The sequence below is a fragment of the Stegodyphus dumicola genome, chromosome 1 (genome assembly GCF_044657685.1).
Source record: "Stegodyphus dumicola isolate Sdum_Otavi_A_Nest chromosome 1, ASM4465768v1".
NCBI lineage: Eukaryota > Metazoa > Arthropoda > Arachnida > Araneae > Eresidae > Stegodyphus > Stegodyphus dumicola.
Window position 1 is genome coordinate 170,748,794 of NC_140768.1, and position 144,179 is coordinate 170,892,972.

Below are 144,179 nucleotides of genomic sequence, written 5' to 3' on the forward strand. Positions count from 1 at the left end.
TTTAGTTAATTGAGCACTTATTAATTTCGACATGTCTTTTATCCAACAGTAATGACTGTTTCCTTCTTTATTCCTTGTGTACAGCAAATTGACGTGTTTGTCTTCCTTATTTTTAGTGATTCTCAATGGGTAAATGTCATTACCTTCGTATGAGTATATGCTCACCGATATGTCATTCAACTTCTCGAACCTGTTAAATACTCTGTCTTCCATCTGCACTGGGAACTCAATGCCTTCGAACTTTAGCTCATTCTCATACGGTTTATATTTGGTGACTCTTTGGGCATCTTTTTCCATAGGGTGCAGTGCAGAGAGTATTGCCCACATGAAACACTTATTATCCTCATTTTGTACGTTTATGACGGCTTTTTTAGCTTTAATTCTTTTCGGTAAATCAATGTAGGATGAGCCTCTCAGTGGGTTGTATTTATTGATCCTCACCTCAAGGCTTTTAATTCTCGCAAGCGTCCAGCCTGAACCCCTTGCAACAAACTCCTCCATTTCTGTCAATAACTTTTGGATAACCGATCTGTAATAAGCTACCAAATCAGTTGACTCTAAGATGACTTCATTTGTTGTTTTAAAGTTCATCTCCATTTCTTCCCTCATTCCGTCTTCCCCTTTTTGATAGTCGCAGAGGAACTGGAAATTAACCTTGAGACCATGCAGTCTTTTCAGATGTTTAGCGATCAGACCCCGGACCTGTGATGAAACATCGTTCAGAAAGTCTTTGGGAAGCATCAGATTGTGTTCGTTTTGGATATCATACGTCTTCAAACGAGATTCATAGGCTGTCTCAACTTCATGGGGGGTATATAGCCTTCTCTCTCGTGAATCTGAAAACAGGTCGGAGTCAAATGCGAAGTGACGGTTAAACAATACGCTTTCTATGTATGCTATGATGTCCGCCTTCCTTCCTAGCTTGGAATAGCCCGCAATACCATGCGTTCGACAAAATTCACGGAGTTGGCTGATGGTCATGTGATGCAGCGCCTGCATATATTCAAAATCATCTCTGTGTTCCACCTGGGAGGTGGCTGCCTTCTTTGGTTTCTCCGCCTTCGAACCAGAGTCCCCCTTTTTCATATAGTTTTGGTGAGCTTTAGTTTGCACGTGTTTATTTATGCTTGATTCCTTGATTAACTTTTCGCAACACCTGATCTTACGCACTCTGGTCTTCTTTGGCATGCTGAACAAGTCATTGTGGAAAGGAAAAGTGGAAAGACCGTTATGATATTGAATGAGGGTGATCAGTTCCACTTTTTTAAGGTTCGAGTATCCTCGAATATTATGTTGCCGACAGTAGTCTTTCAACTGTCGGACGGTTTTCGATTCTAGATTCATTTTTGTCTTTCTATATACTAGAAACCTTTTCTTTAAATGCTTAAAATGTTGAAGGGGTACAATCAAATTTAAAAGCATTTAAAAGGAAGACTTGCTAAAATAAACATGAATATAGAGGAAGTGTTCGAAGTAATAAGAATGCTAGGTCTAGATATGAAAGTTTCTTCAGACAAAGGATCTGTAGGAACTGAATCTCAAGAATGTGGGCATAAATATGTGATTCAAAATGATGTTGGCTGGTACGTTTGCCAGGCATGTAGTGAAGAGCTGAGGTATGACCCCAATAAACCCCCTATCAAAATAGCAGATTTGTACCGTGGAAAGGCGCAGACAGCTAAGAAGGATAGTAGAATGAAGAACCTTTCTAAATGGTTAGATAAGAATAATCTTCTTTTCGATGATGCGCTAGGGGTTGATTTTTCATCCTTTATCAATAAATACGTTGAATTGTATCCGGACCGTAAAACCTTAATCAGCAAAGACTATATCTTATACCATATGTTACGGAAAAGAGGCTACGACATCCATATTTTGGGGCTTCCATTAAAGTTACCTAAACTCAAGAAGACGCTGATTCAGAATGAAGAAATCTGCAGAACTATCTTCGAAACATTAAACTGGAGTTTTTCCCCAATAAGTGAACGATAATTTTTAATAGCCTTTGTCAGCTATTAAAAATAAACTAAATCTTTCTTATCAATCCAGCTGGTCTCAGGATAACCTAACCATTTTACTAGATACTTGTTCCCTTTCTTTTTGATGACTTTTTCGATCATATACACATCGTCTTTCTTATCATACTTTACTAGTTCATTTTCATAAAAAGTGCCTTTAACTTCATCATTATTTAAATCCTTAACTCTATAAGTGATTGGGTCGGTTTCTAACACTTCAGAAATGACGAATATTTCTTCTGTAAAAGTTGCTTGATAACCCCTTCTGAAGGTAGACTTATATATTGATATTCTTACTTTATCTCCTACCTGGTATTTAGGTTTACGTATGACCTTTTCTTTAAACAAATTGTGGTAGACTTCACCACTGTTTTCTTCTAGACTGGCTTCAGCAGGTGTCATTCTGATACTTCTGTGGTATGAGTTGTTGTAATTCTTCACTAATTGATCCAATGCATCTATGTATCTTTTTGTATTGTTAGCTGCTAAATATTTTCTGATTTTGCCGTTTAAAGTTCTGTTGAACCGTTCCACTATGGAACACTTGATTTCGACGTTTTCAGTAGTAAACCAGTGAATATTATTCTCTTTAAACAGTCGCTGCGTCTCTTTGTTAATGAACTCGGTACCCTTGTCTGTCTGAATTTTTTGAGGAATTCTTTCCTTAAAGATCTTTTTAAACGCCATAGTGACTTCTTCTCCCGTTTTTCTGCGAACTGGTATAGCCCAACCATATTTGCTAAAAATGTCTATCACTGTTAGTAAGTAGATGTTGCCATCATTAGCACTTGATAGTGGCTTTAAGAATAACAAGTCTGCCTGCCATTGGTCGTCAATGTGTGATACGTAAGTTCTCCTTCTATTAAATTTACGGATAAGTGGTTTGTGTTTGGTGTAAACATCTTGCTGGTGTAAGAACTCTTCGACGTCCTTTCTGGGAACACGAGTCTTCCTCTGAAGCTCCTTGATGCCGCAATATCCAGTTTCAGGATCATAGTACACGTCTCTCAGTCTAGGGGTGTTCTGAGCTACCCCGTCAACTTTAAAAAAGAGCTTTTCTTTGATCCACACTCTTCACACATACCTTTCATAATAGGCCTTCCGTTGCTTGTTACCGAATTTTCAGCCTTTAGCGTACCTGTCTTCTTTTTACAGGCCAAGCAATATGTCACAATAGCACCTAGTCCAAAAACTCTTTTTGCTTTTATGATAGGTCGGATAACAGCCCTTGCTTGTTTTTCCCCGAGTGGATAAAAACCACTGTTTGGGTTTTCAATGGCGGCTAAATCCTTTAAAAGCTCTTCATCTGCAACATGTCTCTGTTTGGTGTCTTTTGTTTGACTGTATGATATGTCATGCTTCTTGCATGCTTTATCTACTCTGTTGACTCCTGGATCCCCCCTAGTCAATCTTTTAGAAAGCTTCGTAAAAGGTCCACAGTATTGATACCCAGGAAGATGCATTTCTGGTGGGTTGAGCTTGTCTTGCATCCAACCGACTAAATCTCCACCCTTCTTTTTCCAATCTTGCTTACTCATTTATTAAGAATGTAAAATTATTTTCCGTACCCGTTCAAGCCTTTCTCCTTCAAATATTTTTCCATGGGGAAGTACTTTAAGTCCTTAATAAATTCTTGCTCTTTAATCAATGCTTCCTCCTCCGAAATAGTCTTTGCTCTCAAGCCATTTAGTAAAGACTTATAAAACTTGTAGGCAAACTTGTATTCTTCTTTCCGTTCAGAGATATGCAAGGATTTATCAATAATCTCTATGACACTGGCCACGATGCTCAAGGATGCTAAGGGAAGCAGAGCGAAAGCAGTCAAACTCGAAGTACCAAACAGAAACTTCGCAACTGTCAGAGACAGACTAACATCACTGTAGAATTTGTAACTCTTCCTGTATACGTACAACCACGACTCTAATTTTTGTTCCATGCTTTATTTAAAGAATCAAAACATTTTCTATACCTCATCTCAGGGTTCACTAAATCAAGCATGAAAAAATCATGAGGTTTCGTGACACACTTTTTGTACATACTATTGAACTCCTCGCTGGTGAGACTACCATCGATTTCCCGCAGGATTTGTTTAACCTCTCTTGGCTGGAGTCGGAAGAAGATAAAGTAGTTACAGTTCTTGCGTATGTTGATGGGTGTTGAGTAATATGATTGCGATATATAGATGATGGAGGCATTTTTCTTTCTACCTCTTATGAATAGGTCCTCAATGACTTTTTGCTTCTTTTCAGTCACACAGTCATCGAATACCACTAGATTCTTAATGTTAGGATCAAGGTCATCCACTGTAATAAAATCGCCCAACTCTGACGTGAATAATGTATCCTTCTTGAACTTGTGAAACATTTTTAGAAACCTTTCTTTATCAACCTTCTTAATTTTTTTAAGGTTATGAATATCATCTTCCTCTATATCATTAAACTGCGTGTATGTTTCTTGTAGAGATGAATACTTGGGCTCGAAGATGTCTTTAGCACATACGTAGAGATTGTCAAACTTCAACCAATCGTAGATGAAGTTAAGAAGCAAGTTCGTCTTACCACACCCTGAAGGTCCGGTGATTAAAAGTCTGAAGGGATGTTTGGGTAGCAAAGGATGCTGATCAGCATATGCAAACTCTTCAGGTTGCGTGTAATTCTTTATTCGAATCATATCTTTATTTAAGGTGAAAATATTTGCTTTAAGGCAAAAAATATTTACTTTAAGGCAAAAACATTTACTTTAAGGCAAAACTTTATTTGCTAAGTAATAAAGATGAATCAATTAGAAAAGGAACGCACTGAAAAGATAAAGGGGCAGATACTAGCCCAAAAAAGATTGGGTGAGTTACAAAAAGATCTTAGAAGAAAAAACGAGCAGCAGCTTCAAGAAAAATTAGGTGTTCGAGAAATGTTAACAGAGTTTCATAAGCCTGTGACAGAAGAGATGACTAAGCAGGAAGTATCTAGAAACAAACACCTTAAAGCTGTTCAGGATGCAATACAGGAAATATCCTCTCCATCGTTAGAGTCCACAACAATTCCAGAATTGGATTATGGAATAAAAGATTTGGAGCGCAGGATTTATAATTTAAACTTAAATAAGGATATCGACGAGTCTTTCATTCGGGAAGAGGGTTTTGAACTACCATCGGAATTAGTGAACAAAAGTGAGGGCGAGCTGAATGAAATCATAAAACGCGCCAACGACAGAAATAAAGAATTCGGAACTAGAAAAGGGCCTATGAAAAAAGAATGGAAGAACAGTGCAGAAGATAATGAAGATAGGAAAAACTATTTAAGAAAAGAGTTGGACAAGTTCGACTACAAAATTCAAATGATGAGGAACTATACAAAAGCACTCAAAACACTCAGGGATGGAAATTATTATTCAGGCGAGGGTATCGATAGGGTGGAGCTGCTTTCGCGACTGACGGATAAAAGATGTGGAGGGAATAAAAGTAAAACGCTCTACAATAAAATCGTTACTCTGTTGGATGCGCTTTTGAAAAAGGGTGAGCTAACTAATGATTTTGTAAAAAGCTACTACGCAAAGTTTTTGAGCTAACTAAAATTTTCTCTACATATAATAAATGAGTAACTACATTAAAACAAAAGTGCATCTGACTGATCATCAGATCAACAAGTTAAAGACTGCACACAAGAAAAAAGAGGAGGTCACTCTACAGATCAATACCTCCAAGGCGCCAAATCATGATCTATATCTTACACAAACACAGATCGAGCAACTAAAGAAGGGCAAACGCATAAAGATCAGCAAAACACAACTGGAGACAAATGGTGGATTCTTGCCTTTTCTTCTTCCCATTCTTACTACTTTAGCTACCGGTGCTCTTTCGGGGGCAGCTGGATGGGGAGCCAAAAAGATTATGGATAAAGTAAGCGGATCCGGTTGCGGGGGAAAGAAAAAAAAAGGGGAAAGGCGTTCTACAAAACTGGGAATCTCGAACAAAATGATTGAGGAATGCATGAATGGTGAGAGAGGATTTCGTGGCGTCTTCACATCAGACTTGCTACCCAAAAAGATGAGAAAGTTTGAAAGTGGAATTATTAATTTAGACTTGTCGACAGGGCCTGGAACACATTGGGTGGCTTACTACAACGATCCAAAAAATAATTTTGTAGAATATTTTGATTCATTCGGAGACTACAAATATAAAGGTACTACTTTAAAGGATGACACTATCCCGGCAAACATATTTCATTACCTGAGAACATCAAACAAAGAAGTTCGGTACAATTCAAGCTTCCTGCAGAAACCCACATCTGAGCGTTGTGGCTACTTCAGTATGACATACATAAAAAAGAGAAATAGAGGACACCCTCCTTGGGACATCTTATACTCCCTAACTCAAGAACCAAGTGATCATAATGAGAAGAAAGTGCTACTTTAATGAAACATGTGTGTTATTTTAATAGGTAAAAGCCCATTAAAATAAAAAAAATAAAATGCTTATAATAAAATGACTCTGCTTATATTAAACTCAAAAGACTACCCGAAGTCAGAAGACTTTACTGTCGAATACGCTACGCCTCTGAGAATCAAGAGGGTTGCTTTGCAATCATTTTCCTTATGGGTTTCATGGTACAACATTTGCAAGGCCTATGAGAACAACATGCTTTCATTCTATGATGGAAGCCTTTGGTATGATCTAACTATTCCGGATGGAAATTATACTCTGGGGGAGCTAAACGATTACATGATGCAGTACTTCAAGGACGAAAGTCCTCCCATACAGTTTGGCGTGATATTCGCTCGACAGAGATTTGTGATAAAACTGAAAGAACACTACAAGCTTGATTTATCAAAGAGTAAGCTTCATGAGATTTTAGGATTTGAACCAAAGATTTACGAAGAAGTGAAACAAGAAGCCAAGTATGTGGCTAATATTTCTCGAAGCATCGATGATATTCATATCCATTGTGATATAATAGAGGGAGCTTATTTGAACCAATTTGCATCAGAAGTTATCCATTCTTTCACACCGGCTCAAGAGCCAGGCAGTTTGCTCTCTAAAGATTTTGACAGACCTATCTTTTTTAAGACAAAGAGTAACCACATATATAGGATCAGGATGCGTCTGACCAATCAGGATGGTGAACCTATTGAGCTCAATAATCAAAGGGTACTTTACAGGTTGCTGGTGGAGTGAAGAAAATTTTTGTACTTACAATAAATGAACAGACATAGACTTTACGGAGCAAGCAAGAGGATACAAGGGCGAGGTTTCTTTGGGAGAAAGCTTTTGAACCTAGCTAAGAAAGAGGTTGAACAAGAGGTGCAGCAAGCAGTGAATAGTAAATTGGAGTGAATCCTTAATAAAACGATTAAAAGAGGCACAGGTTTAAAAGTAGTGAACGAAGCTAAATTAGAAGCTATCCTTGGAAAGAATATGAAGCGAAAATAATTTTACTGCATATAATAAAGATGAACAATATTTGGGAGTTGAAACAAACGTCAGAAGACGTCATCAGAGATATAGAAAGTTTTGAGTATAGAGAAATCAAAGAAACGCACAACACTCAAGATACGAGTGAAGATGCCACGTATAACTTTCACATACTCGATACAAACGCTAAAATTCTCTACTCCAAAGGATATATTCACCAAGAACTCAGAGTCCTAAAAGCAAATGGAGATTCTGTAGGGGAAGAGAACGTGACATTGGTGAATGGTGGAGGTTTACTCAGGAGAAGTATCATGACCATCGGTGCCTATGAGATAGATTCAGATGTGCATGACACATCCTTGATGTTACAGGTTATGGGTTTAATTAACTTCACACCTGATTATGCAACTTCGGAAGCGACCAATATGTTTTACTATATAGATACCTCCGATTCTACCGAGAGAGGATCGTTCAAGTTTAACGGTGCCCTTACCGACGCTACAACAATGACAAATTTTTTCACTAACTTAAGAGTGAATGATGACCATAACGAAGGTTTTACCAAAAGATGGATGTATACCCGAGATAGTCAGTCTGTGCACATATTTATACCGCTCAAATACATTTTCGGCTTCCTCAATGATTATGAAAAAGTCATTACAGGCTTTGATGTAAAATTTCAGTTTCAAAGAAACAGTCATAGGAACATGTTGTATACAAATGTACCTAATCCTAAATATAAAGTACAAGTCAAGAAACTTTCGCTTTGGCTACCTTATGTTAAATTCAATTCTTCTGTTGATGGTCAGTTTACAAAACTGATTCTGTCGGACCAATCCATCGACATTAACTGGAGGCAACCTAGAGTAGTCAAGTCCAACATTTTAGAAAATAGCAGCGGATCATGCAACATACCCGCCACTACTGATGAAGTGATGAGCCTTTACGTTGTGCCCCAATATGATAAAAGAAACGAAAACTTTTCTCAAAACAACATGCTGTTCGATAACTTAAACATGATTGATTGCTGGCTTATGGTCAATAACGTGAGGGTGCCAAACATCAATTATACTATGGACTTTGAGAAAAAAGATTATTCGAGACTCTACGCCGCTCTCTTAGATGCAGGGCTTAACAATATCACTTCCGAAGCCGGATGTCTGATCAACTATGAAACCTTTAGAAGTCTCTATCCAATCATATGCTTCAACTTATCTTTTCACGAGCCGTACGTAAATGTTAGCAACCTGATGATTGAATTTCACTGGAGACTGAAGAGCAGCCCTGATGATAAGTATGTATTTTACTTTGTTTTGAATGAGAGAAAGAGATGCAAACTCAATATGGCAGAAAAGAAGATCATAGTGTTGAATACTTTAAGGATGTAATATTTAGAGATTATTTTTAGATTTTAATAGATTGTAATCTATTAAAAACTTATTTATATAATAATAAAGATGGCTTGGTATCCTTTTGGAATATACTATCCCAGAAAAGCGGTGGGTCTTCGCGGTCCACCTGGAATAGGGTTTAAACTCACAAACGATGGGAATTATGATATGGAATACAAGGTGCTGAAAAACTGTAAAGATCCAGTAGACGCCAACGATGTCACCACGAAGTCCTTCGTTTCCGGAGAATTGGAGGATTTAAAGCTGGAAATTAGGACACTTTATGATGTTATGACCAACAGAATAGAGGAATTAAAGCTGGAAGCTAGGAGAAGTAATGATGCTATGGTAAACAGCTTTAAAAATTATTCGTCAGAGACTTCGAAGAAGCTTAAAAGCTTGGAAATAGGATTCAAGCATACTGAAGAAAAATTACAGGAATATACTCAAAGTGTTTATATATGCGCAGATCCTCCTGAAAGCGGGTACAGCAGCTCAAAATTTCAGAAGGTGACATTTACTTCGTTCAGTAATAATTTACTGAATGGAGCACTCATGACATTGAATGAAAGTGTAAAGGCTAAAATAACCTTCTTCGCACTCATAGATAATAATGGTACTTATCTTGAAAGTGTGGTTGAAGCTCAAATTTTTAACGGTAATAAGATGCTGCGGGAGTTCAATTATAACACCGAACAGGTATCATTTATAAACTATATTAAGAAAGATAAAGAGATACAAGTATTCGTTAAGACTAAGGACCTAAAACCTTATGTATACTTGAAAGTAGAAATTCTTTTGTGTTTATAATAAATGGCTGACGTAAATTGGAACGATATTTCGAAGACCGGTTTGTTGGAAGGACAAATCAGGGCATTACAACAGAATATAAGTTGGTCGCTCGTGAGTCGATACTCGACTCTTTCGGAGGAGTTCATCGAAGAATTCTCAAATCAGGTGAACTGGAAGGTCATTTGTCAGTATCAGACGTTATCAGAACCATTTATAGAAAAACATGAAGGTTTAGTTGAATGGTATGAAATCTCCAAATACCAGAAATTGTCGGAACCCTTCATGGACAAATATGCCTATAGTTTAGACTGGGAACAAGCTTGCAGGTACCAAAAGATGACAGAACCTTTCCTCGATAAACATATAACAAAAGTGCATTGGATAACAGTTTCCCACTACCAAGTACTGAGCATAGACTTCATGCGGAAGCACAAAGACTATATCGATATGGTTCTTATCTCTTCCCAACAAACACTCACTGAAGATTTCATGAGGGAATTCGCAGAACAGCTGGAATGGGAACGAATTGTCAGATATCAAACCTTTAGCGAAGAGTTTATCTTAGAACACCAGGATAAGATAGACTTTTGTCATCTGATGACTTATAAACACCATTTACTATCGAATGCCTTTTACGAGATGCACTATAAAAAACTGATTTGCATCCTTCTAACTAACATATGCAACAGAAATTTATATAGATATAGCAGCGAAAATGAACCTTAAACCTAGTAATTTTTAATGCTGTGTAGCATTAAAAATAAAATAACTACCCGCAATTTGTTATGATCGTGTTTCCGTTTTCAACGTCCCGCGTGGGGAAAAAAAAAAATCGAAGCGAACGCTGATGAAATGACCTTGGAGTGAAACGTGTTCCTAGCTTGAGGAAATGATAAGTGCTTTTTTTTTATTCTATCGTATACGTCACGACCTTGACTGCGTCTAAATGCGTAGTATTAGAAAGTGACAACAGATGGCAGCACCTCACAAAACATGTTTGATATGTTACATTTATAAGACAGTTAGCAATTATTGAATACGGGTACCCTGGCTGAACGGTTAGCGCGCAGGACTACTAACATCAAAGTCCCAAGTTCAAACCCCGACCTCTCCCGGATTGATGTCATTCAATCCGGATTGATGGTCTTAACCTAGCCAAAAAGACATGTCAGCTTACTCTCGCCGTTGAACCAATAGAGTAGCATTCACCGTTATTCCAGCTTACTCTCGCCGTTGAACCAATAGAGTAGCATTCACCGTTATTCCAGCTTACTCTCGCCGTTGAACCAATAGAGTAGCATTCACCGTTATTCATAAGTGGGATCCCCGACGCTAAAGCGTCAGAGTCTTACAGTGTATGTCCTCTATGTTGTCCTATATATGTTGTATATATGTATGTCCTATATATGTTGTGTGAGAGGTGGCCTGTGAGCCCTGTGAGTCCAGTCAGACCACAACTCCAGGTGGAGGGCGCTGCGCCCTCCAACCTCTACATTGGGAAAAAGTATGATAGCTTATCTTATCATGATGGTAAGGCCGTCTATATTTACTGTGTATGTGCGTGTTGTAATGGCTGTTCGCTCAAAGTTTAGTCCAATGGGGGAGAGTGTCCGCGGGGTCCTTCGGTCATGCTTGCGGGGCCTTCCTGGCGTAAAATTTCGAGGGGTCTGATGAAACCTAGTGAATATTAAAAACATTTAAAGAGATGCATTCTATATGTAAAGATGGCAAATATTTATGACTTATTCGGTGATATTAGAGCTTTATATAGCTCAGGTAATAACAGCAGAATGTGCGGCCTTGCTAGAATGTGTCAGCATTTACTGACTGCTGTTGAAGAAGAAACAGATATGAATAATAATTATCCTGAAATTCATTCGCTAATTTTAAAATATATTATTCAAATGTATATCAAATACTACACGAAGAAAAGAATAGTAAGGTACAGAATATGGGTTATGACACTCTATCAAAAATGACCAGATTTCTTTTGTGTAACTAAGCCTACTTTATTTTTTAATGACTCTAAAACCATTAAAAAAAAGTTATTGCTCAAATTTAAACATGTTTCCAGGTTGGGCTTTCCCGACATCTTTACTTCCTAAATAAACAAAATAAAGAGGTTTAATGCCATTGAGCTTTAAATAATCAGATGCTTTGTTATCACATCGCTTCGGTAAAGATACAACACACTCAGGTAAATGGACTATTATTTTTTTACCATACTTTGTGTTTATTTCTCTAATTTCTGTAACCGGATACTTTTCATTGATATTAAGTTCGCTCATTTTCTTGAACTCATTGAGAGAACTAAATGTGTTTAATTCTTGTAACAATTCCATCTTTACATATAGAATGCATCTCTTTAAATGCTTTTATTATTCACTAGGTATTATTAATCAATTACCCATTGTCTCTCCTTTGACGCTCTAGAAGCCATACATAATGGTGCACTGATGGTATAAATTAATACCCTCACTAAATATACCATGCCAGTGGATTATGTGGGGGACGAATGTCCCCTTGCAAAAGAAGCATGCGATGAAGAGGAAAAGTGGCGTTTGTAAAAGCGGCGTTTTGGAAAAGTGGGTGGAATTTTTATGGAGGGTTGGAGAGCCATCACATTCTAAAAGTGGGTTCGATTTTAATGGAGGGTTGGAGAGCCATTGTTTTCTAAAAGTGGGTTCGATTTTAATGGAGGGTTTTCACACCATTGTTTTTAAAAGTGGGTGGAAATTTAATGGAGGGTTTTCACACCATTGTTTCTAAAAGTGGGTGCGGTTTTAATGGGGGCTTTGAGAACCATTACTTTTCTAAAAGTGGGTGGAAATTTAATGGGTGATTTGAGAGCCATTGTTTTAAAAAAATTATATGGGTGAAACAGAGCCATTACATTTCTAAAAGTGGGTACTGTTTTTATGGGAGGGTAAATGGCTCTGCGCCAGCTCCGGCATATACACACTACTGTGAATGCACAAGTCCGATGAAAGGTGAATAATATTATTATCACAACAAATAAAAACAAAATGCTTAAATTTCCTCAGATATTCGTACAATATTGCAATATCTCACAGTAGTTATCTTTTAAACTACGCAAACGTTCAAAAGAGCTTTATTCAAAACAGATAAATCTAATATGATTTCACCGCGAATTCGCTACAGTAAACAACAGCAGTTTTCTAAACAAACTGAATTTAGATGTTTTGATCCAGCTTTTTATAAGGTTTTTAAATGCGCGAGAATTTTCCCGATTTTTTTGTATAGCAAAAGAGTACTTACGAGATATCTCTATATTAAACGCGCGTGCTCCTGTATTTTTAACTTTTCCGGCGTAGCTTTCTTTTCAAATAAGTCTCGAGCTGCATTGCACGGTAATATAAAACAATTTTAATTAATTCTATTGAAAAGTAGCTAAATCAATACAAAAAGCGTAAAAAATAATGTTGTTATTGCATTTAGGCAATTTTAATAGAATTATTGTATTTAAACATGTTGTAGTTTTCTGTGTAATGTAGCGCGAGACGCATTTTAAGAGAAAGCCATGCCAGAAAAGTAAGAATACTGGCGCACGTGCATTTAACATTGAATAAATGGGTATTTCGCTAATTTGTATTGAAATTGAATAAATGTAACTCACCACTGTGTTAGCTGTAACTGTAATTCCACACTCGTATTGCTTTCCAATAACTTCCAGAAGCAGAAATTACAAGACCGGCTGAAAACTATTGAAGGCCGAAGAGAGAGCATCTGATCTCAGTTGTTTAGTTAGCTTCTGTTGTTATTGTTGCGAGTTCAGGGATCAGATCGGATTAGCTTTCTCTTTAGATGCACTTTGCATTGCGTTGTGCTTAACGCTCTTAGAAATTTGAACTGTAACTACTGTTTGCACCGTGTGATACTGTGAGCACCTCTACGAATCCTTCTGTGGAAAATTCAAGAGTTCTGAAATATTTCTTTTGATAAAAACAAATTTCATTAACCTATTATCAAGCTTGTGCATTCAATCTATTACCAACCCGTACGCGCGCAACAATTATGAGAACTTTGCCATGATTCCAAACTTTATTTTAGTGAAAATGTTGTCTGGGAATTATTTTGTACAATATTTTTCGTACTTCTCTCAATAAACTGAAACTTTTTGTGCAGAAATTTGCGGTTTCCAAATTTGTGTAAATTATTAAAAGAAACTTTTCAACACCTTTTTTAAATAATTCAAACAAATATCAGATCTTGTATTTAAGAATATTACTTAACATCAAATTATTTTGACTTCCTAATAAAATTTATTAATTCTGTATTTTATGTTGCCAACTATAAATGCAGGTATATGCTGTCAATATTTGCGATATTTCATTAACTAATTTATGAGTTTCTCCCGCATTCTTAGCATGCCTTCGTGGTGTAACGGCTAACACACTCGGCGTGTATTCGAAAGGTCCGTGGTTCGAGTCCTGTGAGAGCATTTCTCATTTTTCATTTCTTCTGCTTTGAAATAAACCTAATGTCTCTACAGTGTCTCTCGAACTAAAAAAGGGGTGAATGATCATTCTCCACCACAAGGATTTGGCGAATGGGTCCCCTCATTCCCAGTCGCCCTTTAAAAGCGTGAGTATATAAGGCATTTCTCCCACCTTTTTAGCATGGCTTCGTGGTGTAGTGGTCAGAACACTCGGCGCGTATTCGAGAGGGCCGTGGTTCGAGTCCCGGCACTGCTCATTTTTTACTTCTGCTTTAAAACAACCTAGTATCTCCACAAATTAATATAAGGATTTAAAGTACTAGACAGGAATGATATATTTATCTTGGTTTACAATAATAAATACAAAAAAAAAATGTTGTCTTTACTGCAGAATAACATTAAAAATAATTTAGATATGTAAACTGCAATCAAATTTAAAAAAAGAGACGATATAGGAAAAATTTATGACTAAACTTTTCACAGCCAAGGTTGAATAACGCACATATTTTTTTCTAAATATATCACCAATTAAATTAAAACATTTTCACTCAGTATCACGCATAATCAAATTATTCCGTTTTTAGTCAATGGCAGACAGATGTTTGACCTAGTTGATTAGAATTATTTACATCAATGAATTTACCAAAATTCTTAAGCCTCTTATTTTAGTTAATCTTTCAGTCATTCTGAGCTGGAGGATCTTGTCGTTATGAGTTCCTTTATGAAATAGTACGTCTTTTTCAGCAGAAACCTCTGAGATAGATAATTGATAGAACGTTAAAATTAAAAAAAGAGCAAAGTAATTGCGTATTTCATTTCTTACTTTATATAAATCTAAATGGCCTGCTCGTAAGTCCATTTACATTGTAGAGATTAAGACGATGACGACGAAGTACAATTATTTGCTCGTGCATAATGAAACTAACTTTCCAACAGCCTTGCATTTCTCGTTTATTGTTAAATTTCCTTAAATGAGTAGAACGTGCTTCTTTTTAAATCTCATAAAGTATATGCACAATATAGTAATGCGGTACGCACTAATGAGGCAAGAAGAAAAATGTATTTTATTTGAGGAAGTCGTATGGTGGAAATTAAGAAAATTAATCCAATGTTGAATAAATTTGTTTAAGTTACAACACAAGAGCATTTTTTTAGAAATTTTCTACATCGCCAAATGAAATTCTTTGGTAAACATGTGGGTCATAATTAGAAAAATATATGTATTCTAAAACTGTACTGAGGACTAATTCAAATATTTTCATTTTGTTGATAAATGCTTTCTTTCAAAAGCTAATTTCACATCATTTAAGTTTTACTATTCGGTATAATCTCTTAAGTTTCAAGATTACACTGAAACTTTACTTATAAATTATACTCATTAACCATACAATTATAATGTAGAGTCATCAGGTTATTTTGCAACAGGAGACATGAAAAATGAGTAAAGCCCTCACCGGGACTCTAACTTGGACCTCTAGAATAGGTGCCGAGTGTGCTAACCATTACACCACGAAGGCATTCTGGAAGGAAGAAGAAAATACCTTATAATAAAACACGGACTTCATGTCAAGAACAACACTTTAAGCAATGCCACTTCTGGCTGTCCAATTCAACAATCTAAAATCAAATATATAATAAATATAAAAAGTACCGATATAAAAAGTCATAAAAAGTACCGATTTCATTGGTATAGTGGTGGCTGATTGCCATGCTTGTACGAATAGGAATTAAGTTTGACACTCATGTAAAACAACTTGTTTTTTTGTGTTATTTCTCTCTAACTTCGTTCGTGCAGTATCGGTTTATTACCTTTTGTGACTTAAGGAAATAATTTCGAAACTCAGTGTGGGAAATAACCAACGTATTCGGCCATCCCTGGCAGAATGCCAAATCGTGAATTGTCTGGTCATTGCAGCTACGAAGACGTTTGCTGCTATTAACCCTCTAACTCGCTTCCAAAACCAAAATCGCTTCCAAAATTGTGTGTGTGTGGGGGGGGGGGGGGGTTCATACTTTTAAATCTATATATATTGAAAAATGCACTTTTTCTTTCTAGAAAATATTTTTTGTATAGATTTTTATCATGAGAAACTTAGTTGCCAGAAAACCAATTTCAGCTGTTATCACCACAAAAAAATATTTTTTAAATACATTTCAGTCGAATTACAGTTAATTTCTATGTATTGCATAATATGAAAAAGTAAAATGTATAACATTTATGAAAATATAAAGCGCTGACGGAAAAATACCTTAGAAATGCAGTTTAGTATGATAGAGTTAAAAATAGAGTTCAAGGCAAAGTCTAGCTTCACATTTTTTGCGCCAGATTCAATAAATCCAATTAATAATTAAATAATTTAATTAAATAATCAAGATAATCCCTGAACGTTTTATAGCAGCCATTTCTGTACGAAAAAAACCTGATGTGTATACCACATGACTTCCTTGTACGGAATATTAAATTATACGCATTTTTTCTTGCATTTTATTTAAACTTATTGGATTAAATTAAATTTATTTCGCCGACAGCGCATAAACCACAATAGAATAAATGCATTTTGTAAAATTCACTCTAGTATTTGTTTACCATAGCGACACTCTGGCGCTAGGTTTACTTAACAGTATTATATTTCGTTCATATTATAACTCAGAATGCACAAAATTTACATCATTTAAAGAATTATCTAATCGTTGCCACATGTTCTATTCAAATACTATAATAAAGCTAGAACGATGTATAAAGGAAATTAAGCAAACAAAGCAAAAAAAAACAGTTTTTCACAGACGATTGAGTATTTCTCATTCAATTAATTCAGTTCTCACTTCGCGACAAGGCAAAAATACATAAATTATCTGTATTAAAAATTACGAAGTAAATCTTAAACACTTATTTCCTCAAAAAACAATGCCAGAAAGCATTAAGCATGCTTTAATTCGAATAATAAATGAAGGCGTTATCTTTGTTCTTGCGAAGCTTAGTCTCTCTATATTGGCAACAAATCTACTACTCTGCTGTTTCAAATGTAAACAAACATTCCCACCATGTTATTTAAAAATAAGGCTTAACCGCACTTAAACAGCTTTCAAATTGTTGATAATTCTAAAAATATTGCATACAGATTTTCTAAAGGCATAAAAACCTTAACCGGAAGATAAGAACAACATAATTCAATCATTTTAAAGCAAAAAATGTACAATTTACAAACATATAAGAGTAAAGAAACTGAGATCACTGAGCCGGGTAACAAAATATATATAAATATATATAAACATATTTATATACGTTTGGTGCGGCCGATTGCAACCAAAATACGAGATGCACATCTACATGTTATAGCAGTCCTATATACAACATTTCAGCGTTTTGAGGCTACTCGTTTTTGAGTTATGCGAGATACGTACGTACATATGTTCGTACAGACGCCACGAAAAATTCTCTTCAGAATTCATTTTAAAGCAGTTTTATAATTTTTTGGAGTAAACGAGTCTTTTATTCTGTCCTTACGTACAGATATCAAGCAAAAACATCGTTCAATTGCATTCGATAGCGGTCAAAATGGATATTTTCGTTGAAATATGCTGCCTGAAACTTTTCGCGCTCAGAATACTTCATTTTTACTTCGTACAAGGAAGTAAAAAGCGGCAAAAAGGGAAGTTTGGGCGCTAATAATCACGTGCCTTCAAATGCCGCAATTTAGTGGACAACTAACGATATCTGTTGGCCAAAACGTAAACTAAACGTCTAATACTGTATATAATTTATTTCAATGGTTAAAGGGGAAAAAACGGGATGCGCTCCTCAATAAAGGTAGAAAAACATATGCCCGCGGAAATCGCGGGATAAGCACATTTTGCTACATTTGAGTTGCCCGTGCAAATCGCGGATGATCTGCCAGAGAGTTAAGCTTATTTTTACTGCTCATGGTTTACTATGCAGGGGAACTAAGAATATTAAAATGCAAATTTGACTGCGAAGTCGAGATAGTGTTTTACTGGGTTACAGTTATGAAATATCATCTGAATATGTCATCTTTTAGATATAAATGTTCCAAACGACAGTTTATTCTCAAGGGAGGAAGTTCATATTGATGGACAACATCCTTCATAAAACCCGAATGCTTGTGATATTTTCCTCACTTCTTTTGTGAATGTGATATCCGTACATCTTCTGTGTGATACTTACTATTTTAGATAATAAGATGATGATATAACACTTATTTGTTTTGGATTTATTGTTTTAGATAATAATATGATGATATAATGCTTATTATTTTAAATAATGATATAACAGATAAGTCTGAACGACGACTGCTGAGTTGATGAATTCTCAGCATTTAAGTAAGTGGGGATTTAAAAATAGACATTTTTCCTTTTGGCCATTAATTCTTCTTCTGTTTTTTTAAATATATTACGTAAATATAGTACATGTGCCGCCCAACCGGTGTAGTGGTTAGCATTGCTGTCTTTCGTGCCAAACGGCCCGGGTTCGAATCCCTGAGAAGGCATGGGCTTTCGACCCGACATGGCATTGTTCGAATCTCGGAGAAGACATGGAATGTCCGTGCGACATGGGGGCATTCTATATATTCGGGGAACCGAAAGTTCTCGAGAAAGGTTGAAGGTAGGGGAAGAGGGGGAATACCCTTTGGTCCGTCTCCCAAGGGTGCTCTCCACCAAAATTGGGATGAAACTGAGCTAAATCCCACTGACAACGACACTGTTGCCAACGACAGACGTAAACTTACGCTCCTTGCCACGAGGAATTTTATGGGCTTGGGCTGACTACAGATCAGACAAATGAGCATTAAAAATAACAACAATAGTACATGTATTCTTATCTTTCTTAAAATTAAGATATTACAAACATTTTTATATGCCAAGCTGATTCTTTTTTATCTTTTTCCAATTATTAATCATGGTATGCTTCAGGTCTTAGGTTGGTCTTAAATACAGATCAAAACAATTCCATAAAGTAAATAGTAATAGTAAGTAAATAATTTGACACATTTTTTTTCAGCTTTTATAGCCAAAATAATGTCACATTTTATATTTTCGCTGACTTTAAACTCTTCAAGTTAAAAAGCATTGTGCTTCATAAGTTACTGAATTACGGTAAAGATAATTAATTCGTATTCATGTTTAACACAATATGCTTGTATAATGATAAAAAAGGATGCATATGTTTATATCTTATAAAATGGCTTAGAATGTCCTGTTTTAGCTTAAAGCAAAATTTAAGGCAGGATTTTTATGCATTAATGTAAAGGAAAATCTTATACTGAATAATGTAATTGCGTTTTCAGCTATGCTGTTGAACATCTACAGCCACTTGCATTTTATATCATTTAGGCAATCATCTTTTTCTGTTTCATTAAAATGTTTTTAATAAAATGTGTATTAATTTAAAGTATTCAATAAATACCGATTTATTGAATTTCATACGATGAAAATAAAAAAAGTTGTGTGTATATCTTTGGATTAAATCTCATAAAAGGCAAAAATATGTGAAGCTTCTGTCAAAATAAATAAAAGTTAATTTTGAATGATTCAAGAAAACTATATATAGTAAAAGTATAAAAAAGTCACAAATACGTGAGACTTAGTCTGTCAAAATAGCTCATTGAGTTGCTTATTTTAAAATTGATTTTTTTAAAAAAAGAGAGGTTAAAAACCTAGCAAAGGCTATAAACTACATTTGAAAATCCTACGAATTTCTGATATTATATATAAAACAATGTCAAATCATTAAAAATAAAGTCAAATCATTAAATTTACGCGAAATATCCTATCCAATCTACAGTAAATAGAAAAAAATTGTACATATAAAAAAAATCACTCAGTTCAATCTTCCTTGTTCAAAGCTTCAAACAGAACTTATCAAGGGAAATGTGCTTGAAGCCGCCTTCAATCATATATATATTCTGCGCATTGAAGTAGTATAAACAAATTACTTGAAATTTTGGAGCAACAATGCATTTCGGACGAATGGGGCTGTTCATATCATTCTAGGAAACTTTTGTATTCCATAACAGGTATGGCTTTTCGACAAAACTACGTCCTTACTTTGCGGAAAAAAAAAAAAAAAAAAAAAAAACATATGAAAACATAAAACATTTTATGTGAGTGGGATGTTAGAAATAAAAGTCTTATATTAAAACATCTAACCCAAAAAAGAAAACTCAATAGTGGCAAGCTCTTCACATCGAACGAGGCTTAAGAAAATTTTTTGAAACTAGGTAAAAATGTACAGTATTTTATTCTTTCCAGAAATAACGTTTCGTATAATTTTGTAAAAAAGATAGGCCAGTCTTAATAAAGGCTTATATTGTTGATCTCCAAATTAGGGAATTAGCGTATAGAGTCTCGTTATCTTTGGTACCACAAACTAACGAGCTCTAAAAAGGGCTGTATGAGAAGTTATTCTCAGGTCTTAAAGCAACAGAAAAGTAAAAAGAAGGGTGTAAATGTCCTTTTATTCAATCCAATATAATTGCATAGATAGCACCACTTGGGCTTCCATAAAGATGACATTGCTGGCTTAATTCAAACAGGTAACGTTGAACTTAAAACAAATAAAATTAAACTAGCCTAGTGGCTCACAGGATAAATTAAAGCGCAGGAAGTCTCTGACCCGTAGGAACCGGCGGAAACAAGCTTAATGGCTAGAAGCACCCACCGCCACAGAATCAAATCGCTATTGATTCAAAGTAACAAGGGGGCATTCAATCGGGCATAACAAGCCCTAATATCACCTAAAACCCTCGCTTAAACAGCAGTTCTTTCTCCCTCAATTTGAATACACGTGCAAAGAAAATGGAACTTTTTAATAATACTTTGTTGTCTGCGAGTATTACTTTGAACTCAAAAGGGAGGAATCAAATGTAAAATATCATCGTATATCTAACAATAATGGTTTATGCGCGTAAAATAGCGATATACGTATATTAAGAAGATAAGATGGTGGTTATTCAAATGCTTGATAGGAGGATATGATAAGCGGATTTGAAAGCAGTCCAAAAAATACCACAAAATTCTATATTCAAAGTATATATATAACATGTAACAAAATTTTTTGTTCATCGTTACTCTTCTGCTTTTAACGGAATGCAGTTGCGAATATTGAATCAAGGGGTCGAAGAGGGAAAACTCACTGATGATTTCGTTTTTCTTTTTTTTTTTTTTTATTTGATTATACCAAAACACTCGAAGGCCAAAGGGGAGAAATGCCTTCGTAGACGACTTTCTATAGGAATGTAGCTAGTATGCATATTACACATGGCCACTGAAATGAAGGGTCATAGTGGCCCAATAAGTGCGCCACGATACAAGAGGAAATAGATCTTGAATGGGTGGCTATTTTAGATCTCAGCATCACAGCTAATGGCGTGTTTCACAGCAATTTTTCTGTGCATGTATTTTCGAAGCTGTTTGTCAGCGAATATTTAAAATAGCCCGCTGCTTAGACTTCCTTTGATCTCAAATGCCTGCGCAGTAATCCCTAAATCAGTGGTGCCCAACCTTGTGCTCGCCGATCGTTTTGTATGTGCTCGCCACCCCGATTAGGTACTATGACCAAAAAATATTTTTTAAATAATCATTTATTTATATTTCTTAATTGTTAAAATATGGTAAGCATTTATAGTCATAAGAGATATCTTGCAAGACGTTATAAAATAATTGATTGTTGACTGATGAACTTGATAGCGAACATGGAATCTTATTGCTTCATTCCGATGTCAGACGGCTCAGCAGGGGAAAAGTACTTCAGCGATTTGTAGAACTTCTTTCGCCAATAAAGCAGTTTTGGGAATCCGGAAACGAAAGTTATAAAGACTTGGACGATAATAATTGGTTTTCCGATCTGCATTTTCTCACGGCGAAACTCAGCGAAACTGGACAAACTGAACGAAGATTCCAGTTAAAAGAAAATAAAAAACCTTTTCAGTTGACTGGGACTGCTTTTCGGATAAAGTTGTGGATGAATCAAATGAAAGAAACAAAGTTCACCCATTTTCAGAATTTATCATGTCATATTAGTAACCAAAAGGCAACTGAAACATAGAAATACTCGGAAAATCTAAATGAACTGAAAAATAATTTTGAACTCCGCTTCTCTAATTTCCATAACGTTCAACCAATATTATTATTTATCTCAAACCCATTTGCTAAAATTAATATTTCAGATGTATCACACAAGATTGGAAATATGTTTAACAAAAATGTTGATGTTTTGGAAAAGTGCTCGCGATAGTCCAAAGCTTTGGCACCACTGCCCAAAAACATCGTCGATGGGAGAATGAATAACAATACATAGTTTCTTCACGAATGGAATGCCTTAGGTCCATAACCAGACATCGACTGTTGTACCATAAATCATTCGTGGCTATAACCAGATTTAAGCCAAGATCGCAACCAAACTCAGGGTTGCTGTGTTACCAATTTTTTGTTTCATTTAGCATGCCCCTCTTCTGCTTTTATAACCAGATATCGATTGATGCACCACAAATCACTTTAGCTACAACAGATGAATATTTACAGGTGACACGCGACAGGTGAATGCAGGGCCCGGACGGCTTAATATGACAAATCGGGTATCGTCCGGTACCCGCACCTATCTAGAACAACACAACCCTCACGGCTTCCTGCGAGGCTGCATCAGGAATATATTAATGGAGAATATGAGGTTTTGTCGTGGCCAAACAAGGGCGTATGCATATATGCTTCAGTAATACAATTAATAAAAGTTTCATACATAGGTATATTGGCTGGTATAGGTACATTGGATACATATGTATATTGGTCTAAGTGGTTAATGAGATAGGCAAACAATAAACACTTATACATTCAAAGAAATGATACACTGATAATGCAACTGGCGCATTAATGCAGAAGATGACAATTAATGAATACACGTAATCGTGTGTCATCCTCTATGACTATATATAAACTACTATAAATTATATGCATAAACACATATACATTAATAACAATGATATTCTGATAACGACACATGCACAGTAATACGAATGATGGCGATAAATGAAAACACATAATCATGCATTATTCTACTGAGCTATGTACACATCAATAAAAATGATACACACACACCTATACGTTGACAGAAATGATACACTGAGAATGAAAATTGTGCATCAGTGTGAACGATGACAATTAATGATTACACATATTCGTGTATTACCTTACTTGGCTGTACATATATATTAGTACAAATGATACACTTAAACACTTATACATTAATGGAAATGAAGATGAATTTTTACAGTACACAGAAACTTAATGGACTGAAGGGAGTGATCTGAACACATATCCAAAGTCTTCCTTCTTCTTTATACTATGCCATGTAATAGCCATTATTTTCATAAGATACTGACATCTTTATTCTCCAAAAGTTGAACAAAGCTGAAACAGTAATTTCATCCCTGCCATGTGCGATATCCGTATACTAACATGACTTTGATAACCCTTTTTGATCTCTAACTAGTTATGTTTTTGATTGTCATTCAGATAATTTTCCTTCCTTGTTTGGTAATGACTCTCAGACGCCGTTGTGTATTGTCCGATTTTACCCGGCATTTCCAAGCAGAATTTTCCCTCCTCTAAATACATACTAAAGTGAAAGCGCATGCCTAGCCGCATATTTCAAAAACTTTGAAACTGTATTTATAAATAATCCACACCATACACCTGATATATCTTTCAATCTTTGATGTCATCATTGTAACTTCAGCACCATCCTAAATCTTTAATAAACAAATGACAAGTTTTAACACGTTAACGGCAGCGCGAATATTCATTGTTCTTTTCGTGCGACGGGGCTTGAATTAGCGGTTCGTTTCGTGGGGCGAATAGAGCTTTGAAACAAGGCACGAATAGAGCAAAGAAAGTAGCAACACAATTTCGGTAATTGTAAGGGCGAGCCGGCACTTTGTGTAGCCTGCTTTAAAAAATTGTATAGAAAAAATTAATAATTATATTTAATGTAGAAGTTTATTTTAAGTTATTTGTTTTGTATTGAAAGTTTGATTATAATGTTGAAATGTTAATGTATACTGTTAATAATTAAAATAAAATAAAATTCTCTGCTACGTATTTTTTGATATACAAGCGTGACCCATCGGTGAGTCATGCTGGCCCGCGGAACAATCAAGCATGACCCACCGGTGGGTCATGCCGCCACACGGAGCAGACAAGTATGACCCACCGGTGGGTCAAGCAGGCGTCAAAGTATTAATAAACGCTGACCGTTGAAGTATTTCTTTCCCCAGTTTTGAAAATTTCTTTATCCGGCGTTAGCTTTCTGTAGCTGAGTCGCTTGCTCAGATTAAGTCAACCAATGATTAGTAGGCTTGTGAATCCCCAGCGTAAAATTACTTTGATTCACATTTTATGTTATCTGAAATTTCTGCACATTGTCGAAGAAGCAGCTGACTAAATTTTTAATCGGGCTGGTTTAGTTCATTCTATCCATTGCACACGTCTATCACTATTTTTCTGTTTTTCTTTACTCTTAAAATTTGCGCTGAAATCTTATAAAAAACCAGATAATTATGTATTTTATTTATCATTTCTTTTTTTCATGGATGGTCAACAATTTTCGTTAAGAATGAAGGTTGCAGCAAAGGGTTTTACCATAAAGGAAAACAAAGTTTAAATGCTACGCTCATTTTAAATAAAAACTACCTAAAAGACTTCTAAGTGTAAGAAAATGTCAAACTTTTCAGAAGTTCATCTGCTGTTGTGGGTGTTTCAGGCTCAAAAATATTTTTTTAAAATAAACAAGGCGAAGCATTCTTTTAAATCTTGAAATAGATAGATGGGTTAATCAAAGCACCAGGTTTTCCTTTCATGCTGTTTGGTAGACAGGCGACAAAGGAGGGCAGGCAATTGCAATTTTACCTTTGTGCAGAAGCCTTGATTGACATAAAATGTGAATCAAAGCTTAAATTACTGCGCAAAGGCAACATGTAAAAAATGATAACATTTTAAAATACTCTCAATACACCACTTAAGTTTTATTTTTAGTTTTCAGTTTTGCAAAAACTGAAGTCTAAAAACTTTCTCTCTAAAACTCTAAAATCTAAAACATAAAACTTGCTAAACAAAGGTATTTAAAAGAAGTAACTTTGAATGCACTTATTTGGCTTAAGCATTTAAATTTTTACGATAGAGAAGCGTAGGTCTTCAAACTTTGTTACAATAATGTTACGTTTTTCTCTTCTGCAACAGATGTTACGTTATTTTCTTCCTTCACGTTCGTACGGGGTTCGTATGGATTTGGAGTGAATAACGATGACAGTTGATGAAGTATCAAAACACACTTTATAGGCCAGTATTGTCAGGACAGCTCCAAAGTCACATTTTTACAATGGTCGATGAACTACTATAAACACGCTGACTCGATCAGTGACACAGCCTTCACACTGTCAGGCTATAACGGTGGAGACAGCTTCACTGCAAAGCACCAGAGTACAGCTCCCGACTCTGCTTAATCGTTCTCGGAACTCCACGTACTCTCGAGACTCTCTACGCTGCAACTCGCGATGCACTCGACACACAGAACACAGCTCCCGACTCTTCGATTCAGTCGTTCCCGGAGCTCAACACGCTCTGTCGACAATGCACTAAAAGACTCCTTCGGTGCACTCGACGACTAACTCGGCACTCGCTGCCCGGCTGTCAACTCGATCGTCTCCGCACGGACTAACTAGATGAGACACTCGCACTCTAGACGAGACACACTCACTCGCCTTCTCGACAAGACATTCTCTCGATACTGACTCTCCGCGTACCAGCAGGGTTTATATAGCTTTTAACTGGTGTTCGAGAACATTCTGGGCTAAACCGGTAAGAATTCGTTCCAGAAGGTTCTCCATCCGTCCATGACATATGCCAATTTTGTCACAAAATGGCGATTTCATGCAAATGTGGCAACCCTGCCTTCCCTTGCTATTTTATGGCAACCTTAAAAATTGCTTTGCGGAGAAGCTATCTCACCGCGCCTGGATACTTCGTAACAATAATATAGGTAGTACTAATGAATTAATTAGTACTGATCAGATGAGAGAAAGTGGTCTTCGGACTGATAATGATTAACTAGATGATGTAAGTGGTGTTCAGAATTAATTTAAATTTCATTTGGAAGGTAAGACAAAACGAGTTGAAGGCGATTATCAGGTTTTATAAAAATCCGGAGAAGAAAATTCAATTTAGTCACTGAAGTATGATGAAATGAAAGTCGTCAACTAGCCAGAAAAAAAAATAATCACTTTATTTCCGTTAAGTTATATATTTCATAATTAAATTTTCGTGTTAAAATGCAAAGCATTTGTGCCTATGAATCAAAAGAGTAATAATTATGGAAAATTTATGAGTGGTGGTTAATCAATTGTTGATTCTATTTATAGAAATGAACTTGAGTGGTGTATAGGAAATTGAGTATTTTCCATTTTTAGTTGTATTTGCATAACTGTCATTGCTACAGTCAATAGTTTTGTAAAAAATATCAAATTCAAACAATTTTTCCTCTTCGTTTCAATAAAGCTCTTTTTTTAATCTTTCTTTCAACATTTCACGTACATCACACTACAAATTTTACGCGATATATGTTAAATGGTATTGTATACTTGTGTTTAATGTTACTATTTTATTATGAACTGTCTTTCTTTAGTCATATATAATATTAAGAAATAAAATGAAAAATTTGATCATTAAATACATCTATGACAGCTGATCAAGAACGTATCTGCTGTACAAAAATATAATGCTCAACACGGAAATAGGAATACTCCGTCAGCCCTCTTTGGAACAGATTTTCCTTTTCGGCCTTCTAAGTGTCCGTTGCCTTTTAGAGTAGATGTTTACTGAACACGTACATGCAGCCTTTGGTGATAAAATCATTGCTAATTAGTTTTAATAGTCTGTAAGTCATCAACTTCTTATCACTTTCTATATAATCTCTCATATTTTATGTAAAAAGCATATTAAAGTTGCATGAACAGTTTTCTACCGTGTATACAAACTTTCAATTTTTTACGAATTGATAACATTTTACAAACAATAAATTTCCTTATTAATTGGCAAACGATAAACAAAAATTTCAGTTTACATAAAGTAGTAGCTCAATATTTAAGTTTTAACCATAGCTTTTACCATAAGTACAATGCAGCTGTATTTAAGTTATATTAATCTAAAATTTATAACTTAAAAATAGGTGCTCGTATTTTTGGAAAATTTGTGATTAATGAGGAAACAAGTTTCAAGAGTGATAAATGACCTTTCTTTATCAAACGTTAAGTAAACAAAGAACAAAAAAGGAAATTTCTTGTTTAGTTACTGATAGAAGGAGGCAATTTATCAACCGAGAATCCCGTTTAGATATTTTTATCAATAAAAAAGAAGCCTTGCACTATTTTGATTAAATACTTTTAAATCGTTTAACTTTGGCGTTTTATCTAGATTTTTCATCTAGGTCTATCAATCAAGGGAAATACGTGTGAAGAAAACAATCTGCTATCTCAGTAGCCTGACTTTATACCTAAACTGAAGTATCAAGCTAACGTACAAGATAAAACAAGATAAAAATCGATCAATACGAAATTGCTTTATGTTCGCCTGTGTTTCATTCCACTCAGAATCAGGAGAGAAGTTAAACCTCAATTATTCGAATGAAGCTTGGATTTTAAAAGCTGTTCATTAGTTCAATGTTTAAATAGATATATCCAACAAACAATTAAAACCAACTTATATTATTACGAAAAATTATTTAAAAAAAGATAGTTTAGTTACCAAAAATTATTTAAAAAAGATTTTATTATTTAAAAAAAGATAGTGAGGTAATCTTGATACAGCGTAATAAATTTGTATTTTCTATCTGGCCGAGATTGGAAACTGGTAAGATCTACCTCACAACGGAAGTTAAATTCAGAAACAATCATAAAATTTCCATCAGTGTCCTTTTTAAGACCTTTTTGTTTTTTCTGACAGGACTTCAGAGGTAGTTGTTACAGTTCAATATCATTAGGTGTAACGTTTTTGTAATTGGGTGAACTGTCCCCTTTTGTTTTCTTCCCGCGGTGTACATTGCAGCAGCTCTTACAGCTAGCAGCTATTAGCCAGGAAAGATAAACTACAGATATTTTCTCTCCTGATTAGACAACAATTGTTAGAAATGGAATGTGCTAAGTTCCGTGAAGGACTAAAACTGCGGTAATATAACGTAACGTAACATAAAACGTAGATTAGGCTATACACATTTCCGACATCAGAAAGAATTTTCTTTGATTGTAGAAGAAAATAAGACTATAATATTTCCTACAAGCACGCAACACCTTTTGTGTTACAAGTTTTCTTTTCAAACTTGTAAGCCAACAATAGCAGTTCACGAGTTATTAAACACAAATGCTGTAATTGAGAATAGCAAAGCCGCTACTTACTTAGGAAACATCAATCTATTCAGACCAGGTCGTGTATTTTGGTTCCAACGCATTTTGTCATTAGTCACCGTACAGTGGCTTAACTCGTCGAAGGATACGGTCGATACCGTAGGTTGACAGGCAGGATCCATCATTCATTAAGATCTCATGTTTCATCCAGCTTCAAACTAGGATTAGTTTCCGCCGAGGCGAACTCAGATCGCCCAGGAGACAGGTATACGAGACGAGCGATTATTACGGCAGGGATTATTGAGCTTCGAGAACGTAGGGCTTTAAATCGTGTGTTGTACGTATAACGATTCTATGGTGGTTATGATTTGTCGTAAATGTGTAGGAATATTTATAATAAGGAATTGGTTTGGAAGTTTGAAATATCCTGTGAAATGGCAACATCGACTTTAATATTAGGGAACTAATTTTGGCAACCCGTTAAACTAGCAACGGTGAAAGTAAGTTTAACGTCTCTAAGCATTATATGCAAGCATTTTTAATACAGTCGTATCCGGTTAATTGGACCACCGGATAATCGGACCAACCGCGTTTTCGGACCAAATCCTAAAGAACCGAGACAAATCGTATGTACATAAGCCTAATATTATTCACTTATTTGGACCAAAATTCCGTTTAATCGGACCAAAAAACGTGACAGCGAATAAGAAACAGAAGCCACAAGTCGGCCGCGTACAGCGGATGTACAGCTGGTCGGAGGATCTGTAGCAGTTCACGAGTTTCTCAGGAAAAGGCTTTATCAAGGGTCAGGAATTCCTTGAAGTGCATGACAAAAGCAAAACCGGTGGGAGGTGAACACGCGCACCATTTTCTTTGACCTGCGCTTCCGAGTTTCGAGGAAATGAACAATAGAGTGTCCAGCTCCACCTGAAAGAAATTCCTGCCTGTCAATCATGATTAAGGTTTACACGAGAAAGCTATCATTTCATCACCTTTTTGGGATGATTTTAGTGTCAAAGCTTTGAATGGCGAGCATTTTATCTCCCTCTTGACCTCGACATCTTGAACCCGAAACACCAAGGTTTCTTCAGACCATTTTAATCAGTGAACTGTGCGCGTGGTAAGTTTCTGCAAGTGACAACACAGGATACGAGGAAACGCATTGAAACTTTGCGTCGGTATTTCATGCAGGAGAGAAATGAAGGCAGTCCCATTGCTACGTTGGATGTTTGTGGCGATTTCGTTCGCGTGCAATCCGTCGAGAAAACGCGTCAGATCACATTGGATAAGTTCTTCAAATGTTGAATTCTTCGTAAAAATTTGATTTATTGTGCTTCGCATGTTGAGTATCGTGGAGATTGTTTCTTAGAATTTGTTTCTAAATTAATTTTCTCAATGAAAAAAAGTTCGACTCTATTTCTTGTTTGTAATGTCTGTTCGCCATACGTGTGTACCGCATCATAAAGTTCATAATTGCATTTTAGTACATGATTTACATGTACATTTACTGTTTGCTACATATAGCACGTCCCGTCTTACAACTTAGGACATGTTCGTGTAATCGGACCAGCCGGTTATTAGGACCAAAACGATCGCTTCCCGATGCGGTCCGATTAACCGGAATCGACTGTATATTCTTGAGGCAGTGGCTGACGTTGTGCTGCTATGTTTCAAACAGTTAAATCTCTAGCCATCATTCCGATCGCTTTTCCACATGTATCATTCACTGTTTATCACATGTATCATTTCCAATCACTAATGTTGCATAAATAGCAGTATCTATTCCGTATCCATTATTCTCAAACTATCATTTTACCACATTCACGTTTCTGACTTAGTATTTCCGGCTTAGTTCGCTTGGGAAAAATTTTTAAGGAGAAACATATAGAATTTGCTTTATCTTCTCTTCCGGCCATAAATCTTGCAATGCAATAAGGCACCTCACGTAGCCCTTAATTGTGTGTTTAAGTTATTATAAGCGTTTACGTATTTTCTCACGGTGTTTTACTATGGGTGGAATTTTGTCATTGATTTTAAACCTACTTCCTAATAACGAATCAAGTTAAAATTTTGTTTACACCTTGTATGTTCATGAAAATGCAATGTAGTGGAAATATTTTTCCAAAATTCGATTTAGCTTTATATATATATATATATATATATATATATATATATGTAAATATTTGATATTTAAACAATTGTTCACGCATATCATCGCTTAACGAACAAACTAAGTATGAACTAATTTTGCTGTTTGCACCATTGAATAACGTGCAAAAAAACACTTTTCAATGAAACTCATATGAAAATGGTAACTAAATAGCGTTCTTTTGAAAATTTTGATATTTCGGACTATTTAACGTTGATGATTTTAAAATTTCGAATCTAAAAAGATATCAAAGATTTGAAATTTTTACAGAATAGAAAACAAATTTTTTGACCTGTTTAAAAACAAGAATGATAAAAAAAATATATTAATTGAGCGACTTTATATTCTTTAAAAAACGTGCTATTGTCTGAAGCAGTCAGGAAAATTGCTTTTGAGTTGACCGTACTGGCGCACTTAATGTCAAATTGATGATACTCATTTTTTACTTCCTTGTACGAAGAAAAAAGGAAGTATTGTAATCGCGAAAAGTTTCAGGCAGCATATTTCAACGAAAATATCCATTTTGACCGTTATCGAATGCAATTTAACGATGTTTTTGCGTGATATCTGTACGTAAGGACACAATAAAAGCCTCTTTTCCTCCAAAAAATTATAAAACTGCTTTAAAATGAATTTTGAAGAGAATTTTTCGTAGTGTTTGTACGTATGTACGTGCGTACGTATGTATCTCGCATAACTCAAAAAGGAGTAGCCTCAGAACGTTGAAATTTTGTATATAGGACTGCTATACCATGTAGATGTGCACCTCGTATTTTGGTTGCAATCGGCCGCACCAAACGTATATAAATATATTTATATATATATCCACTCTGTTACCCGGCTCCGTGATCTCAATTTCTTTACTCTTATATGTTTGTAAATTGTGCATTTTTTTGCTTTAAAAATGATTGAATTATGCTGTTCTTATCTTCCGTTCAAGATTTTTATGCCTTTAGTAAATCTGTATGCAATACTTGTAGAATTATCAACAATTTTAAAGTTGTTTAAGTGCCGCTAAGCCTTTTTTTTTTATAGCGGCCTTTGATTGTTTACGTTTGAAACAGCAGACTAGTGGATTTGTTGCCAATCTAGAGAAACTTAGCTTCGCAACAACAAAGATAACGCCTTCATTTATTATTGCCAATTAAATAATGCTTAATTCTTTCTGGAATTTTTTCGAGGAAATTAGTGTTTAAGATTTACTTCGTAAATTTTAATATAGATATTTTGAGTTTTTATGTATTTTTGCCTTCTCGCGAAGTGAGAACTGAATTAATTGAATGAGAAATACTCAATCGTCTGTGAAAAACTGGTTCCTTTTTGTTTTGTTTGCTTAATTTCTTTTATACATCGTTCTAGCTTTATTATAGTATTTGAATAGAACATGTGGCAACGATTAGATAATTCTTTAAATGATATAAATTTTGTGCATTCTGAGTTATAATATGAAAGAAATATAATACTGTTAAGTAAAGCTAGCGCCAGAGTGTCGCTATGGTAAACAAATACTACAGTGAATTTTAAAGAATGCATTTATTCTATTGTGGTTTATGCGCTGTCGGCGAAGTAGCTTTAATTCAATTCAATAAGTTTAAATGAAATGCAAGAAAAAATGCGTATAATTTAATATTGCGTACAAGGAAGTCATGTGGTGTACATGGTGTACACATCAGATTTTTTCATTTTAACTTCAAGTGAAGTTCTTGTTGTAACATTGGTATTGCATTCAGTTTCCCAAACTGAATATTAAAAGCGATTTCTTCATTCTCTGAATGACATTCAGTAATTTTTCTTTATTTCCTAATTTTCCTTTAATTCATTGCTTGTGTTTTAATAATGGCTCAAAATTTCATCTTTGATAACGTGTAACTGAGATTAAAAAACAGAAAATAAAATAGAATTAAAGAAAAGGGCTTAGCACAATAAGCTTTCTTTTAAATAGCTATGGTAATTAATGCGCGAAGAGGAAAAATAATTTATCATACAATTTAATTGGAATAACAGATCAATTTGCCCGGAAGGACTGTTATTTCCGTTTTGGTAATTTTGCGTTGGTTCACTATAAAGGTCGGTTCACTTTTCAAATTGTTGCCACCAAATATTAGAATATTTAAAGAAATTAAACATAAATTAAATAATTAAAGAAGAATTTGCATAAATGTACGTGTTTTTCACATTGTTATGAAACAATGTTACCTAGGACCGTTAAATTTTAAATAACATACCTTTTCACCTGAATAGGGGCATCTGGAAGCCCAAATTTGGAATTTGCTTTATTATCTGTTTCATATTTTGTAAAACTTTAACGAATTCTTGAGTAACAAACGCAACGAATTTAAAAGCGAGCAATGGCAACACTCTACGGGGGGGGGAACTTTTTATCTCCTGCGCGCGGAACTGTGTATCGGAAATTCTAAAGATGTGCTTATTTAAAAATTATTTTGCGATATTGCTACTGAACTGAATTTTATGGTTTAAGTGCGAAAAACATGATATTTAATGAATAAAGGTAGCGCACAAGACGTTAAAAAAAAGCCCCTTTGGGAGTAATGTAAAATCTGAAAGCTTTCTAATTTTTTTTTTTTTATTGTTTTTTTCTCCTTTAGAAGCACAAGGAGTAAGCAAAATTAAGATGAAGATAAAAATGATCAAGAGCCGATGCCGAGATTTACCTTGATGTACAATGTTCTACAGAAATTAAAATGATTTCCTGTTTTAGAATTGGAAGCTAGAAGAACGGTAAAAATATTTTACGCCTTAAAAATCATATATTCAATCAAAGAAAAATTCAGCACCTTTAGTTTTCTGTTGAAAATTAGTTTTACTCTAGTTTATTTACAAATAAAGTAATAAATGGTATTTATTTACATCATATTTCCTATATTTGATGACTAACAGTTTCTCACTTAATCGTTTTCTGAAACTGTGATCAAGTGTGATTGCAATTAAATTCATTATGATCAATTAGAGGCTTTTCTAAAGTAAAATAAAGAGTCAAATATCTATACAAAAGAAAGTTGTAAATTATAAGGGAATTAAAAGTATGCCTTTTTCATAAACGCGTTTTTTTTTTTTTTTTTAGACCGATAAATCTGTGAAGAAACACGCACTTAGTTTTAATTTGAAAGATAAGATCTAACTGTAGGTGGACTGGGAATTTCTTGGCTATATATAAGCTGCTTATAGATTCTCTTTTAGTGTCAGGTAACCTTATAGATACTTTAGACATTTCAGAACAGGAAAAAGAAAAATTCAGTAATGCCCTCCCCTTAACTCGACCTTAAGATCTCCCGACAGATAATTATACAATAGGAGCATGCACTGGAAAAGGCAAAAATTCTTTACATTCTCTCCCACTTAAAGAGCGACCAGGAAGAGAGGAACTACACACAGCTGGACAATGGGGACCTATACTTATTAGTCGGGCGCCATTGCAGAAATATGAGACATTTCGGAGCGGGCAGTAGAAAAATTCAGCTACATCCTCGCCGAATTTTGAATTTTGCTTCTTTCGATTATTAGCCGAATATGCTAATTGTTGCATCACAACAGCATATAGTCGGAAAGGTGAAAATTCCATATAACGTACTGTGATGCAAAAAATTGAATTGTTAGGAAACAGGAGCTTCGATAATATTATTAGATTTTTTTTTTCAGTTTCATTCTCAGTAGATTTGGAATATTAATGGAATGAATTGCAATGGCAACTTAAGATATAATAATAAAAGATTCTCATTAACAAAGTGATGCAAAACTCCCAAAGTGGGACTGTACTTTAAATTTTGGATAAACCGGACATGTTTATAGATTTCGTGTCTACGTAAAAGGAGGATAAAAATAAATAAATGAATAAGTAAAATCTGAAAGGTTTCAGATTTTAAATTACGTCCAAAGGTGCGTTTTTTTTTAACGTTCTGTCTGTTACCTTTATTTATTCAATAGGATGTTCTGCGTACTCAAACCTTAAAATAAGTTCAACAGCAATATCGCAAAATAATTTTAAAATGAGCATATCTTTAGAATTTCCGATGTACAGTCTCGTGCGCTGGAGATAAAAATGTTTTTTTGTACAGTGTTGACATCGCTCGCCTTGAAATTAGTTTTTTTTTTTTTTTTTTTTTTTTTTTTTTTTAAATTCGTTGAAGTGTTACAAAATATGAAATCGATAATAAAACGAATTTCAAATTCAAATTAGGGCTTCTACATGCCTATATTCTATGGAAGGTTACGTTATTCAAATTTGGAATGCTCTGGGTACCGTTTTTTTAGCACAATGCGAGATACATACATGCATTCATGCAGATTCTTCGTTACTTAATTTTCTTTAAATATAACGCAGGGCTTTAATATTTGGTGGCAAAAGTTTGAAAAGTGAAACAACGCTTATCGTGAATCCACGCAAAATGCCAAAACGAAATAAATAGTCCTTCTGGGCAAATTGTCCTTTGGACTAAAAATTCGTTGATACAAATGTCTTGTCATTTAAGATAGCCGATCTCGCTCAAAAGGCCGATTTTTATTGAAAAACTCATTTTTTTTTTATTTAATATTTTTAAGGCCATATTCTTAGCTATCGAAAACAGCTTTTCTGTTCTTGATATGTTGATTAGAAACGGAGATATACCGGTTTTTCTGAGATACAACAAACCGGAAGTAGCTGTCTGCCCCAACTGATGTTAAAGATTAAAGGGCAAATTAAAGGTGCGATTTCCACCTTTTTTCTGTGTTATTCATAAATTAAATAATTTTAAGCATTTTAATATGTTTGGAGAATCTGGCAAAGTATTTTCATTATGTATTTTGTCTTTTACGTTTGGCAACAACGTTTCAAACTTATTGTTTTGTTTACAATGAGCTTTCGGTATTTCGGTTTTGTGTACTAATTTCCTGCCCTAATTTATCAGCTAAAGATTAATTTTTCTGCCCTTTTTTATTTCTGTTTAATAATCAAAAGTTCGAGAGTGCCAAAATTTGTATGTAGTCATTAAAAAAAAGCGAAAATTTTATACGCTAAATATGTGACTGCTGATTCTGGTAATCACAATGAAACTGAAATATTTGTTTGTGCTAGAGTGGCTAAATTATCTGGAACAGTTATTGCAAATAAAAAAAAAAAGTGATTTTGATGAATTAAAAGGCAACCATAATGTTGATGTTTCTATTCTTTTAAATATTTAACTCTAACTTTGTCACATATAACGCAGGAGCATTTTTAATGGATATTTGTGTATATAATGTCATGTAACAATTCGAAAACTTTAAACGTGATTTTTGATTAATAGTTTTTTTTCATGATTTATGTTCCCGGCAAGCATGATAACTCTAAACATTCATTATAGAATCACTTGAAATTTTGCACACACGTTTTATACATTATTATGCATAATGTAGACTAGAAGTTAAAAAAGTAATTCCATAGAATTTACATCATTTTTTCTTCAATAGTGTGTGTATTTAAAAAGAAAAGGGTGCTACTTTGGTAGACGGTTGCACGGATTTTGGCGATTTTTCTTTTGGCGAGTAATACAACTTATGATAAACCCATTGATGGATAAGTTATTTATGGTAACCGATACTTTGTTGTCATTTTATTTAAAAAATAATGTGTTTTACTGTGCATAAATTCCGTGTTTTAAATATTATTTATGGCTTCTAAATATTAAAAATCAATTTAATTTTGCATTTTTATTTGAAATAAAAATTTTATTGTTTATCATATTTTATGAAATTTTATATTGTGGATGATGTAACCAATGACGTCACCTTACTTTAAAAGTAATTGGTTTTTATATGTATAAATTTAATCTAATGTTTTAAACATTATTTATGGCTGTAAAATATTAAAATACAATTTAATTTTGCATTTTTTTAAAAAATGATTTTATTATGTATGAATTTTTAAATAATTTTAATTCTAGGCGTGATGTAATAAGCTCTCTGATTGGTTATAGAATATTTGTGCATTAACGAGCTATGATCAGCTCCCTGACTGGTTACTGAAAATTTGTGCATTTCCGCGCCGTTTTAAAATTTAATTCATATCTTCGAATTCCTTGAAAGATGTCTTCAAAGATGTTATTTAAATTATGATTCCGATTTTTTTTGTGGTACTTATCAATAAGCAATAGGTTAAATGACTAAAAAAATGTAAGTACATATTTTTCCTTTATTTTATAATCGTATACTTCAATTTTTTGTTGAAAAAATTAATACACTATTTTCAAAAATTGCTGAGATAATTATTGTCCATATGTTTTAATGTTAATTATATTCTATATAACGTATTTTAAAGTACTTGAATTTAATAATATTCTAATTCTTTTAAATGTTGGTTGGATGGTTTTTAATTCGATATTCAATTTCAGTAATATTTTAATCTAATTAAACGTTGGCACAATGTTTTTATAGCGGTGTTTTTATTCTCTTTGCTATATGAAAGTAATAGTAACCTTACTTTACTATTTTATACTCATAGTAAATGTATTTATTTACCCTTGCTGCCATCTTAAAAAGCGACATTTTCAACAAAAAATTAATCCATTACTTTTAACGATATTTATTTTTTTTAAAGATTTGAATACTTTACTATGCGTAAAAACAGCGTTTTTCAAGATGGCTGACTTTTGTAAAAATCGAGGCCAACAATTGCGCCAACGTAAATCGCCAAAAATCCGTGCAACCGTCTACCAAAGTAGCACCAAGAAAAGTTATTGTTTACTGACATATTTAGCTATATTTTGCTAGTGAATCAATATTTTCAAATTATTCTAATTCAATGCATTCTTCTGGGTAGTATGTATAAAATAAAGCTAAAAATAGATTTTTATCAACAATATTTTCCTTTCAGTGATGGTTGATGTTTTTATTAATTTTGATATAAATTTTCAACTTTTTGCATACATTTCTCAAAATAATGATATTTTTATAGCTTTTGCAGTGATTACATTTACGTTTGAGTACAATTCATTAAAAAAATACATAAATTCAAAAATATAACAAACATTTTGAAAAACGCCTTTCGAACGAAGTCGGTTACCTTAAGTTTACCAAAGAGAGAGAAATGCGAGACTCTCAGATGCTATCTTCTAAGATGCCTGAATACAGAACGGAATGGAATTGGATAAAAAAATCATAGTGTCACCACTGATGGTTTAATTTAACTACTAGGCAAGCAACACGCTATCACTCCTCCTATATGCGATTTGCTATGGATTTCTCGATGTGAGCATGCGATTTTTGGGTAAAAGCAATATAAATACAAAATATCTATTCATATTTTTAGCAAATGTTAATTAAAGATGTAAAGGTAAAGACTTAAGCAAACGCAGACTGAGAGACAAAAGCAAACTCTCCACCATGGAGAGCAAATCATTTATTTTAGCTTCGCTAATATAAATTCTTACTCATTTTGAAAACAAACAATGACAAAATACAGCAGAAAACTTTTTCCCCTGCCAAAGCAAAAATAGAAATTTATTAGAGCTTTTGTTACGGACAGTCTACGAGGCGAAAATCCAGTCATTTGCGATACGATCGTTTTCTTCGGGATAATAGAAGTTACCCTGGAGCTCGACACAAAATGCGATAAATCACTAAAATTTTACGACAAAACTTTTAAGCGCTATCTCTTCTTCTGCATATAATGTACACCTACAGTGGAATTTTTTATGGCGATATTAAGCTTTTCTCTTCGAGATACAGCAGAAGTATATGAAGGTATATACAAACTATTGTACAAATGCGAAAGTGGGTTATGGGAGAGAAGGATAAAGAATCTGCGTTATTCAAACTCTTTCCTAAATATGTATCCGTTTTAATACGAGATGAAAAGATACATAAGTTATAAAAATGAACCGTAAATATGGCCCTGGATGTAAAACTTTTTCATTTTTTTTTTATTATTATTTTTGTAATTTTATACGTACGTTTGACAAAATGCTGTATCAAAAAAAAAAAAAAAAAAAAAAAAAAAAAAAAAACTTAAATTGTCTTAAAAATTATAGGCATGGGAAAAAAATATTTATTAATGGATAATATTAGTATATCTAAACAAAGTATAAAGAGAAAATTAATTATTTAATATTTTATCAATTATGACGATCTATTAACTTAGTTAAATCTGCTATGGTTTACATTATTAGCTAGTCATATTGTTTCTGCTAATTTTCATTTACAGACATGTATACACGTATGAATTCCGTCTTGAATGATTTCGGATAAAGTCACAGTACGCTTACGTTTAGGTAGTGTCCCATGCTGATATTCCTTTTCACACTACAGATCAAAGCTCAGGCATTAAAGGCCTTGACTTGGAAAGCGCAAAGTTAAAAAAATTTGGGAAAGTTCAAAAGCTTTGATAAAGTCAAAGACCCAGACATAAGTGTTACAGTACAACAACAGCACCACGCATATGCAGGTGGCAGGAAAAATTAAAGGAACAACTCTAAAAACTCATATAACTTGAGTGAATTTGCAAGAATTCTAAGAATGTAGAACTGGTACAAGATCTTTACTTTCCTAGGAAAGCTTTGCTTCATAATGCAGAATTGCTTATTTCTGCAAAAAGTAATTTTTAAGAATATGAAATGTTAATAATATAGAGTAGGGAAAGGTTGATGTAACAACATTTTAGGGATAATATCATCATATTATATATATATACATATGTAATATTTTGGCAGTCGGACACATGAATGAAGCTTGGAAATGAAATGACGACACAGAAGGATTTAAATTTTCAGCTCCATATCTTTATTTAGTTGAAAGGCATATTATCACTCTTTACTAAATAAGATTAAATTCAATGCGTCATAGTATTCTAAAAAAGAAAAAGCAGGAGAACAGCGGCGCAAGTCTTAGCAGCAGAGGAAGAAAGCGATCTCTCTGACGCAAACTGGCGCGAGTTCTCTATTTATAGAAACGGTTACGTAATAGACTGGAATGCATGGACCTTATAAGAAATAGACCAACCCAAATGAGTTTTCTCCCTCGTTTGACGCGTTCCCGGCTGTCACCTTGATCACATCCGGAGGATTAGGGACGACTTGCAGAAATTTAACAGTGCTTGCCTATTGCAGCGTGTATAATTGTCAAGAAAAAGCTGGTTGTAGCGCCTCATTTCACAAATTAGAATTTCTCCATATTTTTATTTTTGAAACTGAGATTGATTTTTAAAAATTTAGCATATTTATCGAGCATAATTAATGTTCGAAATAATTATAAAACTATTGCATGCTTTCAGAGCTGGATATATTTTTAGCTTTTCCTATACTGCAAGGAATTTTGTAACTACTTCTTTTAGAAAATACTATTTTAAATCTGAACTAATAGAAATTTTCAAACAAGCAATTTTTATGCTTTTTATTGGTGTAAATAAGTACAAAATACTGAAATATTTAAAAACGAATTTTCGAAAGTTTTGTTTAAAATTCTAAATTGTGCTGCTTTTTTAAAATTATAGATTAGTATTACAGCACAATTTCTATAAAAGAATTTTATTTCAATTATATTTCATAATACATCATAGTGATAAACACTTTTGACAAAAGGTTCCTTTTGGCGTAATATAAAACCTGAGTGCTTCTAGATTTTATTTATATTTTGTTTTCATTACACTCAGAAAATTTTATAAATTACTAAAAATTTTATAAATTACTCCGAATTTTATAAATTACTAAAATAAATAATCCACTTTAATGTTAATAATTTAATGATGATATAATCATATAAATGATCGCTCTGTAATGTTATTATAGTTCTGAAAATCACTGCCTGAAAATGTTCATTAAATTTTTAAAAAAATTATCAGATCTTGTTCAATTTTACCTTATTTATTTCAAAGCATCACGTACTAGCAATCTTATCTAATTTTATTTTATTTTTATGGAAAATTAAGTTCATTAATTTCGTGCTTAGAGTTTTTACCGTTTTACCAAAGTAAAGATGTTTGTAAAAGAATTACGCGTGAAAAAAATGCGCGAAATACAGTAAAAAAGTGCTTTCATAAGATATATTAAATCCTATTTGAAAAAAACTGTGACTTTCATAATCTTATCACTATACAACGTATTACATTTAATAATAAAAATCTGATGTGTACACCATATGACTTCCTTGTACGGACTATTAAAATATACGCATTTTTTTTTTGCATTTTATTTAAACTTATTAGATTGAATTAAACCTACTTCGCCAACAGCGCATAAACCACAATAGAATAGATGCATTCTTTAAAATTCACTTTGTTTACCATAGCGACACTCTGGCGCTAGGTTTACTTAACAGTATTATATTTCATTCATATTATAACTCAGAATGCACAAAATGTATATCATTTAAAGAATTATCTAATCGTTGCCACATGTTCTATTCAAATACTATAATAAAGCTAGAACTACGTATAAAAGAAATTAAGCAAACAAAACAAAAAGGAAACAGTTTTTCACAGACGATTGAGTATTTCTCATTTAATTAATTCAGTTCTCACTTCGCGAGAAGGCAAAAATACATAAAAAATCAAAATATCTATATTAAAAATTACGAAGTAAATCTCAAACGCTTATTTTCTCGAAAAAATTCCAGAAAGAATTAAGCATGATATAATTGGCAATAATAAATGAATGCGTTATCCTTGTTGTTGCGAAGCTAAGTTTCTCTAGATTGGCGACAAATCCACTAGTCTCCTGTTTCAAATGTAAACATCAATGGCCGCCATTAAAAACAGGCTTAGCGGCAATTAAACAACTTTAAAATTGCTGATAATTCTAAAAATATTGCACATAGCTTTACTAAAGGCATACAATCCTTAACCGGAAGATAAAAACAACATAATTCAATAATTTTTTAAGCAAAAAATGTACAATTTACAAACATATAAGAGTAAAGAAACTGAGATCACTGAGCCAGGTAATAGAGTGGATATATATATAAATACACTCATGTCCATAAATTAAGGATAATTCGGAGTCACGTGGAAATCGAACTCTAAAATAAATATATCACCTGTAAAATCACTACACACATCTTCATAACTCATATTCAAATTTCAGGAAGTAACCAGATGACACCAATGGTACGTCACAATGACGAGAGTGTAAGAGAGTGATATATAAGAAATACAGGCAAAGAAGTAAAATTGTTCGCAGGCGCTTTATAAGCATTTCAGTGCAATAACCGAATAGTTATGACACAAAGGACGCATTTGGATGATTTTTTACGCGGTAGAATTATCGGCCGTCTGGAATGTGGGCGTACCCAACTGGAAGTATCAGACGAACTTGGAACGTTTCAGCACAGGTCGCCCCAGAGTTACAACGCCGAATGAGGACCGGTATTTGGCAGTTACTGCCAAAAGAAACAGGCGGAGCACAGCCTTAGACCTGTCTTGTCAGCTCTCTTCAGCCACTGGTACGACAATTTCAAGGCAGACCGTGTACAGACGCTTAGGGCAGATTGGTCTATATGCTCGTAGACCTGTCAGATGCGTTCCAATTACTGCAATAACCGAATAGTTATGACACAAAGGAACCTGTCAGATGCGTTCCAATTACTGCAATAACCGAATAGTTATGACACGAAGGAACCTGTCAGATGCGTTCCAATTACTGAAACTCACTGTCGCCTGCGGTTAGCCTGGAGTAGAGAGCATGCATTGTGGACACCGCAATAGTGGGCTTGTGTGATGTTTTCCGACGAGTCCAGGTTTAGCTTGCAGTCTAATTCTCGCCGGACTTTCATATGGAGAGCTCCAAGTGCCTGTTACCACCAAGAAAACATCAATGAACGGTACCGTTACGGTGGTGCAGGAGTGCTCGTTTGGGGTGGAATTATTCTGGGTTCCAGAACTGACCTGCATGTTCAAATTGGAACCATGACAAGCGAAATCTATCGGGACATCATTCTGGAACAACATGTACGTCTGTTTCGGGGCGCCATGGGCGCACAATTTGTGTTTATGGATGACAACGCCCGTCCTCACCGTGCAAACATCGTAAGCGAATGCCTTCAATCGGAGGATATCACCCGTATGGACTGGCCAGCATTCTCACCATACTTGAATCCAGTAGAGCCCGTGTAGGACATGCTTGGCCGAGGAGTTGCAGCCCGTCAACCTCCTCCTACATGTCTACCGGAACTTCGGAGAGCATTTCGTTTTGAGTGGTGTAATATCCCCCAAGATCAGACCGATAATTTGATACTCAGCATGCTTAGGCGTTGTACGGACTGTATTGCATCGTCTGGGAGACATACAATGTATTAACAATCATACCAACCATGTAATATTGGTTTCTTGTAAATAGGATTTTTTTTGTAATTTGCTCCAGGAAGAAAAAATCTATAATTTTTTAAATAATATCAAACATATTGGATCTTTTTTTTTTGCTCTTTACCTTTTGTTTAATAAATAAGCTTTACGAATAAGTCAAATTTGTTTTGCTTCTAACTTTTCCTTTGGCTGATTTTGCATTATCCTTAATTTATGGACATGAGTGTATATTTATATACGTTTGGTGCGGCCGATTGCAACCAAAATACGATGTGGACATCTACATGTTATAGCAGTCCTACATACAAAATTACAATGTTCTGAGGCTACTCGTTTTTGAGTTATGCGAGATACGTACGTACGCACGCACGTACGTACATACGTTCGTACAGACGCCACGAAAAATTCTCTTCAGAATTCATTTTAAAGCAGTTTTATAATTTTTTGAAGGAAAAGAGTATTTTATTCTGTCCTTACGTACAGATATCACGCAGAAACATCGTTAAATTGCATTCGATAGCTGTCAAAATGGATATTTTCGTTGAAATATGCTGCCTGAAACTTTTCGCGCTTACAATACTTCCTTTTTACATCGTACAAGGAAGTAAAAAACAGTGATGTGATACAAACGCCATAGGTTTCAGTGTTAAAGTAAACCAGATCGTCCCTACTCTTTCTTGCGGACATGTCGGTGACGCACGCCCCGCCCACTGGGTTAGTCTATCTCTTATAAGGTCCATGCTGGAATGTTCTCCAAAGTACTGGTCTAGGGAGAAGATACTGAAATTGCAGAAAGTTAACTAGAGGTTGCTTGTTCGCATAGAGCAAAGTCATTGTTTTTTTTTTTTTTTTTTAATATTTTACATCTCCTTCCCCGCTCAAAAACAAGAGGCTGGGCGAGAAAAGCATTAGTACATTAGTGATACATTATGCATAAATTGTGTATCTTCTAAGTTTTAACTGAAAAAAATGTCCCCCGCAGAAATGTTAAACATCTTTTATTCAAAACTTATTATGAAACCATATTCAATGAAAAAAGTGCATAATATCTGTGAGCTTATTTTTATCTTGTGGACTTATTGGCATCAAAAGACTTCAACTAATATCTTCATTCGATGAAAAGGACTTTACAACAAAATTTTCTCTTTAATGGACCTTTTGAGAAAAATTGAGGACTTTTATGATTGCAATTTATTATTTATTATTATTCTTCCATATATTATTGTCTTATACTTCTAAATTTATTTATAGATTATATGTTTATTTATAAATCATAGTTATATAATTAAAAAAATTTTATATTTATATGATAAAGACCATGACTTATGATAGGGCATAGTTAAAGCCTGTAAGCTATATCCTGGATGTTTTTCTTCATATCTTTTCTCATACTTCTTGCTTCACTAATGTACTAATGCTTTGTTCGCCTGGTCTCTTGTTTTTGAGGGGGGAAGATGTAAAATATAAAAAATAGGACGGCTTTGCTCTATGCGAACAAGCAGCCTCTAATTAACTTTCCGCAATTTCCGGATTGACCAGTACTTTCGAGAACATTCCAGCCTATTACGTAACCGCTTCTATAAATAGAGAACTTGCGCTATTTTGCGTCAGAGAGAGACCGCCTTCTCCCACTGCTATTAAGATCTACGCTGCTGCCCTCTCATCTGCCTTCCTTTGTTAGAATACTATGACGCACTGAATTTAATATTAATTAATAAAGAGTGATAATATGCCTTTCAATTGAATAAAGATGTGGAATCAAAACAATTAACTTCTGTGTCATGATCTCTGCGAAGCTTCATTCATGTGCCCGACTGCCAAAATATTACAGCTTATGAATTAGTTCCCCGCACAGGTTCGAATCCTGTCGACATATTCAGAAGCAAGAATTTTAATGGCGTAGAAGTGTTGTCCATAATGACTAGGAAATTGGAGGCGAAGGCAGATTTAGTTTTCGTGCTCAAAGCATTTTGATTGGATATTTAATGCTGCTGTAAAATTATTATTTGCTGCTTGAGTTTTAGTTAAATGTACATCCCCAGAATTACGTAAGAGTCATATGACATAGATTTTTCTCCAAATGACGCAGTGCAAATATATATTGCTATTTTTAAAATAGAGAAGGGAAATTAATTTACGCTGCTAATTTAATCTCTGACATATATATATATATATATATATATATAATATGGCGTATTCCACCTACGCACCAATGGTACACAGGAACATTCCCTAGCTCCCTGTTAGAAATCAAATGTGACTGTGGCTACCAGACTGCTCTGGCTAGAGTAACAATTGACCACTTTAAATGTCTTTTCTTTGATAGCGGCAGAAAAATCCACCCAGCTTGTAAAAAATGATGTGACCATCTAGCTTCACCTCCGGATCACATACTGGGCTGCATCGGACTTTCTAAGGGGACTTAACATCCGATCTGATTGTTTCTTATTTTTTGGAAGTCAACAACCTTCTGGCGTTGATCTGACATATGTCAGACTTTTCGAGGATAAGCAACAACAAGAACAGAGATACTGTAGAAAGTTACTTAGCTGTGTGTCTCCTCTGACCGAAATGCAAACTTCACAGCCATTTTCCATGCTTTATATTACATTACCCATGACTTTCTGCGGTAGCAATGTGTATTCACTATGAATAACATTTTAATGCTCCTTATATAGAGAGCTACGAAAGAGTTGAAATGATGCAATTCGTCGTCCTGGGGTTCTTCACACATTACCTATGGACTTCAATCCGAAGAATATGCGGGCCACTTCATCCGTTGAATCCCTTGGTATTTCAGGTCGATCACAGGGGCAGCGCGAAGGGACTGAGCATTATCGTCCATTGGGATGTTATTTCCAATTGTTATTACCACATTACTATTGTATTATTAGCATTACTATTGCTTTAGTGCGAAGAACGTGATATTTAACCTTCCAGCACGCGCGCTTAGCAATTTTACATGAGCACGCGTGCATCGTATTTTTTACGACATCCGTTATTTTACCGTTTTGGGCACGAAAAAGGACAGAAATGAGTGAATATTGATAATAAATTTGTTAAGAAATAAAATATTAATCTTATTATTTCAAAATAAATGATATCACATTCAAATATAAGTAAATTATTTTAAAGTTCTTATGTTAGTAAAATGGAAACGCAATGATGTATTTCATTATGGAAAATTTTAAATTTATTATTTAATAATTATATTTTAAAATCGAAGCTAATTTTAATATTCATCAAAGACAAGTATAGACATTAAAAATGGGAAACACCTTGGTAGGAAAAAAAGTAAGTTTAGCATTACTTACTTCTGCAAGGAAATTTACTTCTTACTGGTCACAAAAACGCACTTTAAACTAACTTTAATGTTTTTATTTATTTCTAAAAAATAGAAATAAAAGAAAGCAAGGGATGGAAATCGCTATCTTTCTCCCATCCAAAGGGGTCCTTGTTTTTCTTTTTTTCATCAGATAATTCTTGAAGAATCCAAGCAAAATCAGCTGGTTGCACATATTTTTTTGCCATGAAAACCGATATAAAATTTACATAGTCAAATGTATTCAAATTAAAATAATACACGGCAAATTAAAAAATATTTAAGAAAAAAATTATTTTCAGAATTTTAAAACATGACCACGCGCGTGTCGTAACTTTTAGGAAAAAGCTGCCACGTAGAACAAAAGCCCATTTAAAAAAATTCAAATGTCTTCCTGCTGGCACATTCCATGATGTGTGGAAGGGTAGAAAGAAGGAATAGAAAAGACATTCAGATGTCTCAGCTTCGATAAGCGAAAAATGTACATTAAAAACTGAATTTGTCGTGAATTTTGCGCATACTCTTGTGCTGGAAGGTTAATAAATAAAGGTAACACACAAAACGTTAAAAAAAAGTCCCTTTGGCCGTAATATAAAATCTAAAAGCTTTCAAACTTTTTTTTTTGAAGCTGGAAAGGGGAAATATGCAATGCGCTCGCCGTGACTTGAACCCTGGACCTCTCGAATACGAGTTGAGTATTCTTCCAATTACACCACGAAAGCACGCGGAAAGGAGGGAGAAAATATATGTTATATGCCCCTACTTTTAAAGGGCGACTGGAAATTAGGGGTGTCAGTCGCCAAATCCTGGTGCTAACAAATTATCATCCACCGCCCTTGAGCGAGAAGATCATTAGGTCTATTTTTGATACAGTTAGTGTGCTATGCCTGCGCCATGACTCGAACCCTGTCTTGAATACGCGTAGAGTATGCTTATAATTACGTCACGAAGGCACGCGGAAAGGAGGAGAAAATTTCTTATATACTAAACAGCCACTATTTAGCAAAACTTAATATATAAACTCTTTTATAGCCATTATGCATGCTTTCGCTCATGTTTCTTGTTTTTCGTTCATGTTTCTTGTTTCTTGTTTTTCGTTCATGTTTCTTGTTTCTTGTTTTTCGTTCATGTTTCTTGTTTCTTGTTTTTCGTTCATGTTTCTTGTTTCTTGTTTTTCGTTCATGTTTCTTGTTTCTTGTTTATACAATTTACTTTTTTAATATTGTTACGAAATGTACAGGCGCGGTGAGATGGCTTCCCCGCAAAGAAGGTTTAGGGTTGCCATAAAATGGTAAGGGAAGGCAAAGTTGCCACATTCGGAGAGAAATCGCCCATTTGGCGATATTTGGCGACTAAATTGGCGATATACCATAGACGGAGGGAGAACCTTCTTGAACGAATTCTTACTGGTTTAGAGTCTCTTCGTTCGCGGTTAGTGAATTGTCGAGAGAGTGTGTTAAGCACCGGGAACGACTGAACCGAACAGTCGGGAGCTGCGCTCTGTGTGTCGTCGAGTGCATCGCGAGTTGCAGCGTGGAGAGTTTCGAGACTACGTGGAGTTCCGAGAACGACCGAGCAGAGTCGGGAGCTGTACTCTGGTGCTTTGCAGTGAAGCTGTCTTCACCGTTATCGCCTAACAGTGTGAAGACTGTGTCGTTGATTGTTCCAGCGTGTTTATAGTAGATCTTCGACGACTGTAAAAGTGTTTTGGAGCTGTCCTGATTAATATTGGTAAAGAAAGTGTATTTCGATATTCCATCAAGTGCTGCCGTCGATTTTCACCCCAAATCCACACTAACCCCGTACGAACGTGAAGGAAGAAAATAACCTAACAATTGGCGTCAGAAAAAAAAAGTAACAATATTTTGAAAAATAAATTCTTCATTAAAGAACTTCATGGGATTAAAAAAAAAACTCGGATTTTAAATGGGCAATTTTCTTGGCCCACATCAAACAGCAGTTTGAAATGCGTTTCTTTCAACTGTGTTGTACAATACGATTTTACATGAGATATCTTTTAGCAAAAAGATGGAGAAAAGAAAAGAACCATTGAGCTGTTAAAATGGATGTATTTGCTTAGCAAAGATGGGCGAAAAATCTTCAGCAGATCTCTTTAATTAAAATTATTCGAGGCGAAGAGAGAAAATTTTAAAAATATCTGTTTTTTAAATTTTCTAACACTTCGGACTTGCTCGGTCAATAGCGATGCAGACGAGGAACAAAGTTAATTGAATTACTCAAAGTTAATCAAGCTTCTCCGGCGAGAAACGCTTCCGAGGAGGATATCCTGAGTAAATAATAACAGAAGGACGTACTTTCTGTTAACAATTCTGAACGAACAAAACTTTTCTGCGTAATGATTTCACGGCAACTAGAGCCGAGAGCAATTTTTTTAAGCTGTTGATCTTATCTGATGGAGGAGAATCCAGGTATTCTCGTTAGAGAAATAAATGAGCCTTCTCGAGCCTACTGGAAACAGAGGAGAGGAATAATTAAGAATCAAAGCAACCTGCCAGGCGAGATTTTTCACCTCAAGCGTAAATTATTCTTATATCGATAATATTACTGTCTTCTTTTTAAATGTCAGTAAATAATCATATAGTTTATAGCTTACATATTTGTATGCAAAAGGATTTAAAAGTGTTTGTCTTTAAAGTAGTTAGCTGGTTAATATATTATGGCAAAGTAGTTGAGATATATAATTGGCTTAGAATAGGTTCTTTTATGGAGGATATCTAAAGTTGGTTAAGTAATTAAGGCAACCACGCAAAGATTATCCGACTGAAAAATGGGATGTCTTCTTGGAGGACGTTTAAAGATCCTGTAAAGACATTAGGATTTTTTTAGAAGCAAGAGAGAGGAAAAATACGCAATCGCCTTCGCCGGAAATAGAACCACGGACTTCTAAAATACCGGCTCAGTGTGCTGACCACTACATCACGAAGGCACGCTAGGAGGGAGGAGAAGTACCTTTTATACTCCCCTTTTTAAGGGGCGACTGGGGTTTTTAGAAGACCCAGTGACCAAATCCTGGGTGTGGAGAATCCTCATCCAACACCCTTTTAGTTCGGACGCCACTGTAGAGACATTAGGATTTGTTGGAAGCCATAGAGATGAAAAATTAGCAACCGCCTTCGCTGGGAAAGGAACCACGGACCTCTGAAATACCGGCACAGTTTGCTGACTACAGCCCCATTCACATGCAACGCTCCTTCGCACAGCTGCCGTTAGCAAGGGGAGAAAAAGGAGACATGAAAGAGTTTCGTTTTTAGGACCCGTTCAGAAGACCACCGTCTTCCTTCCGCTTTACACCTAAGCCTCTGTGAACAATCACGTCTCTGAATTGGCAGATTTGCCAATTCGAAGACGTGTAATACTGTTTACACATTTTTAACGTTGTTTACTGTTGTTAATTTTGTAATCTGGACTTTCGCAACTGGTACCTGAACTTTCGTAATGGTTTCTGAAAAATATATGCATTTTAATTATTATTATTATTATTATTATTTTATAAGCTGTTATTTAGTTCACTCTTGGTGCTTGTCGCTATTTTTAAAAGATGGTCATGGATTTTTAAACTGCTTCCCGATAAGATATAGAACTCAAACTTTGTACATACACTGCTTGTGGATGTGGTGTCACACTTCTAATTTTTAGAGGACTAAATTTTTTTCAAATTTAAAGTTGAAACGAGTTTTTGCAAATATTAACAAATAAACTGAGAATCTCAGAATATTATAGTTTGCACCATAACACACTGTGGAGGAAAAAAATTAAATGAAATTTTTAGCATAATTTTTTTTTAAATATTTTGGGAGAATTTTTGAAAATCGTTCATATTTTTAGACTTCTTGACGCCCATTAATTTTAAAATTTCATATCTAAAAATATATCGGTTACAAACTTCCGACATTTTTACAGCTTATAAAACAAACGTTTTGCATTAAAAAAATGATACAGGAAATTAATTGGATGATTTTTTTTACTTTTTTGAAAGATGTGCAATGAAGGAGAATGGGAAATATTGATTCTTCTTGGGCATCAATTCGAAACATCGGTTTCAAAGTAATAATCTCATTATACCACACTATTTTTATGACATTATTTATGCTATATAAGTTGTTATAGGTGCCAATTGTTAGTTCAGAGTTAGATTGGAGATATTTCTGTGTTAACTTTCTCTTAAGATGCATTTTGCATTCCGTTGTGTTTAACGTTCTTATTAGATTGAAGCATAACTACTGATTATACTTAGTGATATTCTAAACACTTGTACGAGTATTTCTGTGGAAAATTCCAGAACTTTGAAGTGTTTCTGTTGATAAAATAAATTTAATTAAGCTATCATCGGATTTGAGTGCAATGACAATCATTTACGAACTATTATCAATCTATTACAAACCCGTACGCACGCAATAATATTATAATTAATTAATGTATTAAATTGTTTTGAACGTGTTTTACAAAACAGAAACAGATAAAGAAAAATTCTGCTTCCGTTTTATGAGTTTTTGCAATTTTTCTGGCCACATAAGGTTTTAAAAAAAGGTTTGTAATTTATGTTTATATTTACCAATTAAATAAATAGCACTAGGTTTGATTTATATATATATATATGTGTGTGTGTGTGTGTGTATACTGAAATTCAGTAATAAAATTTTAAAGATTTGAAATCCTTAAATGTCTATTTAGACAGTTTGTATTCCTTAATCTGCAAATGCAAATAGAGAAACCTTCTGCATTTTTTTCAATAAATCCTTTTACTTAAAGTCCTAAAACCTATACAGGTATGGACTAAATTTTTTATTATTTTTACTGCTTATTTAAAATTATATACTTTATAGAAACAAGGATAGGTTTTGCAAAATACTGAAAGGAAATTTATTTGAAATGAAAATGTGACTGAGATCATATTTGTTTTAAAAAGATTTTAGATAAGAGTGTATTTTTTTTCCTCAGAAACTAATTCATTAATTGCAAAATCATTCCTTGAAGTTATTAAGAACACTCTAATAAATACAATAAAAAAAAACTGGGGGGAGACATTAAAAATTGTAGGAGAAGAAAAACATTTTAATTGTAAAATTTTTCTTCAAAAACTTAACAAAAACTTTTTTTTCAGCTTAAAATTGTTTTGTTTCACAAAACCATTTAATAATATTCATACAAAGTAGGTGAAAATGCTTAAATTTAAAAAAAAAAAAAATCATTCAAAAGATACCGAGTCCCTTGTCGCGTTGAAGCCGATATGCACTTGTCTTTTCTTTAGTTTTAATTTGAACGATATTTCTAGAATACCTAGCATCAGATAACCTTGTCTGTATTTGTCTATAATTTGCGTATCTTGTACAGTTCTATCTAATTTTTGAACGGATGCTATCACATCCCCAGACATCTATCAGCGCGATTGTTTCGCTGACAGTCTAGCGAGCAGAAACTAAAATTAAGTGAACCGCGCAGTATAGTACAGGAAATCTCCCCATTTGCCCTGCTCCCGAGAGGTAAGGAACATTCAACCAAGTTCTACCTCCGATTCGGCGAGGCAGTTAATGCTTGTCCCATGTGAACGGGACGCGTAATGGCAGACCGCACCACATTGAGTTGAACGGTGTTAAACGAATGTCGCATACTGCGCATGCCCAGAAACAAATTAAACAAATTTGGCGTAATTATTATGTTGGCGCGATTTGAAAAGAGGATAAATACGGTATGTGGTAGTATACCGCCATCTGATTGTAAACAAATCCGGCGTTTAAGTCTTCGTAGAGTATATGTGCAATGTAAAGTAATTACTGTGTAAAATTAAATTTTTTTCCTGTACTACTCCAACAACTGGAAAGTTGAACGATACGATCACGTTTAAATTCGATTGAAGAGTGCAAAAAATGGGTAAAGGAAGTCAGCGTAAATGCAGTGCTCCAGTGGATAGCGCGAGCTTAAAACCAAATGCTATTGCAAGATTGCTTTCAGGTATGTATATATTTTCTCGTTTCAGTAAATTTGATATGTTACATGTGCAATATGTAATATATTGTATTTTAACACATATACAGTTCATTAACATTTTTTAACATTTCCTAAATTTCTATATAATGTAGCATTAAGAAAGATGTTTTAAGAAACAATTTGTTTCCTTACTGTTTTAATTTTTTCGAAAAGAAACATCATTTTCGAGAAACTTCAAGAAGAAAGTTATTAGTATGTACAGCGTAATTTTATTGCAGCTAAAACTGATGCAAGGTACTTGAGTCTTTTATCTCAAAATGTGCTGAAATGTTTTGGTTGAAGTTAATATGATATAAAATAATGTAATGAATTGTGGTATAACTGTAAAGAATTGGTAAAAATAAAATATAGTTCAAATTTACTTAACTCCTTATATTATCAAATATCTATTGAATAGAAAAATCTGTTGAAATATTAAATGTAACAAGTTCTATTTTTAAAAGGCAGATGATTGTACAGCATGTAGGAATTGATGATGATTTTTAATAATCCTAAAGTAATAGTAAAGTCAACAATAAAGTATATTTTGATGTATGTAATTTTCATCAATGATTACATAACATTGCACTTTAATATAAAGTATGCTTGGATTGTTTTCATGTGTGCTATATATTATTGCAAATTAGTTCTTCATAAAATTGTATATTTCTGCAGTGAAAAAGTATGTATGCGATCATGCAAGTTGTAGGAAAACATGTACGTGTATTGCACATATACCAGGAAGACAAGATAACAATCTGTCAATCATCATTTGCTGACTGTATCTGTCAAGCTGACTACACAGACTATAGTAGCCAAAGATATGTTGTAGAAAGTGTGTTTCAGAGTTGAATATATGAATTAAAGTTAGTAGGATAATTATTCTTAACTAAATAGTAAAATTTAAATAAAATAAAGATAAAACCCCTTGTTTCATTTTTTATAAATTCTCTTATTATTATGATGTGATTTCACAACCATTGACCTTCTCCTATTGTTAAATAATTCATTCAGCACTGAACAACATACTATTTTATTGGTATAAAAATAATATATTTTGTGTGTATGACCAAGTTATGATCTAAGATTTTTCAATACTTGAATCATCCTTTTAAAGATTTTTATTTTTATTTTTATTTTTTTTTTTTTTTTAAATTTCAGGCATTGGCACAGTGAATGGCAGCTGAAAAGTGTTGACCCTTGTTTCTGGAAGTGAAATGTTAGATGTAAGTAATGATGTCTGAGACCCTTATCACACGGCATTTGTTTCACATGAACAACTTGTTTCGGACAATTGTTCTGCCTGGTTTACTATTGAAAGAAAGACATGCGACTTTTTCCTTCCTTTCTAAAAAAATTGCAAATTGTTCGTTTTCAATCAATCAGCTATCAGCTTGTTTGTAATGGAGAATCAGTTTCCCATGTTAACCCCAAAGTGATCTATGATAATTGGCTGTTGTGACAAAGCAGAAAAATTGTTCCAAACAGTTGTTCATCCGAAACAAACCGACGTGTGATAGCATCCTTATTGTTAATAATACTGTGAAGCACTTAATTGTATGCTTTGCTAATGAATATATACTAGGCAATTGTGGTTATTATGAAAGAGGTGAAATTTCAAATACAATTGTTTCAGTTACAATTATTACATATATTATTTAATTTTGTAATAATGCTAATTAAAAATATGAATTAAGAAAATGCAAAAGTTAGTGTATAAGCATACTAAGTAGTTTAGAGTAAGACTTGTACTTAATTTATAGTAAGCACTCATTCACACATATGATGACTCGTACACTGATATAAATTTAGTATGCTTTTATACTGTTTACATGTCTTCTATATTCAGATTTGAATCATCATCTGCCAACAAGTTCAGTTAATCAGGCATTGTTGACCTTATTAATTTCTTGCAGATGTATGAACTTTGGAAACATTTTTTATATTTAGTATAGTTTTTGTTTGCTTTTTAGGTTTTCACATAATATCAACTAGAAACATTACCTCTTCATTTTAAAGGTTAAAGAGATAAAAAAAAATTAATTAGTTAATATCATACCTAAAATGTTCTTTTATTACACAACTATTATTTAAGCCATCCAAATGGGCGCAATATTTTTATAATACTTTTATTTAATTTTCCAGTATATGTTATTGAAGCCATTCAAATCCCACTTGGGCATTTTCAAGCATATTAGTTGTTGAATATTATGTCTGACTGTAAACACACAGGCAAAGTATGTATAATTATTATGTAATTTAACATATCTTTCCTTCAAATATTTCTTTAAAATTACAGGAGACAGGCATACATTTGAGCTTTGATTAACAGACTTAGTGTAGTCGCCATGACAGGTTAAGAAAACAGATGAATAATAGACCACCCATAATCACCAACATATAATGCAAGGATTTGAGAATAACGATTGTTTATTAGCATAATAGTGCACTGAATATTAGATATAAAAATTATAGAACTGAAAGATTTGTCACGTATCATCTTTGCTTATTATTATACATATTGAAAATAAACAGTCTGCTTCTGCAACAGAATAAATATCGAGTGTCTTTAAATGTTTTGTATACCTGGAGCTTTACAGATCAGTACATTATACAAAGAGCAGTATATAGAATGATTATCAGGTCTGCACAGAAAGTTTTAATGGAAAATTCTTGTGTATAGATTTAGTTGATATTTCGTATCTTGTGTACAGATTTAGTTGATATTTTGCAAGACACGGCAATATTTCAGACTTTTATTCTAACTACTGTGACAAAATAATTGTAGTATATTACATTATGTAGCTTATATTAATAATTTTCATACGTGTATATGTAATATTTTGGCAGGCACAGGAATGACCAAAGCTTGACAATATAACTACATCATAGGCCGGGCATTGTTATGGCTGGATAGAAGGTTGCAAAATGACGACAAAGAAGGATATAGCTGTTTAGATCCCACATCTTTATTCAATTCTCCCAGCAGATCATTTTGTCTTTAGATGAAATTCTCAAAATTATATATTCAATATTGATTTAAACTAAGTAAGATTAAATTTAGACTTTACGTCATATCTGCTTTAACAAACGAAAAAGCAAGATGGGAGGAGCAGCTGCAAGGTCTTGTAGCAGCGGTAGAGGAAAGCAGTCTGACGAAAAATGGCATGTATTCAGTATGTGTACTAGCAGTTATATAACATGTCAGAATGTTCTCGAAAGTACTGGTCTAGGGTAAGATCCTGAAACTGCAGTAAGTTAATTATAGGTTGCATGCTCGCACAGAGCAAAACCACTGTATTTTCTATATTTTACATGTATGTAATACATATTCTTTGTGTCTTGGTGGATACATTATACCTCGTAATAGAAACTGACGATCAAAAGATTGATGAATATTTAATAATTTTGATGAGATTATCTAGGAAAGTGAAATAGTTTAAAACGTATTAAATGTGTTTTTCCAGAATGTTTCCTAGCATAGTTTTTAATCTCATACTAAATGATACACATTATCTGGAAGTTCATATTCTTGTGTCATAAAGTATGCTTTATTGTAATTAGTCTTAGATTGTAAAGTTAAATTTATGAAAATATGATGAGTTAAAAATGTATTGCAGATATTAAACTAGATTTTAATTATATGCAATTTTGAAATTTTAGAGATCTTGCTTCATGTAATTATTTTTAATGTTTTTATTAAATTCTTAATTAATGCTATTATGCATGCATTAGAAAGTGAAGTGAAATAATACTTAGGGATATCATTTGGATGCATTCTGTTGTTTCTCAGTTAAACTATTCTGCATTCAAAAAATGACTCAAGGATTCTCACGAATACCAGCTCAAACAGTTCCGAAGTATATCTGCAAAATATACGTAATTACTTAAGAATTGTATCTTTTTGATAAAATTTTTTTAGTCTTTACAAGTTACTGCCAAAATTATTTTGTAAATCAGAAATCTTCGAGGGGATTAGTGTGTCACATAGTTACCCTGTTGCCACATTATAACACTGAAATTGATAGATGTATAATTGAATGGTTAATCAAAAATGTCTAATTCCTCTTTTATGATATTTCAAGAATTGATACTACTGAAACAAGAAATATTGGTACATTAACATTTTCTTAATATTCATTGTGTATTTGTTATAATGCATGTATTAATGTCATTACAAGTTAGCATTTGTTAATGTTTGTTTCAACAATTTAGGGTTTGATGAAGTGCTACAGAGATTATCCTTAAAGAATGCGTGCAGGCTAACCACCAACACAAGATATTAAAAGAGCAATGAAAATGAAGATTTAACTATAAAGAAAAATCTGACTAATATTATTACTCATAACACTTAATTGTTTCATATTATTGTAAATTTATGTGAATTTTCCTGTATTCTGTTTATTTTGCAGCTTATGTTATTGTAAATTCATGTATGTTTTCATTCTTGCTCTGTCATGCATTTCATACAATAATCGTTTGTTGTGCATATTAATTATATGTGTATATTACATCATTGAATTACTGTATTTGAATTGTAATAAACCTTTTTACCATTCAGTAGTACTTTTCCATAAAACTCTGAACATTCTAAACATCCCATATCACTAATCCTCGATTCTAAATAATGCTTGAGTTTACTTAATTCATGTATTAATAATGAATTTGAAAAATAATACAATAGTAACATATTTTGAGGTAAAACAAATACTGCTCAATTGGACATTTTAAAATGTTTTTTTCTTTTAATAGAGGAATATTTTTTAAGGATTTAATAATTAGTATTTGAATATTGTATTAATATATGATTAATAAGTATATGAATATATTGTGTGTAATGAATAAGTAAGGCAGTGAATAAATTTTGAACAATAATTTTATATGAGGAAATATGATCTGCCTGGGTTAAAAAATTAATCTTTAAATGCTATTTATGAGATTATATGGCTGAAATCTGTAGCCCAAAAGCAGTTGAAGCAACCCGCCTCCAAAAAAGAAGACATTTTAAATAGTTTCTTCCAAAACTTGAAATATTTAAACATTACACGACCCTAAATTTCTAATGAATTTAAAATACTAATTTCATTCAGTTCAGCTACTGGCCATTATATGAAATTTTCCTATGTTATTAAAATATTCCTCATGATTTTGCAAGGGGAAGACCACAAATGTTCTGCCCTCATAACTAATGATGATATAATAAGCATGAAGTAGACTTCAGAGTAAGGAATATGGAACTATATATTTTGCTCTTTGTTTATTAATTAGCTAACTTTTAAAAAATTCATATCATATAGTAAGTAATATTAATAATTTTTCTCATTTTCTTAATATTTCATTGAAGTATTTAAATGTTAATTTAATTAGCAATACCTAATAATGTCAAATGCATATATTATTATACAGAATGGGATTCTGACCATAACACTCGGGCAAAGTGATATACATGTTAATTTTTCAACAAGTTTCTGTGTTATGCTTTTTACTCTCTACACAGTGTTTAATTTTTAATTATTATTTTTTATTATTTGTAGGGCCTTAGGTCCTACAAATAATAAAAAATAATAGTAATACCAGAAAGTGTGACTTTCTTATATTATCCAACAGGAGACCTATGTTCACATCTTATATTCTGAATTTACAGCTTTCTTTTGTAGATGACAGACACCATATATTCAAAAGAAATTAACATGCTGCTGGATATATGCATGTGTTTTTCATATTTACAGCTGTTGCATGTGATGTTATGTAATCGGGTAAAAAATGAAAGAATTAAGTTTATTGACACCAAAACAAATGCATACTTCGATATAAAGGCTGCATAAAAATGAAAATGGCTAAGTTAAAATAGTGAATTGAGGTTGTAGAGTTCTCATTTATTTTTATTAACCAGCTATTTTATGATAATTAGCTTTTTCTTTCTTCCTTTCCATTTTCCTGCCAGAATGCTAATTTTGAGTGTATTCGTATGAGGTAGAAAGCAGTAGTATTGAAAGGAAGAGGTTTTAGGTGGTAGAATCTATTTGAATATCATACTACAATATTAGGTCTGAGATAATTTGTGCAGTTTCTTTCTGTGTAGCCTTCAGACTAACTAAAATTTACTTAGTTGAATTCATTTCATTACTTTTGATTTACGCCATAAATGCAGGCTGATTCTGTATGAACAAGCTGTGCACTCTGTTAATTTGTCAGAGTCTAAGTCTATAAAAGGGTTTTTTTACACCTATTCCAAACCTCTGTTGTAATTTCCAAAACATAACGAGAAGTCGCTTAAGTTTTCCAGAGTTCTCACACAGTATATGTTACCAAAGTGGGTGAAACTCGTATAAGGTCTAAGAAAGACCGAAAGGAGATTTAAAAATAAAAATTACCTTTATATTCATAACATAGGTTACATTCTGTTAATTTCCCATAAATAAACATAAAGAATACATTGACAAAATCATTGTACTAAGCTATTTTGGTAAAATAAAATCTACTATTTTCATTGTACTTCAAATTTAGGTTGTTTTCATGAAATTCTTTTATTAAACATTAACTTATACTTGATAATCAATCTTCAAGTTCGAAAATAAGTTAACTGTAGTTACATTTGTTTTATGATCAAATATTTTAATTTGGCATTTGAGCATTTCTAATGGCATTTCTTTTTCTGTTTGACATCTCTGCTCTGTTAAGTTTATAACCAGTTAAATTGTTACTGTGTCTCTGAAAAATCAACAACATTCTTAAACACCATTTAAAAAATATTTCTGTGTGTAGTATTTTATCAGTAGAATTTTTTCTAAATAAATTCAGAAGTTGTTATGGAAACATTTGAAAGTACATGTCTTGAAAGAGAAACAGTATTCGTAATGTTTAGTCAATTATGATATATTAACAGCTATAATAACTTTGCATGTATGTTGTATGAATTATATATATATATATATGCATAAAGACCCAATTTTGGCAATAAGTAGAGCTGTTACAAAATAATCACTAAGTCTAATGGAACGTACTCGTCACACATACTGGGGGGGGGGAATCAAATTTATGTACGCATTTGCCAGTCTTAAAGAATTTTTGGGGGGAATTACAAATGTATCAATTTCTTATTAATATAAGATCATTTGTTAATATTAAAGAAAAATTTATTTATTAACTTACTAAGCCAGCTAAATCATAAACCGAAATATGTGTTTCTGCAGATATTCAGAACTTCCGGAACTACGAGTACATTCAAAGTTACAAAATATGTAAAATATTGTGAAATATATTTCTTTTAAATGCTTGGAATATTCGGAAAAATATCTAAATTCAAAGAAATGGTAAAATACGTTTCACTTGCAGATTCTTTGTTATTTATTTGATTATATCACCATTAATAACAATGTTCACCCCCCCAGAATAAAAAATATATTGTTTATGTACTGAAGTCTTGGTTTGTTTCCCTTGACAAGTCAATTAATCTATCATCAATGACAATAGCTACCTTTTAAATAATTTTAATTTTGGTACTTAAAAGGTTTGCATTTCAAAATAATATTTCTATGCAGCTTTTAAATAATTTTTAATGCAACAGAAATCTAAATAACATATTTTCCACTGCAGTGGAATTCTAAATAACTTCAAATGCTGACTAAAATTCATTCCAACAATTCATCGCTTTAAATTTCTGTTCCTTGCAGATGATACAGGAAAAACCTTTTCTAATAATATATTTCTAATTCTACCAGGAATTATTGATAAATAACCCGATGAAAAAATTGATACAGGCATAGATGCAGGAGATGTAAATAATTATTACGAAATAATGTGAAGCAGTGTTTGCATTCAAAATGTAAGATGTTATACTTATGAAATTCTGCACTTTACTTTGGAACTGTGCGAATTTTCTCTCAGAAAAAGACTGAAATTTAGGATATATTAGTTGAATATTTATTCATTACACTTTTAAGGAATAAAAACAATTCAGAATTTACCATACGTTCCATTCGTACATACGTAAAGAAACACGGACATACGTAAAAAATATAGCAAGTGTTTGCAAATAACATTGAAGAAATTTTACAATTCCTTAATGCTGTTTATTTAATTCTTTTAAATAAGAAATAAAAGCGCGAATATACGTTAACAAACTAAGCGGGAAAATCAAGTTTACATTACTGAGAATTATAACATGTAAACAAATTACATCTAAAAAACGAATTATTATGCACAATATATGGTAACAATTATTAAATGCACTGTTAGACAAATTAAAATGAAACATATATTAGAAAAATAAGCAAGTACAATCGGTATGAAAGTTAAAATAACTAATAAACAAAGTTCCACAACATTGAAGTTGTAAACATCACTCGACCACACTCGACAGCCATGGAGATCACGAATAAGCTAGCGTAGGGTTGCTTTTAGTCGCCAATATTTCTTCCCGCGCCAAAGGTACACCATCAAGCACGCGCAGTAAGCGAAATTCGCTTAACGCTGTTCAACTCAATGTGCGGTTTGCCATTACGCGAACGGGACACGTTGGAAGAACCGGTTTTCGCTACTGGTCAAATCTGCTCTTGTGAACGGGGCTTACTAAACCACGAAGGCACGTTAGGAAAGCGGGAGAAATACCTTACAAGCCATTGGCTTGTTTCGCGTTACACCCACAGAAAATCACGTAAAACAAATGCCGCCATCATTCCTAAAATCAGGGAACTAAAAACGCAATGTACCAGTATTTAGTTATCTTAATCACCTGGTTTCTGCTGAGTAATATTTTGGAAAAGTCGTATTAAAATGTGTACGCTTTGATCTAAAATAAACAAACAATGTACCTATAATGTGATAATTATATTTAAATTTACTAAAATTAGATTTAAGTAAAATCTGTCATTTACATCAGGGCTTCTTAAACTTTTTGGTGTGGCCACCCCAAAATATTTACGAAAATTTTGTGGGACCCCATAAGGTTGAGCAAATCTGACATACATATGAGTGAAACTGTCAGTTTCTCCACTTGTAATGTAGTATACTATTGCAGTTTTAAATCATTGTCTTATCTTTATCTATTTTCAGATGCATTAAGTAAAAATATTTGGGAATTGTAAAATTATAATAATAAATTAAAGAAATATTAAAATTGCTAAAATTTTTGGCGACCCTCTACTGCAGGTCACGCCCCATAGTTTAAGAAACCCTGCTTTACATCTTGGCTCATTCACATTGTTCGCTCAGGCCAGAATGTTATGCAAAATTATAGCATTCGGCATAGTTCAGATGAAGGAGGTTAACGTTAGTGAAAAAATTATTGTAGCATTCGCCCTGCATCTTTGAATATTTTCCTCTCCTGGTTTCGTGAACACTCAAATTACTTGAGAGTTTAAAGACAGCGTTGTCAACAAAATGTTCAGTTTTTGAGTACAGAAACTGTGAACGATCTGAATCTTAGCAACAAGGAGGACAGCTATTTTGAAATATTGTGTATTTGATAAGTGAACAGCTTTAGTTGTAATCAACCAGATATGGATAAATAAACTGTTATTTGGTTTAAATTTGACTTGTACTTGTGTGACAGTGAAATAAATATCGAAAGCTATAATCCTCCACCAAGTTAAGATAATTCTATGGCTATATTTTACATTAAATATTCAGTTCAATTTTAATTTTACATCATATCACACAATAATTTTACAATGCAAAATAAACAAATGGTAAAACATCTAAATGTACCTCAGCATGATCTAAATAAGCTTATTTTAGCTCATTTTCCTAAAAGTTAGCTCTTATTTATGTTACACATATGGAAATTCAGCCAGCCCACTTCTAGGGATCATTTAAGTAAGACGAAAGCAGCATTAATCATTTAAAAAAGAGACTGCTTTACACTGGATAGTAAGTACAACAAACAGAGATATGTTGAAATACTTCCAGAATATTCTCTCTCAATCTGAATACATAAGTCGCATCTTTCTATCCACTGGAGACGTGCTGTTCATTTGCGAACTGATTCAAAGAAGCGAGCAAGTGTTGATTCGTCATAAAAGAGCTGTAGCTCTTTTAGAATTAGCTGTTGTTGGAAGCCTACCAGGAAAGTTCGATTCTCATTTTAGGGAAGAAAAGAATGCTTATCTTTCTATATTAAAAGAGTTTACTTTTATCGTTTCCCAACGTTTTAAACATTCTTTTATTCTAGAGCATTAGTTCTCAACGAGAACGGTACCACCCCCTAGAGGGCAGTGGACGGATGCTGATTGGTGATGAACTTGTTTTGGGAGGGGTAGTGAGCATGTTTTGGGGTGTAGGGAAAAAGGAGCATCTTTTGGCATTCGAACTTAATTTGAAACCTCTCCAAACAATTTAATAAATCAATTATCTTATTTACACTATAAAGTAAATCTTCCACCTTCCTAGCGTGCGTTCGTGGTGTAGTGGTTCTGCACGCTGGGCCGGTATTCCAGAGGTCCGTGGTTCGATTCCAGGCGAAGGCTTTGCTAGTTTTTCATCTTGCCTGCTCTCAAAAAATACCTAATGTCTCTATAACACCATTTGTACAACCAATAAAACGAACTTACGCGACGGCTCCCCTTATGCACTAAGAATGATGAGACTACAAAAAATTCATCCTGACAAACAAAATAAAGATTTTTTGTTTTTCCCGAACATCAGAGCCAAGTTTCTGAAGGCACCGTCTGTCTCAGGGTTACTAGCAGCCTCATAAAAAATGCGACGATGGTTTGATAGCCTTTAATAATACATCAAAATTAATTGTTAAATCGGGGAGAGCTCATATCATGGGCGAAGAGTTGATGTAAAAAATAAAAGTCGACTCCAAATCCCGGAAAGAGGGGATTTGCGCCTTCATCTCTTTAAATATATTGAACCGAACGTTCAGAAACTGACTCTAAACCGTTAAGCACAGACATCATACTTGATAGTTTTACTGATAATAATCTTTTAGTGTATTTTTTACTGTTCTTTTTTAATTATCTAATTAAAAATAAAAAAATTTTAAACATAAAACATCGCTTAAGCAATTTTTATGGCATTAGTCATTTAAGTTAAGAGAGGTTTTGCCTACCTCTGCCAGCCACATCTGTAAGTAAGGTTCGACTTTTTTCTTCATCACCCATAACAGTAGTTTGCATTCATAACAAGAGTAACATTTAATTGAATAAGTGACGGAAGATAAAGCCTGTGATATTGTTTCATCACTTCAGGATCTGATCCTGCGAATAAGAAAGATGGTTCATCGTTCTACGCTTAGATCTTTGATAAACTGTGATAAAAATACTGTGCACCGGGATACTTTGCATAGATTCTTTTTCTTCACAGCTTGTGTAGCGGGATACTTTGTATAGATTCTTTTTCTTCACAGCTTGTGTACCGGAATACTTTGTATAGATTATTTTTCTCCACAGCATGACTGTGTACCGGGATACTTTGTATAGATTCCTTTTCTCCGCAGCTTGACTGCGTACCAGGATACTTTGTATAGATTCTTTTTCTTCACAGCATGACTGTGTACCGGAACACTTTGTATAGATTCTTTTTCTCCACAGTATGACTGTGTACCGGGACACTTTGTATAGATTCTTTTTCTCCACAGTATGACTGTGTATCGGGATACTTTGTATAGATTCTTTTTCTCCGCAGCATGACTGTGTACCGGAATACTTTGTATAGATTCTTTTTCTCCACAGCATGACTGTGTACCGGGATACTTTATATAGATTCCTTTTCTTCACAGCTTGACTGTGTACCGGGATACTTTGAATAGATTTTTTTCCATAGTTTGTGTTTTCCATTGCTATTAACAGAAGCAATAGATATGCGCAGAATATCAGCGGCAGCTTGTTCAGTATTCATTCAGCAGTTCTTTGTGAAAGCTTGCATCGATGGTATTACGTCCGTAGTCGATAGCAGTGACTTGCCCGAGCGAGGAATAAATACTAGACATTTTTGACAATTCGAAACTTTCTTGCATTCTCAAAACCTCTCTCAGTGAAGCATCGTCCTTATAGTTCAGTTTAATCAATTCGTCCATTTCTGTGCATTATTTGTACAAATTTATTCAAAATACGATAAGCGCTTTTTGTTTCTCTTTCACGCTTAAAACCCATACTGGGTTAACTAATTCATTTTCTGAGCTCTGATACAAGAATGAATTATCAAAGCGTTCTGAAGCTGCTTTGATGCATGACTGAAATTATGCTTTATCTCTTTGAAGTCAGCTGAAAATTTGAAGAAGTGTGCTACAACGCTATATGTCAATTACATTTTGCATATCTTTAATACTTACAAAAGTACTCATAAAAGCTGCAGATTTTAGTTATTTTTGCGCAGGTATATAAATAAAATGCCAAACCGTAAATAAACAGGAAACAAGGAAGGATAAGGAACATTTTTTAAATATTAAAATATATCTACTTACTTAATCTTCAGTCAGTAAAGAATAGATTATAAAATTAAAGTTTTGTCCTTAATTTTGTAGTGAATCACTCAACATTTTGACAATTCAAGGATTTTTTGTTCATTTCTACGTTAAAATTTTACAAAATCTTCAACTTCTTTTAACATTATGTATAAATTTCTAAATCTTTCATAAATTAAAAATTCTTTGCTTGTCGTTTCTGGCTTTTTGTACAAGAGATGGCATGTTAAACCAGATTCTAATACGTATATTAAAAATAATCATATTTTAATGAATATATACAATGTACGATACTCGATTCTAACTTTAAAATATTCATCAGAACTTTTGTCAACAAATCTGGTGTTTGCCTTTCATTTAAATTACTTGAGCTAGAAAAATTTCCAAGCAGTGTTTGGAAGTAGGTTTTCCGTACAGGGAAAAAGATTAAGTGAATTTGAATATAGGAAAATACCAACAATTCATTAGTTTTTTTTTCTGGATGAAATGAATCCCTCCTGAATTATTTACATTGTACAGAACACTTTAAATACCAGAAATGACTACTTTTATTTTCGTTTGCAAGCTATGAAAATTGATAGCAACCTGTTAAATATAATTTGAGCCTGAGGAAAGTAAAAGTAAATTTTACTTTATGTTCGTTAATACACCCTCATCATAAGCTTGTCAGCCACTAGTAGGAATGTCACTATCGCAACACAGAAGTCTCTTATATGTTCTAATGCTGATTGTTGAACGGACTTTCTGCATGATTATTTAACTGTTCTAATTATTCATGAGTGTCTCTCTTAGAAAACCTGGTTCAGTTTTTCGCAAAACACCAGCTAGGAAAAAGGCTCTATCCAGAAAGGTAACGATAATATTCTTTGACAAAGTTCGATAATCATTGTAATAATCTCTTTAGTAATACATTATACAGTAATGCAATATAAATTTAGAAATCGTTTATTTGTTTGAATTTAGGACTATAAATTTAGGAGAGAATCAAAACTAATCTCATAATACACATAGCTTAGCAGCCACTTCCCCGAAGAAGGTCAAATACAGAAAATTTAAATTTGAAATGTTAAAGAAAAAATAATGCTAGTGGTCTAAGGCAGGGGTTCTCAACCGGTGGTACGCAAAGAAAACGTATTTTTAACTATTAAATTCAAAAATCTCGTGAAGAAAAAGAAAAATTGATAGAAATTCCCTATGATCAAACTCGAACTGAAGATTTCAAACACTGTTAACTTTTGTTTGAACCGAAAAATAACTTTAAAGGCATTTCAAATAAAGCTATATTAAATTTTTATTGCCTTTTTGCACAACCTATTTGTGTGAACAAGAATTTTATTCCATGTTATTTTTAGAAATTAAGTACAGAAAAAAAAATTGGATCTTAATTTTCTGTTAAAACTAAGTGAAATAAGGCCAGACACAAAGAAATTTGTCTTTCTTAAATAGGCCCAAATTTTAGAATTAAAATATTATAACTTAAATTTTGATAATAAAAATGGTTACCCATTTTTTATGTATGCATATTTAATACAAATAAACAATAGGTTGTGCAAATAGAAAAATATATTTAATTTTAGTATTTTTATTGAGAAATCGAAAAAAAATCTGTGTAAAATGTAGCGGTGATACTTAAGGTTTTCAGTTTTTATTTAGATGGTACGCATTAGTCGAAAGGTTGAGAACCACTGTTCTAAGGTCATATGAAAAGACTCTCACCAAGAGCGTTCTGTTTGAAATGCGAGCTGCCCCCCAAAAAACCTTGCCCCCAAAAAATCTTACACTCATTGCTCATAATTCCACCCTCGATATAAATGACAGAATATCAAATTTACAAAAAAGAAAAGGGAAATTTTTAGATACTAATTTTAACACACGTTTTATTTAATTTTCCTTTCTATGTCTGAGGCTTATTTACGTTAGTTAACTAGTTATTTTGTGTTCTGAACCTCATCTGTCTTTTTGTTTGCTTCTCAGAATGGAAATTAGCTCCCGCATACTTAAGTGAGGATTTGAGAGTGTTTAGACAGAGCTTTTCCTTCCTGCTGAAGACCACGTTACTAGTTTGCTATTCTGAGACAAGAGCTCCTGTCTTCAGCGTTGCTTTATTCTTGTCGATAATGCTTCCACGCCGATGTAAGCTTAAGGGCCAACTTTAAATTACTCTGCTTAGCGTTTGGATAATAAATACTTAGATTCAGTTTTAAATTTAAAATTATACTTTGAGCTCTCGTCGTATTTGCTGGCTGACTTGCAAAACACCACGAGTGTCTTCTCAGCTTTTTTAGTTTTAAATAAAGGGTCTTTTACACCCACCTTACATTTCAGTTTTTATCGTAGACATATCCATGAGTTGCTTGCAGTCTTATTGAGGATTTGGCACAAGGTACATTTAGTAAAAGGCATATTCCTTGCATATATTTTAACTGTGTTACATTTACATAACTGTGTTACGTTAAGTTAGATTAATGTCTAGTTTTGTGTTAACTTCTTTCCTATATGTCTTGTCTTATAACCTTACTCGTTTAGATGAAAGGATTATGCAAATGTTACAGCAAGCGAAGTACTACGACATAGTAAGGCTTACTAAGAAGCTCAATGGAATTATTTCCGATGTACTAAAGTTCTGTTACAGTAAACCGTCGCCTAACAGAAATTAAAAAACTTTTGAAGTTATTTGAGTTCGTTAAGTGTTAGAATGTTAGCTGGTTTTCGTCCGATTCTGAAATCTGAATAGATTAATTGTAATCACGTCGTATCTTTAGCTGACTAGCAAGTCGCGTTCTTGCTAGCCAACAAGACGTCGCATAATTTAATTTACAACTGTTTTAAACTGCATTACCGCACGTCATGGCTAATCAAGTTTAATTTTAGATTTTACCTTGAGTTTTATCTTACATTAACAGTTTTATCTTGCATTAACAGTTAAAAAGGCGATAACTCGTCGCCTATTACACAAAACTTAATGGTAATTGCTATTCTAAAGGAAAAGATGCGTCAAGATAATTTAATGCCTTAGAAGTAATCACTGTCAGAAGCAGCAAATTTCTTCTCCTATGGCCAAACACTTGGTAGAAGGTATTCGTTAAGTTGCTAAACCGATTGGTCAGTTAGCCATCTCGTCACAGAGAATGTTGTTCAGCTTATATCACAGAAATAAATAAATCGATATTATATTCACAAAAAGAGGAGACGACATATACGTACAACCAAAGATGTGAGTTGAACCTACACGTTTGGCGGTGGGCTACATGTCAGCTTTCTCTAACCACCATGTCATCCAGAAAGGCACTAGTAACCATATCTTCGATACAAATTTGCTATTTACATAAAGCAGTTCTTATAGGGCATTAGAAACATAAGTAAAGGCTTAATTAAATAGTTTTTTATGCGTAATAGAACCAGAAGTTAGTTTCTTTATGGTCATACGCTGTATAATTTTAAAATTTATTTTAAGTTTTGAAAGTTTTAATCAATCACCTTCTACTAGAAACATTGTATTATTCGATCTATCAAATATGAGAAAGACAGATTATGTAACTGCAGACACTATGAATAAATGATTGTTTAAATGTGCTTTGTTTTAAATGAAAATTTTGCTATTAATTCCGCTAAAACATTAGACTGTTTAACTCTTCACAGTTTGGAAAGAATATTATTGATGCATTAAATAGCAAGAAGCATACATAAAGTACAAATTTACTATTAAATATTTTTCTTTAATAAGGCTAAGCGAGCGTCCTCAAGATGGCGTCTTTTCTTACATGAGGATAATGGTTGCTGCATGAGCAGTTGAAATCCATTCGATTCTCTGTATTATTTACTTATGCCTTATTCTGAGAAAAATCAAACCGTAAAAATTGTTTTATTGATTATTAAAATCACACTTTTTGGGGGGAGCAGCGGATGGTATATCTTTATTAATTAACAGGTTCAAAAAGTCACTTAGTGCTAAAATTATATATGTTTTCATAAATTTCTTAAAAATTCCTCTAATAAATACTCTATGTTTGTGTCTGAAGCATTTTTTCAGATTTGTTTTAAATATCAGAACCACGACAATTTAATTAAATGTATTTAGTTTGCCTTTAAATTAAATCAGATAAACAGTATTTCGAAGCAAAATGTTAATAAAAACGTCAATCAGTATACAACTGTTTAAAATATTTTTATACAGTCCGCAGAGAAATATTTTTTTTCGAAAAGAATATCTTTCAGGCAACTAATGTCGAAATAAAACATTCCGAGATATTAGTCATTTTAAACTTTTATTAGGTCTGCAATTTTCTAATTAAAAGTTAACTTTTCTGAGCATAATTTTCAGAGAATTTGTTATCAGCTTCAAACTTTTGAAGTGATAGATCCTTATGAAGAGAAAACGTATGAATGGATAAACTATGTTATAGGAATTGTTATATTTATTCTCAACTAGGATAGATCAAAGGATAAACTAGGTTATAGGAATTGTTATATTTATTCTTTTCAAGACATCTCAGATATTTTCAGACTGATGGCTATTTAAATTATACATTATAATTATACAGAATGAATCTTTAAAATTCAATGATATGCTGTTTTGGATACCTCTAAATAGGCTCCATTCTTTATAGGACTTCGATTTCATAATAACAAGATTAACATTTCCATATAAAAGGTTTTCCTTTGCATTCATGACGACTTCACATCCGTTCAGTTTATACTTTCTGCTTTCATAGCTTTCTCTTCTGATGTGCAGTATTTATTGTCTTCGAATGAAGAAGAATAGCAATCTTTTATTAATTCTAAGATAATTCTAACAATTGAACCTATAACGTTGCGCGCCTCCAACTTGCACGCAACCAACAGGTGACTGTGAAAACTTGTATAAAAGATAGAGCCTTGTGAAGGGTTTAAGTCCCTTTTTATTCAACGTAATAAATTACAATTGCGTGCTCTTGACGCTCACAGACTGTGCCAACTTGGCAGTCAAATAAAAATAATAACCTGAAAAGAAAGTAAAGACAAGATTCTAACTACGAGGCTCTCTAAAATAACTAACTCACCGCGTTTTACAATACCGCTGCTAATTCAGCAAACTTGAAGCTCACTGGAACGATGACCACTACTTCCCGCCAAGCACATAGGCCGCAACGCGGGGTTCTTCAATTCTCGCTAACTACCTCCGCGCTCGCTAAGTAAGAGAATCTCTCACACCGAACTTGTTTCCTTCCTATTTAAATCATAATACTTCCGCTGATAATTTGAATCCTTGCGCGTTCTACTCAAATTTACATATTCTGGCATTGGCAGTTCCAGGGGAAAGTAAGGCTTGACAGGAAAGATAGTTTAAACTTAAAATAAATGTTAGTTAAAATAAATATAAACCCTACATTTGCCGCTGCCAGAATTTGGAAAACTTGGAAGCAGGTCCTACAAACGACCTGTTGTAAGTTTCTCTAATTCTGAACTAACTGGCGAGAACCTCGTTTACACACACAAAAAAAAAAAAAAAAAAAAAAAAAAATCTTATTTAACAATTATACTAAAATTCTGTTACTCGTTACAAAGCTTTCTTCTTACAGCAACTTTTCCTGGACTTCATCAATCAATCTTGGTCTTTCCTTCCAGCATCTGGAAGGAATAAGTATCAGTATCTTTCTAAATACATTATAATTTACACTTTCTTGACACAATAAATTTTTGTTTTTAAACGATTCGTTTTTCTTAGTTATTGCTTACTTCACATTCATTCAATTTTTCAAGCATTAATTTAACTTTACCCTGGCTCTCCACCGTGTGTGGTGTCAAACGGGAATATTCGTGTTTTAGTCTTACAACACTTCCCCTAACCACCATGATTTGTTAGAATTCAACAACCAAATAGACACACCTTACTCGACATTCTACAACTCAATGAGCTACTTTAATATTCTTAAAAATTCAAATGTAGGTGGAGAACCCTAAAAAACACATTCATTCTAACTTCCCCCTCATTCATCTTTAAACATGCAGGCTTTCGCTCTAAAGCATGACTTTATCTACAATTTAATACTTAAATTTTGACTTCATTGCTTTTAAGCATTCACTTTTAGCATCTACAATTTTATGCTTCTAGACTAAATTCTACTTTTACATAACATTCAAGTATTTACGTACATTTACAAAATTTTAATACATATGATTTTTACAATTTACCATAAAATGAATAAGAGAAAATAAATTTTTACTTTACTCATTCTTCGCCAAGCTGGCGGCACTGAAAGTAAAATTCTTATTAATACAAGAATACGAAGTTATTTTTATCTTCGGCCAAATTTTGGCTTTAACATAACAGAATTAGTCTTTCGACCAACAGAAAATGCTTGTTTTTAGCTTTTACACTTAAAGAAAATAATACTTTTGCCTTAGCTAAATAAAGTAAAACAAAACTAAGTCTCAACCGAGACATATTGACTTTCGTCAAAACATAGAACTTCGTACTTATGCATAACATTTCGGAACAAAAGAAAAAATTTTATAGAAGATTTTAACTTATCTTTGAGTTTTCGATGCTTGAAACTCCGTCATTCGTTTTTGGCAGAATTGGTCCCAAGTTAGAGGTTTCATGGATGTTAATCTTCTCCTTACTGATCTCCGAGTGTCGTCCACGTTGCTTTTTCTTTTGTGTTCTCTACATGCTGGCCTCTTGGCGGAGTAATCGTCTGGTTGTTGACCTTTCCGTTTCTCCCTAGGACGGCTGGTCTTGACGTCCTCCGGTCTGGAGTCCTTCTTGAATTTCTTCTGTTCGTCGTATTTTTGTGCCTCCTGTTGTCGTTTCAGTTTCCGGAACGGCGGCCTTGCTGGCACCTGACTCTGTGGCCGTGTGCGCGTTCTTCTTGATGTGTAATTTCTCCTGCTATCCTTTGTAGGTGGTGTTTTTCTCTTTACCACGGTTTCTTTACCCGGTGCATCTGTATTTTTGTTTTTCTTAAACGCTGGAGTTTGAAAATTATTTTTTCTTTTTGATACCGACGTCCGGGTTGTAGAAGTGCTAGGTCTCTCTTCAGTTCTCTGTTTCTTGGGTGGTGGAATAGTTGTTGTAGTCTCAGATTCTTCTACTTCGTTTAGACTTCAGTCCTGCAAGAAACTTTTAAGGATTTCAAAATCATTTGGATTATAGTATTTTTTCACCTGGTCGGGACTTGCTTTACAGATTTCCCCTCTCTCGTTCTTAAGATATAAGACTACTCCTTTGATTTCCTGAATTACATAGGGGCCTTCAAACTTTGGAGCTAGCTTTGCCATAAAATTGTCTGGGGCACTTGATAAAGAAAATTTCCGCTTCAATACTTTATCCCCAACTTTAAAATCTGCTTCACGGCGTTTTCTATCGTAATATAGTTTCTGCCTATTTCTTGCCGTATCCGAGCTTTTAAGTGCCTGATCAATTAGCTTTTGCACATTTTTTTGTTTAAACTCCTGCTCTCTTTGTTGCACAAAGAATAATTTATCTAAAGGCGTAATTAATTTTCGGCCTAAGAATAATTCTGCTGGAGTTTTTCCCGTAGTATCATGATGTGCCGTTCTTAAAGCATAAGCTAATTCATTTATGTAGCCATCCCAGCACTTGTGATGTGTACTCACGTAACTGCGAATTATTTTTACTATGTTTTTATTAACTCTTTTTGCTATGTTAGCCTGTGGTCTATACGGAACCATTTTGATATGGCGTATGCCAAGTCCATTGCATATGTTTTCAAATATTTGAGTAATGAATTGTTTTCCGTTATCGCTAATGACTTTTATCGGTGCACCGTATTTTAAAATGTATCTGTGTAAGAATGCATCTGCGACTGTTTTGGCTGACGCGCGTTTAAGTGGAACAGTTTCTATCCATTTTGAAAAATGATCTACTATTACTAAAAGAAAACGATTTTTATTTAACTCGCTCTGGGGGAAGAGACCAAGGAGATCTATGCCTAAAATTTCATTCGGAAATGTAGCGCGAATGCTATTTAAGTACCCGGCCGGGCTGTAATTAATATCAATTATTAACTGACATTGATTGCAGGACCTGACATACGCCGTTACTATTTTGTATAATTGCGGGAAATATACCACCTCGCGTACCCTTTTTATAGTCTTTCTGACCCCTAGGTGGCCCGCTGTTTTTTTTTTCGTGCAACTCCTTCAAAATGCTTAATCGAAGCGAGGCTGGGATGACTGGCTTATACTCAAGATTTTCGTTTGTTGTTTTCGTATAGAATAATAAATTATCTATTATTTCATAGTTTTTTGCTCTATTTCTTATCGCATCGATATCTGTATGCTCAAAGCTTTCGGGGTCTTTCAAATAAGCATAGATATTTCCAAATTCAGGATCAGCTTTCAGTTCAGTAATAACCGTATCTCTAGAATCTAAAATTTTTGAAGTCAACACAGCGCATTTAAGTTCATTTCCTTCATCGTCCAGTTTTATGCGAGAAAGTGCGTCAGCTACATTGTTTTCCTTACCCGGTTTATATTTTATTGTGATATTATATTCTTGGAGTTTTAAAGCCCATCTTATTAACCTGGGCGTTAGGTTTTTTCCCGAGTAAAGTCTACCAACAGCCGCATGATCCGAAAAGACTGTTACTGGCGATTTGCCGAAATAAACTCGAAATTTGTGTACAGCCATTAATACGGCTAATGTTTCTCTTTCTGTAGCTGTATAATTCCTTTGTGTCTGATTCAACGTTTTACTAAAAAATGCCAGCGGATGGTTATTTTGCATAAGAACCGCACCCGCCGCATAGTCTGACGCATCTGCTGCAATTTCCAGGTTTTCGTCCCCCTCAGGGAATTTTAAAACAGGGGCATTAATAAGCGCTTCTTTTAATCTTTCAAAAGCTGTGTTAGCTTCCGCTGTCCACGTAAACTTAGCCCTTTTTCTTTTGATTACTAAGAGTGGTTCAACAATATTAGCGAAATCTTTTATGAAAGATCGATAGTAAGAACGTAATCCAAGGAAAGATGAAAGTTTTTTGGCGGTGTTGGGCGGTGGAAAATTCTTAATAGCTTTTATTTTTGAATCTTGCGTTTCTATACCCTTTTGCGAAATTTTATAACCGAGATATTTAAGTTCTTTAGTTGCGAACTTGCATTTTGAGGCGTTAATTGTAAGACCGGCCTCTTTTAATAATTTAAAAACTTGTTCGAGGTCATTAATGTGTTGTTCCAACGTACTACTCGTTATAATTATATCATCTAGATAAATTAAAGTTGATTTTCCTAGGACAGGCTTTAGAACAATGTCCATAGCTCTCTGGAATGTTGATGGGGCCCCACACAACCCAAAGGGCATGCGTAAAAATGCATAAGTGCCCGATTTTGTTATAAACGCAATTTTATGTATATCTTCGGGTCTCATAGCTATTTGATAGTAGCCAGACGTTAAGTCCAAAGTAGACATATATCTTGTCGATTTGATCTGTCTAATGATCTCGTCTATAACCGGCAAAGGGTAAACTGGAAATTTGGTAATACTATTTAGTTTTCTGTAATCAATAGCAAACCTCCAAGCCCTTTTATCCGAAGGAGGAAACTCGTTCTTTTTCCTACATAGTACGACTGGACTCGCATACTAACTATTTATGGGCGTTATTATTTTATTCTTTAACATCTCCTGAATATGTTCTTCGATGATTAGGTCTTTTTGTTTATCATAACGATACGGTTTAGTCCTACAAGGTTTTTCGGCATTTAATTGAATCTTGTGAGTCACGATTTGGCAGTTTCCTGGTTTTTCTGAAAACAAATGAGAAAAATTACTCCCCACTTGCTGTATTGCTTTACTTTCATGGTCATTCAGATGGCTAAGGTCCACTTCAGGTGTCTCCACAGGTTCCACCACCCTCTGGTCCATCTCCAACACCACGGAACTATCTTGAAAATTTAATTTGGCCCTCGCGGCCCTTAAAAAGTCCATACCTAAAATAAGAGAGTGTTGCAGGTCTTTCACCACAAAAATTAATACTTTGAGATTTTCCTCTTTTACCTGCAAGTTTAATGATAATTTCCCGATGCAGTGACAGGTTTTTCCTTGCGCCGCTATAATTTCCGTATTTCTGGTTTTAAATAGTCGTATCCTATAAAAATTCTTTTTGAAGAAATTTTCACTCATAAAATTTCCTTCTGCTCCTGTATCGATGAGGGCTTCTACTGGTACATCGCCAACCAGGACTTGTATAATTGGTAGCTGTGAGTTTTTTACGATGACCGTGTTTAAATGTCTATTTGAGGTTTTTTTTAAAACTTCCGGGGTCTGGACCCTCCCTTTCACAGGCCCCTCTACTCGTTTAAAGCTTTCTTTTCAATCTGTGTCTTCTGGGTACGCGGATGTTTATTTTCAAATTTTCTTTTTGGGCCTTGACCTTCGAGTTTCGATGCGTTAGCTTGATAGTTCTTTCCCCCATAAGAGCGATTTCCATTTCTGGTTTCCTCCTTCCTTCGGGTACTTTGAGAATATGTTTCCCCTCTCGCTTTTTCCGCTATTCTGCGATTTTGAAACTTCACCGCCAATTCGAAAAGTTCCTGCAATGTGCTTGGGTTTCTAATTTCAAAGTAGTCTTGAACAGCGGGTAACAATCTTGGTAATATTATTTCAATAATCTCCGCATCGGGTTTCTTTCCATACAGCATATCCGTTAGCTTGATTTTTCGTAGAATAAAGTCCGTCAATTCTGCTGTATCCCGTTGATAGAAACTATATAGCTCGGCTTCCAGCCTTGCTCGATCTTTCACTATGGGGAAGGCCTTTACTAACGATTTTTTGAAATTTTCAAATGTATATGTCTGGCTTCCAAATTCCCCTAATAAAAATTTGCCTATATTCTTCCACCATAGCGCGGCCTGTCCTCTTAGTGCAGATGTGGCGATGGCAACTTTTTGTCTTTCAGGCACAGGGTAGAGCTGAAAGTGATTTTCTAGACCTTCTAGAAATATCGCCACCGAATTTTTTCCGTCGAAATTGACGTTTGGCTTGATTGACGCTCTCAAAGTATGGACCAGGTATCCAAATCCTTCCAATTGGCTTGCCATTTCTTGGTGTTGTCCCGCGGCTTCCATCCGATTTTCGGCCATTTCAGTTCGATAAGTGTTCGGGCGCCAATGTAAAGTTTCGTGCCTCCAACCTGCACGCAACCAAGAGGTGACTGTTGAAACTGGAAAATAGACAGAGTCTTGCTAAGGGTTTAAGTCCCTTTTTATTCAACGTAATAAATTACAATTGCGTGCTCTTGACGCTCACAGACTGTGCCAACATGGCAGTCAAATAAAAATAATAACCTGAAAAGAAAGTAAAGACAAGATTCTAACTACGAGGCTCTCTAAAATAACTAACTCACCGCGTTTTACAATACCGCTGCTAATTCAGCAGACTTGAAGCTCACTGGAACGATTACCACTACTTCCCGCCAAGCACATAGGCCGCAACGCGGGGTTCTTCAATTCTCGCTAACTACCTCCGCGCTCGCTAAGTAAGAATATCACACACCGAACTTGTTTCCTTCCTATTTAAATCATAATACTTCCGCTGATAATTTGAATCCTTGCGCGTTCTACTAAAATTTACATATTCTGGCATTGGCAGTTCCAGATGAAAGTAAGGCTTGACAGGAAAGATAGTTTAAACTTAAAATAAATGTTAGTTAAAATAAATATAAACCCTACAAACCAATCACATACGTGTGAAAAGTTCATGACGGAAAACTAATTATTTCATAGTTTTCTGTTGTTATCTTAACCTGACTAATCCCATTTGGAATTTGCTTTCAGGATATTCTTACTCGCATTCGAATGCTTTGTTGACGTTTTCCACTGATCTTTATGGATAGTGTTATTAAAATGTTTTCATTAATTGTATAATATTAATCTGAGCTTATAGTGCTATAAAAAGGTTTTCATTAGCTGTATAATGTTTATTCGAGCTTAACGATACATTGAGAGCATGAATGCAGACTATTTAAACCAAATTTTACAAAGCAATGAAATTCTAAATTTGCTGTTGAGCACCATATTATATAATATCGCGATATAATACTTCTGCAAATCTAATGATCTATTCATACGGAAATTTAATTGCAAGAATAAATTTTAAAAGAGTATCTTTGTTAATTCATTAGCTAAACTTCAGTTCAAAGTACCAAAATTTCTTGTTAAGCTTGAAGAAATTTTGCATTTTTTGGTCTAAGAAAAATCCAGTAAATTCAGACCTCTAGCTTTTCTAACATTTGAAATTATATGTTTCTGTCTGTGAGTTGACAAAGTAGGAATTTATTTTCAATCAACAATAAGGTATTTCTTTTTGGGTAGAATTCATGCCATTTGCTATCACTGCTACTAATCCACGTAATTTCTGTTCAAATTGTATTTTTCCTTAGCAGTTTATTTTTATGCTGAAAGTTTAGAATAATAATATTTTCATGATTTCTCAATATACAAATATAAATTGTTTTAGATAGGATAAGGTTAGCTAGCACTCCTCCGTTTATTTTCACCACAACAGTGACAGCAGTTAACTAAACTAAGTGGCGCAACAGCCCTAGTTGGCCACGGCCTGCAGTGCCCCGAAATCTGCTTTCTTGACATTGGGCCCTGGGATCCATCAGCATATGCCCTAGGCAAGTGGTCAGCTTATAGCAGGACACCACGATGTTCGGTCCCCAAGCGAACTTGGTACTCATTTTATCGACCCACTCAAGGGTTAAAAGGCTGAGTCAGGCTTGCACAGCCCGAGGTTCAAACTCGGACCTGCGGTGCAGCTTCGCGACGCACTAGCCACTTCGACACAGTAGTTAAGACAGCTAAATGCCGGGAATTCGAGCGGAATGGCTGCATACCTAGTTTTCGTAGTTTCCTCCATGTGTAATGTTAACAGGAACCAATATCCTTAAGGCCCATATCACACGGCGTTTGTTTCACACGAACAAAAGTTTTGGACATTTTTTCTGCCTGGTTTACTATTGACAGAAAGACGCGCGACTTTTTCCTTCCCTAGAACAAAATTGCAAGTTCTTCGTTTTCAACCAATCATCTATCAGCTTGTTTGTAATGGGGAACCTGTTTAACCTATGTTATCTATGTTGATTGGCTGTTGTGACAAAGCAGAAAAATTGTTCCAAACAGTTGTTCTTCCGAAACAAACCGATGTGTGATAGATCTCCACGAGGGTAACACTCTCCTTAGGCAGATAGTCGTTCTGAGCTTTGCCGTATTCAAATAAAATAACCGTTATTGGGAGTTGACTGTTATGGAATTTTTATTTCAGCACTAAAATATTATGAAATAGAACAGAAAAACCTTTACAAACATTTTCTTAAGAAGAGATATTTTTGCTATTTACGTATCATGCAACTCTTTAAGAGAGCGAAAGTTGCAAGAAGCTACCTTCGCTTAATTTGAAGTAAGAGAGCAGTGTAGAAAGCAAAGTTTTTGGAGTGGGCGCTATACTTTCACTTCTCTTTAAATTGTCATAATTTGATCAGAAGATGATCTCGGAATATGTTCTGGTTTAAATTAATTAATTCTTCAAATCTATGCTATGTGACTACACAAAACTACCACTTTATTTACACTAAATTATTTCGTTGTTGTAATTAAGATCACATGATCATAGATTAACTTGAACGTGAAATGAGCGAAAGTTTCGTTTCTGCCAGTGACAACACTGAGTCGAAAAACAAACTTTGAAGTGATCGGTCGGTTACTCGGCTTCTTGATAGAATTTGATTCGATGGAGGGATAATCCCCATCTTTTGATTTAAAATTAATCTTGAATTATGTAAATATTATAAAATAACAGAGGTGTGTAAATAAATAGTCACTTATTTTGATGTTGTGATTCGAGTTTGAATTGAATATCGAAATTGAAAACGAAAGCTCTCCCAATAGACTCTTCGACATAATAGAATTCGTGGATTAGAAATAACAGTTTAGTGGTGCCTACACCAAAGGACTTTTGGGTTACAATCTCGAAGATTAGCAGATGGATTACCTGTAAACAGGTAAGCAATTCCTTTTTTCCTTTGAAAAAAAAACTGAGTTTCAACATTGTGATTACTCAATTTTCAACAAGGAAGCTATTGAAAAACTGAAACAGAAACCTACGAATGAGCGCAGTAGCGTTACGAAATTAATTACGAAAATTGAAACTTTGTTATCAGAAAATATCGAAAACACAAACATTGAGGGATTGCGGGAGATGAATGAAACAATTTTCGAAAGAGAAAACACGTTGAAAATGTTGTATTCACAAATCGAAACTCAGTTAAAAGATGCTAAAGAATTTGAAAAAGATATTTCTGCAAATGATAAATATAATGAACAAATTATTTCTGCAAAGTTTAGAATTAAAATAATATTAAATAAATATAATGAAAAGTTGTCTGTGGAAAATGCATCAGATGTAAATTCTTTCAGCACTGAAATTTTTAATTAATAATTCTTCAAATCTATGCTATGTGACTACACAAAACTACCACTTTATTTACACTAAATTATTTCGTTGTTATAATTAAGATCACATGATCATAGATTAACTCGAACGTGAAATGAGCGAAAGTTTCGTTTCTGCCACTGACAACACTGAGTCGATGTATCGTCATCGGCTATGAAATTTCCAAAGTTAAATCTTCCAAAATTTTCAGGAGATGCAGGTAAATGGTAAAAATGTTTCAACAGTTTCAACAGATCGATTGAAATAATAAAGCGTTAACCAAGATCGAAAATTCCGTATACTTGGAATGTTTATTGGTAGGGCAAGAATATAATATCGTTGGAGGATTTCAGTTAACCGAACAAAATTACGATTCTTGCTTACAACTTTTAAAAGAACGCTTTGGAAAACCAGAGAAAATTATGAAATCACATATGAATAATCTTTTGGATGTAGAACCAGTTAACAATTCTTTTAACTTAAATGCATTAAGAAGATTACACGACGCTTGTGAAATAAACATTCGAAGTTTAAGTAATTTAGGAGTAACTTCCGGTTCCTACTGACACTTATTATTTACGATATTAATAAAATTATTGCCTCATAATTTGATTCTCGAATATCAGCGAAAGCGTTATCCAAAAGAGGAATCTAATGTTACAGATTTAATTGCTTTCTTGAAAAAAGAAATTGAATGCCTCGAATAAACATACGCAATTAACAATCCTGAACAGAAACTTGTTCCACTGATCGGAAAGAATAAACATTTTGACAAACACAAAAGTAATTTTAAGTACACAAACAACAAGTTTCACTTTAAAGTTAACTCCTCATCGGCTGACAAATTATTACCTCCCATAAAAGAAGAGAAATATATTTTTTGAAAAATAACACACATAATAGCGAAAAATGTAATATGACGTAAATGAAAAACGAAATGTACTAAAAATGCAGGGGAATTTTTATATTTGTTTAGCTAAAGGTCATCTATTATCAGATTGCACTGAGAAAATTTCGTGTGTATACTACCACAAAAAATATAATGCAGCACTTTGTTACAAAAATGAGAAAAACCCCGAAACATCGCAATAAAAAGTTTAGAAAATTCAGCGTGCAATCATATTAGCAGTGGTCAGAATAAAATATTTTTACAGATGGCGACAGTAGACCTTAAAAGTAGGTCACGTAATAAATTAGTTCGATGTTTATTTGACAGCGCTGGTCAACGCCCGTATATTCAGAAATGTCTGTCTAAACAACTGGGATTAAAAGCTGTGGGAAGAGAAGAAATAACGATTCACACTTTCGGATCTCAAGTGCCTACCAAACAGAACTGCGCGCGAGTAGAAGTAAAAATAAAAATGTTTTTGATAATCAGGAATTAATTATTGGGGTTTTAAAAACAGATGAAATATCAGATATATTTAACTAGACTATCCTCCGGAAAATATTAAGGAGTTGTTAAAAGATAGGGGAATAATTTTAGCGGATGTTGATCACAAATCTTTAGATAACAACAGCGTGTCTTTACTCATCGGAGCTGCTAATTACAGGAAATTGGTAAAGGACAAAATTGAACGTTTGAACACAACATTAGTTACAATGGAAGCCAAAATAGGTTGAATTTTAATGGGAAAACTGTTTGACGATAGTAATGAAAGGGAAAATGGGACTCATGCCATCGCAGTGACTTCTTAATTAGTTTACAAATCGAAGATTGAAAATTTGTGGAAATTAGATTTATTGGGCATTCGAGATCCTGTTGAAACAAAATGCAGAAAAGAAATGGAAATATCCGCATTCAATTATGTTAAAGAAACTGTTATCTCTAAAGAGGGAAGATATAAGGTTCACTCTGTTATCTTTAAAGATAAAAGAGTTGACTTGGGTAATAGAAAAGGACCATTTAAGTAAAAATTTCGATATTGCTAGACAGCGCTTAAACAGTACGACTCATTGGTTGATACATAAGGGCAAATTCCACGATTACGAAAATGTTTTCACAGAATGATTAAATAACGGAATTATAGAAGAAGTCTCTGAACACGTAATGAATAATCAGTGTTACTATTTACCACATAAAGGGGTATTCGAAGAAACTTCGACCACGAAACTTCGCCCGGTATTTGATGCCTCCTGTAGAGACAAAAATTCTCGCTCACTTAATGATTGCATAGAAGAGGATCCAAATATCCTGGAACAAATTATTCCTATAATTTTAAGATTTCGCAAGATTAGGAGTTATTGCAGACATAAGAAAGGCATTTTTTCAAATGTCAGTGAATAAGAGTGATCGAGATATATTGGATTTTTATGGTGGAAAGACATTGACAAGAAAGAACTTAGAGTTTTTAGACATAAACGCGTTGTTTTTGGATTGAATTGCAGTCTCTTTTTATTGGCTTCTGTATTAAGCCATGAAATTTATCCAAATTCGTCTAAATATCCTGAAATAAGCAGAAAATTTAAAAGAATCATTCTAGGTAGACAGTTGATTCACATCTGCTCCTGATAAAAACACTTAGTCGATTCATTGAGGAATCGAAACAAATATTAGATTCTGCGACCTGACCTGAGAGGGTGGGAACACACTCCTCTTTTGAAATCTGAAAACAGTATAGAACCTACTCCTGTGTTGGGAATTTTGTGGGATAACGAAGATGACAGCCTTTTCTGTGATGTGAAGACTGCTACTGACAAACCAGTGAATATTACTAGAAGAAATATATTGTCTGCGGTGCATCGCATTTTCGATCGCATACATTGGCTTGGATGCAAATATACCCGAAGACTTAAGAAAAGAGTTCTATTCGTAGACTGATGATTTGTCGCTTTTGTCCTGTATTAGAATTCTAAGGGCTTTAGATATAAATGTAAATGAAAGTCTTAGTCTTCATACGTTGTGTGACGCAAGTAAACAAGCTATGGATGTGTGATTTATTTAAGAAAAGAAAGAAGTAGAAATGTATCGGGACATTTTTTCTAGCTAAAAGTAGAGTGAATCCATTAAGAAAAATGACCATGAATCGTCTAGAATTGCTAGCCTGCTGTATAGGAGTCAGACTCACAGCTCTTCCTTTACTCAAATTAGACACAACAAACACTCAAATTAGACAACGTTCCTAGGAACTATTGGACAGATTCGAGCACTGCTCTTTCTTGGATCCAAAGAGATGACCATTGGGCGCCATTTGTCACAAATAGAATAAAAGAAATAAGAAAATTGCCATCGGAATCTAAATAGCGTCACATTTCGGGAAATTCGAATCCTGCAGATATACCATCACGAGGGTGTTTGATTGAGAGTTTTGTGAAATCTCCTTGGTGACAAGGATTAGAAGGGCTTATGAAGAACGATGAAAAGTGGCCAAGTGAAGTGATTGCTAACGAAGAAGAAATTATGAAGAAAAGTGAAAGAACATTATTTCGACTTGCTAATATCACAGCTGAAAAATGGTATCTCAAATACTTTTCAAGTTACTTTAAAATTGTGAGAATGATTTCTTGGATTCTGAGACTCATAAATAATTGTAGAAATGGAGAAAGAAATTATGACAAATTCCTGAGTGTTGAAGAACCGCACACTGCTGAGGAGAAATTATTGAAGATCGTTCAACAAGAAGCGTTCTCTGGTGAAAAACAGTTGAAGGGACATTTTACTTTCAGTGATGAAGAAGGAATTGTAAAATTGAAAACGAAGATTTTGAGAAGACATTTCGATGCCCCATTGCACTTCCATTCAAACATGAATTAGTAGAAAGAATTATACGAGACTACCATTTACAACTTTTACATGCTGGTACTCAAATTCTTTTGACAAATATTCGTCAAAAATTTTGGATAATAAATGGAAGAAAAAAAATACAAAGAGTCATAACGAAGTGCGTTCGGTGCAAGAGCACTCAGCGAAAGCTCTTGATACAGAGCCTTGTCCTCTCCCAGAAGATAAAATCAGAGATGCATTTGATGTGTTGTAGCAGGACTACTTTATTTAAAGGAACATAGAAAAGTTTGGATCTTGCTTTTTACCTGCGGAGTTTACCATGCGGTTTGTTTAGAATTAATCGACTAATGGATTTTTCCTCGGATTTCGAAGATTCATAGCACGAAGAGGAAGGCCTTGAGTAGTATACAGCGACAACGCACAAATTTTGTAGTGACAAGGAATTTACTCCGAACTCTTGCCTGGAGCCAAATTATCAGAAGTTCTTCGACAATGAAAATTCAGTGGAAGTTAAATCCACCAACCGCAGCATGGTGTGACGGCTGGTGGGAGAAACTGGTTCAGATGATCAAGAAATTATTGAGAAGAGCTTTTTTGCCTGGGAAAAGCATTACTCTCATGAAGAGATGTTAACTATCATGAGTGATGCAGAAGCAAATATCAGTTCCAGACCATTAACATTACGAGTCAGAAGATTCCACCGATTTATGCGCACTCACTCATGTATGTTTGTTCAGGATGTGCGAACTGAAGGTGTTCCGGATCTGGACAGTTTGGATAAAATTAACTTATCGAAAAGATGGCGATACCACCAAAAGTTGCATGTGGAATTTCGTAAAAGATTTAGAGATGAATATCTTGGACTGTTAGTACATTGACCAAAGACTGTACCTTCGCTAACTACCAAGAAAGGTGATTTAGTGTTTGTAAAAGCCGATAGAAGGAAAAAAACAGACTGGCCTATGGGTCGTGTAATCGAAACATACCCAGGAAAAGACAACAACATCAGGGTGGCTAAAGTAAAAACATCTAGTGGTGAACTGTTAAGTCCAGTTCAAAGAATATTTCCAATGGAGATAGACAATAAAAAATCTATCTTCAAGCTTAAAACTACTGAATCATCCACATCTTCGGAAAATACTGGCAAGAAAGATAGCTTAGTAACTGATAAAACAACTGAATCTGAACTTGAAAATTCTGATTTAAACCATTCCGTTTAGTAGATACGGTAGAAAAATTGTGAAACCAAATACCTTTAATTAGTTTTAATTTGTTTTCAGTATTACTATTATTTGCTTCACTTTTCTTTATTCTTTTCTTTGAATTTAAGTTTTGTACACAATCTGATTTTCACTTCCTTGTACGAAGTAAAAAGGAAGTATTGTGATCGCGAAAAATTTCAGGTATCATATTTCAACGAAAGTATTAATTTTGACCGCTAACCAATGCAATTTTAAAGATGCTTTTGCGTGACATCCGCAAGTAAAGACAGAATAAAGGACTCTTTTTCCCCAAAAAAATTTATAAATTTCATTTTTAAAATGAATTCTGAAGAGAATTTGTCGTGGCGTCTGTACGTACGTACGTATCTCGCATAACTCAAAAACGAACTTGACTCAAACTCAATAACTCAAACTTGGCAAAATAGCGGTTCACTAATCATATGCACACTTTCGTTAGATAAAGGAATCTGAAGGCTTGGCTATAAATAGAATTATTCATATCGAGGATTACTCACTTTGGATGCTTTTAAATTATTTTCCTTTTAAACTATTTTCCTGGAATAAGCGATAAACGAATGTGACTGAAGGTTTACCGCTGATGATCCTACCTAAAAATATAACATTTCGAATTACGATTTGCTTCCTAATTATGTTCTGATAATTAATGACCTAGGGGAAAGTTTTATGAAACGATTAAGGGAATCATTAACAAGGAAGATAATTAACGGAAGTTTAATAAAAATGGAACAGGATTCTCTAGAGCGTTCGATCTTTTCATCCACCGCTATTTGTTGATTAAAAAAGTAAATTTCATCACCCTGAAGCTGTGCTTCTAAAGATGGCATCGAAGCTATTAAATTTGCAATTAGGTGCAGGTGCTAGTTTTGTAAGTCATGGTTTATTCCAGTTGCTTCTACAATGAAAATTGTGTCATTTCTTTTGCAATTTTTTGCAGAAAATTTAATTTAAGAGATGTGTCAAACAATCTACAAGTAAGTAAGAATGTTTATTATGTTATTTCAATTCCCGTCCTTTAAATATTCATTTCTGTACAACAAATATTTTTCTATAGTAAACTACACACTAGTTTTTCTAATGCTTTTTTTTTATTATCTTTTTCAAAGCGACAATGCAGCAGAAAAGTATATTATATGAATTTTCATTAAGTTCCTTCCCATTATTTTTTCCTTGTATAAATAAATATAAGAATCAGAATTAAATACATAAATTTAGAATATTCAAATAGTTGAAACAGATTTTTTTATTAACAGATTTAAAAAAAAATACAAATGAACAATTCAAGCTATAGCTTATTTTCTTGAAAATCTTAGGTAAGATAACTTTGTTATCAACTTACCGTTCTGGTGCTTCTCTTGATATAAAAGTTCATGACTAGGAAAATTCATTTGTCTAATAATATATACACTACTGACTAGTCATACATACATTCTTGCAAGTTGAAAAGATAGAGGTGTGTATTAGCATTGAAATGCTTGGTCTTACATACTACCTATTATTGAGGCGGTAAAACTCATTTTAGCTCTCTCTATACAAGCGGTTTTCTGGTTCTCAAATATTTTTGCTCCATACTTTATATTCAAATATTTTTGCTACATACTTCACAATTGTTAAAAGATAATTCCTCCCCCCTCTCATTTACAAATTCGAAAAACACATATATTTTAACTGCGTCTATTCTGCTTTCCGTAACCTCAAATTTGTTTTCTAATATGTAGGTTATTTCTCTTTCCATTTCCTCTTAGTTAAGTTCCTGTTATTAACTTACTTCTATGTAAAAATTTGAAAAGTTGACTTTTCGATAAAAACTAGATTTGAAAAGAGTTCTTTGATGAACTGTAAGAAACACCATTCATTAAGTTCTAACTTCCGCATCATAACCTTTAAAATATAAATTCTTAATTAAAAATCTCTACCGCACGAATTAATGCGTTTAAATTGATTGACTATATATGATGGTTTAAAATATATTTGATAATACTGTTACGTTTTTCTTTTTCTTCTGACACCAGTTGTTACGTTATACTCTTCCTTCCCGTTCGTACGGGGTTCGTAGATTTGGAGTGAATAACGACGACACTTGATGAAGTATCGAAACGCACTTTATTTAGCCAATATTAATCAGTACAGCTCCAATAACACTTTTTACAGTCGTCGAAGATCTACTATAAACACGCTGGAACAATCAGCGGCACAGCACTGTCAGGCAATAACGGTGAAGATAGCTTCCTGCAAAGCACCCGACTCTGCTTTCAATGTACAGCTCCCGACTCTGCTTTCAATGTACAGCTCCCGACTCTGCTTGGTCGTTCTCAGAACACCACGTACTCTCGAGACTCTCCACGCTACAAGTCGTGATGCACTCGACGACACATAAGCACAGCTCCCAACTTCTTCGGTTCAGTCGTTCCCGGAGCTCAACACGCTCTCTCGATGATGCACTAACCGCGACAGACTACGAGACTCCTTCGGTGAACTCGACGACCCACTCGGCACTCATTGCCCGGCTGTCAACTCGATCGACTCCGCACTGTTCGCTAGACGAGGCACACTCTCTGAGACGCACTCGATGAGAGACACACACTTCCTGACTGCAGACCAGCATGGTTTATATAGCTTTCGGCTTGTGTTTGGGGAACATTCTGGACTAAACCGGTAAGAATTCGTTCCGAAAGGTTCGCCAACCGTCCATGGTATACCGCCAATTTTGTGGCCAAATGGGCGATTTCTCACCAAATGTGGCAACCCTGCGTTCCCTTTCCATTTTATGGCAACCCTACAACTGCTTTGCGGGGAAGCCATCTTACCGCGCCTTTACATTTCGTAACAATACTTTGTTCTTTATGATGAGGAAATGTTTTAATCCCTTTCTTTTAAATAAGGTATTTAAGGACATTACGTCTTTTTGTAAAAGCAGCAATTGAATGAAAAATCCTTAAAATAATTTTTGTTCTGTAAGTTATAGTAGAAATTAAGCTTATTTCATCATTTTAACCGTAATCTTAGGACAAGCAAATTATTGATTTGAAGAAATAAAATAAATGTATTTTCTGGAGTACTATATTATATATATTTATTTTTCCTCATTCCTTTCGAATATGATTAAAGAACTCAAAATTTTTAATAATTGTGAACTTGAGAATAAACTAATTGTGAAGTACTTCAACCAACAATTTTCCAATTAGACGATGATGGAAATGAATAACCAAATCGCACTGTTAATTACAGATGATTTAATGTTATTCGAATATCTTTCTGCTTGCAGTTGAGATAAGTTATCATGAAAGTAAGTCTTTTTCTCACTACACCTACGATTACTTGAAAATTAATTAACGAACCGTAGGACGGACGCTAGTCACCCTGATGGCCATGCCTTCTACAGCCCTTTATTTTAAAATAGGTATTTCAGGGTCATTTTCCGTTTTTGGCTTGCCTCGCAACAATGGCAACAACAACTCCAAAAGATGATTGATTCGTTTTTTTTTTTTTTTTTTTTTTTTCCTAGTTGCCGTTTATCCCCTTTCGTTTCGTGAAAAGCACACGAATGAAGGTTGATTTGAACAGCAGTCCGAAAAAAACTAATTAAATAATAGTTTTACTGTACCTCTACCACTGTATGTTTAGAAAGAGAGACACAGAGAGATTCAATATTTATTCCAATACAGTAACTGTCTTTTTAATAACGCTCAATAAACTACGGGCTAGTTAAATGACAAAAGTTGAAAGCTAATTTCTTTTAGTCGGGTCAGTGGTCAGTTTGATGTCAGTAAAATTTAATGAAATTTTTAAATTACAAATTGTTATGTACTAATCTAAAACAGAAGTTTTTGCATTTCTAATGAGAAATTTTCAGCCTCAGGCTCGTTTTCGCCCCATTATTTTCACAGTATTATTCATGCAGTTAATAATAAATTTCATGATGAAATTGTTTTCAGAAAATAATACATAAAACTTACAATACTTGTTCTCTAAAATTATAATTAATTTTTTTGTTAAAATAAACAAGGAACTTTAAATCTCCTTTCTTCGATCTACTCGTAGATTTTGAATATTAAAAATTTTGGAAATATTCTAAGAACGATTTATATCAACATATATTTACAAGGCAATTTTTTATATTTCGTGCAATCATTATAAAGTATATTTCAAATTATAAATAAATAAATAATTAAACATGTGAAATCTTTTGATGTGAAAGCGTTATTGCTTATTTGACCAATAAAGCAACTGCAAATGTTTCTAACTCACAGACTTAATTAAACACATTCTTGTTATTCTTTGTTATCGTTATAAAATAGCATTAATAAGGCTATTTATTATACGCTGTATTTTAATTAGAATGTTTATATTTAGGGAGTTCTGCACTCTTTCTAGTTTATTAAATAGAATGGAGCAAATATAAATGGTATACCGAATTAATAAAGAATTTCTTTAAAATATGTTATAGGCAATATAATATTCTCAATAAAATTCAGGAATGATCGAGCTTACCTAAAATCCCTTTCAAAACTCATATAGCTCTACATTATCAACTCAAAAGTAATCTTCTAAATGCGATTTATTTTCCAACTATTTGCTGTAGGAATATTTTATCGATTCTACATAAAATGCAGCAACTTCATCCTTAACGATTTGTCTTGGTTTCTAAGTATTACATTTATGTAATATTTGGTTATTTTCTTGCTTATCTGTTCATATCAACTTTTCGCAAATCGCTAAGGTGAAATCTGGTGGATATTTACTGACGTTAACGTTCCTAGCGAAGTGTACTAAACATTTTGGAACATTGCGTTATGTTACGTTAAACTACCGGATATGTAACATCTGCTGTCCTTGGCGAATAGTGCATAACTTAATGATTAACTAACAATAAATGCACTTATTAATAAGTCGAATTTTTAATATTCAATACTTAAACAATAAATGAACTTATTAATAATTTACATCTTTTTTACTTCCTTCTACAACGTAATTCGTAGCAATGCAAAAACGAGTAGTCTAAGAAAGATGAAATTTTGTGTATAGGACTACTTTAACATGTAGATGTGCACCTCCCATTTTGATTGCAATCGGACGCACCAAAAGTATATAAAAAATGTATATATATGTGCGTAATATATATCCACTTTGCTAATTGGCTGAGCTCAGCTGTTTTATTCTGATATGTTTGCAAATTGTGCATTTTTTGCTTTTAAAACAATGATTGAATTATATTATTCTTATCATCCGGTTAAGGTTTTGTGCCTTTAGTTAACCTACATGCAGCAACTGTGGAGTTATCAACAATTTAAAAATTTCTGAAGTGCAGCTAAGCCTAATTTTTGTTTAGCCATAATCACATCTTTAGACATCCTCCGTACATCTTTAGCAGCTCAACGATATGTTGATAGAGCATCCTGCGGCCGGTTGCATTACGCTTCATGGCACGTTATCCTGGGGCCATTTTCCAACAAGATAACGACAGACCACATATCTCTCGACTGTCTCCGTGCGGTTGATACTCTTCGTTGGGCAGCAAAGTCTCCAGACCTTTCACCAATCGAGCGTGTCTGAGGCATGGTAACAACTGAGGAATGCCTGGCAGAATGTGTCGCAGGATGACATTAGGAACCTCTACCACTCCTTGCCTCGACGAATTCACGCATGTATTGCCGCCAGGGGCGGTTCGACCAATTACTAATTTGGACACTCAATGGATGATTGTGAGTCGTGGACAGGTACTATGACCTTGATTTTTTAACCATTTTATTATCTGTGTATGAGATATACACATATTAAATTTCATCAAAAACAACCACTTCCTTCATGGTGCTTCGATTTTTTTTGCAAAAGAGTGTATATTCATATTAGGAATTTTTGTCGGAAAAGTAAAATGTAAGATTAACTTTCAGTAAAAATGATTTTTATGAATAAGTTCAAATACAAATGTTTTAAAGAGCGCTATTTGAGTATTTCCCCGTCCTCCCAAACCTTATTATTTACAAGGCAAAAAAGAGTTATATTTGCTAGTATATTATTTTTAATAACGTTTTGCTGGGACACTTTTTTGTCAGCGTAATATTTTTCAATTCTCAAAATATAATTAATACCCTCAGAATAATTTATAAAATGAATAGCTCTTTGCATTAAAAGATTTTCATATTTTGTTTTCGAACAAATGAGATTTTCCAAACACCATTAAATATTCGTTTGACGTCATTAGTTAAATCCCTCACCGTACTTAAAAGTCATTGAACCAGCTCAATTTTTCTAAAGAATTTTCTGTCTTTATTACCTGCAACCATTCATTGCTCTCTGAAATCATACCCGTAATGTATTTGTTTAATTAAATTCAGAGAGTACTTACTTGTCGTTTGTGCATTTTCTATCGAGATGATAGATATATCGTTTGATTCGCTGATGCCAGAATAAAGAATTTAATAACCACGTAAATGCCTTTTCAGTAAAGAATATATTTTAAATTCTGATCTATTATCATATTTATTACATCCCTCTGAGCAGTTTTTTAGTTAATTATTTAATGTAGTTTTGCTTTTGAGGGCAAATCTGAAAAGGAACTTAACAAAGGAAAATAAAATAAAATTATATACCTGCAGAGTAGAAAAACTAATTTTAAGAAGCTGAATGGAAAAAGAGATTTCTTCGTAAATGTTATAATCGCTCAGACATAAAATGCAAGAGTGAATTGAATTTTAAAATATAAACTGAAATGTAATCACATTATATTACTAATTTACTTAATTCTCTCAATAGTTGTTAGTACAACATTATACACTGATATGTAGAAAGAGGCAGTACAAACACAAAAGGAACTAAACGAATATGAAATGAAATTTAAAAATAAGAAAAGCAAAAAACATTAACACACCCTAAACATTTCTTTAAAATTTTAAGTAGTTCAAAAGGGTCAGTATTTCATAAGGCGTCTAGAGCAGCCGGATATCTTTGAAATAGAACATTTTTCAATGTGTTTTGTTTCCATAATTCCGGCATCATACCCCGCGCAGACTGGAAAATGAAGAAATCCAATTAAAAAATATTGTCGCGTGCGTACGGGCTCGTAATGAATGCACAAGTCTGATGAAAAGTTCACAAAACTTATTTTTATCATAAGAAATAAAAAGGAAATTCTGAAATTTTTCCTCACAAATATTCGTACAATATCACACAGTGGTTAAATTTTAAACTACTAAAACGTTAAATAGAACACAATTCAAAGTTCAGAGAAAGCTAATTCGATCTCACTGCGAATTCGCTACAATCAACAACGAAAACTTAGTAAACAACTGAACTGAGATGTTTTTCTCCGGCTTTTATAAACTTTTTAATCAGTCACGAAAAGCTTCTCGTAATTTCCCGAGGTTTCTGGAAAGCAAAAGAGTAGAACTGCAGTTGCAGCTAAAGCACAATTGCATTACTTCAATTTAAATATAAATTACGAGATAGCTATTTATTAACTCTTTTCAGGCCAAAACGCCTGAGACAGCCTTTCATTCACACGACCACAACCGCCTGAAAAAGCCGAGATTGCGATGTTGTTTTCTTCTCTCCGCCTGAGGTATGTAGTTTACCCAAATGCAGAATCATTTTATTGCATACTGCTTTCCTAAAAGGCTAATGGAAGCTTCTTTGTTAGGAAATAGAAAGGATGTCATTTAGAAACTTCACACCGCTATGTGCGTTAAGGGACGGGAAGAGGAGAAAACGGGCGGATCCTGTAATGGGCGGGAACAGGCGCCTCGGTATTTTAAGAATACAAGTTTGCGAAGTCTTAGGTGTTCTGATAGTTAAATGCGTTACTTGCGTCTCATTCTCTCAAGAAAGTTGCTTTTCTCAAAGCTTTGGTTGAAAACCAATTGAAGTGTAATCGCTTTCTTTCGGGACAATAGATGATTATTTATTCTAAGCACAATATGTAATCTGTGATAACATTTGCACGAGATTAGAGCTTAAACATCATACATACACAATCCTATTCATAACTTTTCTGAAACAGAAATTACATCGATCATTACGATAACTACGTTATCAGCTTAGAGACTATATTAAGAAAACTCAGTATATGTATAATTTAGTTTAATCACAAAGTTAGCAAACCCATAATTTAAACCTAAAACAAAAATACATAATTTAATATCATGGATGTGGTACCGAACTACGTAACTTTGAAAAATATTTTGTAACTATGCAAATTATGGACTATATAGTTATGACTTATCTTTCACAAACGGTCGCTCAAATCGGCAACACAAATAGTATAATTCAGTATCATCAAGTCAAACAGATACTTAATCTCAAGCGGGCAGTTAGTTATTCGGGATTGATAGACCGCTGAGCATAAAGCATAAAATGAAAGAGAATCAATTTCATCCATGAACACGAAGTAAAATCCATAACTCGGAGACTAGAAGATTTCGAAAATTTTTGTGATTCTAGGTCAATATTTCATTTCGTTAATTTTCTGATAAACTTACACATACGCACTATATCGCATTACTAAACGTTTATTTATTTATGAGATAAAAAATGCGAAACTATTTTTCGAATGGATAATTTTACTCTGGAAGACTTTAAAAATCTTCCTTTTAATAAAACTGACTACCTTCCGTTTTCAGCAATTTAGCCTGAAATATTTTTAATAATTTACAAAACTTTCGGAATTCGACGTTACTTGACCAAAACCTAAAACATTTATCTATTAATGAGGTTCAGTTATTTATGAATTATCAAAAGATATGCTTTAGTAGATCGCTAATAACGAAACTATCAAAGAATAATGAAACCGTGGTTTACAGATCTTCCATCATATACATGTAGATGCAGCAAAATATGTAGAAATAGTAACTTGAAATACCATTTTAATTTAAATATTTGTGGCAACATAAAATAAAACTTGTTAAAGGTTTTAAAACTTAAAACTGAAAGTAATCTTTCTTTGCTTGCGTTTTTTGCTCAGAATACATGTGGAAAGAAATAATTAGATTATATCATAATGAATGCGTAACTTACAGTACTGTTAAATATACCTTTCGCTATTAATGTAAATAGACATGCATTCTTCTGCAACTCTATTACAAATGCGTATGCTTGATTTATTTTATGAAAGTGTGAAACGTAAAAGATAAAGTAACACTAAATTAAAAGAGTGGTACAAAACTATACAATTCAGTTTAATCTAAAAGGTTGACTCAGAACCTACATTGGCAGGATAATTAATCGGCGGCAAGAATACGAAGCCGATATTCAAGGTTAACAAATGAAAAAACTAACAACGGGCACTCACAATAGAGAAACCATGTTCTGACTAAACTTTTGACTACATCAGTTTAAATACACTCGCATACAATAGGTAATTTACGTCTGGTCAGGAAATGTGAAGGGAATAAGAGAAGAGAGAAAACGTTAACAAATTAAAATAGCTATTAGTAAAAATAAATTAAAACCTATACTCCCATCTGTAAAACGAAATCTTTTTAATGAATCAAATTCACAAGTTTAATAAACAAAAGTTAAAATTAATTAAAAATTTTTCTAGAGTATTATCGGATAATTTCACATTTTAGAAAAATATTGGTGCTTAAAACTAAAACGTATTTGCATTTCTAAAAGCTCGTTAATTAATTAAACCCGAGTTAGATATAAAATTCAGGTATACGTTTACAGTAATGACTTGCAAATATGTATAAATTTAAAAAAAATTAAATTCTTATCATAGTAATTATTCAGTTCTTCAGTTAATGAATGAAAAAATTTTAATTTAAATAAATATTAAATGAATCAAGATCTTGAAAGCTGACTTCTAATTAAACATTTTAAGTTTTCCTTTCATGTTTAGTAAGTACTTCTATATTATTTATTTATGTTTGTATTTTATCTTTTTTCTATTTTAAATACATTTATTATTTATTTATTATCTATTTTGGGGATTATATTATTGTAAATTTGAATATATTTTTATGCATCTTGTATAATGTTTAATTCTCAGATAAAAATGTACTTTCTATCGATTCTGCTGCTGTATTATTTTGTGGTTGATACAATTACGTTTCAATAAACACTGAGACCATATAAATAGCACGAGTAAAACGGGAAGTATAGTTAGTGTCTAAAACCTTTGTGGCTATGTTTGCGATATCTGGCACGTTTTTGTATAAATTTGGTGTTACTTTGAATGTTTTCAGAAACGCGATTTCATAAATCTCGAATTGAATTGCATTATTATTTAGAATATTTGCATTAAAATTTTTGCATTTCTTTTTCCAAAATATTTTTATAATCCCATCCCTTCCCCTTTACAAAAAGTATGCAAGGGTCGGTGAACATTCTGAAGGCTGAAATTATCCTGTGCTTAAATTCTAAGTAATTTAAAATTTCGCTTAGCGAGCAATTTAAATGGTTATCATTAATTAAGACAAAATCACAAAAATGATTAGTACTCAAGAAATGGCGGGCGGTGCCCGTACTTGAGGACGAATATCCGGAACCAACCGCTGGCGGAAGGAGACCCGGTGTTTGTTCCAAGGGTGCGGGTGCCGAGGATAGGCTGGCTGGCATAGGCTAACGGTGCTGAACAACTAATTATGTGGTCCGACTGGGTGGATTTACCGGAACCGACCATTTATGAGAGGAGACCCGGTGTTCTTCCAGATCACTGGCTAGACTTGTGTCTAGACAGCTTCGGCCTGCAGAGCAAATAAACAGTCTTCACAATATGGATTAGTGCCATCGTGTATTTGGTGGTGGTTCGAGCACAAAGTACTGTCTTGTCTGCGACCCTGACTGTGGGGACGTTACATGGTCAGATACGAAGGCTGTGCGAGAGGGACTGGCTCCTTTCGGTCGGTGTGGAGAGGCTTCATTGTCTGATTTTTGAAAGTTCTGACTCCTCTTGCAGGATAAATAAGCGTTGTTCTTTTTAGTAGTCAGGGTTGGGATCGGTCTTGTGGATCTCTTCGTGACGGTCGCCTGTCGTATCTCCTCCTTCACGAATCTCTCTAGGGAAATTTTCGTTCCCTCTGCAGCGACCGTGAGGGTTGGAGCCCTCTCGGTATCGCCTCTGGAGTCTCAGTTCTAAAAACTTTGAAAGGAAGGCTTATTCTTCCAGGGCAAGGCCTCCGACTCTGAGGTTTATGTTTATGTTTACTCAAAAAGTTACTTGTTGAATTTAATAAAAACAAACCATAGTATGCAATAGAGATGGAAGACCTGCTCCCGAACCGAGTCAAGGAACTAATTCACTTTACTGAACAAATGATCAGCGCTCCAGCAAAAACGGAACGATAGTTCATTAACAATTCACATAGAGCTGTTTTTTAGAAGCGTGCCATTTTTTCCCCTTCTTAATGTAGAAGTAATAACACTTTCCTTTATTATTTACCGGAAACGTCTCTGACCTAATTTTTATGTGTGTTATGTATGTATATATGTATGCTTTCGGTTCGCTTTTGTCCTATCTAGTATTTAAAAAACAAAAATTAAATGAGCCGACGCAACTGAGTTAACCGGACTAGCCCTGTTTGCAAATAGATGAATTTTTTCCCCATCTGGCAATGCGAGAATCTGTTTCAAGTACGTAGATTATAGGAATTAGTTTCTTGGATTGCTAGCTGTCAGCGCTCCGGCGCTAATCGCAGATCTGGGTCCTTCGGAGTCGTGATTGTTCGCTCTTTCATTGCTCCTGCTCTAGCCGTGGATCCGGCTCCTACAAATTCTTGATTATTTGTTCTTTTCGCTTCCTTGATTGCAGTTGTTCCTCTGAGATTTATTTCGTTTCTTTGAATACTGGGCCATAGTATAGGTATGTATATTAAGTATTCCTTTTTTATACACTGTTTCTGTAATATTTAGATAAAATAATAAATTATATTTTTATTTATTCATTTATTTTACTAATGTCTTGTAATCAAGAGTTGAGAATTTCTGTTTAATCTTCTTTAGAATTAGTATATATTTACAAACATAAATTTTTTCATCTTATGTATTTTTTCAAGGCTGCAGAATAAAATGTGAACTTTACCGAATATAAAAACCTCGAGCTGTATTTGATATCATTTTCTCAAGTTAGATAAAAAAAAAAATTTTTTTTTAAATGCTTGTTTTGTCAGTAGGCAATTTCCTGTTCTTTGAAGATCATCTTCCACTCTAAAAATTTATTTTTACACTGTGCTTTATAGCAGCAACAAAATATCAATTATAGTAATAAAAAAAATCTGAAATGTTTAAGATTTTAAATTACGTCCAAAGGAGCGTTTCTTTAACGTTTTGTGTGTTACCTTTATTTATTAAATATCATGTTCTTTGCATTTAAACCATAAAATTTAGTTCAATAACAATGTCTGAAAATAATTTTAAAATGAGCCTATCTTAAGAATTTCCGATACACAGCTCGACGCACTGGAGATATAAAAGTTTTTTTCTCCCGTAGAGTTTTGCCATTGCTCGCTTTTAAATCATTGAGTTTGCTACTCGAAAATTCGTTAAAGTTTTACAAAATATGAAATCGATAATTAAGTAAATTCCAAATTTCAAATTTGGGTTTTCAGATGCCCATATTCGCAGTAGGATTACGTCATTCAAAATCATATGGCTCTAAATTCAAAATCATATGGTTGTTTTATCACAATGCGAGAAATATACACACATTTATGCATATTTTTCATTACTTAATTTCTTCAAATCTAATGCAGGATTCGAACACTTTGTGGCAGCAGTTTGAAAAGTGAACCGACATTTATAGGAGTCCGACGCAAAATGCCAAAACGAAAGTAATAGTCCTTCGGGACTCAAATCCCTTTGGACTAATAATGTAATCTTTAACAAAACTTAGTTTAGTTTTCATTATTTTTTCATGTTGAGCATTTTTTATTCCAGAATTTTATTGTTGTTCTATGAAGAAAGGTTTTCTAGGGATTCTAAAAAGTACTTTTGAAAAAAATCATGTGAACTGACCCAGGACTGTTGATGTGAACAGTCCTGGGAGTAAGCGGTTTGGTTGAGTTGATTGCAGCGATCCCACCCTTTGTTCAATTCTTTCTGTTTTTCTTCCATCTTTGCACACCGCTATTGAGCCACGTCTGTTTCGAGTGCATTCATCAAGGTCATTGTTAGTAAGCGGTGAATAGTTAAAAAAATCTGATTCACTTCAGTGAGAGAACAGTTCGGATCTAATCACTTAAAGGAGCGGTTTTACCCATCTCTATGTTACAATACATAGTTAAGTATAAAATTACATGAAAAAAATACTAAATAATTATGGTTTTATAGAAATTAGCATATTTATAAAATGAACGAATCGGATGTGTCAGTTTGGTACAGGAAAATTACCTTCAATATGTGTGATGCTGTCAATTATACGGTCTATTAGTTTCGTAGGAAGTCGAAGCCGTTGCTCTTGCAAAACGCTTGCAAGCATGGCAAGGGTCTGAAGAGGATGGTGGAAAGCAACTATATATCTTCTTAAAGTTTCCTAAACATGCTCGATAGGATAAATGTCCGATGATCGAATTGGTCACTCCATGCGCTGAATTGTATGCTGCTGAAGATAATCATCAACGATGCGAGCCCTGTGAGGTCTAGCGTCGTCGTTCTGTAGCAAGAAATCATCACCTATTGCCTCGACATAGCGGCGCACATAAGTATCAAGGATGTCATCGCTATAGTCCTGAATATTCACAGTTCCACGTGGAGAGACACAAAGGTCTGTGCGTCCACCCAAAGCAATGCCACCCCAAACACAGACACTGCTTCCTCCGTATGCATCTCTTTCACGAATGTTTAACGGATGATAACGAGTCCATGCCCTGTCCAAATCAAATAACGCTTAGTACCGCTTTGGGGGCTGACCCTGGACCCATTAATAAAGACAACAACCCTCCTCTGATCAACCGTCCAGTGGATATGTTGACGCGTCCACCGCAAACGTTCCCTTCTATGACGTGACGTGAACGGCACGCAAATGACTAGTCGTCTTTTGTACAGACCTCATTCGTGAAGCATTCTACGCATGGTTAATACTGACACCAACTTTCCAGTGGCTGCAGCAAGGGAGGATCTGAATTGCGTCGGAGTTGCGGTTCTATACTTTCGTGTGCATAACAACAAATATTAGTCATCGGTGCTTGTCGTAGCGGTTGGCCATTCTAGCCTGAAGCTCTTCGATGCCGAATCTGTGGTTAGAAATTGTTGTCAAAGGCTATGAACCCAGGAGAAGAACTCACATTTAGCCATCTGACTATTTCTGTCTGACTTTGTCCTACCTCTACTCTCCCAATAGCTCTCCCTCCATGGAGGTTATTGTAACCAACTAGTTATCTCAGATTACATGTCTGAGTATCACAGCGAAATTTACAGGCTTCTTCCCAAACATGCAATTTTATGCTCCTCGTAGATGGCGCATTAAGATTTCAGCGTCCCTAATCTGCATACCAAAGTTTTACTCAATAACTCTTATTTGACAACATATTCAAATTTTATAGGGATTGGCTTATTTTTTGACGATTTATCTCCATTTTTGTCATTTTTCCTTAATTTTTGAAACCACTGCAATTTACTTGCATCTTCTGAATTTTTATAGTCTGCAAATAAATCGCACTACTAAAGAGATGTCGACAGAGAGTGTGATGTGAAGATGTGAGAGGGTATAAGTGCTTACAGTGGTGATGCGTTTCTATGTCCCAGCTTCAGGTTGGATGTATATATGTAAATGATATATGACGTCAATAAATTAAAATAAATGAAATGAATGGAGTTTGAACACTCTAAAGAGTCACGTTAGATAACAGAACTTTGAAACTGTGAAATTTCGACAGCCGGTATTTCTATTTATATAGTTGAATCCATGATACGATATTAATTGCTGTGTTAAAAGGGAATAGGTGGTTAAGGGGAACTAGAGTTAGCTTTAGCTATTTTCTATATCCTTCTGATTTCTAATGCGCGATCGCTCACTGTAAGTGATTACTCAAAATATTAAACTTAAAAAGCTTTATTCGCAGGTATATAGGAACGAATTAATTTTAAACACTTTTGAATGACTGATATAGGTACACTTACTTAACAAATTCTAGTGGGTGAGAGTGTGTCTCCGTATATCATCAGTGAGTTGTTAGCTGGCTTTAAAGTGGTAAATGTTTTATAATGTATTCCTCTTGTCTTCTTGGCTTGTCTTCGTGGTGTGGTGGTCCGCACGCTGAGCGCGTATTTCAGAGGTCCGTGGTTCGATTCCCAGCGAAGGCGTTGCCAAATTTTTCAATTTGTCTTGCCTTAAAAAATTCCTAATGTTTCTACAAGTGGCGCCTTAAAAGAGTGGTAGATGATCACTCTCCATTCCCAGGATTTGGGGATTGGGTCCCCTAAAAACCCAAATCACCCTTTAAAAGGGGGAGTATATATGGTATTTCTCCCGCCTTCTTGGCATACGTTCGAGGTGTGGTGGTCTGCACGCTGGGTGCGTATTCCAGAGATCCGTGGTTCGATTCTCGGCGAAGGCTTTGCTTATTTTTCCACTTGTCTGGTTCCAAAATAATACCTAATGTCTCTACAGTTTAATTATACTTTTGTACCTTGTAACTGGGGTTGAGAATTACTTAGACCTGTCCTTAGGTTACTGAAAGGTTAGTTCTTTTGCAATTTCAGAAGATTTTAACACATTTGAATCTGAGTGATGGATCATAGATAGGGTACTTAAAATTTGTACGGAATCTACTTAAATGTTAACTTTCGCAGGTAAAGGTAGTCAGCCGACTTATTGTTTCGTCTTAATCTTCCAGTAAAGTAACACTTCAAGTAACACTTGGCATAAAAGAAGCTTTAAAATAAATCTTTATATTCCTTCTTCAGCCTAACAATATATACAACATACGTATTAAAAGAAACAGTCTCCACTACTTGCAGGATAGGCAAAAGGAACAAAAAACTAAATTAAAATTTAAGTATAGTCAAACCTCTATCAAACGAACATTCTATTTTAAGAATTCCTCTATTTAGCGAAGTATTTTGCGAGATTCTGTCCCAGGTATGAATTTTCTTACATTACAAACTCCAAACACCGAAGCATAATCTCTATTTAACGAAGTTTGTGAATGCTCCATTTTTCAAGATTTTTTTTACTATAAAATTATTTATTCATTTGCTTTGATACGTACGTGTGTGAAGTTGTGGTCCTAATGTGGCTGTCATTATCTGTTATATCATTCTAAATGAGGGATGAAGTGGGGAGGGAGCAATGCATAAATGTACAAAACTCTCAGCTGCTGATTATTAAAAAAATCATGCGAAATCGTATAATCAAAAATCTACTTCTCTTTGATGAACTAGTTTCGATTGTGAAACACGCAAAATACTTCGGAGTTTACGTAAATGATCGACTCATTTGGCCAGATCGCATAAAATTCTGAAAAACAGGACTAATATTAAAACAGCAGCTAAAAGCTAATTTTTATTTGTAGAATTTGTAGAAATGCTAAGTTTCTAAATTATGTTTTTAAAAATTTAAATTTTGTACAATCCCTAAAAATCCACGTTTTTACTTCTTAAAAGTGGTTTAAGATACGTAATTCTGATTATTTGTTTCAGGACAATTCTTGACGATTTTTATGCACAGTAAACTATTGAACTTTTATATTTATGTATACAATATAAACGATTAACATTTCAAATATCTTTATTATATGCGGCTTAAGTGTCTGTTTGTCGCCGATAGTTTATTGGTTGCTTGCGTAACTGTACTAGCCAATGAGACGAATGTCACGGCATTCAAATAGTCCATATACACTGATACCATACATGCAGTTATCATTGTTTTAATTAAATTATCATGGTATTTAAGAACATTTAAATATTTTTAATTCATACAATTGTTACTTATTATGCATTTAACTATATTTACATATGAATTACCTAGAAACTTGCAAACGTTGAGAAATTAAAGGCGACGAAACCAACTAGCGAGTTGTGCGTAGTACATCTCATCAGGTAGGTTTACGCAAACTCCTATGCTAAATATTCTTTCACGTAAAGAGTTTAAAATTTTGCCCGATTTTATTCCGACATTATACTTTAAACTGAATTTTCAGCTGAACGCAAATTGAGCGTGTCAGGGGGAACGTGAACAAATGTTTGCATTAGCAATCATCTGTTTTTGAAATGGTTTACAACTGAACGCAAACTAAGCATGTTAGGCGGAACGTGAACATTTGTTTGCATTAGCAATCATCTGTTTATAATCAATTTATAATCATCAATTTATAATATCTAGAACAGCGGTCATTTCGTATGACCGCCGGGCTTTCTAGCTACAATATAAACGATTTTAGTAATATTAAAGTGAACTTTTTCATTCTTGTCTTTTCTTCTCTTTCGTCTGAGTTTTGGTGTATTTAACTATTACTTTCAGTTTGATTAAAATAATAATTATGGATATTTTTACGTAGTTGACTAATTAATTTGAATAGATAACATGTTTTAAAAAAGCATCAAAACGAAAACAAATGCAGAAGTAATCCAAACAAAATTAGACCCTAAGACAAAATTTCTTTAAGTTTAGCTTAACATACAGATATTTATTTACGTAAGCTAGGACTCAAGATTTTGATTTGGTAAGGAAGGAAAATATATTCTCGCTTTCACCAAACTTTCGTTTTATTTTTCACCACATAAAATGATATTCGATTTGGCCAAGTTTATTCTATTTCTTCGAACATCGATAAATTCACTCTTATACTGAAAAACCTGGGTAAAGTACAAATCCGTTCAACTTGATTTGAATTTTTATTTGGAATTCTCCGAAGGAGTCTCGGAAATATCTGGCTTATAGAATTCTATCGCAATAATTTCCATTCGACGACAAGCTGTAATTTCAGCTCAACAGAAAAGTTCTCTTGGATCAATTTTTCACGGAAGTACAATCTTCCTCTCGGCGCACTGGTACCAGATGGATTACTATCGAAAAACTGAAACCTGCCTCTTTCCCCTTTCCCACCAGAATCTTCCCGGCTGCTTGTCGCTTCCAATATCGGCCTGGTAAAGTGCTCCACCCTCCAGTGTAGCATTATTGAGAAATCTGTTCATTCTACGGTATATCGTTATTAACTGATATCTCTATCTCAGTGTGCAATTTTCGATAAAAGACAGTGAGATGTTACCGAGACATGGGATATAGGTTTCCTTTATCATATTACAAGTATATTAACCTGTCACGTAGTATGACAAGGATAGATGTAATATTAATTTTTCCGAATAAAACTCAAGCGCACTTTTCCTTTCGGGCAAATAATACAAACTTTCTTCATTTATCTTTTCTTTACTGTAGAAGTGGGAAACTTTTTTGCAATATAACATAGCAATCTGATGATATGCGTCAGAGTTTATTCTGATTTAAATGACAGATTTAGACTTCTGCAGATAACTTTTTTTCTTAAACACTGAGCTTTTATAACACAACTTTTATGCAAAGTTGAAGTAAATGGGAAAAACATGAAATATTTAGTTTGTATTCATCGTGTTTTTTATTGATTTCTTGAATACGTTTACTTCAAAAGTACTGTTAAGAAGAAAGGTTTTCACTTATAATTTATTAATATTAAATTATGGTTTTCTCTGAATGCAATTATAGATAAAAAAAAGGTGCAATTCTTACGAATAAAATAAGATTCGGTATATAATTTCATCTTTCGTGTGAAGAATATTAATTGAATCTTCAATATGAAGAAAAGGAATAAAGATTGAATTTTACACGCTAAGCACAGGTTAGCACAAAAATTTAATTTGGCATATGTGTTACTTGTTACTAAAATTGCCGAATTGGTTGCTTTTTTAAGATACGTTTCAGAAATCAAGTTTCGTTTCCCTTCTAGTAAGCAAGCTTCTAGTAAGGGATTACTGCATAGAAAATAACTTACTTGTCATTTTGGTTAGATATTCTTGCAGTCCCCCCCGTCAAAATTAATTTCTTTATTTTGATATACAAGGTGTGACACAAAAAATGAGAATGGTCCAATAAATCATTGAACTTACAGAATCAGTTCTCCGTGACAGTATCATCTTCAAAGTAGTTCCCTTCATCATTCACTCACCTCTGCATTCGCTGCTTCTATTGTTGGTAACAGTTCTGGAACAAGGTTTTCGGAAGGCCCTCCAGGAGATTCTCCGTTTTTGCCTGAACCTATTCATCTGAGGTAAAATGTGTTCCCTTTAAGTAATATTTAACTTTAAAAAGTCGCATGAAGCCAAATCACTTGAATAAGGAGGATGATCCATCACAGTAATGTGTTTGCTGATCAGAAACTGCTTGACAGATAGGGCTGTATGAGCGGGTGCATTGTCGTGCAACAACAGCTCTCCATCATTCCACAACCGTGGCGTTTTTTCCCCCTAATTTTTCACGGAGTATTTTTAGTACTTTAATGTAGTAATGTTGATTAACAACACTACTACATTGAAGTAGTGTTGATAAAAAAAAAGGCCATAGTTGTGGAGTGATGGAGTGCTGTTGCTCCAAGACAATGCACCCGCTCACACGGCCCAATCTGTCAAGCAGTTTCTTGATCAGCAAAAACATTACTGTGATGGGGCTTCCTCCTTATTCCCCTGATTTGGCTCCATGCGACTTTTTTATTTCCTAAAGTTCAAGCTTACTTAAAGGGAATCCATTTTACCTCAGCTGAAGAGGTTCAGGCAAAAACGGAGAATCGCTGGGAGCCCATTCAATCATGATGAACGTGCTAGGTGCCCAGCATGTTCATCCTCTTCCACTCTGTCCCTTTCCCCTGATAATCGTTTATGCCATTCAAACACACGTGCATGAGACAAAGTCTCCTCTCCATAAGTCTCGACTAACTTTTGAAATGTTTCCTCCGTGGGTGATTTCTTAAGTTTCACAAGAAACTTGATATTGATTCGCTGTTTTACATTAGCCATTTTCCGGCAGAATGCACTTGCATGTGTTCACTCAATGACGCAGTACTCCCCACTGGTGTGGTCGGTTAAGTCGACATTGGCCGCATGGATAGAGGAAGTGTTGTAGCATGACGTCACCAAACCAGTTGTTGCCATCTCTGTTTTCAAGCTACATACTTAGTCTCGTTCTTTTGTGTTACATCTCGTGTTTACCCACAAAATGAAGGCCTTGAAAATTTTTAATTCTTCAGTCTCTCCAGAATTCGTCTTTGTAACAATAATAGTGGTAAAATTAAAATTTAGAGCGCAGTCATTATTTAGCCTTAGAACGGCCTGGAGGGTTTCATTGTTATATAAACTGATCGTGAAATGCATTTTTGCTTACTTGACTAAGTAATCAAAAATATATTTCAGACGAAACCGGTATACATTATTAGGCTTATTGGAGAAGAAAACAAAAGTCCCTGGCTCGGATAACAAACAGGGATTTTCCAGTTTTTCCTTGTGATATGATAGTCACTTTCACGAGAAGAGTTCATCTGGGGGGAAGATGCGAGAATTCCCTAAGAATCGAAGGAATTAGTAATACCGTTATTAAATCTCTTTGAAATGAGATAGAGCTGTCATTCCTACTGTAAAAGAAGAGAATGTATACTTTTGCTTCTTCTTGCGAAGCTGACTGTGTCTGGACCCCAGAGTGTCTTTCATAAATTATATAAATAAAATTGTAGAATCATTCGGTTTTTATCGATGTACGAACATGAAAAATGTGCACTGCCCTCGGCGAAATTTGAACTCCTGACCCACCGAATGCAGGTTGAGAGTGCTTCCAGTTACACCACGAGAGCATGCGGAAAAGAGGGAGAAAATAATTTATATACTCCTCTTTTCAAAGGGAGTCTAAGTAGGAGCGAATCGTCAAATCCTAATTGGGACGAATTATCCTCTATCACGTTTTTTGTTCTGGCACCACTGTTTATTTCGCCCGAGCCATCACGAACACGGATCTTTGCATTTGCGAAGCACAGGGAAGCCCTGACCACTACGTCGCGGAATGTCTACTAATCGAAAGGTTCCATATCAGAATGCCTTCAGACGGTTTATATTCAGAACCACAGCCCTATGACAGAGCATCTACAGCATGATTAACCTTCTAATATCATCAGGAATGGATATTGTGGCTACAAAATAAGTTAAATATCTGTCAGTTTTCTTCCTGAAACGCTTCCGCAGTGTCTGTACGAGCAAATGCATGATATTCTCCACCACCAGTTTGCAGCAGTAATAAAATAAGTAATTAATTAAGTATTCAAGCAGTAACATATATAAGTATTCAAGCTTATATGAATTTATGTATTTAATGTAAACTATGATACGTAGGTACTTTATGTATCCAAAAATTGTTGTATATATGTAAACATAGGTCTCAACAACCGTACTCAAGTACTCATATAATGAAGGTATATAGGATAATGTAGTCAACTAATCAAGCGTCTATGCTGCAATCAAGTATTCAAGTATATAACTAGCATTCAATTGTATAAAAAGTACTTATATAACATAATCATGTATCTATTATATCAACGCGTGTGTGTACTCAAACAACGCAAATTCTCAAATAATGAATGTAAACAGGTTTAATGTATTCACGTGTCTTACTGTAATCAAGCTCTCAAGTGCATAGCCAATGTATCCATGTAACTCAATCATGTACCTAACGTATTAATGTATCTAATTCACGGATCATATTCAATGTAGTATGCAAGTACTTTTGATGTATTTAAGAATTATTATTATTATTATTAGTAGTAGTAGTAGTATTTGATGTATGTAAGAATTATAGCAACGCGGGCCCAAGAGCATCACTAACGCATTCTATCAGCTAATGGTTATATATTCATGCAAGCTAATGCATTCATGTAACATCGTCCAGGTCCCATTGTGTTCATGCAACTGTCGCTCAGAAGCAAATGCGTTCCCAAGGCAGGCCTCCTAGGTCTCGGAAACTGCCGGTTTAAGCTAGTAGAAGACGTGGGACATATACCTGCTTACCTTTGTTAGACACCAGATGTCCTCGCCCTCCGTCAACTGTCACCTGCTGGAATGTGAATAAAATGTTCACAATGCTCCAGTCGGGTTCGAACTCCGAACGCCCGAATACGCTTCGAGCTTGCTTCCTGTTGCACCACGAAGGAAAAGAGGGAGAAAACAATTTATAAAATGATAGATTATATTTAGTGATTTTAAGGAGTTACACTCCGTAGCTTAGAAATTAGCTGGACCATTCTGATTGGTCCAGCAGAGCCGGAACGAAATTGGCTAAGTAAATAAGCAGTTGTAGAACGGGGAGGATTTTGGCACCATTTATTTATTTATTTATTTATTTATTTATTTTTTTTTTTTTCCTGGAGAATTTATGTTTGTGGAATACAGCCTAATAATTTAAAAATAGAACTCAAATAAAACATTTTATTACAACTGCAATGAAACTTTTTGAGTCAGATTCAAGTTTTAGCAATTTAGAGATGTTGAAAACTAAATTTAGCAATCTGCAAAACGAATTTGACAGTATTTTTGATTCCGTTATTAATTTATTACTGAAGAAAATGTTCAAAACGTTTTGAATGAGCAAGATAACTTCAATAATAATCTTATTGATATGGAATTTGAAATAAAATAATAGATCGTCGAAAACTGTTAAAGAGGATACTTTGGAAAATACTGTAATTTTTTAAAATTCTAAGATTTCATTACTCACATTTGCAGGAGAAATGAATTCTTTCAGCTTTCATTTGAAGATATTTTAAAGCGAGCATTAATCAGATGCTATAAAACTGCTACACTTAAAATCAGCATTGAAAGGAGATGCTTTTAGAATAATCAAAACGATAGGTATAAAACGGATTCTAATTATTATAAGTTAGCTTGGCCTTTCTTGAGGAGAGATATTTAAATACAAGAGAACAACTGCATGCACGCCCATAGCGGCCAAGTGGTAAAGTCACTGAACACTTGTAGTTTTTTCCGAGGTGCGAATCCGGCGAACGAGCTGGCTGCATGGGCGTTTTCGTGGTTTTCCCCATGTGTAACATGTATAGGAGCCAGTTTCCATTAGAAAGTTCTCCATGAAGGCATCCCTTCCCTTAGACATATAGCTATCCAGTGCTTTGCCATAAACTTACGTACTGCTTATTACGTACTCCGCCCTTGGGCACCACACGGAGAGGGAGGGATGCCCCGTGGAGGTCTTTTTAAGGGAAACTGGCTCGTATCCACGTTACACATAGGGAAAACCACAAAAACGCTCACGCAACCAGCTCGTTCGCCGTGACGCGAACCCCAGACCGAACTACCAGTGTTCAGCGGCTTTTACCACTCGGCCGCTGGTGGCCCGGCATCTGCAGTTGTAAATTAAATTGATGTTGTAAGTAAAGTCGTACGATCATTAGAATGTATAGAACGAAAGTTAGATGGATTTTCATCCACTATATTTGCTTTTATTCTTAGCCAAAAAACTTAAATAGGAATACTTAGTGGCAAAGAAATTTACCCCTTGATTGCTAACTGCTCTAAATTGAAGCGTTAAGCAGTGTACGGTCGTAGAATGATTGACGAAATAAACAAGATTAAAACAATATTCTTAAAACTACTCACTTATCCATTAAAACTACTCAATACTCAATTCTGTATATAAATTTAATTTCTTTTTAACAGAATAAGGATAAAGTTCATATATTTGTAACCCCACTCAATCATTTTGCTTGAAATGTTGCTAATTAATAATTAATGATTCAAACCTTTTTTTTTTGAAATATTTGTTGTTACTCAGTTAAAAAAATAAATTGTTTCACCCGTATTTGAAACTAAATGAACCAATCAAAGTTTGTTACCTGAAACACATCGGTTTGCAATTTCCCCAAAGACGTTTAATTCTCGCAGCAATTCTATCCTTGTTGCGCTAAGCGCAGTTTTCTGTGCTTCCCATCTTCGGCATTATGTTAGTTAACGCATTATATACAGTTTCGTTTGTTTTGTGCTTGTCGTAGTTCACTCCCTAAGGTTTATATGAATCTTAACTTGATGCGACATTATTTTACTGTAATAAAATTACTTTTACATCCTCATTTTTCCTTGAAAGAGTGATAGCAGTTGAACATGTATTTCTAAATAATACGCATTACAAGGCATCTGGTTCTAAATAATACACATTGTAACCTTATTGGCTGTTTAATTGCCTCTGGTTAACACACCCTTGATGTGGAGAATGTTCGTCAACCTAATTAAAATTGTGTCTTGCAGTACAACTAAAAGTGGACTATTATTAGTCACCATAACTTGCGGAGTTTTAAGGACTGAAGTGCATTTAAAGCCATAAAACATACGAGACACCTTTAGCTGAAGTGGATTCTTAACTTGCGCTATAACAGATATAATGTTAACTCGTCAGATCCGCAGATCGGCTAAGCGGAAGGCTTCTCATCTCAACTTTACTGAATGGTTATAATAGTATTTTCTGTAAACCAGTGGTGTTCAAAATTTTAGGCACAGTGAGATGCCCCCCAAAAAAAATTCGCGACCTCGATCAAAGATTCTTATTTACATATCATCAATTCATAATTTTTAGGATTTTTATCCACCTTGTGACCCCACTGATGTAAATTTTCCCATCCCGCAGTTTGAATACCACTGCTCTAAACTACAAATTCCCAGATTATTTACACTTCAAACTATTTTGAATTATGGTGGAGTGTGATATGAGAAATAGATAAGAATATGAGAGAAATATAAGAAAAAAAGTAATATAAAAATAAGGCGCTAGCTAAAATGTGCTTTACAATATCTCCAAGCAAAAATAGATTTTCCCCTTTCCTGTGTTTCAAATTCATATATCCTTTATATCACTTTCTTCTCATTATTAAATGCTCTTAAAAAGATGTTATAGCTCCATATTCAAAAATGGGCAAGTTGCTTCATCTTAAAAATTTTAATTCATATTCAAAAATAAACTATTCCTTTCTAAAAACCATAACGAATCGTGTATGTGAAGTGAAAGTGGTGCCTTGTTCGTGATATACGAAAGCTTGTATGGTCGGATAATATGACAACGTCAAAGTACAAGTATCTTTGGGTAAGGAAAGGATGCTTTAAGGGAAACTATCTCCTACTACTCACGTTACACTTAGAGAAAAACCGAAATATCCACAGAACTAGCATTATATAATATTATAAGTAACAGTTATAAAAACTATATTGCAAATGTTTATATGAAATACAATAAATTTCCTGTTTTTAACTAACTTATTTTTACACTTATAAACTTGATAGCGTTATAATTGGAAAGGTAAAACAAATTGGGATAAAAATTATTAAAGAACATACATATTTATCTGATCTTTCAGTCTACTGCTCTGGTAGGTAATGTGAGGTATAACTTTAAAGATCATTTATAATAATTAATATAACTTTAAAGATCATTTATAATAATTATACCGCTGCGAAACGTAACATAACGCAATATAACGCAAAAAAATTCAAACTATTCTAACATCAAAATATACCGAGACATTGTATTTTTGTAAGAATCTAATGATTATAGCGTTTTGTTCTTTCACACAAGAATCTGATTGTTTTAATAACTTTTTACCATACACAAAATACGTATCTGTAAACTGTTGTTTCGAGAAAAACGGATTGAAATGTTTGACCTGCATGGGTTTGAAGATATTCTAATGTGATTTCTGCTTGACAATCATTTTGTTCTGCATCTCAGAGAATATGAAGATATCACTTTCAGCACAAAAGCAATATACACGTATATACTCGTATAAAGAAGAGGAAAGAAAAAACCTAGAAATAAAAGAATGTAGAAGAAAACAGCAATAAACAAAGATTCATGATTTGAGTATTGAACGGATACTATGAATATTCATAATACTTTCAAAAGTGAAATATTTAAGCGCCATTTCCTATTTACCCTCATCTTCTACCGTTTAGTTACATCTTTTATTCCCAGTGAATCAGAATGGACAAAACTGAATCCAGAATAAGATGGACAAATGGATTATTCAATTTCCAGGATCGGATTCCTTGGCTAAAAATACAGAAACTTTCATCAAAATAAATCGCCAGCAGGTCCTGGAGAAACAAGAAGGATTATTTTTCCCTAGGTTTCTGCCTATCTTTTTTCATTCTCTTGTTTTTAGCTTTTTGTAAGAAGACCTTCCTCATTTATTAAACTTCTCTCGAAGTACAAGTAAAGAATAATGATTCACATGATAGTCGACACATATCGGCAAAATATTAAATATGCAACCAGGCTGGGGACATTACGCATACTTAGCTGTTATTGAAGTGAAATTAGTTATTAGATATTATACGTATTAGCTATTGTAAATAAAAAATTATTACTAAATACATTCATAATAAAAAGAAAAAAGAAAATCTGAAAAGATTTAGATTTTAAATTACGTCCAAAAGGGTGTTTCTAAATATTTTGTGCGTTACCTTTATTTATTAAATATCGCGTTCTTCGCACTCAAACCATGAAATTCAGTTCAAGAGCAATGTCGCAAAATAATTTTAAAATGAGCCTATCTTTAGAATTTCCGATACACAGTCTCGCGGCGCTGGAGATGAAAATGTTTTTTTTTTTTTTTTTTTTTTTTTTTTTTTTTTTTTTCGTACAGTGTTGCCATTGCTCGTTTCTAAATCGTTGAGTTTGTTAATCAAAAATTCGTTAAAGTGTTACAAAGTATAAATCGATAATAAAACAAATTTCAAATTCCAAACAAGGCCTTCCAGCAATATCGCAAAATAATTTTAAATTGCGCATATCTTTAGAGTTGTCGATACACAGTCTAACGTGCTGGAGATAAAAATGTTTTTTTTTTCTGTAAACCGTTGCCATTCCTCGCTTTGAAATCCTTGAGTTTGTTAATCAAAAAATTCGTTAAAATTTTGCAAAATAATTCAATTATTTTAAAGCAAAAAATGCACAATTTACAAATATATAAGAATAAAGAAACTGAGATCACTGAGCCGAGAAACAGAGTGGATATATATACATATATTTATATACTTTGGGTGCGGTTGATAGCAAGCAAAATACGAGGTGCACATATACATGTTATAGCAGTCCTATATACAAAATTCCAACGTTCTGAGGCTACTCGTTTTTGAGTTATGCGAGATACATACGTGGGTACGTACGCACAGACGCCACGAAAAATTCTCTTCAGAATTCATTTTGAATTAGTTTTACAATTTTTCGGGGAAAAGGACCCTTTATTTTGTCCTTCCGAACAGATCTCAAGCAATAACATCGTTCAGTTGCATTCGATAGCGGTGAAAATGGATATTTGCGTTGAAATATGATGCCTGAAACTTTTCGCGATTACAATACTTCCTTTTTACTTCGTACAAGGAAACAATATGAAATCGATAATAAAACAAATTCCAAATTTAAAATTTGGTTTTCCAGATGTCCATATTCGTATTAGAATTACGTCATTCAAAATTCGATGGCTCTAGGTACCATTGTTTTAACACAATCCCAGAAGCATGCACTGTAAAAAAAAGGTCGTTCTTTACAGGCAAAAGATTTGTAAAGTTACAGAAATTAAAAAGTTACATATGAATTTCCTGTAATGTTAACAGTTTGAAAGCGAACTGTAGTGAGAACAGATGATTCGCCTGTAGCATTACAAATAATGTTTCAGAAGCCGCGCGGAAGAATCACGTGACCGATTGGAGATCAGCCAATCAGGAGAAAAGCGTTTGAAAGCTAGTCGTAGAAAAAAATCTTAAATTCAATAACGGAATGCAATATTTCTTGTTAATAAAAGAAAAGCAATGTTATGAAAGACTAGCGAAGTGGATTTGCAAGTTGTAATTGCGAAAGGTCCCATGCTCTAAGGGGCAATTTTTAAAAATACTTAATTTCAAAAAATGTATTTAACGTAAAACTTGCAAACTTGAAAACATGTGGAATATTAATTCTATACATTTTATCTCATTCTTATTTTATTGATTAATTTCATAACATTTCGTGTGACACTAGTAGTAATTATTAATTACATTTTATGCAGCTTCTGATCTATGTTTTGATTTTGCTATTTAATTACGTAAGGTTACATAAGGTTTAAAATTACGTAAGGTACAAAACCCTTATGCATCTATTAATAGATGCAGAAGTGGATGAAATTATGCCAGTGAAATTTTTTTAAATCAAAAACAAATTTCTGTGGAAAATTAAAGTTATAAATTCTAAATGCAAATGAAGGAGTGAATTTGAAAGTTATCAAATAAGCCAAAGCGTTGATAATTTTTTCAGTTTTGCCTAAGAATTTTTATACTTTGCAGAATGGGAATATGATGTTTGGTTTTGTCAGTATTAATTATTGCCACTGAATTACTGCAACTTAAACACATAAATTAGCTTAAAATTGAACTTAATTTTCTAATTTATTTTGATCATGTATATTTCATGTGTCATAAGTCTTTAAAAATGAACTTAATTCTCATTCTATTTATTAACACAATTTTTTTAAAGAAAAACAAGTCACATTTGTTTTGCTTATTTGTTGCACACAAAGATACATGCATATATAGAGAGAGAAAAAAAGAGGAATTATCATGTTTACTTGCTGACTTTTTCAATTTAGGAGGATGTGATTACAATAAGATCATAACCAATCAAAAGTATTCATGAATGGACTACTGGTAACTATCATAATATTATTATTTAAAAGAAACCTACATTCAAATGAGAATGCTTAGTAATATTAACATTTCAGTTGTAGAGACATTAGGTTAACTGGAAGAAGGAGAGATATATATAGTCACTTTACTTAACCTGTTCCGCCAAACTAAGTTAATGGCATTACAGGGTTAGGAAGTCATCCTAGTCATTGCTAGCAATCTGACGGTTAGGCCGCCTTTCTACATTTTACATTAATCTGTAGTTTCTCAGATATAATTATTTTCATTCACTTGCTTCATTATCTCTAAGATGTCTTTGTTGCAGTAATAGTCCGTGAACAGTCTATTCAGAGGATATGTGATGTAGTCGGAAGGAAATACTGCTGTCGAAGGTGCTCTGTCAGAGGGCAGGAGAGCGTCTGCGTCTTCCCCGCGAAAACCGCAAAACAGTTGACGTCCCGTCTGAGGAATCGTCTGTAATACGCTGGGAATTTCCCGTGGTTGGTACAGGCTTGGAGGAAGAGTGGGTTGCATTTGAGCCTCTTGAGAGAAGGTATTGGGAAGATGTTGTAAGTAAATCTTCCTGCCTCTTCTTCCTGCCATCGTGATGACCATGTCTCTTGAAATGTTGTGTTGAGGAGCCTTTTTGCAACTTCTGCAGAAAGCGGAACTTCCTTGTCAATTTCTGGTTTGAGAGCTGCAGTCTTAGCTAGTTCATCCGCTCATTCGTTGCCTTTCTGCCCGGTATATCCTTTTATCCAGTTGATCTTTAAAGGTATGGAAGAGCCTAACGTCAAGAGAATCTCTCTAAGTGCTGCCGTGTGCGGATGTTTTGGAGGAAAGGAATTCAGCGCATTCATAACGCTCATGCTATCTGTGAAGAATGAAGTGTGAGCTGCTGTTTGCGTGCCTAACCATAGTGCTGCTTCTTTGAGTGCTAAGGACTCGGCTTGGAAGACTGAAGCATGCTTGCTTAGACGGAATTGTGCTTGATAAATTTCTTCATTGTTCGAAAAGACCGTGAACGCTGCCTCTACTGGTCCTGAAATTTTGAGCCGTCAGAGCAAATCTCTCTTTGTTGTCCGCTCAGGGTGGCGATTTGCACCAGGGAAGGATGGGTAGATCTCCTGCAATCTCCTGATAAGTCAGGGGATCTTGGAAGCTTTCTACGCTGACATAGGATAGATGTAAATCTTCTTTAGTGTGAAGGTCCTCTTTGTAGTGTAGAAGTCGATAGATTGATCTTTCTAATTCTGCTTTTAAGTCGAGTGGGAGCGTGTCAGCTAAAACCTGAAGTGCTGCGGTTGATGTGGTACTATACGCACTGGTAATTTTTAACAGGATTACTCGCTGTATTTGATGTAGTTTTTGACATATTCTTGCTCTGCCATTCATCCAGACTGGGTAGCCGTAGAGGATCATGCGTTCAATTGCATTAAGGTATAGATGTTTTAACATGCGTCCCTTTTGGCTCCACTTGTCTGTGATTATCCTGTTTAGTTTATTGATGATTCGATGCGTCTTATCTCGGACTTCCGTAAGATGTGATACCCACGGGAGCTTCTTATCAAGCGCGAATCCAAGGTATTTAATGGTATCCTGGCGTCGCAGTGAATGCACTTTATGCGTGGTGCATTCGTGTCTATTTTTTAACCTTTTGGAAAGACTATCATCTATGTCTTTTCAATACTGAAACACAGTTTGTTGTCATGACTCCATTTTGTAAGCAATTTGAGTGCTGCGTCTGCTTTACGCTCTACTGTTGTCCTATTGCCTCCGTCTATTATGAGTATAATATCGTCGGCGTAAGCTTGTATCTTGGCATTGTCTCCAAAGTTGATGTTCAGGGCCGAGTCTGCAATTATGTTCCACAGGATGGGTCCGATATTATAACCCTGTGGGGCTCCTTTGTGGTAATTCATCGTGATATTTAGGGCGTCTCTTTTGTAGGTCACTTGACGTTCTGTGAGGTAGCTTGTGATCAGTTGGTAAATATTCTTTGGACATCGTAGGTCTTTTAGTTTTGTTTTGAGCGCTGGCCACCATAGTTTATTGAATGCTGACGCTACGTCAAGCGATATTATACACGTACGGAGGTTATTTTGTCTGTTATTTAAGATGATGTCTTGAACACGGTTGAGGGCGTCGGTGGGGCTCCGCCCTTTAGTAAACCCGAATTGGGCGGGGTTTAGTAGTTTGATTTTGACCAAGTAATACATTAATCTCTGCTTAAGCATCTTGTCAAGGACTTTGCTCCACGCTGAGAGTAAGCAGATAGGTCTGTAAGAACTGGGAATGGACTTTGGTTTTCCCTCTTTCTGAAACAATACTAGCCCTGCGCTTTTCCATTCCTTTGGAAAAAGATGAAAAACGAGCAACGCCCTCGCTGAGAATCCAACCACAGACATCTGGAATATGCGCCTAGCGTGCAGACCACTACACCACGAAGGCACGCTAAGAAGGCGGGAGAAATACCTTATATACTCTCCCTTTTAAAGCGCGATTGGGGTTTTAGAGGACGCAATCGCCAAATCCTGGGTGTGGAGAATCGACATCCATCACCCTTGTAGTTCAGGCACCACTGTAGAGACATTTGGTTGATTGGAAGCAGGAGAGATGAAAAAATGAGCAACACTTTCGCCGGGAATCAAACCACGGGCCTTTGGAGTACGCGTACAGCGTGCAGACCACCACACTACGAAGGCATGCTAAGAAAAGGCGGAAGAAATACCTTATATACTCCCCCTTTTAAAGGACAACTGGTTTTTTTAAGGGACCCAATGGCCAAATCCTGGGTGAGGAGAATCATTATCCACCACGTTTTTAGTTCAGGTGCCACTGTAAAGTTTTTTTTTAACAGGAGTGATGAAAAATGAGCAATGCCTTCGCCGGGAATCGAACCACGGACCTCTGGAATACGCGCCCAGCTTGCAGACCACTGGCACACAAAGGCACACCAAGAAGGCGGGAGAAATACCTTATACAGTATGTGATAATCATAATTTTCATTCCTACTTCCCTGTACGTTTAATTTCACTCTTATTATTGTCCACTGCTACTCCCTAGACCTCAAAGCGTTTAATGCATCTGGAACTGCAATTTGTGTCATCTTCTACAGCACGCAAGTTATCATAGTCAAATGATCTTCAAAATTACTGTAGTGCCGTGCATATTGCGAAAAGAAAAAAGAAAGCTAGGGAGGAAATGTTGTCTGAGTTCCAGTGATTCATTTGGACCAATATGTAATATTGTTTTAGAAATTTAAGGTAATAAATATATTTTTCCAATGCTAGAACAGTTTGAGAAATTTATTCAAGTTATGAATTCTGAATATTATATTTAATATCTATGATGTCTTCATTTATGAAAAGATTTGCATATTTGCTGTTTTCTTACAATGAACCTTCTCTAAGCTAGCGAAACGTGATTCTTGAAGATTTTGATCTTCAATGAAAGTGGGCATCCTAGAGGAGTTATGTTTACTGATTACTTATTTTATGAGGAATACTGGTTAAATTTAAAAAGTGATTTACTGAAGTAACGTGTCGTAGTGAGACGGTTCACTGTAATCCAATTTTTTACAGAATTTAAGCTGTTCTTAATTACTTAATATATTATAAAGAAATATGATTAAAAGTGTTGTATAGCACATGTTTAAAACATCTACTGAAATAGTTTCTATAAGCTTTTTAAGAGCATGATTTTAAAAGAAATTTTGTTTTTGTCTTTATTTAGGATACATGGTTTACAAGTGCAAAGAGGAGAAAATCATTCATTCATTTTTTCCAAGCAGTCGAAGCGAATTTTTATGAAATGTTATATTGTGTTATTTTTTAATTAATTTATTTCAAGTTTTATGTAAAGTTTATGAATTAAATAATAAATTATTTTTACTTCTGTATTTTAATTAGCATAGTATTTGCTTCATAGTCTTTACATAAATGCAATAGTAAAGTACTTTCACAATAAAAATTATAAATTCAATAAACTTTCTTAATTAACATGCTGTAATATATTATATATAGGGCATAAAGTTTTTTTTCTGTTGTCATATGTATATTTCACAATTTTGTATGCCAATCTCGAAATTTATAACTAGGAATACATTTTTAGTATCACTTTTTAAATGGTATTGCTTTTGAATTAAAATGAATCTTTTAATAATTAAAAAGGCCATGTCACATTTGTTTTTCATTGAACCTTATTTGTAATTATGCTAAGATTTTACAGTAATATCAAGAAAACAAATTTTGAATATTAGAAATTAGTACCAAATTAAATTAAGAAATAAATCATTGTCATCTCTGAAACATTTAAAAGTATTTATTTGTATTTATAAAACAAGTTCAGTAATAGGTAAGTAACAAAGTGGAAAGGCGAAGTTTCTAACACTTTCTGAAACTATATAGTATTTATTATGCAGTATGTATTGAAAATTCACACCAGTCATTTAGAAATTTGTAGGCAATTTTGTGATGCCTATTATGTGCTTTACATTTGGTTAATATGAAATTTTGCTATGTGAGAAATAGTATTTTAAAGTTTGAAAGATGATAGTGTCATTTTCAGCATAGAAAGAGAACAAGGCAACTTTTAAAGGAATATAATTATGAATTTTTTTGTGTCTGTGTGTGCGCGCGTCGTGAAATACAAAAAATAGTACTTCCTTTTGTGCAAGTGACAAAATGGGCTTTGCATTTAGCTGTCAAAATTGAAAAACTTAATCTCACAATTTGTAATATGCAGTTTCAGGTGCCGCAGAGAGCTTAATGTAGTGGCTCTGTAGCAAACAAATATGTGATAATAAGTAAGAAACGGAAAGCTTTCTAATCTATGAAAATTGTACTTTTTTATCATATTGTTTTGTTGTCCGTAATTATCTGATAATAAAGAGGATTATTAAACTAGCAATGGAATCACTTCCAATTTAGTATCAAGTAAACTGATTATCAAAGAGGCAGAAAATTTGAAGAAGCCTTAATAAACTATGCAAGTTTATAAAATGAAAAGCATTTTAAATTCAACCTATCCAAATAAATGCATAAAGATTTTTTTTAAGCTTGTAAATATGTACAAGGCAACTGAGTAACCTCTGTACCTGCTTTTAAAATGCTATCTTCTATTTCTATTCACTGTTTATTAGTTTAATGTACCTTTATTTTTTACCTTAATAAACTATCTATTACTTTATACTACTTTTACAGACATATCCTTTAGTATTTCAACTATGAAAAATATATTCAACGTACATAATTACTTAATGGGATACTGAGAAGGAAATAATCTGAAACCTTTACAGACAAAACCATTGGAATTTTACTTAAGAAAAGTATCTTCTACTCACACAATAACTTGCTGTTATAATACAAGCAAATAACCTGTAACGGTTACAGATATATCTGTTGAGATTTTACATGAGAAAAACATGCTCTTTTTACATAATTATTTGCTGTAATATTACACGCAAATAATCTGTAACCATTACAGATATATCGTTTGGGATTTTGCATGAGAAAATCATGTTCTTTTTACATAATTATTTGCTGTAATATTACATGCAAATAATCTGTAACCATTACAGATATATCGTTTGGGATTTTACATGAGAAAAATATGTTCTACTTACATAACTATATGCTGTGATATTACAAGAAAAAGATCTGTAACCATTACAGGCAAAATTCTTGTAAAGTTACGAAGAATGCGTCTGTTACTATTACTCAAATAACTTATGGCATCCCAGTTTCCATAAGTTTTCTTAGTAACTTTACAGAATTTTTTTTACAGTGTACATACATTTACGCAGATTCTTCATTATTTAATTTCTTTAATTGTAATACAGGGCAGTAATATTTGGGGACAACAATTTGAAAAGTGAAACAACGCTTGTAGTGAATCAACGCAAAATGCATAAACGAACACAATAGTCCGTCAGGGACAAAGCCGCTTTGGACTAATAAGGACAATACCAGCATTAATCAATCAAGAGAGAATTAAATTACTTCGAATTTTCAGAGCTTCTCTAGAGTTCTGTAGTAGTAACTTTTGAGTAGATTTATGGATGTTTTCGCGTTAATAATTCATCTTTGAAAGATGTCAAAATGTTTTTTGATGTCAGAATAGTTTGTTTGTTAATCATTGTTTAGATCTCTGACACTAAATGATGATAAGATTTATTTACAATTTAAACGTAACAAATAAAAAATATTTTAATAACAAAGTTTTACGTAGCATCGTGTGTTGCATTTATCAGATTTTAGTTTACCGTATTTTGTATTCAAATGTATATACCTTTCTCTGAATACATTCGAAGCATTCAGCATAAATTAATTAAACCTTCGTTAAATTTCTGTATTTAAAAGATGCTAATAAATGTATTCAACTATTTGTTTATTTGTTTCTACAACTGACTATACTGATCGAACAAAATCGTATAACTTTCTGTCATACTATGCATATGAAAAGCTTAACATTAGTTCCCTTTTTCCCATCTATTGTTTGCGCAACTCCGTGCCATTTTATCTTCTGTTTATCATTTAATGACTTCTATTCATTATTTACTGTTCCTATTCTGTTTCATTCTTTATGAAAAATGCAACTTTTTGAAATAGGAAACGTAGGTTTTCCAAAATAATCATGTTAGCTTGTATTGATACTATATATAGTGATAATATTTTAGCAGTCGTGGTCATAAATGACGAAGCTTGGCATTATGGTGTCTGAGTGTTAAGGGCGGTATCCAATGACGACACAGAATGATTTAGTTTACAGCTCAATCTATCTTTTTTCTGTTCTTTAGTCTAACAAATTTACACAGCGTGCTCAATAACAAATAATCAATAACATGATAGGTACCGTACCCATGACCTCGGGCTCGAATCCGGAGACAGTATTCGTAAGCTTATAATATATGTGCGACAAAGGGGCACTCAAACGTTTGGGCGAGCCGAAATCTTCTCGAGCAGTTGGTGGTAGGGAAAGCAGCTGGGAGGACCCTCCGACGCCTTACCCGGGGTATTTTCTCTCAGAATTCTGAATTGGTGTAGAAGCTTAAGTATTAAATAGGTACAGCAATAATTTTAATCACCTATGGTATGACAGAGGTGCTAGCCTGGCATCTAATTGCACCTGCTTATTTTTTTTTTTTTTGGCTCAGGCCCTCGACTCACGCATTCAAATACGGCTAGCAAAAGCTAAAGCCATTTCAAATAAATTTAGAAGTTGGTCGAAATTAGTACTGAAACAGTCAGGATTCGCTGCCAAAAGTGCTCTCCAAATTTCAAGAACTCTTTTTGGTTTCAGGTGAAAACATCTCACGAAAACTTCGTCGCACGAAACACTGTGGGAAAAAAAGGGAGCAAGGAGAAACACCACTGCTCTAAAATATCATGGTGTAAAATTTTAAAAAAACTTTTTTAAAAACGATTTTAAAATACCATCGCACAAAATGACGTCTTAAAAATAAAGCATCTACAAATCATCGCACGATGATGACATTGAAAATATTGCATTTTTTCACTGAAAACAATTTTGATTTAATTTTTGTACAGTGTCTTGCGAGCACAAGAAGAAATAAGTGTGATTTTTACGTCTGAAATTCTTTTCCTTTTCTAACAACTAATAAATTTTTGCTGAAAACGCAAGAAGAAACTTAAGCATTCAAAATCTGTTAATTAGCAAAAAGTAATGCCACGGTAAGATAGCTTCCTCGCAAAGCAGGTTTAAAGTTGCCATAAAATGGCAATGAATGGCAGGGTTTCCGTATTTGGAGAGAAATCCCCCGTTTGGTGAAAAAATTGGCGATGTGCCGTAGACGGATGGAGAACCTTCTAGAACGAGTTCTTATCGGTTTGGCCCAGCATGTTCTCGAACGCAGGCCAAAAAGCTATATAAACCGTGCCTGTCCGCTGAGTAGTAGTGTGCCTCGTTACAGTCTCTTAGTCGATCGCGAGTCTTTCGAGTTGATCGTCGAGTGTCTCGCGAGTTAGTGCATCGAATATGCATCATTGAGGCTGTCGAGTGTGTTGTGGAGTGCACCGCGGGTTGTAACGGGGAGAGTCTCGAGAGTTCGTTGAGTTCCGAGAACGACAGAACCGAGTCGGGAGCTGTACTCTAGTGCTTTGCCGTGAAGCTTCCTCACCGTTATAGCCTGATAGCCTAAACGCTGTGTTTCTGATTGTGCCAGCGTGTTTGTCGTACTTTTGTATCCTTAAACTTCATTTTGGAACTGTCCTGAGTAATACTGGCTCATAAAATGTGCTTTTATTCTTCATCAAGTGTTGTAGTCAATCCCTCCAAACTCACGAAGCCGTAAGAACGTAACAATATTATTAAATTCTAGTCTCAATTTATAAAGATGTTATAAATTTTTACATGAATTACAAGTTTACAAGCAACTATTGAAAGTACGAAAGAGATATACTATGTGACTAGTATAAATGTGCACTATAATCTACATTATCTAAGATTATGATATCATATGTAAATATTTTATGCAAAGACTATTGCATAGTAATAGTTTTTTCTTTAACAATAAAACTGGAGGTCTGAAAATTCGTATCTATCATTATAAAGATTTCTAAACTACTTGTATATAATCTTGTATCTAGAAAAGTCTATTTAATATATTAACAGCAGAAGAGTTTGCAGATATAAAGTTGTAAATATTCCTATACCGTAAAATTCAGTTTATTAATGAGTCATTTCTTTTTAAATATAAAATAATTTGTTTATTATTATTTATAATTTGTTTATTATTGAATTTTCGTATCTACATATGTAATTTTTTTAGCCCTGTATTTTACCGTTGGTTAAAAAACTGAAAGTTTCAAAGCAAGCGGTGGCAAGACTGTAAGGAATAAAGCATTTCTACCTCCGGACACTCGACACTGTTTATCGGAAATTCTTAAGATATTCTGTTTTTAAATATTTTTACCCGATGTGACGTTAGCTTAAATGCTCTCCAAACGTGTGTGTGTGTATGTAAATGTGTTAAACCCTGTCCAACCGCTCTGACCGGTTAAGGTGTTACACAGCATGTCGACTGTGCACCGTAGATCAGAGGAAACCATATAACTGCTTTCCTGATATACATCGCGCCCTCAGCCGCTAATTATAATGTAGGCAGCAACATCGGTATTAGTCGCAAGCAAGATGCCACGAAGTGTAAAGTTATCGGATCCCCAGAAAGGGGTAATCTTCGAATATAACAGAAATGGCCCATCCTTGAGGGGCATATCTAGGTAGCTAAAGTACCCAAATCAATACTGGCTTATGTGATTATGGAGCGACGAATTAAGGCTTCTGGGGCGACGAATTAAAGGTCACTATCTGTACTTCGGATGGCAAGGTCTGGGTGGACTGTCAGAATGTAATGTGTCTGCAGTAAAATTCGGAGGACGAAGAATTTTGCTTGCGGGGGTGTTTCTCCGGGTATGAAAGGGACCTGTGGTCCAAATACAACGCCGATGCTTTCGGCAATATTTTGGATGAAAGCGAGCTTCCCACGTTGAGGACGTTTTTCGGTTTGTACCCATGTTACTTTCAGGGCGAGAAGGCCAGCTATCGTGTTGCGAGCACCACCACTGTTTGGTATGGTGACAACGGGGTTACCGAATGGACTGGGCTGTTCAGAGCTCAGACCTGAACCCTATAGAGAACTTCTGAGACAAATTAGATCACCAAACTAAGGCGTACAGAAACTGTCCAACATTGGTGAAGGAATTTATATGTCTCCTCGAAGTCGGAGGGTCAGAAAATAGCAGTAGCTCGTTATCCAAAGACTTGCGGAAAGCATTTGAGGCTATAAATAACGTTCAACGAGGCTCTATCACTTATTGAATATGAACAAATTTCGTCTCTTTTCTATCACAAGTAATCACATGCAACATACATATATATATGCAGATATATATGATTTATACATATATATGCAGATATTATATATATCTGCATATATATATGTATTAACATATATATATGCAGATATATATGATACTATGATAATGTATTAAAAATAAATTACATTTTTAGGCATCAAAATATTCTTAGCTGTATTGGAGCGAATTTAACCAATTGGGGAAGGGTTTAAATATGATAATTTTTGGAGACACTAGCAGAATCAGAGAGGCTGTAGATTTTTTTTTTCCAATGGCAGATTGTGAACAATTACAAATGTAACCCAGTACATTAATTTATACAAGGCCGGATGTGGTGGTCTTTTTATTATGGAGGCACCTTATAGGTGGGCCACCAACGCCTTTCCTATGAAGGGATGGACAGTTAGAACCATACCTTCTACGGGATTCAAACCCAGGTCCTTCGGCATTGCAGTCAGCTTCCCTGACCATATTACTGGCCGACTGGGCGTCGGAGCTGTAGATATAATAGCATAGAAAAAATTACATGCATTGTGCATTGCACACATGGGTATAATGCAATTAGAAATTACTGATTTGTTTCCCCCACCAGCTGTCAAGTAGCTAAAAACCGATGAACTTTCGTAGTTTTTCTCGACCACCAATCCAAGCAAACGGCTTCATTACGTGACTGATTTTAGTGCTTTTCCCCATATGTAGCAGAATTTCTATTTCACTTCAGATATAATAAAACCAATGAATACATATGATAAAACTGTTCGAACCAGTGCTCAGGAATTTGAATTCTACTAAGGTATGTAGCGGAATTAGAATTTCCATATTTTACCACAAGCTATCGAATGGCATAACCGCTAAATGTTGGTAGTTTGCTTCAATGTCGAATACAGGCAAACTAAGTTGCTGCATGGTTGATTATTGTGATTTTCTCCATATGTAACCGAAATGAAAGCCTCTTTCCCTTAAAAAGTGTTCCACGAAGTATCGTCTAAACGTAACCTAACCTGACTTAGCTTACGAATTATGTCAGTTTTAATGCATTATTTTTGTATCCAATTTTATTCATTTTTCATATTTTTTTGTATCAATAAATTCAAAATAATAAGTTTAATATAAGTGTTCCAATCAAACTAAGGAAATATTTAGATATTAATATTTAATAAAAATGACTTTTATCAAATCAAAATGGTATGTAATACAGATTTTTTTACGTCAAGCGCCTAAAATTGAACATCTAAAATATATATTAACAGTTATTACTGAATATTAAACTTCTCGTCATGACTGTGGTTTTTAAAATAAAGGGAAAAAGATTTTGAGAAAAGTAGAAAATTTGGAAAGAGACTTGCCATAGACTATTTTCTCAACACAGTGTTCTTTTGACTCCAACAATTTGCAAAGAATGAGTAACACCTGAATATTTGCAACAATTTGCGTCTTTTAAAAAACAAGCAAGTCAACGAAGAATTTCATATCTCTTATTTGAGATTTTCTTCCGAATTTCTTGATTTGAGGTTTTCTTCCGAATTTCTTGATTTGAGATTTTTCTTACGAATTTCTTGCTTTGAGACGTTCTTGCGATTTTATACGTATTTGAAAAACGTGTTTTGATTATATTGCGAATTACCATCTTAAGATGCGTATGAGTATGCATTCATCACTACCATTTACCATCATGTATTTTCTCGGAAGTGTATTTCTTACCGCACCTTTTAGCACTGCGAAGAGTGTCTCTGGTAAGTGCTTCATTCAAGAATAATTTTATGAACTTTAGTTGCTCTGAAACATTATTTTCTACCCTTGCACACTTAAAGAGAAAAGTGAAGATCAGTTTATGGGCTTAATTTCGTTATTAGTGCTCACATATTTTGAAAATGAAATTTTTATCTTGAATTGAATGCTTTTTTTTTCCAACCTAAATTTTAGTAGTTTGAAATTTTGCATTAATAAGTAATGTTATGTGTTGAAATTAATAATAAGAAAATTCAAACGTGATTTTAAGGCAAAGATCCAAAATAAATGTTTTTAAATTAAAGTTTTACCTCTAAAATTAATTATGCAATTCTGTTTCATACGAATATTTGTTTGAATGCCATCACTGTGTCTTAGTAGAATACATTGAGATAAATAAAGATGAGTGAATTTTTTTAAATTTAAAATACGCTTATTTCTTGCATTAAGTAAATGTCATGTTATTTGAAAACAATTTATAGAACTTAATAAAGGCTGTGACTTAACTGCTTTAAACGACCGGAGTTGTTGCCTTCATTCAAAAGTGAAATCTCTGTTTGAGCACGCGAGTACCAAAAGTTGTAAAAGTTTTCAATTAACATCATCTTACATTTAATTAAATTCACCTATGTATTATAATATTCCTCTTCCACTGCCAAATATGATTACATTTTACTATTAAATTTGATATACAACTATAAATAAATTTCATAAAATCTATAATTTCTTTCCCAAACTAAAGATTTATATGTTAACGAAATTAATGTAATTATTTATTTCATGCATTTATATTAAAGTTTTGTTGTCTTAGTGATTTTTCTCAAATTGTGATTGTTCTCGTATAAATATTCCTCGCCAAAATCTATAAACTGCATGTTTCACTAACAGGAATGTAATCTTTAAGAGCCGATGTGAAAATATAATAATATTAGGCAAACCAGAAGCGTTATGTTGACATAGATTATAAAGACTTTAAGTATATTTTATTTAATGTATATACCAAAAAAGTGGGATTTTAAGTTTTACATTGAAGTGTTTCTCTTAATGTTTGAAAATACCTTCTTCACACAAAATAAAAATAATGGAATTATATTTTATTCTACTTGCACGCAAAAATAACCAAATTTGGCAATAGCAAATGTGAAATTTTAAGCTTTCATTTTTTTTTTTTTTTTTTTTTTTTTTTTTTTTGTGGGTATTTTGGTATTATTGCAACCACCTTGGCGCAACTTGGCGATTATTTGAACAAGAAAACAATGGTGATTGCAAATTGTTGAAAGTTATATATTTCAAATCATACCTATTATTACATATTTTAATTTTTGTTCGTTATTTATTACGGAAAGTAATTTATAATTAATTACAAATAATTATAGTATTTAACGAATATTGTATAAGGAATTATAAGTAGTATCCCGCATGTATTTATTCCAATCTAACACAGATTTACCGGCGATATACTTACAAATGGTATTTCTAAGTAGCATCCGGCATGTTTTTATTCCAATCTGCGGTGCTACTTCGGTAGACGGTTGCACGGATTTTAGGCGATTTACGTTGGTGCAATTGTTGGCGCTGTTTTTATAATCGTCAGCCATCTTGAAAAACGCTGTTTTTACGCATAGTAAAGTATTCGAAACTAAAAAAAAAAAAAAAATATCGTTAAAAGTAATGGATTAATTTTTTGTTGAAAATGTCGATTTTTAAGATGACAGGCAAGTGTAAATAAATACATTTACTATGACTATAAAATACTAAAGTAAGGTTATTATTACTTTTATATAGCAAAGAAGAAAATAAAAATACCGCTATAAAAACATTGTGCCAACGTTTAATTAGATTAAAATATTACTTAAATTGAATATCGAATTGAAAACACTATACCAACATTTAAGAGAATTAAAATATTGTTACGAATTTGGTATTTAAAAAGCTAATGTTAGTTCAATTATAAATTAAATGGTTTTATTTTTCGCGCAGTGCAGCGCGTGACGAATATTAAAAGAAGAAAGCTAAGCCGGAAAATTAAAAATACAAGAGCACGTGCATTTAACATTAAATAAATAAATATGTCTTTTTGATTTCTAGAAAGTACTAGAAAATTCTCACGCGTGATTTTAAAATCTTATAAAAGGAGGAAAACATCTCAGTTCGTAGTAGTTGCTTAGTTTGTTGTTGTTTAGAAAACTGCTCTTGTTGATTGTAGCGAATTTGCGAATTAGCTTTCTTTAGCTGTTTTGAATGACGTTCTATTGGACATTTGAGTAGTTAAAAGATAACTGAGAGATATACTGAGAGATATTGTAATACTGCATGATAATTTGAGAAAATTTAATCATATTCGTTGTGATAATAATAAATTTTTGTTCATTTTTCATCGGATTTGTGCATTCATTTCGTAACGAACCCGTACGCACGCAACAATATTATTGAATTCAAATACTTTAAAATACGTTATATAGAATATAATTAACATTAAAACATATGTGACAGTAATTATCTCAGCAATTTTTGAAAATAGTGTATTAATTTTTGTAACAAAAATTGAACTATACAATTATAAAATAAAAGAAAAATATGTACTTACATTTTTTTTGAGTCATTTAACCTGCCGTTTATTGATAAGAACCACAAAAAAATCGGAATCATAATTTAGATATCAATGAAAAAAATGTGAAAAATGTAATATCAAGGGCAAGAATAAAATATTAAAAAAATTATAAATAGATAAAGCAATTTAGAGCCAAATTATTGGATCGTAAAGATTAAAAATAACAAAAAAAATTTGGAAAAAAAAAAAAAAAACTCCAATAATTGGTATTGTTTTTAAGATTTCGAATATCCTTTAACCTCCCCTCCCTGAAGTGCAAGGGACAATTTTTTGATTTCCGATACCAATAATTCTTGGTACTTACCAATAACAACACTCATCTTTGAAGGAATTCGAAGATATGAATTAAATTTTAAAATGGCGCGGTAATGCACAAATTTTCAGTAACCAATCAAGGAGCTGATTACAGCTCGTTAACGCACAAATATTCTATAACCAATCAGAGAGCTGATTACATCACGCCTAGAAATAAATTATTTAAATAATCATACATAATAAAATCCTTTTTTAAAAAATGCGAAATTAAATTGTATTTTAATATTTAACAGCCATAAATAATGTTTAAAACATTAGATTAAATTTATATATATTAAAACTAATTACTTTTAAAGTACGGTGGCGTCATTGATTACATCATTCACAACATAAAATTTTATAAAATATCATAAACAATAAAATTTTTATTTCAAATAAAAATGCAAAATTAAATTGATTTTTAATATTTATAAGCCATAAATAATATTTAAAACACGGAATTTATAATAAAACGCATTATTTTTTATATAAAATGACAACAAAGTATCGGTTACCATAAATAACTTATGCAGCAATGGGTTTACCATGAGTCGTATTACTCGCTAAAAGAAAAATCGCCAAAATCCGTGCAACCGTCTACCAAAGTAGCACCCAATCTGTAACAGTCTTACCGGCCATGTACTTTCCAATCTACTACAGTCTTACCCGCCATATACTTACAAATGGTATTTGTGAGTGGCATCCGGCATGATTATATTCAAATGTACCCCAGTGTTACCGGCTATTTCAAACTGTTCCAAGCAAAATTTAACATTCGTTAATTCTTTGCTCCAGCACTATGTAAATCTGATTGCTGTAGTAAATGGCAAACGATTCTTCTTGAGCCATTTATCGCCTCGAATGCCGACGGGTTCGCTACATTTTTTTCATGTTACATTTCTTTAAAATTTTCCAAAATGCAACATCATCAAATACGAATATGAATATTCCCGCTTTTGTGGCAAAACATTATATTCCTGAGAAATTTTCCCAGAACTTTCTTAGTTTGAAGGATTTCAGACAAACGCATATTTCAAAATTCAGCTCAAGAACAAAACTATTCCAGTTTGCCTTTAGAGCTTTTAATACAACCACAACAGCAGGTACATAAATGACGACGTTGATTATTGAAAGTTACAGTTGTCGGTATTGTTATCTGTAGAATTGTTATTTACATGTATGCCACATTTCGGCGACTTCTTCCAAAGTGGTTGTTATAACACCAAAGTATCTACGTTTGTTTGCATCTGAAAGAATATATTGTAAACAAATCAATATTTTCTATAAAGCAGTATTGTAAAGAACTTTTCCATGAATGTATTTTGAGATATGAAGTAGTAAAAATTATCTCGAAATGAACGACCGACTGTGAAAGAGCTATTTCTTTCACAGGTTTGGTTCATTTTATTTAATTATGGCAAAGCACTCAAGTGCTATCAGCCTAAGGGAATGGTACCTTCGTGGAAGATTTTCTAAGGGAAACTGGCTCCAATACATGGCTTGTGACATCACAGAATAAAGCGATGAAATATTACAAATTTGAACGATTTTGAATTTCCGCTTAAAATATCTAAAATTATTTCGAATATTAATAATCCGTGGAGAATTCATGCTAAAATATATATATACTAGCAGCTTCGTCTGGCTTTTAAATGTACCGGAAAAATGGCTGAAGGAAACACCAAAAGTTAAATTTAAAAACTGCGTAGAATTTTACTCTGCAGAACAACTTCATAAAAAAAAGCTATTACGTATAACAAAATTACAATGAAATAAGCAATATCCCTTAACGCAAATATTAATTATCTTAATAAATAAATTAACCAACTTCCCTTTGCAAAATCTTAAGAACTCAAATGGTATAAAGGTTGTTAAGAACTTAGTTTCCTTAAAAAATCACTCAAAACTTTTCAATATCTTAAAAACAGTTAAATGAGCAATAAATAACATAAAAGAATACAAAAAACAAAAACTTCTGAAAAGCAAAGTATAATTAATGATATTTTATCTTATATTTTCAAGAGAAAAAATTACAATGAAATAAGCTATATCTCTTAATACAAATATTAATTATCCTAATAAAAAAATGAATCAACTTTCCGTTGAAGAAAAAAAATCATGCAAAACTTTTCAATATCTTACAAACAATGAAATAAGCAAAAAATAACATGAAAGCAACTCAAAAAACATAAAATGCCGCGCAGAATTTCACTCTGCAGAACAAATTTAATGAAATATGCTAATCTCTTAAAAAGAGTGACATAAGAAATACGATGAAAAAAAATAGCCAATGTATCTCTCATCTGCCCCTGTATGGCAATGTAATAAATCTTTTAAGATCTCAATAAACCTCCGGTAGATAGGGGAGGGCGCGGGACATATGCCTGTTTACCTCTGTTAAACACCAGGCGTCCCCATCCTCCGTCACCTGTCACCTGTCACCTGCCAAACCCATATTTCTAAAAGAATGAAACTATTCAAAACGATGCGATTTCATCAAAAATCTATCAACAACAATAAGAAAGACAAATTGCTGCCAAAATCCCTTTTGTAAAGATGTGAGATGTGAGAAGTGTACTCGGAAGCTTCATTGAAATTTTTTTTTTTTTAAATACAAAATATTATCATTTTTCCAAAATTCTTTTTGTATAAGCAGTCGCAAGGATGAAAGTTTAACGTGTCCAAAAATCAAAGAAAAATAAACTGTACATTTTTAAACATAAACTTTTTTAGAAAAAATCCCGTTGAAAAGGTGTTAAACTCCCTTTGTTAAATAAATTCGTATTTAATCGATTTATTGAAACACAAAATTTATTTTAAGTTCGTAAAATAGCTAAGTGTCTACGTTTCATGACGATGTGAAAATGAAGTGTGTAGAGTAAAATCTCGCTTTCCTATAGCCCATTATGTCTCAAAATGACGAGATTTCGTCACAAAACATAAAATAAAAAAAATTCTAATTCGAATTTCGAAAAAAATCGCTTCAAGGTGCTTTAAAGTATTTTTCTACTGAAAGTTTGGTTATTGTTCTAGTCTTCCTGAGATTGATTTTCTAATATGAGGAGTCCGTGTCTAGAAACTTGGTTTTAGGTTTCCTATAATATCCCCGCCTCCCAAGTAGGATAGCGATTGGTGGCTCTGAGTACTGTACCGCAGGGCGGCGGCTCAATTCCCGAAGAAGACATGAATTTATGTAAATATATGGCGAGCAGAAAGTTCTCTCATCTAGATTGATGGCAGGGAAAGAGGGCTGGTAGACTCTCGGTCCCAAACCTGTTTTCCCTCCCAACTACGTGCAACTAGACAAATTCCCACTCTCACCGATATAATACCGAATAATTCCCACTCTCACCAATATAATACCGAATAATTCCCACTCTCACCGATATAATATCGAAATTATATCACTCTCACCGATATAATTCCCACTCTCACCGATATAATACCGAATAATTCCCACTCTCACTGATATAATACCGAATAATTCCCACTCTCACCAATATAATATCAGACAAGTCAGATTAGTCACAACAACACTATCTACCCATTATGAGCACGTCAAAGCCCGAATTTGGAATTTGTTTTATTGTCTATTTCATATTTTAAAACTTTACCGAATTTTTGATTAAAAAAATAAAAACAAATGATGCTATTCCCAGACCATTTCAGACAGAATGGTTAATTTGCAACGAAAAAGTAACTTCACGTAAATAGAATGTAATAAGATATTTTGAAAAATTGCATTCATAAAACAGCTTCTCAACAGTTGAAGAAAGGAGAGAATAACGAAGAAAGGAGAGAAGAGTTTTTACAAAAAGGAAAACAGAATAAATGACAAACCAGTGTTTTAATAAATTGTTGATTCCAAAAAAATAACATTATATCTGTTAATTTTCAAGTAGCCCATTGCATTTGTCGGCATGGGAAACCGCTTTCAGAAGGACAGTTTGTGAAACAAACGTTTTTAGAATGTATTCCTAATTTATTTGCTGATTTTGAAGAGAATTACCTGATTGTAAAAAGTACAAATGAGCTACCACTAAGTCACTATACAATTAAAAATAGAATGATAGAATTAGAAAGAAATATTTCTTTGCAAATACCTAACAGTCTAAAGTACGCAAAAATATATTAAATCACTTTGAGAGTAATGTTATAAATGGCTATGCACAACCAACAGCTTTTGCTCGATATAAATCGGGTAATGTATTGAAAGAATATATAACTAATAACGTTGAAATGGAAGTGTGCCATTTTTGATATTTTTAAAAAATCTGTAAATGCATTTAAAAAATTAAAATATTGACCTACAAAAAAATTATTTCTATAGCAACAGATGGTGCACCCAATATGGTGGGAACAAACATTGGTTTTATTCAGCAGCTTAAGAAAAATACTAAACATTCTCTCAATGTGTGTGTGTGTGTGTGATTATGGCAAAGTCTCGAGGGCTATCTGCCTAAGAGGAGGGATGCCTTCGTGGAGCACTTTCTAAGGGAAACTGGCTCGTATACACGTTACACATGGGGAAAACCACGAAAACGCACTTGCAGCCAGCCCGTTCGCGGGATTTGAACCTCGGACCGAACTACCAGTGTTCTTAAACTTAATATGTTTCACAAACAATAATCAATCAACAAATGGACTGTATTCCTACACTTTTATTTTATTACACTTGTCAGCGATGCGAAATAATTGATACAAAATAAGCGAGCCATTCTACATGGCTGTCACAAACACAATTCTATCAAGCAATAATCTTGTTGCCACACATAAAGTTCAAAACTAAAAGAAGAAAAACAAAAGGAATTTACGCTGTTTGCTACAATAAAATGAAGCAAACGATACTCACATAAACATCCTGGCCATCGTTGAAATCCCAGGGGATTTCAACAGTTGGAGCATTTTGAAACTTCTTAGTCTGTAATAAAGATAAACATAAGAAAAATAATACAAAATATTATATGCGAAGCAGTTCATAGTTTTTTAGTCTGAATAGGAAGAGGACACAATTTCACGACTGGTCTTTTAATGACACCATGACCAGTTTTAATACTAGCAACTCTGACTCTTTGATCTGAGCCCGGATGAACAGCAATTATTCTCCCTAACCTCCATTTAAGAGGCGGAAGGTTGTCTTCTTTGATGAGGACTAAGTCATTGACTTCTAAATTGTTTTGACTTTTTTGCCATTTAGGTCTTTGTTGAAGCTGAGACAGGCATTCTCGACTCCATCTTTTCCAGAAGTGCTGAAAAAAAAACTGTCTCACATGCTATCTGTCAATGTGATTGAAGGAATTATAATTTAGGTCTGGTTCAGGTATGGCAGTTAAAGACGTTCCTATTAGGAAATGACCAGGTGTTAATGCAGTTAAATCATTTGGATCAGCCGAAGTTGGACACAATGGCCTAGAGTTGAGACAAGCCTCAACCTGCGCTATCAAGGTCTGAAATTCCGGATAGGTCAGCACAGTATCACCAACAGTCCTTTTTAGATGTAATTTCATTGGCTTTACTGCCGATTCCCATAGTCCACCAAAATGGGGAGATTATGGCGGGTTGAATATCCATTTTATTTCCACTAAAGACAAAAATTTGTGAATTTCTTGATTTTGCTTACATTGCAAAAAAACATTTTCTGATTTCTTTGTCTGCACCTTTAAAGTTAGTACCGCAGTCACTATAAATCTCAAATGGTTTCCCTCTTCTTGCAATCAATCGTTTCAATGCACTTAAAAATGCCTTTGTTGACAAATCTTCTACCACTTCAAGATGTACTGCCTTGATTACAAAACACACAAATAAGCATACGTAATATTTAAATGATTTTTGTCCACGTCCTGCACGATGTTTAATCATGAACGGTCCAGAAAAATCTATTCCAGTTCGATGAAATGGTCGCGATTGTGTTACTCTAGATTCCTGTAGATCAGCCATTATTTGACTTGCAGTTTTAGCTCTAATTTTGCAACACGTGATACAAGATCTTACTACTTTTCGGATAGCAGATCTAGCAGCTATGATCCAAAATTGCTGTCTAATTAAAGATAGAAGAAGTTCCGGTGCTGCCTGCAGATATTTGACATGAAAGTGTCTAATTATGATTTCTGTCAGATTGTGTTTTGAAGGTAATAAGATTGGATGTTTTTCATTTTCTGACAGTTGCGCATTTTTCAGTCTTCCTCCTACACGTAACACTTTGTTGTCATCTAAAATTGGACACAAGCTAAGGAGGTTGCTGTTTGTAGGTAAGTCCTTTTCCAACTCCAAACATTGAATTTCTTTAAAAAAGTGAAATCGCTGTATTATTCGAACAATACAGAAAGTTGCAGCTCGAATTTCATTACTAGATAAAAAAGACGTATTTCTTTCTAGATATGCTACTTTAGAATTCGATATGAATCTTAATATCCAAGCAAATATGCGTTGTAACTTTGGAAATGAAGATATATTTGATATAATAGCAAGTTTTTGTACAGGTTCAGAAACTACAAATGAGACTGTTTTACGTGCATCTGGTAACGCCTCTTCATCTATAAGAATATTTTTAGACAAGGCAATCTCACTGCACTTTAACCAAGAAGGACCATTCCACCACAATTGATGAGATAATAGTTCTGCAGGAAATAACCCACGTGAAGCACAATCAGCTGGATTTTCCTTTCCATCAACATGACTCCAGTTCTCAGGTGGTAAGATGGATTGTATTTCAGAAACCCTATTGGATACGAATACTTGCCATTTTTTAGGATCTGACCTTAGCCATGACAACACGATTTGTGAATCACTTCAAGCTTGCACTAAATCAAAATTTATAACTAATGCAGCTTTTACAGACTGAATCAAGCGTGCCAATAACACTGCTGCACATAATTCCAGTCTTGGAATCGTAATAGATTTTAATGGTGCTACACGAGTTTTAGCTGTTACGAGTTTAACATTAATGTAAGAGTTATTGCAAGTTTTGATATAAATAACTTCTGCATAACCTCTTTCAGACGCATCACAAAATCCGTGAAGTTCACATCGAAAATAATCAGGTAGCAGAATTTTCCTAGGTATATTTATAGAATTCAAAAGTTTAACTTCTCTACATAGATTTCTCCAATTTCGATCAATCTCTTCTGTTACAGGATCATCCCCTGATAACTGTAATTTCCACAATTGCTGAAGGATCATTTTAGCGAGAATTACAAACGGAGCTATCCACCCCAATGGATCGAATAGTTTTGCTACGAATGACAAAATAATTCTTTTAGTCGGAACACTTTGATACTCTATTACACCGACATTACATTTGAATTCATCATTGTCCGGATGCCATTCCAATCCCAGAACTTTCAATGGTTTGTCTTCTATTACACGATGAATATTGTCACTATCTGTGTTTGTTAAGCCAGAGGTTTTTAACAATGACGGTTCACTTGTCGACCATTTGTGAAGCTCAAAGCCACCACTTTTTAGCAGATGTTGCAATTCGTCTATCAATGCAATACCTTCCGAACTATCTTTTACACCAGTTAACATATCATCAACATAAAAATCTCTTAAAACTATATGCTTTGCCTTTGGAAAGTTCAACCCTTCATCAATCGCTAACTGACTCAAAACTTTGGTTGCAAGATATGGAGCAGCTGCAGATCCATATTTAGCTGTTTTCAAACGAAAAACTTGTATTTGCTTATACGGGCTATCTCTCCATAATATTCTCTGAAAATTTCTATCTTTTTCATGAACCTTTATCTATCTGTACATCATTTTAATATCAGCGGTTATTGCAATGTTATGAAGTCTAAATCTTAGTAAAATACAAATTAAGTCATCTTGTATTTTTGGGCCTATCTTTAACGTATCATTTAAAGAAGCACCTGTGGTTGTTTTTGCGTTCGCATCGAAAACAACTCTCAATTTTGTTGTTAAGCTAGAGTCCTTCAACACGAAGTGATGTGGGATATAATAGTGTTTATTCTCTAATTCATAATCTGTGTCTGGGACTAATTCTACGTGTTCTAGTGAAAAGTACTCTTGCACAAACTAAATATACTGGTTGTAAATTTCTTTCATAGATAACAGCCTCTTCTCCAAGTATTGAAATCTTCTGTACGCCACTTCACGGGAGTCACCTAGAATATCTCTATTATGTGTGAATGGTAATGCAACTGAATAACGACCTGATGTGTCTCTAAAATGCGAGATTTTAAAAGTTCTTCACAAAGTTTTTCTTCATTTGATAAAGGTTGTACATTTGGAAACTTTTCTAACTCCCAGAAAGAATATACTAACTCTTCTGTGTTTGTATTCAAATGATTTACATATACTGGCTCAAAATTTATAGATTCAAAATTTGTAGTACCCGAAATTATCTATCCCAACCTCGAATTTAGAGCAAATGGTAGATCAGGACCACGTTTGACAATTTCTCCCGTCATTAAATGCAGAAATACATTTACTCCAAATAAAATGTCAACTGGTTGTGACTTGTAAAATAATGGATCAGCTAATTGTAAATCACTGAAGTTATCGAAGATTATTGATGGCAAAGATACGTAGGGAATGTTATCTGTCACCTTGTCCAGTACAAACGCTGATGTTGATACACGAATATCACTTTTAAAATGAGAAGTGAATACTAAATCAACTTCCCCATTACTTATAGTATTAAATTCTCCTAAACATGATACAGAAATGGAATTATCTTTCACTCTTAATCCTAGTTTCTTCACACAATCCCTTGAAATAAATGATCTCTGAGATCCACTGTCACATAAACATATAAACATCTACACTTCACAAATTTTTGCTTAGAATTTTGAACTTTTATTAAAGCAGTACACAATAAAATGTGACTGGTTTGATTACCTTTTGCATTCGAATCATAATGAGAGCCACAAACTTTGGCTGAAACGTCCTTAAGACTCGTTAATTCATCTCTTTTAATGATAGATTGCGTAGGCGAAGATATACTGTTTAACTGAGTTTTATTCTTTGAATTATTTACAATGTGCAAAATACTGTGATGTTTCTTAAAGCAATGTTGACGTGTATTTAAACTCTTGCATTTTTTGAGCAAGTGCATATTAGATAAACAATTAAAACAGTAACGATTAGATTTTACAAATTCTATCCTTTGCTGAACCGATAAATTTAAAAATTTCGAACATTTGGCTAAACTATGATATTCTTTACAATAACCACAACCCAAAGTTGCAACCAGAACATTATTCTTATTTTGAAACACAGATTTAGGTATTTTATTACTTGTTGATTTGCTATTTTGATGTGTTCTTGACAAATTTTGATGTACCTTTAACAAATGAAGAAGAACTTTGTGAATTACATTTTAAAAACTCTCATTTTAGAGACACATCAGGTCGTTATTCAGTTGCATTACTATTCAAACATAATAGAGATGTTCCAGGTGATTCCCGTGAAATGGCACACAGAAGATTTCAATACTTGGAGAAGAGGCTGTTATCTATGAAAGAAATTTACAACCAGTATATTCAGTTTATGAAAGAGTACTTTTCACTAGAACACGTAGAATTAGTGCCAGACACATATTATGAATTAGAGAATAAACACTATTATATCCCACATCACTTCGTGTTGAAGGACTCTAGCTTAACAACAAAATTGAGAGTTGTTTTCGATGCGAGCGCAAAAACAACCACAGGTGCTTCTTTATATGATACGTTAATGATAGGCTCAAAAATACAAGATGACTTAAATTGTATTTTACTAAGATTTAGACTTCATAACATTACAATAACCGCTGATATTAAAATGATGTACAGACATATAAAGGTTCATGAAAAAGATAAGAGATTCAGAGAATATTATGAAGAGATAGCCCGTATAAACAAATACCAGTTTGTCGTTTGAAAACAGCTAAATATGGATCTGCAGCTGCTCCACATCTTGCAACCAAAGGTTTGAGTCAGTTAGCGATTGATGAAGGATTGAACTTTCCAAAGGCAAAGAATATAGTTTTAAGAGATTTTTATGTTGATGATATGTTAACTGGTGTAAAAGATAGTCCGGAAGGTATTGCATTGATAGACGAATTGCAACAACTTCTAAAAAGGGGCGGCTTTTAGCTTCACAAATGGTCGACAAGTGAACCGTCATTGTTAAAAACCTCTGGCTTAACAAACACAGATAGTGACAATATTCATCGTTTAATAGAAGACAAAACATTGAAAGTTCAGGGATTGGAACGGCATCCGGACAATGATGAATTCAAATGTAATGTCGATGTAATAGAGTATCAAAGTGTTCCGACTAAAAGGATTATTTTGTCATTCGGGTAGCAAAGTTATTCGGTCCATTGGGGTGGATAGCTCCGTTTGTAATTCTCGCTAAAATGATCCTTCAGCAATTGTGGAAATTGCAATTATCATGGGATGATCCTGTAACAGAAGAGATTGATCGAAATTGGAGAAATGTATGTAGAGAAGTTAAACTTTTGAATTCTATAAATATACCTAGGAAAATTCTGCTACCTGATTATTTTCGATGTGAACTTCACGGATTTGGGGATGCGTCTGAAAGGGGTTATGCAGCAGTTATTTATATCAAAACTTGAAATAACTCTGACATTAATGTTAAACTCGTAACAGCTAAAATTCGTGTAGCACCATTAAAATCTATTACGATTCCAGGACTGGAATTATGTGCAGCAGTGTTATTGGCACGCTTGATTCAGTCTGTAAAAGCTGCATTAGTTATAAATTTTGATTTAGTGCAAGCTTGAAGTGATTCACAAATCGTGTTGTCATGGCTAAGGTCAGATCCTAAAAAATGGCAAGTATTCGTATCCAATAGAGTTTCTGAAATACAATCCATCTTACCACCTGAGAACTGGAGTCATGTTGATGGAAAAGAAAATCCAGCTGATTGTGCTTCACGTGGGTTATTTCCTGCAGAACTATTATTTCATCAATTGTGGTGGAATGGTCTTTCTTGGTTAAAGTGAAGTGAGATTGGCTTGTCTAAAAATATTCTTATAGATTAAGAGGCATTACCAGATGCACGTAAAACAGTCTCATTTGTAGTTTCTGAACCTACACAGGAACTTGCTATTCTATCAAAATATATCTTCATTTCCAAAGATACAACGCATATTTGCTGATCCAAATGGTTTAACTGCATTAACACCTGGTCATTTCCTAATAGGAACGTCTTTAACTGCCATACCTGAACCAGACTTAAATTATAGTTCCTTCAATCACCTTGACAGATGGCATGTGAGACAGTTTTTTTTTCAGCACTTCTGGAAAAGATGGAATCGAGAATACCTGTCCAGCTTCAGCAAAGACCTAAATGGCAAAAAAGTCAAAACAATTTAGAAGTCAATGACTTAGTCCTCATCAAAGAAGACAACCTTCCGCCTCTTAAATGGAGGTTGGGGAGAATAATTGCTGTTCATCCGGGCTCAGATCATAGAGTCAAAGTTGTTAGTATTAAAACTGGTCATGGTATCATAAAACGACCAGTCGTGAAATTGTGTCCTCTTCCTATTCAGACTAAAAGCTATGAACTGCTTCGCATATAATATTTTGTATTATATTTCTTATGTTTATCTTTTATTACAGATTAAGAAGTTTCAAAATGCTCCAACAGTTGAAATCCCCTGGGATTTTAACGAGGGCCAGGATGTTTATGTGAGTATCGTTTGCTTCATTTTATTGTTGCAAACAGCGTAAATTCCTTTTGTTTTTCTTCCTTTAGTTTTGAACTTTATGTATGGCAAAAAGATAATTGATTTGATAGAATTGTGTTTTTGACAGCCATGTAGAACGGCTCGCTTATTTTGTATCAATTATTTCGCATCGCTGACATTTTATCTATAATTAGTGTAATGAAATAAAAGAATACAGTCCATTTTTTGATTTATTTTTGTTTGTGAAACATATTAAGTAAAGATCATTCAGAGTTAATCGAATTTATACAGTTAGGTACCCATGATTTAGAAATCAGATTGGTTGAATTTTAGAGCAGCCCAGTGTTAAAAATTGAAAAATATTAATTTGAGACCTTGAGTTCCAAAGTTGAAGGAAAAACTTATCAGGACTACTATTTCTTCTCATCTGTTTAGCAAACATTTAATTGTCCTGAGTAGAAAAGTGAGTTTACTTAAAATTATGTCCTTTTAAATTGTAGAAGAGATGACAAAGAAAGGAAGGGTTTAATTACCCTTTATTGTTCTCAAATTACACCCACTCTCGCACTTCAGGATACAGAGACCAGTACTTGTGGTCTAAATGTAAAAATAAGAACTACAAACTAACTAAATGTAAATAAGAGCTAAACTCAAATACTTTACAAAGGCTAGTAACACTAAGATTGGCCTTTTGGATCCTTATGTATGTAGTATGCAGAATGCTGGGAAAACTACAATACGTCTACAATATCAAGAGAACTAAACATCTGGCCTTAAAAGCGGACAGCAACTGACTGAAAGCACTCGTGAAGCGAAGTGGCGAGAATTGTCACTCTTCTTGGCTAAAAGCCACAATTTAAATACTTAAAAGTTTTTAAGCATAAATTTGCATAATAAACTTAACGTGTTTATTCTGGCCGGAAGTGGGAAATAAGAGAGGACGGTAAAGACCCTGCTAAAAATGCCCCGTAGAAACCCATAAAAGTTTTTTACGGGGAATTGGCCTAAGGGTACCCGTACAGCTCTGCGGGTACCCGTAGGCCAAATCCCCGTAAAAACCCATAGACAGAAACCCGTACAACTGTAGGGTACCCGTAGGCCAAATCCCCGTAAAAACCCATAGACAGAAACCCGTACAACTGTACGGGTACCCGTAGGCCAAATCCCCGTAAAAACCCATAGAAAGAAACCCGTACAGTTGTACGGGTACCCGTAGGCCGAATCCCCGTAAAAACCCATAAAAAGAAACCCGTACGGTTGTGCAGGTACCCGTAGGCCAAATACCCGTAAAAACCCATAAAAAGAAACCCGTACGGTAGTACGGGTACCCATAGGCCAAATACCCGTAAAAACCCATAGAAAGAAACCTGCATGGCTGTACGGGTACCTGTAGGCCAAATACCTGTAAACAGAAACCTGTACAATTGTACGGATATGAGTAGGCCAAATCTCTGTAGAAACCTGTAGAACTGTAGGCACTATAAACAAAATCCCAGTAAAAACCCATAGCCAAAAATCAGAACTTTATATGCATATCCATTGGCCAAATTTCTACGGGTATTCATATACAGAATCCCTATAAAAAACAATACACAAAAATAGAACTGTAAATCAAATTTCCATAAAAACATAAACCAGCAGAAGTACATAATTAGCACTGAAATGTACAGAACTAAATGGCTGAGAAAGCATGTAAAGTAATTTTAAATAAAATTCAATGCAAATAAAAAATTTTAAATATCTAGAAGCCTACGAGCCCCTGTCCTTAATGCACGTCAATATCTATAAACATATTACAAAATATTTGTATAAATTCTCTTTACAAAATTTTAAGCTACCTTTATATAATTTTGAAAATAAAATGAAGAGAAAGATAATAACCAAAGTCATGATTCACAACCATCGAATGATATATGTACATATATGTAAGAAAAATAAGGAATAAGCAAAAGATTAAATTAGCAGCATAAAATTAATTTTCCTTCTCTATTCTAAAAACAGTAATCTTTCTGCACTGCATCACTTCGAGATTAATTCATGTCATATGACTCTTACATAATTTGATGTTGTAAAAGGAACTAAAACTCAAACAGCCAATAGTAATTTTATAGCAGTATTAACTAACAAATATGAGTAAAAATGCATTGAGAACCAAAATTAACTCGGTCTGAATTAAGATTTCACCCTTAACATAACGTATTTGCTTTTTACGCTTTGGCCTAGCTGGATTGCAGTCTGTCTGCTCCTTGTTTCTTACTACACATTTATCAAAAATGTTAATTTTTGGAATAGGCATAAATAATGTGCCAACTTGTTTGTGGTTGCAACATATTTGCTGAAAGAAAAGTTGAATTAAATCTACCTCGACTGCCAAATTTCTTATTCATTGTGGATTGGAGTTTCAACATCTCTAAGCCGTCAAAATTCTTGCTGTTCATTACGGATTCAGCTGCTTGTATTCGACTACAGAATCTATTACATATATATATATATATATATATATATATATATATAATTTCATTTGATGGTTGCGAATCATTACTTTGACTGTATATATATTATTGATTTCATTATAAATATATACATATAGTACCTCACTGCATATATTTGTATTTCAGTTCTTTAATTAGGAAATTAAACAATTGTATTTAATCACATCAGCTTGTTTAACAATTTGATACCTAATGAGAAATGTATTGTCAAAGGATAGTACTTTCTAGCATCTGCTTAAATTTTAAGTTACCTACAAAGCACTAAACCAAATTAAAAAACAAAATTAGAAGAAACCCAAATTTTCAGGAAAAGAAACATTATTAACAAGCAAGCAAAAAGAATACAGTACTTTAAAATTAGAAACTTAACATAGAGTTCAAATTTAGCATACTTGCTATCCCCTTAAGGCTCGCTTACCACTGATAGTAACACCCTACAGTTTATTATGACACGCATACACATAGATGTTTTGCGTGGAAGAAAGGATGAATCCTAGAATATAATGTAGTGAAGAAATAATAATGGCTAATCTTTGGAATATGGTAACAGGTAGTTTGGCGACATTTTGGTAAGGCGATAAAGGTTACTAGCTAGGACTTTAGCAGTGTACATGGATAAAATCAAGAGTGTGCGCAATGCCATTTTTGTGCAATTCTGGGATGATTTTTTTAAGTGAAAATAGGTCGACGTGTACATGGATGATACCGTGTATGTGCAATTCTTAAAAACGCGGCAAGCAGTTTGCGATTCTGCGCTGTCTCCGAATTTCGCACCTAATCTTCGTCATGATTAAGCATTTTTGTTCCATAAAAGTTCTATTATAAGAGTAATCTGGCTAGCAGATTGTTGGAAAAAATTTTGAGTTAAAAAAAAAAAAAAAAAGAAATGCCTTTACTTCGTGAAAACAAAACTAGCAGGTTGCTGTAGCAGGGTTGGTCGCCACATTTTCGCCAAGTTACCATAATCCAAAGATTAAACATAATAATATACAAACACTGTGTCGACCCCTTATTACAATACTTTGAATGTTACCTGTATCTCTCAAAAGATAAATGAAACATGAAGATAACATATAATAAACTTAATAATACCCAAAATACAATAAATTATATTGTAACAAAACAAATTAAAAAAAAATTACAAGTCTCAACAAATACCAATTCTTAACGCACAGTTCGGGAATTAAGAAAATATCTCATAGCGTATAATGTTTTATTCCGTATCTCACTTTTAGTGCTATACAATCTTCCACAGATTTGATATAAATAAAATCTATAATATAATGGGTATTTATACTATATGTAGTTCTTGATGTAAAAAAGATCAACTTTCGTACTGTAAAAATCCCATCTATGTGAATAAGTATGAATATATTCATATACACATAATTATACTAAATAACTAATTTAATGAAACTAAATTCCTATAGAAAAATGGGAAAGTGTAGAATCGTCCACTGCTTGGCGTGTTTTTAAAAATTGCACATACTCGGTATCCATGTACACATCGATGTATTTTCACTTAAAAAAACATCCCAGAATTGCACAAAAATGTCATTGCGCACTCCTTTGACTTTATCCAGGTACACATCGACCTATTTTCACTTAAAAAGTCAAAAGAAAATTGACAAAAATCCAATTCTTTTTACTTTAGTAAAAAGTACCAAATAAATAAGTAGGCGATTACGCACTTTACCCGAAAAAATATATAAAAATACCATCTACCTATATATATTAATAATTTATTATTACACAAGGTTTTTCATATATCATCTCAAAGGAACATAAATTTAATTAAAGCGATGCATTATTGGAATAAATTTAGTCAGTGTTTTAGGTGTAAGTTATTTAGATTTCTATTGTAGAAAGAATACTTTAGAAAATGTATAGAAATATTATTTTGAACCATAAAAATTCTAAAGAGTAAAATTTAAAGTACTGAGGTAGCTAATGTTTTTGACAGTAGATTATATAATATAAAAATACCTCATGCTGAGCATTTTCTGAAATTACAATGCCAAATGAAATGTATATAGTGCAGTATTTAGCAATAATAACTTTTTGTAAACAAATGTAGCTATATTCGCTTAATTGTAATGACAGTAATTTTAACTGCATTTGTATAAGGCTGTACAGAAGATTTATTTATATGGGTTTTCATTCGCAGAGAGCAACCGGATTCTCTGTGGAAGTGCTTCCGAAAATAATGTTTAAATATTAATCTAACTATACTTGAAAGCAATGCTATAACAGTGCCCTTATAAGACTCATGATCCGAAAAGCTTTGGTTTTAATTGTCTCGTAAAAACTTTCAATTACCTCTGCAAAATTCATACCCACGTAAAAATTACTACACCGAAGTCAATTGATTATACAGCAAAACGTTCCTAAAACAATCAACTCCACAATTCAAGATAATGGCAGTTTCCTGTAGCCTGACAAAACTATGAGTGATTTTTTAAGTCCTGTTATTTAATTATTGTCCTGACAAATGTGCCATTATCAGAGGTGGTCATTTAAGAAAATAATCACTATGAGGTTTGAACTTAATGTAATTTTTTTCAAATAAATAATTCTCTTTTTATACTCCCAAAACTAGTACATTTAATATTACATAAATCTTATTCACAAATCTATTTCTATTTCAAAAGCAATTTATGAAAAACACATTTGAAATTTTCTTCATCAAACAAATAATAATGAAAATTAAAGTATGCATAAAAATGATTATATGTGTTTTAAAAAAATAGCACAAAATATTTAATGTAAAAATGTGGTTCTAGTCTCATACTTGTAAAGAAAAATAGACAAAAAAAAATGTAAGCTACTATGATCATCTAAATTTTCACATAATTTTAGTAGTGGAAAAAAGATTCCTTAAGCTTGCATGTCTTGTCTACCCCATTCAATAAGTAATAAACACATT